Source organism: Cryptomeria japonica, chromosome 9, assembly GCF_030272615.1.
Source record: "Cryptomeria japonica chromosome 9, Sugi_1.0, whole genome shotgun sequence".
Classification (NCBI taxonomy): domain Eukaryota; kingdom Viridiplantae; phylum Streptophyta; class Pinopsida; order Cupressales; family Cupressaceae; genus Cryptomeria; species Cryptomeria japonica.
The window spans coordinates 723954450-724098628 of record NC_081413.1 but is presented as its reverse complement, the minus strand read 5'-3'; the positions used below and the strand labels follow the sequence as shown (position 1 = coordinate 724098628).

Below are 144179 nucleotides of genomic sequence, written 5' to 3'. Positions count from 1 at the left end.
CGTTGTGAGGTTGCTGGAAGGAGGAGTTGTCACTTTCAAAGAAAGTGAGACAAGGTGATGACCTTAGATTTCCAACCATGGCTTGGAACTGATCTGTATTTAGGTTTGCAAGGACTGAAGCCTCTTGGAGAGCTTGATCCAAGATTGTTTTATGGGATGGAGATAGGCCTAATAGCTCTAAGATAGATATCAGTGCGGGCGTTTTGTCTAACTATTCCACAAGGTTATACTGCTTTGGAATAGAAGGGGTGCCTTGTGGAGCTTCTTTTATGGTAATCTTGCCACAACTTGTAATAACATTGCAAGTGGAGCTGGGATTTTTTATGGTTATAGTTGCAATCTATTCACTAGCATCATATAGGTGATTCACAGTGTAATTATATACGACTTGCGTATAATTGGTGGTATCTGTGTTTCTCCCTGAAGTGGAAGGACCCCTTTGATATTGTGATGGAAGTGGATTTTTAAACATGAGATGATCGTTGTTTGTTGTCTTTGGGTCATGTCCTTCAATTTTGATTTCACCTCGGTCAATAAGATCCTGAATAAGATCTTTCAATCTGTGACAATTGCTTGTCTTATGTCCCTTCCCTTGATGGAAATCTCAATGCTCAGTATCCCTCCACCATGAAGGTTTGACTTGAGGTTCATAATTTGATGTTTTGGGTAAGGTAACCAGATTTTGAGAAACCAACTATCGTAACACTATTTCGATGGGTTCTCCTAAGGGAGTGTATGTTCGTTTTGGTTTAAAATTTTATTGACGTTGTATGGGTTCCTCTTGACATGTGTTGTGTCCTTGACTTAGAGGAGCACCTGTGTTATTCTTGGGTGGGGGGTTCTATCCTGCAAATCGAACCATAGGTTGTGCACTTTTGATAGTTCTTGCATCCACAACCTCATCGTTGACAACGTTTTTGTTTTTGTTCCAGAATTTAGGATTGTCACTATTGAACCGTGGGTAAGGGCCATCTTTTGGCTCATTATATATCTTGATAAGCCCTTTTTTGATGAGAGCCCACTCACATTTTAAGCCTTTGGTGATCATGTCAGTGAAAGAGTCTATGTCTTTTACATCTAGGTGAAATTCCATTTCATCGTTTAAGTTGGAAATAAATATTTCCACTAGTTCTTGTTCAAGTAACTAAAGAGAACGCCTACTAGACATTTGACGCTATCATTGCAAAAAGACTGAAAATAGCTCACTTGGTTTTTGTTTAGTGTTACATAGATCAGCAATTGTGATATCACGTTCAATGTTGTGGGAGTAATGTGCCAAGAATTTCTAGACTAACTCTTTGAAGGTCCTAATGCCACCTGGTAATCGGGAAAACCATGATGTTGTTGTTCCTCCCAAGTTTTGGGGAAAAAGTCGCATTAGGTACGTGTCCTCATATGCCACTTCAAGGCAAGCTGAATGGAACTCTCTAACATGATCATGAGGATCTCCCTTTCCTCTATACTTTTCAAACTTGGGTGTTTCAAACCCTCGTGGAAATGGTGGCATATGAAGATTCCTATCAAAGGGATAGGGACAAATGTCATTGAGTGAAAATTGATTGGTTTTTACACCACTATGAAGTTGTTGGGCGAGATTCTCAACTTGTTGTCGCAATATTTCTATGTTATTTGGAGGAGGAGGATGTGGGGGATTACCTTAATGAAGGTTATATCTGATGTGATCTCGACCTCTTTCATCCTCATTACGACTTTGGCATTCTGATGCTTGTCTTAGTTGTGCTACATCAAAGTTAGAGGGTAGTTTAGCCCCTTCTTGAGCAAGTCTTAAAAAGTGAGCATCAGCATTGCTCCTGAGTATTTCATCAAAAAGTCTATTAAAGAGAGGGTTGTGTTGTGCCCTTTCTATTGCTGCTGGAGTAGGAGTGTCTGGATTTTCATCATTTATGTTTTCTCCAAGGGCTTCTTGGAACTCATTGATATTTTCCTCCTCTTCCTCTTCAATTTCTTGTTGTCTAGACCTAGACCTGGTATGAGCCATTTTGTTTACAAGTTTTTGTTGAAGTTTGATGAAAATGATGATGAGTTGGTGATGAAATGAAAGATTGATGTTTGGTGAAGTGTTTTGCATACGGATCCCTAGCACTAAAGGTAAATGTTACGAAAGTCCTTTCTTGAATTGCTTGTTGTGTTGGATTGACAAAGTTTGATGTGATAAGGTTTAGAGGAATCTGAGATGTATTATAGACGTAACTATCTAGTAATGAGAGGATGCACTCATAGACTAGTTTTAACCTGCGTAGAAATGTCTCTTAGGATGAGTTTATCCTATATGTAGAGACACTCTAAAAAGTGATGTATTGTGTTTGATTCAAGCAATATTAAAATAGAACTTAGGACAAAAACCTTTTGATGTTTTGAGAGTTGGAATGGAGTGATGATATGTGAATGTGAGAATGGATGAAATGTTAACTTCAATAGAAATTGTGTTACAAAAGGAACAAACTCTTCCTCTTCTTGTTCAGGAGTTGGTGGTTCTTCCCTAGCTACGTTATATGTGATGCAAGTGTCGGGAAAGAAGTTAGGATTGATTTTGCCTCCTTTGTTTTTGTGATAACTTAGAGCTCGATATTGCATAAAAGCTCTACGGTTCAATGACTCTGGATCAAATTCGTTTGATTTCCCTTGAAGATAAAGACGCATGTGACGTAAGAAGGCTCTATGAGAGACAAAGATTTGTCTATTAAGATAGAAGAATTTCCTCATTTTGATAAAAGCCTTTGAGTTCAATGGTCTTCTCTTTAAGTTGATGTTTTTGATGAAGATTCTTCTTTCTCAAGATGTGAAGAATGGTCATATAGTTTGATGCTTTTGTTTTTGCTCTTTGTTTTTTATCTTTTTGCTGGTATTTGAAAATGTTGTCTTAGATGAATACTTGTTTTTGGAACTGATTTTTAATTTTTCTTTGACAAGAAAACAAAGCAAGCACACAAACACAAGAATGTCGCCTCAAAAGGCACAAATAGGTGTGGGTCTAGATCAACCCAATCCTTTGAACTTTTTATGACCCTTTCCTTCAAATGTATTTTTGGTGTTTTTCCAAAGCCTGAAGTCGGCTCAATTTGCACTTGGTCTTTGACTAAAACGAAAACACTTCAAACACTTTTTATCCCTGAGGTCAAATGGCTAGTTGCGATAATTTCAGCCCACATCTTGATATTTCTTTGACTTTGGTACTACATACCTTATAAATCTTGTCGTGGCAGGTAAGGATGTGATATACTAAGTCTTGCGTGAGCATAACAAATAGATGATCCCTATGATGGGGGAGTCACCACTTTCATCAAGCCACAAGTGACTTTTCAAAAAGCTATGTTTCTACTCAAGGAAATATGTATGGTGAGTATCTTGGGAGAAAAACCATCTATGCTCTTGCACTGAATTTATCATAAATATCCTCAATCAATAGAACGGGTGGGCTACTACTTAAAGGTGTTTAGTAATTTTTGATGTTTTTGGACATAAGTTCATTCTGCAGTGACTCACTTAAGAGCCTCGTAACTTGTGGTGGGACCCATTTGTCCTTTCGGCAAGTTACACTGTAGGAACAACTATACCCAAGGCTACAACTTTCACTCTCACCTGATTTCTATAGCGGCTCGAAGGATTTACCACGCGAGGTCATTCCCAAGAGTGATGTGTCTCTTGGCAGGCCTCTCTTAAAAAAGATAAAACTTGAGTGTTACTAACACTTTTCTCTTGAACCTAGGACCACGAAAGCCAAGGGAGAGGATAGTGTGTGTTAGAAGTAGGACCACTCGACCAATTCTTTTGCACAAGTGTGCCAAACACAAAATACACTTGTTCTTTTTAACTTGTCATTGCAATGATGTTCTATCTAATTGGAGATGTTGCTCCAACAACCATGATGTTCTTTTTAACTTCAAAGGCATATGTTTGAGTAAACTAGGAATTTTAAATCCTGGTCAACTTAATAAAAAGCATGTATGCATCAAGTAACTAATTTTAGCAAAATGAGCCAAATTGATTATTCTTTTTACGTGCACAAAATTGAAATGTTGATTGTGAATTTTTAAGTCTGGATTGATGCAAGGAAATCAAATTTGTGTTGTTGATTTTAAGCACCAAAAGGAAAATGAATCCTAATCTTGCAATGAAAGCAAATTTGAAGTTGTTGTTCTTTTTACCTTGCAATAAAGAAAGATGAATTTTCTTTTAAGCACCAGATACAAGTTTGAGGTTCATTTTATGCACTCCAAAATAAAATGTGAGGTTTATTTTAACTTGTACAAGAAGGGAGAGTGGATTCTTTTTAACCAACTTTTGTTGAAAGAAAGTTAAAAAAGAAACTTAAAGCCTCTAAACTAACTCCTTTCCCTGCACAAAAAAGATCAGAACCTGCACACAGTCAGTAATCAAATGTTAGTGTGGGCTTACACAAGCCTAAATTCTGATTTTGGTTAAAAATTTTACAATCCTGATCCTGAAATGCCCTGAAATTTGACTAAGTCTGAAATTTGAAGGATCTTCCAAAAACTAAATTTTGCATACAACTCCTAGAGGTATGAAACCCCTCTCAAACATCCTGACAATATATATCGAATGTAACTTAAAGTATAAGAAAGAGAAAAGAGAAGAGGAAATGTCACTTATACTTAAATGTTATATTCCATATATATTCTGCCTCCCACAAGCCTAAGAAAAATAATTTTATCGGTTACAAGGCTTTTTTTTACAACATTATGTTACAATAGCGCTACTCTGTGTGAAAACAAAAGCACTACTTAACACAAACACGCTAAAATGTAGACAAAAGTGCTAAAAGAAAATATTTTTACAACAATACAAAAGCGCTAATACAGAAACACAAGCGCTAACTAATGAACAAAAATGCCATACTACTAACAAAAGTGCTAATTCTTAGGCAGTAGTGCTATTGTAAGAACAAAAGCGCTAGCATACCAAAAACAATAGCGCTAAAGCACGAACAAAAGCGCCAAAGTGCGACCTGTGTGTCAAGTTAAACAGTCAAAAGTTAGTTTTGAGAACAAAAAAAATGTTGTTGGGTGTTGGATTCATTGCGGGTTCACCATATGATGCTATGCAAAATGGACAAGTGTTAGACTAAAGCCTGTGGTCATATAACACACAAAAACAACAAGAAACAAGGATCAAAGGTTAGTGTTATTCAACCAAAAACTAATCTAAGCAGACATATCAAAAGAGACACTAAAAACATGATAAAATATTTAACTATGGAAGTAAATACAACAAGGCATCTCCAAATGCCTTTTAACATGCTCTTAGCTCCTTCTCCTTTGTTCCTCTCCTCTCTAAGTTCCAAATTAGTGTAGCTCTCAGCAGCTTTTTGCACTATGGATGTTTATGGAGGTTCAAAATTGTAGATGATTAACTATGTTATGCAAGTGTAAAACAAACTAATTAGATATATTATGAAATGAGCTAAGATTTATTTTAGTCCAAAATGACAATATATGTGATTTATGCTAAATTCTCTCTCTAAAATTCACTATAGATTAAATGCATACAAGTTTTCAGGATCTGGATTATGAAGAAATGGGCTCTATTTATAGGAAAAATGGAGCAATGGATGGTTGAGATTGAATAATCTCAACAAGGGTCATGATTGAATGATATTCAGTCCATGTGATGACTTTCAACCCAAACCCAAGATGACAAGTGTCAATGTGAGATAGGTTGAGAGGAGAGGGAATAAGCATTAAATGTTTGACATGACCTAAAGGTTAACTTGGGAGTTAAGGTCAAGGTTGGGTTGAGTGAATAAATTCTTTATTCAAAGAATAAAGCTTTTATCCAATGGATAAACTCTTGTGCAAAGGTAAAAGGGATAACCACGATCAAAGCAATAAATGCTTGAGGAGACACATGAGTCACATGAGGGTTGAGTTTAGGGGTTAACCATAAATGGTCATGTAAGAGCCATAAGTGGTTTAGAAGACTTTAGAGGTTAAATTGTTGAACACACAAAGCATTAAATGCTTTTCAAAGACTTTGAAGTCTTTGAGAAGTGACTCCAAGTTGCTTAGGAATGTGACAATAATTAAGGGATGGATTAGGTTAATTAGGAAGGGTTAGAAGAATCTAGAAGGGGGTTTTAGGAGTGCAAGTGGATTTGGTGGGTGAGGGAAAATAAGATTTTAATTAAAATAAAATTAATTTATTTCAACTTGTGGTTGCAACTTGCATTTGTAGGAAAATGCAAGTGGGGGGGAATAATGATTTAAATAAATGTTTTATTTAATTTATTTAAAAGAAGAAAGAGGATTAAATTGAATAAATAGTATTTATTCATTTAATTGATTGTGAATTTGGTTTAATGAATTAATTAAAATAAATTGAATAATTTATTTAATTAATAGGAGAATGTTTGAAGATGAATTAATTAAATATTAATTTAATTAACTGATGGCTAGTGGATTTTTAATCAAATAAATATGAAATATTCATTTAATCAAAATGGACAGATTTATGTGACTACAATAGTGCTCTAAACTTGGCACTCCATATAGGGTCAGCCATATTACATTTGCAAGTTACAATAGGTTGAGCCCTATTCACAAGTCACATCGCCCATTATAGGGCCAGACCAAGTTATATTTAATTTGCACATTTAATGTGACTAAGGCCGATAGGCCAATTAGTCACCCACAAGTACTAGGTCGGCCCTAAAAGGAATCCGACCTAGCTACAAACATCAACAATAATATTATTGTTATTTTAATTTTCGAGATGGTTGGTAAGAAATATATTATTTTGGATTATTTTGATTGGGCCTTTGATTAATTGGTTTTATTTTACTAAGCCTTTATATTTTCTTTATTTGTTATTATTATTTAATTTTTACTTTCCCATTTGGTTTAATTATTTATCTATTATTTAATTATTTACCATACCTACCCTATTTTATTAGTGGTTGAGATATTTGGGTAAATCAAGTAATATTATTTATATTTTTCTTACCTAGAATTTGGGTAGGGGTTGGTATGAAATATTATATTTCTAATTATTTTTTATTGGCCGACATGTTCCATGGATTTTGAATGGAATTCTATTTATTTGGTTTTCTGAGATTGTTGTGGTGTGGGCTTGGTTGGAAATTTTTTGCATTGTTTGAAGATTTTGGGATTTTTGGTTTTGGAGCTTGGAGTTGGGATTGCGCTTCATCAAATAGTTGTTGTAGTCACATAAATCTGTCCACTTAATTAAATGAATACTTAGTATTTATTTGATTATTTAACCATCAATTAATGAATTAATTAAATTAATATTTAATTAATTCATCTTAACCCTCTTCTCCTATTAATTAAATAAATTATTCAATTTATTTGATTTAATTCACTTAACCAAATTCAGACCATTAATTAAATAAATAAATCATATTTATTTAATTAAATATTCTCTCATATTTAAATAAATTAATATTTATTTAAATCCCCCAAAATCCCACCTCTCACATTTAAATAAATTAACATTTATTTAAATCACCTTTATTCTCTACTCACTTGCATTTTCCTACAAATGCAAGTTGCACAATTATTTTAAATAAATAATTTATCTAAATCACCTTTATCCTCCACCCACTTGTATTTTCCTACAAAAGCAAGTTGCACAACTATTTTAAATAAATTATTTATTTAAAATCCTATTTATCCTCACCCACTTGAAACCTTTAATGGTTTCCCTTAAAGTATTCAAACTTGATGGCTTTAAAGTCTTCAAACTTGATGGCTTCCTTCTATAGTCTTCTTAAGACTTTAATGGTTTTCCTTAAAGTCTTCAAGCCTTTAATGGTTTCCCTCAAAGTCTTCAAGCATTTTAATGCTTTATCTTCATTTTTCTCATTTAAATAAATTAATATTTATTTGAATATTTATCCAAATGCAAATTACACCATTTAATTGAAATAAATGATTTTATTTGAATTGAAAATACCAAAATTTCTCCCACTTGCATTTTCCTACAAAATCCACTTGCATGCCTAAACCCCTTCTAGAATTTTCTAATCACTTCTAAATAACCTAACCCCTTCTCTAAACTTTGTCACATTCCTAAGCAAAAGGGAAGTCACTTCTCAAACCCTCAAAGTCTTTGATAACCATTAAAGGCTTTCAACCTTCAACCACTAAATGGCTCAAAGTCTTTGATAACCATTGAAGGCTTTCAACCTTCAACCACTTAATCCCCAAAGTCTCCAATAACCATTAATGGTTACCTCAAACCCTCTCACATGGTTAAAACATTTCTTTTGACTCAACCTCTACCCAACCCAAAGGTCTCATCAGGCCATTAATGCTTTGACCATGATTATCTCTTAAACATTTGCACAAAAGTTTATCCTTAGATTAACTCTTAATTCAGTGGGTAATCTTAATTTGGACTTGACGTTTAGCCTCTAGATAACCATGAGGTCTTCTCAGGCCTTTAATGCCTCCAACCTCTTCTCTCAACCCAATCCTATGTTGACACTTGTCACCATTTTATTGGTGCCAATTGTGCACATGGATCCCCAACTTTCAAACTTGGCCCTTGATTAAACCATTCAATCTTAACCCTTCATTTCCCCATTTCTTCTATAAATAGAACCCTTCTTCTCAAGCAAAAAGAGAAGCATTAGAGTATTGTTGTTATACTGGCAATAGCATAGAGCTTTCTCATAGCATCACTATCTACACTTGCATAGCATTTGCTTATCATATTCAACTATCTTGAATCTCCATATGGCATCCATGGCTAGTGCTAAAAGCTAAAAGCTACACTCATTTGGGACTTGGAGAGGAGAGGAACAAGGGAGGAGCAACTATGAGCATCTTGATTAGCTATTTTATTCTATGTTTATATGCTTTCTATTTCATGCTTAATATCTCTCTTGATATGCCTGTTTAGGATAATCTTTTGTTGCTAACACTAACGTTCGTTTCTTGTGCTCTTGTGTGTGTTGCCATCAAACAGATTTTCTAATCCTTTTTGCAGAGCATCATTTGGTGAACCCGACGTGAATCCAAACACCACAAAGATCAACTTTTTTTTTTAACCAATAACATGTTTGAATGTTGAAAATGTCACACAGGTTGCACTTTTGACATTGTTTTGGCGCGTTTGACATTGTTTTGGTGCTATTCATCTTGTTTCGGCGCTTTTCCCTTCTCTGTCTTTCCCTTTCTTTTAGTGCGTTTGTGTTAAATAGCGCCTCTGTTCAAACACAGACTAGCGCTATTGTAACATAACGTTGTACAAATCACCTTGTAACCAAAAAAAATAAAAATTAGGCTTGTAGAAGCCCACCAAAACATGCGGATTTTTCTAACTAATTGTCTTTTATGCAGGTTCTAATCTTTTTGTGCAGGGGAAGGAGTTAGTTTAAATGCTTTAAAAGTTTCTTTTTTACTTTCTTTCAACAAAAGTTGGTTAAAAAGAATCCATTTTTCCTTCTTGCACAAGTTAAAATAAACCTCACATTTTATTTTAGAGTGCATAAAATGAACCTCAAACTTGTTTTTGGTGCTTAAAAAGAAAATTCATCTTTCTTTATTGCAAAGTAAAAAAAAAAAAAACAACAACAAACTTCAAAATTTTGCTTTCATTGCAAGTTAGGGATACATTTTGTTTTGGTGCTTAAAATCAACAAAACAAATTTTCTTTCTTACATCAAACTTAAAAATCACAAGCCACACTTCAATTTTTGGGCAAATAAAAAGAACAATCCACTTGTTTTGATTTTTGCAAAAACAAATTTTACTTCAAACAAACGTGTTTTTCTTTAAGTTGACCAGGATTTTCGAATTCTAGGTTACAAAACACATTGCCTTTGAAGTTAAAAAGAACACCACGGCTGTTGGAGCAACATCTCCAAATAGTTAGATCACATTTGTGATGGTGGATTAAAAAGAACAAGTGTCTTTCGTACTTGGCACACTTGTGCAAAAAGTCAGTCGAGTGGTCCTACCTCTAACACACACTATCCTCTCCCTTGGCTTTCGTGGTCCTAGGTGCAAGAGAAAAGTGTTAGTAACACTCAAAATTTTATCTTTTTAAGAGAGGCCTGCCAAGAGACACATCACTCTTGGGAACGACCTTGAGCGGTAAATCCTTCGAGCCGCTATAGAAATCAGGTGAGAGCGAAAGCTGTAGCCTTGGGTATAGCTGTTCCTACAGTGTAACTGGCCGAAAGGACAAATGGGCCCCACCACCAATTACAAGGCTCTTAAGTGAGTCACTGCAGAATGAACTTATGTCCAAAAACATCAAACATGACTAAACACCTTTTAGTAGTAGCCCACCCATTCTATTGATTGAGGATATTTGCAATATAATTTAGTGCAAGAGCATAGATGGTTTTGCTCCCAAGATACTCACCATACATATTTCCTTGAGTAGAAACATAGCTTTTTGAAAAGACACTTGTGGCTTGATAAAAGTGGTGACTCCCCCATCATAGGGATCATCTATTTGTTATGCTCGTGCAAGACTTAGTATATCACATCCTTACCTGCCACGGTGGAATTCATAAGGTATGTAGTACCAAAGTCGAAGAAATATCAAGATGTGGGCTAAATTTATCACAACTGGCCATTTGACCTTAGGGATAAAAAGTGTTTGAAGTGTGTTCGTTTTAAAGACCAAGTACAAATTGAGCCAACTTCAGGCTTTGGAAATACACCTTAAAATACATCTAAAGGAAGGGTCATATACAAGTCCAAGAATTGGGTTGATCTAGACCCATACTCATTTGTGCCTTTGGGGCAACATTCTTGTGTTTGTGTGCTTGCTTTGTTTTTTTGTCAAAGAAAAATCAGAAAATCACTCCCAAAAACAAAGTATTCATCCAACCAAACATTTCTCAAAACAATCACAAAACATCAAAAACAAAGTGCAAACAACAAAAGAGTCAAAAAATTTATGACCATTCTTCACATCTTGCGAAAGAAGAAGCATCATCAAAATATCAACTTGAAAAGAAGACAATTAAGCTCAAAGGCTTTGATCAAACGAAGGAAATTCTTCTATATCAATAGACAAATCTTTGTCTCCCATAGAGTTTTCTTGTGTCACATGTGTCTCTATCTTCAAGGCAAAACAAACGAATTTGATTCCGAATCATTGAATCGCAGAGCTTTTATGCAATATAGAGCTCTGAGTTATCACAAAAACCAAGGAGGAAAGATTAATCCCAACTTCTTCCCAAACGTCTGTATCACATACAACACAACTCGAGAAATACCACCAACACCCGAAAGGGAAGAGATAGAGTTTGTCCCATTTATAACACAAAGTTTTTATTGAAGTTGAAAACATTTTCATCCATCATCTCACTCATACATCATCACTTCATCATCAATCTGTCCCAACTCTCAAACATTAAGAGGTTCTTGTCCCAAGTTCTCTTTTAGATATTGCTTGAAATCAAACACATCACATCACTTTTTAGATTGTTTCTACATCTAGGATAAGCTCATCCTAAGAGACACATCTACGCAGGTTAAAACTAGTTCATGAGTGAATCCTCTCATTACTAGGTAGTTAAATCTGTAACACATCTCAGATTTCTCTACACCTTATCACATCAAAACTTATCAAACAAACAAGCAATTCAAAGAAGGAATTTGGGTTACATCCACCTTAAAAGTGTTAGAGATCCACGTGCAACACAATTCACCAACCATCAACCTTTCATTTCATCAAAAACTCATCATTATTTTCACACAACTTCAACAACAGCTTGCAAGCAAAATGGCTCAAACCCGATCACAGTTAAGGCAACGAGAAATAGAAAGGGAAGAAGAAGAAGAGGAAAATCTCAATGAATTTCAAGAAGAACTTGGAGGAAATGCAGATGACGAAAACCCAAGTACTCCCACTCCTGCAACAATAGAAAGGGCTTAGCATAACCCTCTCTTTAACAGACTTTTTGACGAAATACTCAGGAGCAATGCGGATGCTCACTTCTTAAGACTCGCTCAAGAAGGAACAAAACTCCCCTCTGACTTTGATCTTGCCCAATTAAGACAAGCATCAGAAAGACAAAGTCGCCATGAAGAGGAAAGAGGTAGAGATCCCATCAGATATAACATTCCTCGAGGTAACCCACCACCTCCTCCTCCAAATGAAATGGAGATGTTGCAGCAACAAGTCGAGAATCTCGCCCAACAGCTTCATAGTGGTGTCAAGACTAACCAATTCTCACTCAATGACATCTATCCCTATCCTTTTGATAGGAATCTTTACATGCCACCATTTCCTCGAGGATTCGAAACACCCAAATTTGAAAAATATAGAGGAAAGGGGGATCCCCGTGATCATGTCCGAGAATTTCATTCCGCTTGTCTCGAAGTAGCATATGAAGACACCTACCTAATGCGCCTTTTTCCCCAAAGCTTGGGAGGAACAACCACATCATGGTTTTCCCGACTACCAGGTGGCATTAGAACATTTGAGGAACTCATCCAGAAGTTCCTAGCTCATTACTCTCATAACATTGAACGCGATGTCACCATGGCTGATCTGTGCAACACCAAACAAAAACCAGGTGAACAATTCTCAGTATTCCTGCAACGATGGCGTCAAATGTCTAGCAGACGTTCTCTTCAGTTACCTGAACGAGAACTAGTGGAAATATTCATTTCCAACTTAAACGAAGAAATGAAATTTCACCTGGATGTCAAAGACACAGACTCTTTTAATGATATGATCACCAAGGGTTTAAAATGTGAACGAGCACTCATCAAGAAAGGACTCATAAAAATCTTTAACGAACCAAAAGATGGTCCTCGCCCACGCTTCAACAATGATAAACCAAGCTTCTGGAATAAAAACAAGAATATCGTCAACGATGGGGTTGTGGATGCCAGGACTCTCCAAAATGCACAACCTGTGGTTCGGTTTGCAGGACAAAATCCTCCACCTCAGAATAACACAAATGTTCCATCCAATCAAGGTCGCATCACATCTCATGATGAACCTAGACCTCGTCAGCAAAAATAGAAATGCACATACACTCCCTTAGGGGAACCCATTGAAATAGTGTTGCGACAACTCCTCTCTCAAAATTTGGTCACTCTACCTAAGCTATCAAACTATGAGCCTCAAGTCAAACCGGCATGGTGGAGAGATACTGAACATGTGAATTCCATCAAGGAAGAGGGCACAAGACAAGTAATTGTCACCGATTGAAAGATCTCATTCAGGATCTTATTGATCAAGGAGAAATTGAAATTGAAGGACATAACCCTAAAATAACCAATAATGATCATTTGATGTTCAAAAATCCACTTCCATCACAAGATCAAAGGGATCCTTCCACTTCCAGGTGAGGCACTGATACCACTGATTATACGCAGGCTGCGTATAATTACACTGTAAATCATCTGTATGATGCCAATGAACAAGTTGCAACCATAACCTTCAAAAATCCCAACTCAAATTGCAATGTTGTTACGCGTCGCGGCAAAGTTACCATAAAGGCAGCTCCACAAGGCACCACCTCCATCCCAAAGCAGTACAATCTTGTGGAACAATTAGACAAAACCCCTGCGCTTATATCCATTTTAGAGCTTTTGCGTCTATCACCCTCTCATAAAACTATCTTGGATCAAGCACTCCAAGAGGCGTCAGTCCCTGCAAATCTGAATACAGACCAATTTCAAGCCATGGTTGGAAGTCTCAAATCATCACCTTGTCTCACTTTTTCCGAAAGTGACAACTCTTCCTTCCAACAACCACATAACGCCTCACTCCACATTGAAGGATTTATTAACCAGCATAGGATCAAGCGAGTCTTGATCGATAATAGAGCAGGCCTGAATATTTGCACACTGCAGTTGGTCACAGCATTGGGATATGCAGTCAAATCAGTGGATCCTTGTCAGAAGATCACAATCAAAGCTTATGACGATGCAGAGCGTTCATCCAAAGGAGCTGTGGTACTACCAATCTGAGTGGGCCCCGTGGTAAAGCACATCATTTGTCAGGTTCTGGACCTTCCTCTGCCATACAATCTATTGTTAGGAAGACCTTGGATACATGCCATGCAAGCCGTTCCATCTACCTACCATCAATGTATCAAGTTCCCACATAATGGTGTAGAGATCACAATTCTGGGTGACGCAAATCCCTTTGCATATTGCCATAATATCAACCATCAACCAGAGATTACCGTTCCTAATAATAGAGAAGCCATTTCCTCCACATCATATATAAGTCCTGCCTCTCTTGCCCGCTCAAACACCACTATACCCAAGAAAGAAAAGCTTAAGATGAAGATCGCAGAGGAAGGTCCCGGGGAATACAACTTGAGTCAACTCTTTTGTGTGGGACAAATGCCCACTTCTCCTAGAACACATGGTAAACCACAACAGGTACTCCAGCAACCACTAAACATACCAGCATGTGCTTTGACGCCCTTCGTTCTTGGAAAGAGTCAAGAGGAAGAAACACAAGATGAGGACCTAGCAGAATGGATCTATAAAGATCCCATCACCACTGATATACCGCGAGTTACACTTCCTACGGAACAGTATGGAAAAGGTCTCCTCATTATGCAAAGAATGGGGTATGATGGTCAGAGTGCTTTAGGATATTGCAAACAAGGACGACATGAACCTCTGCTGCCAGAATTAAAGCCCAAAGGTAATACAGGCCTAGGCTTTGAGAAAGAAATCTTTCCTAAACTCAGATTCAAAGGAAAACCCAGCAAACCATTATGTCAACCTACTGCAAAAAGGGCACCTTTCATAATCAAAGCACCCTCAAGCACCATCCCAACAACCCCACTGAGGCTCAAAACCCCAACACAACTATCACCAATGCCACTCATCCCATCAAACGAACTCGTCATCTCATCAGTCGCACCATTAGCAATAGTAACTGTATCAGCACCCGCAGTAGCATCTATAACACCAGCAGTCCCAGCAGAAGCAACGGAATCAATATTACCAATACTCCCTATAATAGATTCCTTGATCCCCCTCAATCGCCCTGCAGCACCGATCATTACAAAGGTACATCAACCAATCACACCTGTGGTATTTAACTCAAAGGACATCCCAGTATGGTATAGTAATTGGATGCTGGAAAGTGATTCAGAGACTGACTCACATGAGTGGGAATTTGATTCTGTACAGCTTAACACTTCAGATGAGGAAGACACATCACCACCTCCACCATGCAAAGATATCCCTGTTTACGGAGAAGCACAGATAAAGACCACTTGGGTTCCTGAGCTGGAAACGTCTTCCACAGACCCTACGTTTCATCCTACGCCTGATTCTGACAGGGAGAGTACCATTAACGACCTTCACCATAATGTCTTAACCCTCACTGATACATCTAACACACTTAACCTAATCGATGAAGTAATGCCCATTATCCACCCTGAACTCATCGAATGGAACCAACCAAATCCCCCATGTCTTGACTTCTTCCAAAACGATGAGGCTATCATTGAATTTTTGGAATTAAGGGATAACCTACCAAGCGGGGATCACAAAGCTGGATTCGCCATTGAACTTAATAGCGCAGCATACTTCGGGGCAGATGCCAAACCTTTCAGCTGCAAAAATATAACACTAAAACATGGATCTTCCAGTGAAAACCACACTGTGGCACTGTTTGATCCGACAAAAGTAAAAAGAAAGAGCGTATCCAATGGTAAAAACCTCTCTGAGGCGCCTGAGGATGAAGGGTTTGACATTCTCCCTGATAATACACAACAGGAACGATCAACAATTATCATCAAGGAAACCAAAGAGTACAATGTGGGGACTCCTGAAAATCCTCATATCATACATCTGGCATCTCTTCTCACTCCAGAGGAACAGCCTAAATTTATAGAGTTCTTCCAGAAGCGTCAGATCAACTTCGCATGGTCATATGCAGGCATGCATGGGCTTGATCCTGATTTAGTCATGCATCACCTCACCATCGCAGAAGGAGCCAAACCTGTCAAGCAGAAGCTTCGTAAGATGCATCCCTAGATTGCAGTGCTAGTCAAAACAGAACTCAAGAAACTCCTAGATGTTGGTTTCATTAGACCAATTGATTATGCAGAATGGATCTCCAATATTGTGCCAGTTGGCAAACCAAAAGGGGGCATCCGCATTTGTACTGACTTCAGAGATCTAAATAAGGCCTATCCTAAGGATGACTTCCCCCTACCAAATATCGACATCATAGTGGATCTAACAGCGGGACATGCCATGCTTTCACTCATGGATGGCTTTTCAGGATACAATCAGATAAAGATCGCACCAGAAGATCAACATAAGACAGCCTTCACATGTCCATGGGGCACATATTGCTGGAATGTAATGCCCTTCGGTCTCAAAAATGCAGGAGCAACCTATCAAAGAGCAATGACCACCATCTTCCATGACATGATGCATACTATGATGGAAGATTATGTGGATGACTTACTAGCAAAATCACTCACCAGAGAAGGGCATCTCCACATCTTAGATAAAATATTTGATAGATTGGAACAATACCATGTTCGACTCAACCCAAAGAAATGTGTCTTTGGAGTAACCTCCGGGAAGCTTCTAGGATACATTGTCTCAAGCAAAGGTATTGAGGTTGACCCAGCAAAGGTAAAAGCAATCATGGACATGCCACCTCCAAAGAATACCAGTCAACTAAGGACATTACAAGGGCGACTTCAATCCATCCGAAGATTCATTGCACAATTGGCTAATAAGTGTCACCCATTCACACACCTGCTACACAAGAACATCGGCTTTCAGTGGGATGCCCGATGCCAGCAAGCATTTCAGACACTTAAAGACTATCTCATGAATCCACCATTGTTGATGCCACCAGATCCAAGAAGACCGTTGTTATTATATATCTCAACGACAAGTATAGCATTAGGTGTACTACTGGCACAACATAATGCAGAAGGAAAAGAGTGTGTTGTTTACTACATCTCTCGCACACTGGTAGGCTATGAACTCAATTACACCCCTATTGAGAGAGCTTGCCTAGCAGTGATCTTAGCAGCCACAAAATTGAGGCACTATCTGTTAACACACAAGGTACAACTCATTGCAAAGATTGATCCACTCAAGTATTTACTCAGCAAAGCAGCATTGACAGGCCGCTTGGCCAAATGGGTGATGATTCTAAGTGAATTTGACATCGAGTATGTAGACCGTAAAGCTATCGAAGGTCAGGTTATTGCAGATCAGTTGGCTGATGCACCTCTCATAGGTGATCATCCTCTAATTTCCAATTTTCCAGATGAAGAGATATTCATGATCACAACAGCACAACCATGGAAACTATATTTTGATGGTTCATACACTAGGCATGGCTCGGGGGCAGGCATTCTGTTTATCACACCTCAAGGTGACAGCATCCCGAAGTCTTACAGGCTCACATTTCCATGCACCAACAACATAGCAGAGTATGAGGCCTTGATCACAGGACTCAGGTTAGCCATCCAATGGAAATTATAAGAACTGCAAGTATATGGTGATTCCCAACTAGTCATTCGACAAGCAACAGATGAATATCAGACCAAAGATGATAAACTCATGCCATATAAGCAAATGGTGGACACTCTAAAGACATCATTTACTACTATCACTTTTGAGCAGATACCAAGAGATCAGAATCGAGTTGCTGACGCTATGGCTACCATCGCATCTCTCTTAGATCTTCCACAAAATTCAACACGCTATGAGTTCTTGGTAGAACAGCTTTGGATCCCCGCTTATGATATCCCTGAATCCGAGATGATATGTCGCCTTGTCGGTTCTAAATCCCCATGGTACGGTGAGTTCTACACCTATCTCCGTGATCACACCCTTCCCCCCAACCAATCAAATAACCAACGTAAAACCTTCATTCGCCAAACTGCTCGATATACCATTATTGCCGAAACCCTATACCGACACGATCTTGATGGTACTCTCCTTCGATGTCTGGAACAAGGTGAGATAACAAAGGCTTTGGAAGAGGTACATGAAGGAATTTGTGGGACTCATTCAAGTGGTCCATCACTCGCCAAGAAACTCCTGCGCAATAGATACTATTGGCCATCTATGGAAAAAGATTCCTACTACTTTGTCAGAAAATGCAAGAAATGTCAAGTTCATGGTGACCTGATACATGCACCAGCTCAGGAACTACAACCAATCACAACACCATGGCCTTTCTGTCAATGGGGCCTTGACCTTGTGGGTAAAATCCATCCATCTTCATCCAATGGCCATAAATTCATTATTACCGCCACCGAATATTTCACAAAGTGGATTGAAGTTGTTCCACTTACCCAAGTCACCGGCAAGCAGATCGCCTCATTCATCCTCGACTACATCATCTGCCGGTATGGTGTGCCCATGTCCATCATCACAGATAACGGTCTCCCTTTCAAAAATCAGGATGTCCATGAACTTTGTGAGAAATTTCATATCCAACACCGTTTTTCCACCCCCTATTACCCACAAGGCAATGGTCAGGCCGAAGCATCCAATAAAAACATATTAAGAATCCTCAAAAAGACAGTCAATGATGCCGGCCGTGATTGGCATGTTCAACTAAATCCAGTGCTATGGGCATATCGCACTAGCATTCGAACCCCTACAGGTGCAACTCCTTATTCATTGGTCTATGGTGCAGAAGCTATCTTGCCTATTGAGGTCGAGATACCGTCACTACGGGTTTCCTTGCACAATCTCATTGATGATGAAGCTTACAGAGTCTCACGTCTTCAGGACTTAGAGTTACTTGATGAGAAGCGACAAGTTGCATACAACCATCTCAAAGCCTATCAGTAGCGCATGAGCAAAAGCTACAATCACCGAGTTAGACCTCGTACATTTGAGGTAGGTGATCTTGTTCTACGAGAGAATCCTCGCAACCAACCAAACAGAGAACATCAGGGCAAGTTTGAATCAAACTGGCTAGGCCCATATGTTGTCACTGTTGTATTCGGATCCGGGGCATATCAGTTGGCTACTTCAGAAGGAGAACCGCTCGCAGATCCAATTAACAGCATGCACCTCAAACGGTTTTATACCTAAGCTGTACAGAGCATCAGGCTCCCCTACATATCAGAAAATACCAAAAACATTTAGAAAAATGTCCTGAAGAAAATACAAAAACATTCAAAAAAAGTAAAGAAAAATCATGCATCCAAACGGTGAACAACCACTCCGGTGGCACCTTGGGTAAGTACGGTGGTGAAAACCTGGCAAACAGGTGCCACTCGTAAAGGCTATGGCTCCATTGTCTTTCAGACTTGTTGCGATCACATCTACTTCATACATACATCCATCCATCCAAAAAACATGGCTTGTTATTCCTCTGCAATTATGATAGTACTCCATACATCTTGCATCCCGCTTTTTCATAGTCATGTCTAAAACTGGGGGCAATGCCTTTAACCTATTGATGGAAGTGGATTCTACATTGTCTTATGATTCATTAAGTTCTTCATTCAAACAATCATCAAAAATCCAAAAACATTCAAAAATATCTCGCAAAAATACCAAAAACATTCAAAACAATTCAAAATCCAAAAACATCGACAAAACCATTGAAAAATCACACAAAAACATGACAACACCTTGTACATACCCATCCATGTAGATACCAAAATAAACATTGACAAACTACTCACACAATGACCATTTACCAATCAACCACACAATCAACATCAACAATCAAACTGTCTTCAACAAGGATGCATCCTTCCTTACCAAAACAAAGACAAGATGACATTTTCTTTGACAAGAAAATTCTGTTTACGCTATCAAATACTTGGTTGATTTATGGTCTAGTAATTTATATCGGGATCTTTCAGCATTATTTTGTATCGTTTGCGCATTATTTCCGATGAAGTACTGGGGCATGTACTAATGGTGTCTACGTGGGAAGTTCACCAAGCTACGTGATCTTATGCAAAATGCAGTCATAGATCACTACGGCTTGCTGACTACAGTGTATACCTCGACCATATGAGCATGAACCATTACCAAGGATCCTTATTCTTTATTCTTTATGTATATATACTGTTTGGTTACAGGTACAATGCTTTTTCTTTGGTTCCTCCTACCTCATCCAAACTGGATAAAGGTTTTATTTCTTAGTACGGTATGCACTTGTCTCAGGATCTGATCAGCCTAAGATCAAGGAGGACGATCCAAGTCATGCACGAAAGGAGATAATCCTTGTCTGTTCCGCAAGCAATACTCAGGTCAACTTGATCCCTTATATCAAGTTGCTTGTATTAACTTGCTATATAAAATCCATGTAAGAAATACTTTGGTCATCTTGAATCTTTATGTCAAGTTGCTTGTATTTTCTTACAACATTTTAAAGCTCAATGATGAAAAACAAAGCACCATGGATCGTCATTCCATCTCATCTGTATATATTGCATTTCGTTGCATTTCACCCATCCATACATTCATAATAGCTGCATATCATGCATACATAGTCATAATAATGCATACTCTATTTTACTCATCTTCTTCCATAGGACTCGGTCCTAGTCCTCCATATCTTCTATCTAACATCAAATCCCCCCTCACCCTCCCTATCTTGATCATCAACATCATCCTAATCCCTTCATTGCTTCCCATCCTCACTCATCCACAAAATTAAGCCAGTTACTCTGTCTACATAGATACATCGACTCCCACACACCTAAACTATCAACAGATACTCTGATCAAGTATCTTCGGGTCTCAACAGGTAATCGATCATGGTAATCCTAGACTACATCAAGCATTTATCATAATGACCTAGTCTCAACGGGGCTGCTATGATTCACCACAATCATCCATCCCACGCACACACTATCAATTGATCAACCAATCAAACACAATCCAATGGACAATTACATCAATTGTCTAAGTCTCAACGATTATTTTGCTTCACATACCTTGACTTCATCGGGCAATTACATCAATTGTCTAAGTCACATCAGGTCACTTTGATTCACTTACTCAGACTTTATCATGTCCAAGCGACCAACTGACATCAACTGTCACGCTTTGACTTGACCGGGGCAATTAAACCGATTGCACCAGATTGTCTAACCAATTTTGATCAATTGTATAGCATCAATCCAAACCCCACACTACATCTGCTATGTATCTCTTGCATGACCTCAGGGTACCCACTGGCTTGTTGTTTCTTCATATTCACTCCATTTTCTCCCATTATTTCATCATTAGTTCTAATTTCTTCTATTCTACCTCCCCTCCACTTTTCATTCTTTTTCGAGAGATCGCCCGATTTTTCAAAAATAAAATAAAATAAAATTCGGCCCATCTCTCGAGGGGGCATACCACCCATTAAATTTACATTTTATGGGGCATTTCTTCACACCTATTTTTCTTTCTTTGAAACGACGCGATAAACCGCACCGTCTCAAAGAGGGGCAAATGTAGTCACATAAATCTGTCCACTTAATTAAATGAATACTTAGTATTTATTTGATTATTTAACCATCAATTAATGAATGAATTAAATTAATATTTAATTAATTCATCTTAACCCTCTTCTCCTATTAATTAAATAAATTATTCAATTTATTTGATTTAATTCACTTAACCAAATTCAGACCATTAACTAAATAAATAAATCATATTTATTTAATTAAATATTCTCTCATATTTAAATAAATTAATATTTATTTAAATCCCCCAAAATCCCACCTCTCACATTTAAATAAATTAACATTTATTTAAATCACCTTTATCCTCTACCCACTTGCATTTTCCTACAAATGCAAGTTGCACAATTATTTTAAATAAATAATTTATTTAAATCACCTTTATCCTCCACCCACTTGTATTTTCCTACAAAAGCAAGTTGCACAACTATTTTAAATTAATTATTTATTTAAAATCCTATTTATCCTCACCCACTTGAAACCTTTAATGGTTTCCCTTAAAGTATTCAAACTTGATGGCTTTAATGTCTTCAAACTTGATGGCTTCCTTCTATAGTCTTCTTAAGACTTTAATGGTTTTCTTAAAGTCTTCAAGCCTTTAATGGTTTCCCTCAAAGTCTTCAAGCATTTTAATGCTTTATCTTCATTTTTCTCATTTAAATAAATTAATATTTATTTGAATATTTATCCAAATGCAAATTACACCATTTAATTGAAATAAATGATTTTATTTGAATTGAAAATACCAAAATTTCTCCCACTTGCATTTTCCTACAAAATCCACTTGCATGCCTAAACCCCTTCTAGAATTTTCTAATCACTTCTAAATAACCTAACCCCTTCTCTAAACTTTGTCACATTCCTAAGCAAAAGGGAAGTCACTTCTCAAACCCTCAAAGTCTTTGATAACCATTAAAGGCTTTCAACCTTCAACCACTAAATGGCTCAAAGTCTTTGATAACCATTGAAGGCTTTCAACCTTCAACCACTTAATCCCCAAAGTCTCCAATAACCATTAATGGTTACCTCAAACCCTCCCACATGGTTAAAACATTTGTTTTGACTCAACCTCTACCCAACCCAAAGGTCTCATCAGGCCATTAATGCTTTGACCGTGATTATCTCTTAAACATTTGCACAAAGGTTTATCCTTGGATTAACTCTTAATCCAGTGGGTAATTTTAATTTGGACTTGACCTTTAGCCTCTAGATAACCATGAGGTCTTCTCAGGCCTTTAATGCCTCCAACCTCTTCTCTCAACCCAATCCTATGTTGACACTTGTCACCATTTTATTGGTGCCAATTGTGCACATGGATCCCCAACTTTCAAACTTGGCCCTTGATTAAACCATTCAATCTTAACCCTTCATTTCCCCATTTCTTCTATAAATAGAACCCTTCTCCTCAAGCAAAAAGAGAAGCATTAGAGTATTGTTGTTATACTGGCAATAGCATAGAGCTTCCTCATAGCATCACTATCTACACTTGCATGGCATTTGCTTATCATATTCAACTATCTTGAATCTCCATATGGCATCCATGGCTAGTGCTAAAAGCTGAGAGCTACACTCATTTGGGACTTGGAGAGGAGAGGAACAAGGGAGGAGCAACTATGAGCATCTTGATTAGCTATTTTATTCTATGTTTATATGCTTTCTATTTCATGCTTAATATCTCTCTTGATATGCCTGTTTAGGATAATCTTTTGTTGCTAACACTAACGTTCGTTTCTTGTGCTCTTGTGTGTGTTGCCATGAAACAGATTTTCTAATCCTTTTTGCAGAGCATCAGTTGTCTTTCCATAACTTCTAATACCAGGTTGGAGATATACTTCTTTTGTTATTGAAATGGACTATTTGTAAAATATTGTTTGCGGGGATAAGAAATTAATGTTGATGTTAAATTAATTATATGGTTTAATAATATATCATGGGGACTAACTGTATTTTGTGATTTTATTTTCTAGAAATGCTTGATGTGAATTTTGGATGGATGGATTGTTGGTGTTGTTTTGGTTAATTCAATTTATTTCATGTTATGACTTATTACGCCACATTTTTGTTAAGTTCGACTTTGGCTTAAGTGTTTAATTTATTTTTTAGACTTGTTTGAATATTTTTGGGTTGTTTTGAGACCTTTTTGTGCTTCATCTTATTTGCGCTATTGTATTACGTGTATGAGCTAAATCTTTTCGTATATGTGCTACTCTATCTATTGTATGTGTTGCTCTATGGTGTATATATGCTACTCTATCTATTGTATGTGTTGGTCTACGGTGTATATGTGTTGCCTTGTCTGGCATAAGCATTGTTTTTAGTGGCATAAGCATTGCACTCTTTCTTATATGCACTGAGATAGTCTGTGTAGGTGCTAGAATGATGTGTTTAATGTTTTGAGTCATCTTGGCTTTCTGTTCTTTTGGTTTTGTCAGTCCAAAGGCTGCCCTTTTGGATTTTCTGAGTTTCTTAATGTTGTTACAGGAATGATTTATTCATTTGAGATAATTAATTGCACCAATGGATTGAGAAAGATGGAAATGCCTTGTTGTTATTCTTTGGTCTCATATTGGATGCTTTTGATAATGAGATTCTTGATGTTTGATGATTCTCGGTTGCCTATGTAAGGGTGTGATTTTGGCATATGTCGTTCATGTTCTTGGAGGTTATTATTTGACGCATAACCTTGGTTATCCAGTTATGATGTATTGAGAGCCCATGTTTTATGTGATGTGCATTTTTTTTCACCCTAAGGTCTAGGTGCATGCTAGGGGGAGTGGGATTCCAAGTGAGTGAATGGGGTTGTGGGGAGTAGATTGCTAGGTTACCTAGGGTCTACACCACCAGAATATCTCATTGAGAGTTTATCGCGTAATCAAGTGATAATTTAATTAATTAAATCTAGAAGGGCTTGGGTATTATTAATTCACCATAATAAGATACGAAATGGTTTTGTGGCCTCAATGCATGTCCCTGTAGTATTTATAGTGAATCAATAATGGTTGAGAAGACCTTAGTGACCCAGGTAAGCCAATCTCCCTCACTCCTTCAAAGGTTGAGATGGCTCCGCATGAGCATTATGGATGTTGGGACTGGTTCCCAGGTTTCCATTATGATTGCATGTGATGACACTCTTTCCCTACATGTAGGTCCTAGCACCTCGAGTCTTGATTTGTTGAGAATCCTCTAGGGGTCTAATGTTTATATTGAGCTTTGATTTAGCCGCGTGATTTGTGGAGTATTATCCTTTGGTTGTTAGGTGTAAGCCTAGGTCTAGAGTGTGTGTGGGATCTTGTGTCATATCCTAGCACAAGGGGTGGTTCCTTAAGGTTCCACATGGTCAGGTGGTTTGATGCCTTCTTCCATTTGGATGGTCTTTATTGGATGCTCTTGTGTGGATGTGCATCTCTATCTCTTTAGCTATGGATGGACATATGTAGCAGATTGATGTAAATGCTTCATATGACATATGCACTTGTAAAATTTAGGAAATAATTCTATTGTGGTTGAGAGCTATGCTCCTTGATGTAAATGGATATAGTATTAATATGTAATGGTAGATGATATTTTAGGTGAACATATTGATGTATCTTGCTTGTATCTTGGATAATGATCATTAATGGAATTGGTTCTATAGATATGCATTTAGTGTTACGTGAATGTCTATGAGGATTAAGAAAATAGATTAGTAATGTGGTAATTAGTATTGGAAATGAAATAATTATGCTAGGATGTTGAATAAGTGATTGAAATTAGGAACATTTGGAATTGATACTTTGAAATGAATCTAAGGGGGTTATTGGCATTTGCATTAACAGGAATAGAATCATGATAGATAATCTAGTAAATAATCTTATGTATGCATGAGAAGAGAAAGGTTAGTTGAGTTATAATGCATTGGATCATGGTAGTAATTATGTTATTATTCTTATGATGAAATGTTCTTGAAGAGGTTATGTTTTATGGATAGATTAGGTAATGGCATTGAGATACCCTAGTGGAGATTAATTATAGAGTTGTGTTAATTTTCTCTTACATATAGTGCTTTTATGTTTATGTTCATGATGAAAACATGTATATCTTATTAATGGATGTTATATGAATAGTTAGTTGTATATGTTGCAATAGTAGATGTTTAAAAAAAAAGTATCTCTATCTGTATATTAGATGGTTAGTTTCTCTAGGGTATTTTGGTGGGCATTACAAATAGGACTTTATTAGGATTTAATTAATCAATTAATTAAAGAAAATGAAATAAAAAGGGGCACACTTAGGGTTAAGCGCCCAATTTTATAATGTGTGGAATGATAGTACATGACTTTAGATTTAATTAAATTAATACTTAAATACTTAAATACTTAAAGGAATTTTAAAATGCAAATACAACACACTAAGGCGGGTGCTAACCTAAGCGTGAAATTGGACAACCCTAATCAAGGATGTACAATTTACGACGCTACAACTACAAACCCCATTATCTATCCATTGTTATCCTTGTTTATGTTAGAGAGTTGAGAAAATAGAATAGAGTGTTGTCAATTGGTTTTAAGTGTGATATAAATTTTGTATGCAATTTCCTAGTTAGTGACGCAACTCACAATAAGATGATGGAACCGTTCTATTAATACTCCAACTAAGCTTTCAATAAAATGTCTAACTACACCATTTTTCATATGCCACTCCTAGGATGACAAGTGATAGTAAATATGTCATCAAGATGCTACATGTCATCAACATGAAACTTTGAAATAATTTACTCAAAGTCTACTAGAAAATCATAGCAACCTATAATTGCCAAAATGACTTATTGTAGTTCAACGTGACAATAAAAATGGAGATCGATCATGATTATGGGTATTATACCACATTGCTCCAAATGGTTCTTTATTTGGATTTTAGTTTCTTGTAAATATATCAATGAGCTCTTAAATAGTTAGTCGAGACGAATATTTTCATGTGATGCTTGAAGTTGTCTAGAAGGCAAGATCGAGAATGTATGTCATCCTTTATGCTTTGATGTATACCTTAACAACCAAGGTGAATTTTTTAATTGGATATGATAATATTTTATGCTTGCAAACTAAATTTCTTGTATCTCATTCCCCAAAAGAGTTGCTAATAACTATTAGTATTTTAATTTGTCTCTTCAAAGACAACACAAGATGGAACAATGTGTATGAGAAAACCATTCCTCAAATCGTTAGGGAAAGCCCCTTGAGATCTATCTAAACTCAAAACATAAAGATATTAATAAAATTTATAAGGTTGCACATTGTGCAAGACTAATTGAACGTAAATTTCTACCTAACCATATTTTTGGCTCAAATGTGGTACTAGATTATCAATAGTCAAGCCATGTAACGAGATTTTTCAGTTATCAAGGTTAAACACTTCAAGCATCAACAAGAAAAATCGTCTACTAGTTTAAATTAGAGACCAATATTTCTCTATAAACAAAAAATTAACTAGAGAACACCAATGCATAATATTTGTTTGGTTAAATATAGGAACAACACTCCACATCAATAGGAGATTATTCAAACAAATGAACTCTAAATGATTTTATGGAGGAAATAGTAAACAACATTCAAAGATACAATTTAAATTGATAGTTTGTCAATACAAAGTTTGACTCAAAGTAGTTTATTTTCCATTTATTTTAGTAGATTTCATACATAGATTTAGCAACCATTACCATGATATAAATTTACATCAACTCTATTTTGCTACAAACAAAATAAACCAACATAAATTTTACATCAACTCCTCTCATTTTTTTAACAATGTTTTTAAGACCCCTATTTATAAGGATGCCTATAGCATTAAAAGGAAAAAATAATAATAAAATGATGTGTTTTAAAACAACCCTAATAAGACCAATTGGACCAATGAGCCAACAATAATATTAATCTTTGTCAACATTCATTGCTTGCATAATGAAAATGGTTATGCCTAGTTTCAAGAATGAAGCACCCTTTATAAGATCGATTTGTATGGTTTCAAGTATACCACACCCTGTATAAGACATATCAAGGTTGATAGGATTTGGTTGCGATTAATTTGGACAATATGATCGATTTGATTGTAGGCTAGATTGGATAGTTTGTCTATTGTTGCCTGATTTGTGAAGCTCGATGTTTCATGTGTTGTTATGTTTACATGTGTACTCAAATGTCTGCCTATACCAGGAACATTTTATTATGGATGATTGAATGATGAATGTTTTTGGGTTTTCATGGTTTTTCGATTTGCTTAGGAATTTTTTTAGGACATTTTCTTATTTTTTAAAGAGTTTTTTATAGACATTAGGGAATTTTTCAAGATATTTTATGATTTTTAGGGATTTTTTAGGACTTTTTTTATTTTTAAGGATTTTTTCAAGACTTTCTTTGATTTTTAGAGATTTTTTTAATGAAATTTTCACAATATTTTTTATTTTTAGGGATTTTTTCAAGACATTTTCTTATTTTGAGATTTTTTTAGCAAGAAATAATCATTTTCTCCCAGTGTCTAGCAAGGGAAAGAACATTATTAATAGATCAATTTACTACTGAAATAAATATGGATAGGAGAAAGATGGAGGCAACTTATTATAGGATTAAAGCTAAGTTGGTTTCCAAGGAATATCTTGTGATGGGATAACATGTTTTATCCAAGCTAAGGGACTAGATATGGCAATGCAAGGTGATGATATGGTATATTAAATGCCATGTGGTCTGTAGGATGGATATGTCAAAAGGTTTTTGAAACCATATTTCAAACTCAAGGATGGAAAAGGGAGTATAGATAGAGATATGATATGGATAGGATAAGCAAGCTCAAAGGTGATAATGGATGATAGAAGCAATGAATGGATAGTATAAGGGATATGAAATGAAAGGTGTGGATAAAGTGAAGCAAATAAGATGCATGAGGCTTATGAAGAATCCACAGCCTTGTCATAATAAAAGGTGGAAAAGGAATATGGTTGTAGACAAGATGGTGGATAGTGGAGGATGAGGAACAAAGGAGGATGTAGTGGGTACAATAGCATGGACAAACTTGGCCCCAAGTGTAGAAAGCAAGAGAATTATGTATTAGATATGACACTTGTTTGGCATGTTTTCATCATGGTACTTACCCAAGGCACCTGTTTGCCAAGTTTTTAGCGGTGGATGAATTATTTCTCTTTACTATTTTCTTTTTCTTTTTCCTTTTCTTTATATATATATATATATATATATATGTCACATAAGACGCTTGTTTGCTAGGTTTTCATCAAGGTGACTAATTTTCCTTTTTCAATTTTTTTAGTATTTTTTATTTTTTGGAATATAATGGACACATGATAGGAGATGGAGGAAGGACTAAAGCATCTCATTTTTTGGATGGTGCCCTTGAAGCATGTACTGCAATGAACCATAGCTATTTAAGGTATTCTCAAAGGCCTTGGTAGGATGACAAATAAGAAGATGAGATGGATGATTGGATGGAACTAGGGTAAGGATTTATGCAAAGGATTGGATACGAGGTTTGGAAGGATGGAAAAGAGGTTTTGGATAATGGGTTATTGGAATAATGCATGAGTGGAGGAAAATGTTGGAAAAATCAACATTGACCCACACTTTGAGGGGTGGTGGAATGATGGAGGAAAAGTGGATTTCGAATTTTGAGATTTTGATGGAGTGGTTTTGGGTTTTGGGACATAAGGACCCAAAATTGATAAGGAAGATGATGGAGGATTAGATTTTAAAGGTGGAAGATATTTAGATTGAGGAGTAACAATTTTGGATGCCAATTTTGATTTTTCTTTGGGATGCAGTGCTTCTGCTTTTGATTTTTCTTTCCTTTGTAGTTCTTCGGAATGCATTGCTTCCACGAGCAACTTAGGAATCCACATGATTTTTTATTTTTCTTTTTTCTTGATGGGCCTTTCTCACCTTTTGAATTTTTTTGTTTGTTTTGCGATCTCATTTTTTTTTGTTTTTACATGTCTTTTAGATGGGACATGTGAATGCTTAGATGTATGTGGATTTCAATACTTGGCATCCAAATTGTTTCCAAGAGGAATGAAATTAATGGATGTATAGGAATGATATGGAGGTCTTTTGGATGGGCTTATGTAGGTAGATGGTTGGAAGGTTCTCAAGGATGTGCGCCTTTGCTTATCTTGATTTATTGTAAGATAACTGGATTTTGAGCTAGGGGTGATATGGATAGTAGATGAATGGATATAAGGACCTAAGATGGATGGAAGAGATGAAGGTGGATGTGCATGTTTGGATTTAGATGGAGTAATGTGGTAGGTAGTAGGGATACCAACATCTTGAGAGTAAGATATGTATCCAAGACCATGACCATCAATATTTGTTTTGATATTGAAGAGTTCTAAAATACCTTGTTCATGTAGGCCTAACCTTATCCCTTGATAATACATTCTTTGACAAATCTTTTTACCAATAGGATACTTGTTGCTTTTGAAACATGACATGAGTCCATTTTTAGGGGGATATGGTATGGAAGAAATGATAGGCCTATGGAGTAAACCATATTTGATGAAAGTGGAGTAACGCATTTTATATGTAGAGGGTTTATGAACAACTTGGGCAGAGATTATGGGATTATAAGGTGAATCGCGAACATGAGGTGGATTAGAAGGCATGATAGGACATTGAGATGGGTATGGATCATGAGGGTGATTAGGAGGAACAATTGAATCCTCTAGGGACATGAGACCTTGAAGTGTATATGGAAGTGAAGGGACATTTTGATCTTGACAAGGAGGAGGATCATTGGATTCTATTATAAGGGTTCTTTTCTCTTGGCTTTTAATGCAATCATCAGAAAGGATGGAAGGGATGGTGTGATATTGAGGTTAATTGGGATCATGAGGGGGATTAGGAAGGATGATGGGATCATCTAGGGAGATGAGATCTTGAAGTGGATAAGAAGGTGAAGGGATACCTCGATCTTTCTCAAAGAGTGGATTATGAATGGGACTTGGAAGGACACTTTTCTCTTGAGGTGGAATGGGATCATCTTGGATAGAATGACAAGGAATGGTGGGATCATCAAAGCAAATGAGATCTTGGTCAAATATTGGATGCAATGGGAAAGCTTTGGGATCTTGATTTTGATCTATTTTAGGATTTGTTTATTCATGTTGTGGACTTTCCTCTTGACATGGGGTAGGAGTTTGAATATGTATGGTGGATTCTTGAATTGGGTCCACATATTGACATGATAAGAATGGATTTGGAATGAGACTCTCTAGGGTGGGTTTTGTTAGAAAATGAGTGTATGGTGGCATTGGATCTAGGGTTTCTTAATTATACAGGGGATTTATATAAAAATGGATTAGCTTGGATTTCTATTGTAGATAGCACTTTGGGGTAAATTTGAATGGTTTCATTATTGGATACATTGTTTGATGGAGATGGTGTTTGTGAAGCTTCAAGGGATAAAGGAATTGTGGGAAAGATGGTGGCTACTTGAGGGCCAATTTCTTCATGGGAGGATGAGCCATTGCTAGACACCGATATATTATTTTGGTCATAGTTTGAAAATGTGTCTTGGAAAGCCTTTGTGAGAAGGTTTAGTATGTGATTATTCTTTGCCAGAGCATATGAATGGTTTTGAGGCTTTGACATGTTCTGGTTTTGATTTTGGACTTGGTTTTGGTTTAGAGTTTGGTTGAATGTATTTTGATATGAGATTTAGTTGAATGTGTTTTGATTTGCGATTTGGTTAAATTGGTTTGACATGTTTGCTTGTGACATGTGAGGTGGAATGTTGGATTGTTGGTGAAGGGATTTGTGAATTGAAAGTTTTGGGGTGATGTAGGGGTTTTGGCTCTAATAATTTGAATGTTTATCATTTGATGTTTCAAGGCCTCTATTTCTTGGGCCAACATTTATGTGGGTGGTGGTGGAATAGGAATGGAAGGGATAAATTCTATGCCCTCCCTACAAAATGCAAAACGTCATTCCATGATGTTTGTTTGTAATTTTTGGACTAGGATCAAGGATGTTTAGGACAAAGATGATGATACTTTGGATGTGACTTTGATAGTTGTCTTTGACCAATTCTTTTATTTGTTTTGGAATCTTGTGTTTTTTTTTTGTGGTTTTTCAAAATATTGGAAATGCTTGGAAACAAACCTATGATATCACAAATGAACTACATTATGTTTTTGGTTTTTTGGGAATTTTTGAGATGAGAATGCAACTAAGACAATGCAATCGTAAGTTTTTGAGACTCTAAGATTGAAAAATGCAATTAAGGATGGCAAATGCAATCCTATGTTTTTTTGATTTTCAAGTTTGAAAATGAAACTAAGGGATAGACTATGCAAACTTATGTTTTTGTGATTTTTGAAAATGTTTAAGATCAGAACCTATGAGAGCAAAGCCAAAGTGATCAAAAGAGAACCTAGACCTCACAAGGATGGGGATGATGGATGAATTGATGAAGTTTCCCCTTTCATTAGACTATTGAGCTTTGAGTTCAACTTGTTCATGAAATTGATAAAGGATAGACACTAAGGTCAAGATACTCCTAAAATCACTAAAGATTTGACTCGGGACTTGTTTCCCTATGTTTTCGAAATCATTTTGAATTTATGGATGTTGGGTTAAAATGCAAAGATTACGATGAGACTCTAGAGATTAAGATTCAAGCTTAAGCTATGAATTCCAAGCTAAATGAAATCTAGGTTATGAAAATGGATAACATAAACTAGAGATGATGATCAATGTTGTAGATTGAAAGTTGATCTAAATGCACTTTTAAGCTTAAAGACTTGATGATAGATTTTTTATTGATACCAATTTTAACCTAAGATGTGAGACCTAAGCGTATGAATGCCAACATGGTTTTCAAACAATTGTCATAGTCTTAGAGGTTCGATAGTTTAATTTTTTTGATCTTATTGGTTTTGACTCAAGACCCATGATCTAACAATTGCGAGATAGATTTGGGTCGACTACAAGAATGATTGGATTGAATGCAAGAATTTTTTTCTTATCCAATTTTTGGCTACTATTTTGGTGAAATTTTGATATCCAGATAGTCAGAAAACATAGTGAACAATAGCATATTGACTTGAACTATAAACTCTTAGATCTAGATTTTCATATCAAGGGCCTAAATTAGCCCAAAGATTGGACTATTGGTATAAACACATTTATTTTATAGGCATCATAAGTAAGCACTTGTCCTACTCAAGGATACTGGTGCAAGAGCACCTATGGAACACCTATGGAGCACCTATGAAGCACCTATGAAGACCCATGGAGACAAGGTGCACTAGGGTCACTGATAGGCCCTCATGGAGAATAAATGAGAAATGAAGTCTAAAAGGCCTTTAAGGTCTTAAAAAAATGTAATCATGGCCAATAGAGCCAATAAATGCAATGAAATGTAATGAAAAGGTCGAAAAGTGTAAAATTGTCAAAATTGGTAATTAGGCCTAGAAAGGGCTAAAATTGGGTTTTAAAGGGTAGAATAGGTAATATGATGAATAAAATAATGTAATAATGTTTAAAAGGTCATTTTATGATCATTTGGGTTGGGTAGGATGATTAGTTTCCAAAATATCAAGTTGACAAATGAAATTGTCAATCTTAAGCAACTTTTGTTGCAACTTTGCAAAAAATGGTAGTTATGGGTAGTCACAAGGTGGATTTCAGTCTTGGAGGCCCAAATACATTATAAAAGGGTGAGAACCAATGCAAACATGAGCAATGTACGTGGGTTTTGAAGTTTGATCAATAAAACTTGTATTTTGTTGTTTTCTACCATTTTAACGTGACAGTCAGATCTCTTATTGGTTTTGATGCATTTCCTGTTTATATCTTGCAAGTTTCTTGATTAGAGGTGATAGAGGAATGACTTAAATTTACTTTGGAGGTAGTGGCATTCATTTTCATTGTGTTTTATCAAATTTCTTGTCATTTTACTAAAAATTGTCATAACCCTGGCTTAGGGTAACCCGTGACCTTATAAATGTGATATCTTTTGTTTTTATGCTTAACCAATCCTCATTTTGGGAAGGGATGAGGGAAAGGGTGTATAATACCTTTCCATGGTGCGTGCAGGGTGTCATGCAAGGGTTTGGCACGTGCTACATGATGGTTTTAGACTGTTAGGACAGTCACAAGTACAGTTTGACTGTCACAGTCAAGTGAAAAAGGCTTTGTTTGATATGACAAAGTGTACGATGGCCAGGAGGGCTTAGGGGAGTGTTGGTTGGTGTGTTGACAACCTTCATAAAGTTTTTGTGCAAGTGGAGTGCCCAAGGAAGGGCTTAAACCAGTGGGTTTCCAAAGATAGCGGCGGACTGTCATAGTGTGACAGAATGACAGTCATAGAAAATGTAGCCTGATGCGGGGGGCATATCTTGAAGTTGAACCGTTGGATTTGTCTAAATTTTGGATATGTTGTTCCAAATCAAGTTATTCAGAATCTCACTGGAGAGATTGAAGAGTTTAGATCTGGGTCAAAAGTTATATACCTTTGTGTATAGGTATATCTAAGAGGACAGCAAGAAGGTAACTTTGGTTTTATTCAATCAAAGTGTTAAGCATATTTGGCTTGTGAACCTAGTTTGGAGTCTAGTGGATTGTAGGGCTTTCAAATGAAATGTGGGAAGAGTCTACCTTGGTGTTAGGGTATGGAGAGGCTTAAGATTCAAGAATTGATCCTTGAGTAGGGTCCAAAGGTGTGAGTAGGTCACTAAAACCTTAAGAGTGCAGCCTTAGGCAATTGATGAGATGATCAATCATGATCAAAAGAAATTGGAATGGGAAGTTGGTTTTGTTGGCATTATAACAGATAATGAGAGATTGTTGGCATTTCAATAAGGATATTGAGAAGGTTGTTGATGATTATGGATATAACTGATTAAGGATATTTACTGTCTTAATATCATTATTTTGTCATTGATGTCAAGAAATTGATTTTCTAATTCAGTATGATGTTGCCATATCTTAAGAAGTATATTTTGATGAGTATAAAGAAGTCGGTAAAAGACACAGAAAGAATATGATGAATAAGGGGATGAATAAGGTATTCAATGGGCAACTATTACCGAGTCAGACAATGATGAGATCATGATGTTTTAGATTGTTTTGATATCTTACATATGTTGTAAATTGTAAAGGTTAATACTATACTATGTTATCGAACAAAGAACCTAGTCGGTAAACCCTAAGGAACCTAGTCAGTAAACCCTAAGGTTATCGCTATCGGTTAATGAAGGCAGAATGTCTACCGAGTGAAGTTTAGTATTTATCGAGTTGTAACCGAGTAATAATAGAATGCATTAAATGATTAGATGCGTTATTTAATGAAGGAAGCTGATGAGCTGACTATGATTAAAAGATTGGTAAGCCATGAATCAAGTTTGTTAAAGAATCTATGGCATAGGAAAATCGGCAAGAAGATCTACAACTCAAATTGGACCGCAATACCCTCGCACAAGTTCCAAGGAATGTATGCAAGTTCTGAGGCAGGGTAAAACGTTTTCAGATCGAAGAATACATTGAACCTGGACAAGATTGAAGATCTGATGGCTATGATTGATCATGGGAAATGTGATCAAGGAGATTAAGCGGTTGGCAAATTGTTTATAAATAAGGAACTGTTGATAAACAATGTATGCAGGCAAATGTAAGCACAGGGTTGCTACATAGTGATTACCGAGCACAAAAGCTTGAAGACTTGTTTTGATAACAGAGTATAGAAGCCCAGCAGATGGACAAGATTAGTTCTATGTCTAGATTGTATTGAGCAAATTAGAATCTGCTTTAGCATTTTAGATGTGAAGTTGCAGATAGATTTTTATTACTGTTATTTTGTGAAGTAACAGAAAAACTCTTAACCGAATGGACTTAACAGTCTTATTTGTAAATCCTCTAGCAAGGTGACATTCTGATTGAGTGTTTGAAATCCTTTGATAAGGTCACTTCTAACAAAGTGAAGATCCTAACAGATCTGAGGGAAATCCCTTAACCGGGTCACATCTAGCAATGTGTTTTGTAATCTTTAACAGGATTTGCTTTTAACCGAGCATACTCTAGAAGAGTATATTTCTTAGTGGGTCCGAAATACCAGAGTGGTTTTTCCCTATTTGGGTTTCCACGTTAAATCTAGTGTTATGAGGTTTATGATTTTTATATGCTTTTGAGTTTGCATTTTTAGCAATTTTGGTTATTTTACTGAAGTATATGTTACCGAGGTTGAATCTGATGTTTTTATGAAAGATTAAGTTTGTATGATTCACCCCGCCCCCCCCCCCCCCCCCTCATCTTGTTAGCTTGGCATTTGTACTAAACATTTAGTATCAAAACTATCAGGTTTTACCTAGCATGTAGAAGGATCCTCTTGTGTGTCTCATTGAGTGACTGGACCCTTGAGAGGTCTAGAGTAGGGGATCCCTCTGCATCAGATACAAAGGATACTACTTATATAGCTCTCATTGCAATAAAATACCTATCCATAGCATACAGATAAAGGTTCAGTGGTACGAGCTTGGTAGCATACACTCAACAAACACTGGTGCCCCTTTCTTCTTACCCCGAAGATCCTGAGACCTTATGAACCAAATAATTTTGTTTTTCCGTGAGAGGTACATGGAGAGTATCTATGGGGTACAATCCGCACTCCCTGAACTATCGAGCATAGGGTTTAGTCTGTAAATCACAAGGTTTCTTAGTCAATATTTTAGGAAATTGGTGTATACACATTCGACAATCAAGACATTTAAGTCACTGTGTCAACCCGACAAGGCCCTTATGTCCCCATCCCAATTGACACCCACCAGTGTATGATTAGGAGATGGGCTACAACTTTCACTCTCACTCTTTTTTTATAGTGGCTCATACGAAATATCGTTCAAGGTCAAGCCAAAGGGTGATGAAATCCCCAAGGAAGCCTCTCCTAAAGAATCTTACGAGTTCTCTTACACCCAGGTTTCGTGAAGGCAAGGAAAGATGATAGTTTCATAAGATTTTGGGATATAACATGAAGTGTGCAAAAAAACCATATGGATCAGACACTTGTTCATTCCATTAAGAAAACTGAAGTGAGATTTAAACTAATGAAATGAAAACACTCTTGTTTCAAATAAAAAAATTGATAATTGTCCTTCATAAACTGATTAGCAGTTTCACCCATGATTGCCACAATGCTACATCAGATGATTAGTAACACAAAAATATACCTTTCAAAAATTGCATCAACAAAAAACAAATTCAAGTGTTATGAATTTTACTATTTGTTTCACAAGATACATCACAAGTACGGATCTACCTAAGAAATACAAAATTATTTTATCTCAAAATTTGACCATTTGATCAATTGATTAATTTTGTAATTGATTGCTTGCCCATTTAACTAATAAGATGTGAGATTAATCTCTTGAAATGTCAATTTAATCTAGATTTGTGAAATTGGTCAATTTAACCACCTAATTAATCTAGATTATGCATTTGACCAATTTAACCACCTAATTAATCTAGATTGAAGTTGTAATTTGTTTGACCTCGTAATTAACTAGATTGTTAAATATGTCAAGTTAAACCTCTAATTAAGATAAATTGTGAAATTAAAACCCCTCATTAAGCTAGATTGTAAAATTGATCGATTAAACCCTTAATTTGATGGTAAAAATGATTTGCATGCTTGAATCATTGTCATTTAATTAGCTAAATGTAAGATGCATTGATTTTCATTTCCATTGTATGATAAAAAAATTCAATCAATTAACCACTTAATTACTAAGTTTGTGATTAATCAATTTTTCCTTTGCATTCTATGATCAAATTTAAAACCCAATCAATTTACTATCTATCCAACAATTGCATTAAATATCAAGGAAATAGTCAATTGAATCCCCGAATTCCACAATTAGATCACCAAGATCTTGTCACATCAAAAATTCACAAAAAATTGTCTTCATGTCAGGTTCACCAAAAAATGTCGTAGGTAAATTTGGAAAAAAATTGCAAAAACCATTAGGCAACCACGAAACCGTGTTTTAAGCAAAATAACCTAACAATCAATGAAAGATAAAGTCACAATGCATTCAAATGGAAATCAAAACGATTACACCTAGCATCTAATCCATAAGCTCCATTGTTCTTGTTAATCTTCTTGTATGATGGCCCTCAAAAATTGTGTGCACAAAGCAAAGTTGAAAGTGTGATGCAATTACGATGAGAAAATATTGAAGGTGTGGTGGTTGAAAACGAGGACTGATTTGCAATTTATAGAGATTTAGATTTTGATCAATTACAAAGATTGATTTTCATTTTGGGAAATGAATGGATAGGATTGATTGAAAGGATTAGTTAAGTGGAGCGAGAATGAGCTGATTGAAAATAAATATTTTATAAAATATTTATTTTCAACAAAATCTACCTTTTTAAAAGTGAAGGAATGAAAGAGTGAAAATAAGCTACATAGAGAAAGAGATGCGTTAATTGAAAATAAATAAACTATTTATTTTCAACAAAAAAGCTACCATTTTGAAAGTGGGGGAAAGAAAGAGTCATCAGTGGAAAAGAAAATAGAAAATGGAAGAGTTGAGGGAAATTAGCGAGTGGAAGAGATAAGTGGAAATGGAAATTGGAAAAGTGAAAGAGATAAGTGGAAGGAGATAGAAAAGTTAAAGGGAGACAGAATTTGGAAAGTGGAAAAAATAAATGGAAAGGAGATGGAAGAGTTGAGCGGGGAGAAGAATTAGTGGGGTCATAAATAAATAAATTAAATTTATTAATCTTACCCACACATGAGATAATTAAATAAATTAAAAATTAATTTAATTAAAAGAATTTGGAGAAAGGGATTAAAAAATCATTTTAATTATTTAATCTTGGAAGAATGATTAGTTTAGAATAAAAGGATTAAATAATTAGGTGAATTATTAAATCAGAGAGGAATAGTTAGAATTAGATGATTAAGATCAAGATTAATTGATTAGAAAGAGATAATAATGAACATTAATTAAAGTCCAAGGGGTTGAGCTTAACTGCTTAAAACACTGGGTTCTCACTGTGGAAACCCAAGTTCAATTCCCATTAGGGACATCTAAAGGGAAGGTCATGGGTCAATCTAATCAAACATAATAATAATAAAAATAATTCAAAATATCAATGGATTAGAAGAACAATAATTAGAAGAAATTATTTAATAAATTTAGACAAAAAGTTAATGAAAAGTGTCATCGCAGACCTAAGAAAATTTTCAGTGTCTACACATCCAAACAGATTTCCTTAGTCTCAATTAGTGGTGATGAGGGACATGACACTACACACAAGACATACATAGTGGAGCAAGTTGGGGTCGCAGTGGTGTTGCCTATGGTTTTCATTATAGAATTGATGATGTTGATGCTCTCAATGAAGAGTAATATAATGATCTGTATTGAGTTTTCTATACACAGTTTCACATTTGACCACTAAGTATTCCAATACTTTGAAACCACCTTATTGTAAACTTTGATTGTTGCAGCGACTTAGCTTCCTTGACATAAATGCCTATTGAATTGACATGAATCAATGAATACAGATATAAAAAATGCATGTTATAAACAAGAATTGCCAGAAGCTGGAAAATAGAATCTTAAGTGAACCACGGGGACGCATCCCCCCCATTTTTGGGCGCGTCCCCCCGTCAGAGACGTCTCGGGGACGCGGGGACGGGGACGCGACGTCCCCCGCCGTCCCGCCACCGCCACCCAAACTCCGCCGGGACGGGGAGACGTCCCCGACGCGGAGACGTCTGGGCGTCTCCTGGGGGACGTCTGGGCGTCTCCGTGGACGTCCAGGCGTCTCTCGAGGGACGGGGGGACGCCCAGGCGTCTCCCGCGTTCCCACGCGAATAAAGCGCATTTTTTATTTTTTTTTAAAGTTTTTTATGACATGTGCTTTTTGGGGGGGGTTAAGGGGTAACCCTAATTGGACGTGGGCCCCACCCTACCCCCCAAAACAACACAAAAACATATTTAGTTTGGATTTCACTCTCATTATGCAAAACTGATTTTTTTTCCAGCAGCTTGAAGAGGAGGAACAGCTTGAAGAAGATTGATTGAAGGGGTGAGAAAAGTGACTACAAGCGTGATAGGAGCTAGAAGAAGCAAGAAGAAGAGGAAGAAGAAGATTCTTCTACATTTTGGAGAGATTTTTCAAGCACAAGGTAGGGTTTTTCAACTTCTTCTTGTTTTTTTTTTGTTTTACTTTCTGATTTTCATTGTTCTATGTCATTTTTGGTTTTTTTAATTTTTTTTCCCTATTCATCTTAAGACTCAAAATGAGATTTGATGTTGAATCTTGAGGGCAAAATGATTCATCATTTTGCCCTCAAGATTCAACATCAAATCTCATTTTGAGATTAATAGGAAAAAAATTTAAAAATATATTGTTAAACAAGGCTGATTTTATTTTTATTTTTATTTTTATTTTGTGAAATGCAATGTCAATTTGAAAATTTCACAATGAGCTCCCAAGGCACGAGTGAAGATAACATGGAAATCCATTCACATAGTGAGAATGATTCAGAATTTGAACCTGAAAATGAGGGGGGTGACCATGGGGCTGATCCTGAAGCCCAATCTAGTTCTATGGCAAGTGCAGCAGCTAGTACAGGTTGCCCTTCAGAGTTGTTGGCACCATATGCTAGGGGTCATTTTGATCCTAAGTCTCCTCTAAAACAGTTTGCTTCACAAATATCAGTACAAGGCACTGCATCACATTCAAGTGGGGGAACAAGGAAGTGGAAGTGCAATATTTGTGACAGAGAATGGTTCGGTAGCATTAGCAGGGTGAATGCACACTTTCTATTTTGGAGAGGAAAAGGCGTGAAACATTGTAAGTTTTTGGAGGAACCCAAAAATATAAATTACAGAATTGAGTTTAACAGGGTTTGGGGGGTTCCAGATGACACAAATATTTCAATGCCTACTACTTTGTCTGCTAGGGCATCACTTCACGACAGCCAGAATGTGCCAGTGCCACATACTTATCATGCTTCGCAAGCGGGAGGAATGATGTTTGGATCTCCATCTACTTCCACTTCTACTGCTGCCAGGGCTGGGAAACGTAAGTTGCATACACCACAGAGCAACCCCATTGCTGATATGTTTAATGTGCAGCTGAGAGATGAGATAGATGAATCCATTGGCAATTTCTTCTTTGCCAATGGCATTCCATTTCATGTTTCACGGTCTCCTTATTATAGGAAGATGATAGATATGGTGGCCAAGGGAGGACCATCTTATGTGCCACCAGGGGAGACGAAAATGAGGACCTCGATCTTGGATAAAAGCTATTCCAAGATCAATATTTTGATGGAGAAGATGAAGGCATGTTGGGTGGCATCGGGGTGCAGCATAGTTATGGATGGGTGGACGAACATTAGCCATCGTCCACTCATCAACGTCATGGTCACATGTGCAGAGGGCCCATACTTCCTTAGAGCAGTTGATTGTACAGGGTATCATAAAGATGCTGATTTCCAGTTTCAGGGCCTCAGGGAGGCTATTGAGGAGGTTGGGCCACAAAATGTGGTCCAAGTAGTGACAGATGCAGCCTATGTGTGTAGAGCAGCAGGGAAACTCGTTGAGGCAGCCTATAGACACATTTGGTGGACCCCATGTTGTGTGCATGCCATGAACAATGCACTCAAGGACATGGGGAAGATTGACTGGATTAGAGGAGTGGTCACCGATGCGAGAGATGTGCAAATGTTTATCTGCAACCACCACATTTCACATGCACTCTTCAGGACCTTCGCGAAAAAGGAGTTCTTGAAACCAGTTGAGACTAGATATGCATCCTATTTCATTCTCTTGGAGAGAATGATTGAGTTGCAAGAGGCATTGCAACTCATGGTTATGACTAATGAGTGGAATAGGTGGGCTGAGGCCAAGACAGAGCAGGGGAGAAGGGTGAAGGAGATAGTGAAGAGTGATGTGTTTTGGACTGATGCGAAATACATTGTCTCCATCATTTCTCCAGTATTCCAGGTGATCAGATATGGGGATGGGGATGCACCTAACCTTGGAGAGGTGTATGAGTGCATTGACTCTATGCTTGGCCAGATGAGGGCTGCTGTGTGAGTGAAGGACCCCTCTCTAGCATTCTACAATGAGCAAATCCGGCCTATCATTCAGAGTAGATGGGACAAGTTGAACACTCCTTTGCATATGGCTGCCTTTGCCTTGAATCCTAAGTGGTACAAGGCTAGACCGGGTAGAACGACACCGATTGAGGATGATGAGGTGAAGGCAGGTTTCTTTAGGTGCATAGAGAAGATGTTTGATTCCAGAGATGCCGGCACAATGCGCACTGAGTGGGGAAGATTTGCCACTCTTAGAGGTTATTCAGATGCAGCAAAGATGGATATAGACATTATGGCACAGGAGGACCCACTTTTGTGGTGGAAATGTCATGGCCCGAAATCTTTGACCACCACTCTAGCCATCCGTATGCTATCCCAAGTTTCCAGTTCTTCAGCTGCTGAGAGGAACTGGTCTACATATAGCTTCATCCACTCTCTTAAGAGGAACAGACTTACCTCTAAGAGAGCAGAGAAGCTTGTGGCTGTACACAGTGCTTTGCGTCTCATTGACCGCAAGACACTTATGTACAAGGAGAGTCCAGCGGCACGATGGGATGTAGAGCCAGAGGAGCCTTCACAGATTGATGAGGATGATCCTACCACTTCAGATGCAGGGCTAGTTGGTGTGAGCTTGAGGGACCTTGATCCTCAGGAGTCCAGCAGTTCCAGTGAGGAGGAGTTTGCAGATGATTAGAGGCCTCCATTAGCTACAGTTTGAGTTTTCACTTTTCAGTTTTGTCATTTTGTATTTGACTCGTCTCTTTTGTAATGCTATTGCTACACGTATTTGTATTTGGCTACTCATTGTAATGATGAATCATGTAATCATCTTTATTATTATAGACTTTGCAATGGCATCAGATATTCATATTTTTCGTTTTCCTTTTTCGATATTCATATGATAGAAATGAGAAATCTCCAATTTGACAATTTCATTTGTCAAATTTTATTTACTTTTAGTTTTAGCAATTAGCAATTAGTTACGTATCACTAATCTAAGTAATCTTGGTATTTCCTATAGTTTCATTTGAAATCTAATTCTTATACTGTTATACTGTTATACATCTTTTCAAAACTAGTTTTTCAAGTACTATATGTATATATATGAGCACCACCACCCCGCCACCCCCCCCGCCGCCGTCCCCCCGCCGTCCCCAAATTTAGGCCCTTGGTCCCCCCGTCCCCGAGACGCGTCCCCCTCGTCCCCCCATCCCCCCGTCCCGAACGCCCGTGGAACACTCTTAACTGATGATCTAGATACAGACTAGTTTAAAGAATGCTAATGTGGAAGATTAATAATGCAAGAAAGAAGCAAATTTAATGCAACTTCAAGTACATGGATTATGACCACATAATTTAGAAAGAGATTGTCTGCACAAATGGGAAGCAGAAGATAAAAAACACTAAATTTTAAAATTTTAAAGAAATTAAACCTACATGAAAGCAACTGAATTTGAGGAAGCACGTTTCTCTTTAAGTACTGAAAAATCCTGAAGCCAGTTTCAGAAAATTGTGTCTGCTAAGGAAAAAGCTTAAATTTTTCGTATAAAGACTGATCTATACAAATCCAATGACAATTAGCGTTTGTATCATGCTGACTCCGACCATTTCCAGTGAAGATTTGTATCAAAAAAATTATTTAATCCTCTTTGAATATAGACGAGGCCAGTAAGCAAAGAAACTTCAGTTGCAGTTCTTAGACAAAGAGGTTGAATTGTGCTTGGATTTGTGACAAACCAATTTATATCTAACCAACAGTGAAGAGTAAAGTGGATATACTCGTGGCAGGAAGCCAGGAGGTAGATAATTTAAAAGATTCAACTTTTTACCTTTGGTATCAATTGGTGAACAAATATCACTTTAGAAATAATTTTGATCCTAGTGTTGGCATTGATTGGATCTGTCATTTTAATTGAACTGCAGTTCACGTCAAGGTGGACTTTCCATCTGCAAAGGGAGAAGTATAATTACTTCAATTTCAACAGATTTGTATTCACTAGAACAGTGTCATAAAGTCTATTCTCTTGTTGTCTGGTTTATTTCTCCCTCCTCTTCAGTCCGTCGCCTCTTAGAGGACCCTTCACTTTTTCGATCAATCTCCTTCTGGTCCACAAAAGAAGCAAAATTTCTCAGAACACTTCCACTGTGCAGAGAATCATCAGATGATCTTGGATGATGCCGGAATTGAAGAGCCAAACGATATACAAATACAAGAAGGGCAGCCATGGCTGCCACTCCACTGACCAAGAAAATGCCCCAAAAGCTTGTCAGACGAAGTTTGTTTGGTCCATCTTGATTGATATGTGAATTGCACTTGCTTATACCCAGCCACTTATTATGGATTCGCTGAAGTTCCCCTGTCTCTGAAAGATTCAGTAATGCTGTTGATATGTCAAGTTGTAGTGGGGAGCCCTTTTGGAAAGCCTATCAAAAAACAAAAAAATGAAAAGGGAAATAAATACAATTCAGAATGTTGAGGAAAACTAGAAAATTTGTCAATTCTATCAGATTTCCACAATTCATGATAATTAAGTGAACAGCTTCTGGATTTGATTGTGTGCAAGTTTTTAATCATCAACGTTTCAGATCACACTCCATGATCCATCATCAGGATGAATGAGAGTTCAAGGAAATGAAAAATGAAATTTGCAAAAGTGTGTGCTTGTGGCCATAAAAAATTAGTCATGACCATAAGTGAAGAAAATACTTACAAATCCCCATCCACCTTTGGTGAATGGCTGACCAGCAATACCAAAACCACACCGGTTTGATAAAAAGAGTTCTATAGCCGGAAACTCGTCTACAATTGCTCCCACACCTCCATTGTGAATCCCATCAGAGAGTGCTTTAGCATATTTTTCAGGAGAATCAAGAGGGATTAGCCTGGATTGGGCTATATTAAGCTCCCCTGACAAATAATTTCTAACAAAGGACCCTGTTAGATAACCAATTGGGAGATTGCTTGATATCAAATCATCAATTCCTTTAATTGTGGGTGTTAGCTGTTGCACAGTAAAGATTGAGGTCAAACTTGCAGTATAACTTGAATTGATGATTAGAACTACAAATAACCATATAAGTAAAACCATCCGTGCAAGGCTGCTCACAATTTGTTCTCCTGCATCAATCCCCAATTGTTTTGCCTCAGATTTATAGTCTGAAGATATAAAGAGATGAATATAGTTGGTGCTTCTTGATAAACACTCTAAACATTCACTTGTGTGTGGTAACAACAAAATCTGGGTACAAAAAAGTTTGAATTTAACTCCAGGAACTTGCTCAGTCATTATAAGTAACATGGAGCCAAATACTAATTGAACTTTTCAATCATTGTTGAGGCAAATACTGCTAATAACCGTCACTTCTCTTACCAGATAAAATTAGTTCATTAAACATAGATGAAGCAGGAAGCTGTGAAACTTACTATGCACAAAAAACATTGTAGAGAAGGAGAACCTGCACAAAAACATTACAGAAGATAGTAAAATGTCCATTGGCAAGCACTGAATGAAAAAAACCAATATTGGTCCTCCTAAACATTCTGAATGGTGAATCATAATTCAATAACTCTTAACCAGGCAAAACTTGGCAAACCCAAATTTGACTCAGACTAGGTGACTCAGGAAACTCAACAACTTCAAAACGTACTCAAAACTCCTTTAAAAAACCATAAATTTTATGCAAAATATTTAAACTACTTTAAAAATCAGCACATCAAATGAGTCTGTAAAATGTCAAGGAAGTGTTTTTTGTTAAATTTCAATACAAAAAGAATACAATATTGCATTTTCACGCAAATTGAACAATTGATATATATGACGTGTATTGTGATGATAGAAAATCACCATCAAAGATTACATATAGATGCAAGTTACAATAATTTACAATTTCCTCTTTCCTATATAGATTCTAGTGATAGTTTGAGGCATATTTGCAATCAGATATGGCTCCACCCTTGTACTAAGAGGTTGTGGCTCCAGCCTCAAACTAGAAGGCAATAACTCCTCTAGCTTGACATCATCTCCCATGATGTCATTCAATTCAACAGAAATTGCTTCTACTACATCCTCCTCGGCTTCAATCTCAAAATCATCAATCTCATCATAAATAGGAGGTGTCCTCAACTTATGCAATCCAGTCAATATATGGATCAATCTCACCCAAGTAAACCAACTCTTGAATAGTTTGTCATGTCCCCTTCTCAAAAATGAAGGAATTAATTGAAAACCTATAGCCTATTTAAATTTCCTGTAGGCTAAGGAACAAAATATTAGAAATAATTTCACAATAGTATTGACATTTGGCCCCAATCATCTTTTCAAAAAGGCAATTATATGTTATTACTGGCAGTTGTTTAAATGAAACATTATAAGATCTATGTATTACTTTATTTCAAAGTACTTTTTTAATCACTTAGAAGAAAAAACAAAAAATAATAAAGTGCCCAAAAGGAACCGCTTATAAAGGAGAGGCAAGTGGCAAAAGTTAGAAACCCATTTGTCATTATTTCAAATTCAAATTTTGAAATTGTGCATTCAAGGGTGAAAACCCTTGGTGTGTGAGATCACGAGGACATAAACCCTCTTGATTTCATAATTCAATTTCAGGACAAAAACATGCATATCCATTTGAAGCAATTTTACTCAAGGATTGTGATTGTTCTTATTGTTGCAAATACAATTCATATTTGCAAACAAATTATTCCACAAATCGGCAATATTGGTCAGGGTTCCAAGTGTACATGTTGCTACACCACATTTATGCTAGGTTTCATATTTAATAAGCAAGTATTGGCAGATCAGCAGATTTTTTGATGTGAATTCCATCCAAAACAGCAACCACCATAAATTTCACTAGTTGTTGAACGGGAACCTATTCCATCCATTAATACTGCTGCACCACCATTATCAACATTTTTAAGAGTATTTTCCTATGTTACCCCAAGTTTTCGGGCTGGGGACGGCAGGGGACGGGGGTACGCGTTTCCGGGATAGTGATTTTTTTTGCCAATTTTGGGGACGGCTAGGGGACGGCTATATAAAAGTAGAGAAAATTAAAATAAATAGGGAAATTTAAAATATTCATATGAAAACATGGATAAAACATGCACATATCCATTATAGAACCTTAACATAAAAGAACTAGTAGAGTTCTTATGGCAAATTTGTGTTAAATTGAGAGTCAAAGTCAAATTGCTTATAGAATTCACTGTCAAAATTCATTGTCTATACGCAGAATTTATGGGGACGTCCCCTAGGAGTCCCCTGTCCCCCAGACGTCCCTGGGACAAGGACGGCTGAAAAAAATATCGGGGACGCGTCCTCGGGTAACATAGGTATTTTTTGTTGTTATTCAAGCTATGCCGTATCCATTTTCAATATTTGAAATGTGCTAACATTGGTACTTTGCTTCTAGCCCCTGCCCCATCCATTTTTAGACCTACTGGAGCTGCTGGAGCCTGTGCCAACAATAATATTGATTTTTAGAATTGTAAATCAGCCTAGCGCCCCCTTGGTACAATGATTCTACCTGTTCATATATGACAAGTTGTAAGTGAATGATTATTAATTGCAAAATGAATTGAATTCATGCTGATCACTCATTTCTGTTCAAGGGTTTGTTGCTAGTGAATTTGCTGCTCTTATAATTATTTGGACTAAGACTCGAGTCTGAAAGTTCCTATAACTAATTAGCATTATTAACTGTTGGATTGGCCAATTGTTTACTATTATTTTTAAGCTTACTTATTGCTACTATTCAATGTGTTGTCCTCATTTTTATTTTTAAAAAATGATGGACCATTACATAAAAAAATTGTCAGAAAATGAAAATTTTACTCTGTGGCACGCTTCCCGAGGCAGAATTTCGCCTTATCCCTGGACTGGCTTAATCCTCAGTCCATCCTCAAACCATGTTTCAAATTTCATCGCATTTTGGGTTCGTTTGCTATGTCTTTCCTTCAATTTCGGGATTTTTCTCCCTAACTGCAGATGGAAAATTTTCCTTACGTTGCAAGTTTTAATGTTTTCCTTTGTTTTAGTCTTTGTAGGGAAATTTTTAGTTAATTACAAGTGCACTTTATGAAATTAGAATTTGTAACTTACTTTTTATTTCCCCCTTGTTGCTTTTTGGCTTTTTAAGTCATTGTAGGAACTTTTTGGGCATATTACAAGTGAACTTTAAATTATAAAGTTAAAATAAAAATTGTAATTCTTTTTAAAAGTTTCACTTACGTGATTTTTAGTTATGGTAGAGGGTTTTCTCCTCCATTACAAGTTTTATAAAGTCACTTAAACTTGTAATAGGGATTTTATTTCCCTATTACAAGTTTTATTTTGAAGTTGTTTTTGAGACTTGTAAAAGGAATTTTATTTTCCCTTTACTAGTCTTATGTTGAGTTGTTTAAAACTTGTAATGGGAGTTTTATTTCCCTATTACAAGTATTTTAAACTACTTGTTTGCTCTCACAAACCCGATCTCACCTTTATGCATGAAAAGTGAGCATTTTTAAACTTGCAAATGGGTTTTAGAAACCCGATTTCATGTGTTCTTTGCAATTTTAAACTTGTTCTTTCCCAAAAACCCAACCAGCAATATTGGAGGATTTTGTTGAAGATTTCCAAAGATTTTTATGGAGAAATTCAAGAAGGAAGGCGTTTTGATTTCATGCCTATTTTCATCCATTTTGAAACTATCTTCACGCCATTTGGAAGACATTATCGCTGGTTTTATGGTGTTTTAACAGCAAAAACGTGTTTGTCAAATGCCACGATTTGCCTCATTCAAGTGCCACGAATCTTGTCTTTCCTAAATCGTTTTGTCTTGTCTTGCTTAGGCGTGGAGATTGGGTGCTTTACTTGACCAATTCTTCATGCTTTTAATGGGCGTTTTGATACATATGGCATTTTTTTCAAAAACGTGGCTAGGGTTTGGAGTGTGGTTTGTTGTCTATTTAAGAGATTTCTTCTCTTCTTTCGAGGATTGTTTCTTATTCTTGGGAGGTCGTTTTGATTGATCAAGGTATGTTCTCTTCTCTTTTTCTTGTTTTCTTTTCTTGTTTTAGTTTGTTTTGGTTTCCTTGATCAATTTGTATATATGTTAGTTTTCTTAGTTCTTGTCTAAAATCGGTTTTGTGAGAGAGATTTTCCCCCTTGGCAAAACAATTTTTACATTGCATTGATCTTCCCCATTTTCCCTCTTTACTTGCATTCGGGATTTTATATCCCAATTACAAGTAGGATGAAAATAATTGATCTTCCCTTTGGCTGGAATATTTTAATCATCTTTTGGTGAAATTCCAAGTTTCAAAGATGAAAAATACCCATTCTTTCAAAATCGGGTTTTTAGAACTGGATTACATGTTGAAAGTTCTTCCCATTTTCTTGAAGACGACATTCTCAAAATCCTTCCATTTTCATCCATATTCATTGCCATCATCCATACATACCATTCCCACCATTTCATCCACTCATTTCACACCTTCATTCATTTTTCCCATTTAAAGTCTACCTGCAGTCAGCCATCCAGAACCCGAAATTGATCCAAAATGCACTCAAAAAACACTTGAAAATGAGTCTTAAAGGTCCAATTACAAGTGCAAACTTGTAGTTAACCAGTACACATATGAAGTTGCATGTTTGTTCTCCACAATTGCAAGTTAATGCTCTTGTTTTCCCCACACATGTAATGCAGCTTCTAGAACCCGAAATTCACCTATGAGCCCATTTTTGCATCAATCTATCCCTTCCCATGTCAGTCTTGTTTGCACACATGATCTACCAAATCAATGGATTAAGGCATGGGCCTTATTTTGCAAGTGGATTTCAAGATTGGAGGATGATAGAAAGAATAGATACAACAACAGTTCATGGTTGAGAGCATAGAATGCTTTCAAGACAAAGATGTCATGACATGAAAAGAGGAAGGCAGCCCTTTCCCTCTTGAAAAGCTAGTACTACCCCAAGCAAGAAGATAAGGATGCAAGTTCCCGTTCCGGTTCAAGATGTCTTTACCAATCCAAAATACTTCAAGTTCTAGCATCCTAAAGCGACATGAAGATCATCACAGACAAAGGATGATGCAGTTAGAGTCGTGTCTTTAGACCAAAAAAACGGGACTCGGACTCGGCCTCGGCTCGAACTCGGACTCGGCATCAAACTCGGCTCCAAACTCGGCTGGACTCGGGAAAGTGGAAAAATCAAGAAATTTAGAGATTTTTAAAGATTTAAAACTTGTTTCAGACACCCTTTATTGAATACACCTTAAAGACACAATAACATCATCAAACTGGGCTCATTTGATTACATACACAAGTATACATCAATCACATAAGCATAAAAGCAAATTGTAGCTGAAGGAAATAACAAACATAGATATATAAATATTGTCAAATGTATACAATATTAAAAAACTCATGGAATTAAAAATCCATGTCATCATATGATCATCATCAAATGTTTCATACAAATACCAAAGGTAAATACAACTACAAGCCTATGGCTCAGAGGAGCCTGCACCCTCCGGCCCCGGCCCCCTGCGAAGGCGTCTAAGGTAGGTCCTGGATGATTCGACAGCCATAGCCGCTCCCCATGACACCATGCCATGCTCACCAACATCAAGAACATCCGTGTCACTATCTGCCTTTGAATCTCTTGTCTGTGCTCGTGCTCTCCGCTCCTCCTCTGCCATGGCTACAGTCTCAACCTCTATATCTACCTGGTCGATCCAATCAGTGTTAGACTCTGAGCTTAAATTTTCCCTACTTCTATCGACGCAATTTCCCCCCATATTTTTCAACGAGGGTCAAGGGGCATCGCCCCTTGCGCGCTCCCTGTCACGATACAGGGCGGGGTCGAGGGGCAGCGCCCTGCGAGGCCAAAAAAACTTATTATTTAATAAAGGTGCCGGGTGTTATTTTTCTATTGGCTGACATGTTGTAACCCTAATTTTTCTCAGTCTCAGGCGAAGGTTGTAGTGAACAAACACGATACCATTCATTTAAAAAAAACTTTTTAAAATGTATTTTTTTTGTCATTTTACTAACCCAGCTAGTAGCCATACAATGTAAATAATGTTTTTAATATGAGATTTCTTAAGTTTCAATTTTATTATTTAGATTGGGATTTTTTTTTAAGGTGTAGTATTTCACGCCGAGTTTGGCGAGTTTGAGCCAAACTCGCCAATTCGGCGAGTCTGGCAAGTTTGCTCGCTAGACTTGGACGAGTCCGAGTCCGAGTCCCAGAGACTCGGCGAGCATGACTCGGACTCGGACTCGCCGAGTCCGGGCGAGTCCCGTTTCTATGATTTAGACACATGGAATAGTTTTAGTTATGCATTTATAATTTTGTTTTGACAAGTTACATGTAAAAAAATAACTTTGTAATTGCAAGTTTACTCATTACTTGCACTTTTGTAATTACAAGTAAAGCAGCTACAAGTTGTGTTCAATTAGGACTAGTTGGAATAAGTCATAGTTAGTTATTGAACAAGTCTTGGTGGTTGAGAGAATTTCTCAAGTTAGTTGGGATCTTGTTGACGTGTCTGAAATCGCATTGCTGCAAACTCCATACGGCCAACGCAGAATAGAATAGCCAACTGATTATCCTACTCTCTCTTGAGATAAGGAAGTCTCTAATGTTGTTTTCTAAGTTTGATCAGAGGAGACAACCTCAAGGTTTCTTTTGTTAGGTCTTGACTGCGGGATTTTTTTCAGCGGCTTGATGTGTTTATGCTGGAAACACAAGGAGGACTTACGTTGAATTGGTAATTTATAGATAAGTTCCCTGGAACTTTTATAATCTTTTTATCAAATGATATCGGTTAATTTGATACTGTTTTGGTGGGACTGCAGATTTTTTATATTAAAAAAAGGGAAAAAAGGAGGGAAGGATAGGGAAAGAGAGAGACATGAAATGTAAATTCTAACTAGGATAGCAAATTCAGTCAAGCAGACAAACACCTCCAAGTAATTAAATTAAGCATCACCAGCTACTTAAGCACAATGTTTGCATAAATCAAGTGCGATCTTCAAAGGAAAACAAGATTTTCATGTTACCAAGCACAATGTTAGAACTTTTACATTCATGGTATGTGTTTGATAACCGAACTAAGCATGAGGGGTTCAAACTAACCATGCAAAAAGAAAGGCAACCAGCCGTTCCCTAATGGTGTGAACTGCGAGGATTCTATCAGATGCTTGCTTAAAAAATGCTATGCAAAAGAAATAAACATAACTGAAAGATTTCTAAATTAAGTGAAGGAGGAGACCATGCACTCACAGGGAAACTTGAAACAGTTTTAATCTTTGCATTAATTCCTGTAAATTTCTCCAGAGCTTTCGCAACAATTTAAGAACTTCTTACAAAATAAGGGAAACCAATCCCCTTTAAATAGACTTCAAAAAAAAGGATGAATGGCCTAGATTTAATCTAAACAAGTGGCCCAGATTCATCCATAAATATGACTGCCCATACCCATAAATGGGATGCAACTATCAACAACCACCCCAAAATGGGCAATAACTACCCAAAAAGGGATAATTACAGCAATTTGAAATAATCCAAAAAGGTGCATCAATAAAGTTTTACATTTTGTTGACTAAAAGTCAAATGTCACCCTTTTGGTGCAAAAGTGCACTTTAAGATTTAGAGAGAAAAAGTACTTTTCAGGAAACCATTTTTTCTTTTCCAGCTCTAGATTCTTCAGCGACGAACTCAACTTCGTCGTGCAAATATTCTCCCTAGATATCCCGATCAGTTGCACGTTCTACCCGAACGTAGTCCTGGAATCTCAAGCATAACTTGAATAATTCGGTTGTTGGCGGCATAGGCGGGTTAAGCATTTTGTAACTGATACCTTGCAGGAGGCCATCCAAATTCTCCAGTTTCTCTCTCTAGTATGACTTGTGATTTTCAAAATATGATATGTCCGCCTGCAGCTCAGAAGCGAAATCTAGATCCCCTATGGAGTATGTGATTTTGGGAATGAATCGGTCCTCCCACTGCGGCTTTATTTCACCATCCTCCATACTGTCCTTCCAACCAGGAACCATGGGCTTGAGGATCTTCTCACCAAAGTCCTTTATGTTTGATAAAGTGTCATCGCACTTATCATGCATTTTGTCGATACTATCCCTCATGTTGTCCTTCATGCTGAGAGTCCAATACCAGTCTTTTAAGGCATTGATACTATAAGGATTCAAAATAGCATCAGCAGTAGGAATCTGATAATAGGTGCAAAATAAAGCCCGAACAAGGGGTAGAGTCTTCGCCATCGCCTCGTGAATATTATAGCATTCCTTTTTCAATTTACACATTTTGATAACAATAGCTTCCCTATGGAGGGCCATCTCGCGCAGATCTTCGAAGATTTGCTCCCCTCTCACTTTGATGCCCTGCATCCATTCTCTAACAGCCTTTGCGGTGTCCCGCACTCCTTCAAATTCTGTAGTGGTCCTTTGTGCCAATGTTGTCGGGGAAATATGGGATTCAGAAGTATTGTGTAATGGCCTCGGGAGCTGATCGATGTATCCCTCGGCTTGCTCAGCACGAGCCCGATACATGTTCCTTTCAGCTGTTATCTCTTCAAGCTGCCTAAGTATATTTTGTACTAAATCCCTGAATTCTTCTTTTTCTTGCTCCTTAGAGGCTCGTCCAATGGGGACAGTTGTGATGCTATAATCTGCCAACGTGATCTAATCTGCTAGCTTGTCTACAGGTGGGGTGGCAATATAGAGAGTGCGGTTCCTTTGTTCGTCTTTGGTCACTCTGGAATATGCCTTGGGCGTTTTCTTCCCCTTGGTCTTAGCTTGGTCTATGCGCGAGAATATGTCCTCTAGATCAATAGGTGATTTGGTGGCGGCCTTGCATTGGGCTCTGGCAATCAACCACTCTTGAGGAACTGTCTGGGATGATGATGTGGTTAAGTCTACATTCTGTTCTTTGGCATTCTCAGCTGACTCATCACAGATTCGGAGTTGTCCTACTACTGGAGGGATGGAGGAGGTGCCAAGTTCCTTGCTTGCAGCTGAATTTTCTCCCACTTCACTGAACAATTGTCTAGTACCTTCGTGCGACGGTCGCTCTTCAGTCCTTTCGAGCTCGCGGGCCTCCTCTGTCCTTTGCTCTCCTTCAACGGTAGAGTCTTCTTTGGCAGCATTATGGAGCAGCAGTTCATGGCGGCTTTGTTGAGTGGGCTCACGCGCTTCAATCCAAAGAATGGATGGAATTTCTCCTTCCTCTATTTGGTTACCTGGTTGGGTTGATTCGATGGCCCTTAGCTCAGTCTCTAGCATATCGGGCGCAGGAGGATCATTGGCTTCAAATGCATCGATGTCGCTCTGGGAAGGCGGAGCAGGTATGCAATCTAATTCTACTACATCGTCGGACGAACTGGAGTTCTTTGACGATGAGGTGGCCTCTGGCTTCCTTATGGGGATTTTTTCCCTTCTTGTTCGGGGATTTTTTCCCTTCTTATTCTCTTCGAGGTCCGAATCCCTCTGCAAGCCTTAGCTTTCTTTCTCTTCTCAGGTTTCCCAATGTCTTCTCTGGGTGCACTGGACGTTCCTCCATCTTCGAAGGACTGAGAATCAAGGCTGCCCATTAAGTGGTAAGTGAACTGGACTCCTTCGTGAATTAGCCTCTCAATTTGCTGATGTAACCATTGATCTGTGTACCTTGTTGGGGCAGCCATGACCACCTCGAAATCAGTGATTAGGTCCTGGGACTAATCAACGCCTGGCAAGAGATGCCTTACTGCTTCAAACTCTCGGACTTGGAGGCAATTCCCCGAATCTGTGAGCTGGTCTGGGACCCGACGGTATTCAAAGAGTCGCATTTGTTGCACACTGAGCCTAGAATATTCCCGTCACCTGACCTCGTAGTCATCAGAGCAATTCTTCCAATAGTCTTCAACTGATTCCTTTGCTCTGTACCGCCTGCCATAGGCTCTTTTTGCCAGATTATCATGATCAAAAAAATTTCTTGGAAAATGGTCCTGTAGGCCATAAGAGGCCAGCTCTGCAAGGGATTCCTTTGCTAGGGTAGGGGTCTTCAAGTGGACATCATGGTTTCCTATGATCATGGGGAACGTGAATCCAGCCTGTTTACTTTCTCTGAGTAAGATGTCGGCCGGGCGTGACTGCCTTGCAACCTCCATAAGTAGTACTTTGTCGGTGGGATACCGTGGAAGTCAGAGGGGAGCACCATCGAAGCCAGCTATTCGGATGTAGGAGAACCTTGGGAACTGAATGAACCAGGCTCCATACCTCTGTACTAGAATAGTACCTTGCTCTGAGAGCCTTATGTGTAATCCTCCCTGCATTAGCCTGACCAGGAGCATTGTGAAGGCGTCATTGACACACTCATATTGGCCAACTGCATAAGCTGGGCTGTTCTTTTCCCTCTGAGCTATATCTTGGTAGTGCAGCTGCGGGTAACAATCATAGACCTGTACCTGACCGGGCCCATTCCCGATTTCACTTTTCATTATCAAACCTGGCAGTGGTTGGTTCTTGGCGAACACATAGACCAAATAAGAGGTCATGGTGAAGTAATTCTTCGTTTCGAGCTCAATCAGCTGAGTGTGGATGTTATCGCTTATGATCTGGGCCCAGTCAAACTTAGACTTCCCGACGAAGACCTGCTCTGTAAAATAGAACATCCACTCTTCAAAGTAGTTGGACTTAGGAAGCCCCATGACTCGGCTGAGCAATGTGACCATATCCCCATGTTCATTATGAAAATCACTCCTGGGGGTCTTTTTCACAATTCTGGTGCTTGAAGGCCTTTTCTCCTTGTACCATTCTTCGTTGATCAGTGCTTTGCACCGGGCCGGATTCATATCATATGCCCCTTGTGCTTCATCTATGGTTGTAGCTGTGGGATTGTTTGGAAAGGGGATGTCAAATGCATCACCAATGGCCTCAAGAGAGAAGTCGGCGATAGTCATATTCTGGAGGAGCACTAGTCTGGAATTTGGTTCATAATGTCGGGCAGCCTCTACTACTAATTCATAGTTCTATATTGCTGGAGGAAATCCCGCCGCTTGGGCGATGCCACTTTCCACCATCTGCCTAGGCCTGCCATATGCGTTGGGTGAGAAGACCCGATTCCTGAAGTCTTGAATATCAATATGGCCAAGGTCGGTATCATCGATATTGTCCCAGACGCTCTGAACCTTCGACTCCCTCAATCCTCCTCTCTGATATTGATACTTCATCCTTTCAACCTTACGCGGGATATCTGATTTGGATGCTCGCGATGTCTCGGCCGTAGCGGGCGTCTTTGATGATTCTACCGCCGACTTAGGCATTTATCTTGCACAGCCGGACGCAAATTACGAGGCGATACACAAAGAAGTAAGGCGGGTTAGATAGAAAATACTCCAACATTCAAGGATTAATTCAACATTTAGATTGGGCATGGAGTGACATTTCTAGCTAAAAGGTCTTGATCAATTTTAAACCAAAATATCCATGAAGATTTTTTATTGCAAATTTACACTTAACGCTTTCTGGATTTTGAATTAATTTCAACAGAGACAAAACATGAAAAGTTCTCCTAAGTTTGAAAAAGATGCAATTTCTGGTGAAGCCTTAGGAGTGAATTCTAGATTTCGAGTGCTTTGAACAACGTTTTATGAGCGAAAGAGATGCAGATTTCAAGAATTCAAGCATTTTGATCAAATTTCACGCATTTGTCTATTCGAGTTTAAGCATTTTCCAAAAATCATACGAGACAAAGCGTACTTACCTGATGAGAGCGGATGGCGAGAGATTGCCCGACCTTGCCGCGTGAAATGAACGGACGATTCTGCAAAGTTTCGAATTTCAACGGTTATCTTCTTGATTTAAACTTTTCGCGGTTGTTGGACGAGAGAGAATTTATCATTTTAAATGGTTTTTACCTTGGGTAATTGGCAATTTAAATTTGAATGTTTTGGAAAAGTTTACATAACGTTTTACCTTGAATATGATTCACATGAAATGGCTCTGTCTCCCTTTCAAATCTGTCGTGATCTTCTTTGCACGAAATGCAACAGCATTGAGGGAGGGTTTTACGAATTTGAATGGCGTTTTATTCTCTTATTTTCGGACCTTGGAGAGTTTGGAGGTCCCTCTGAAATTTAAATTTTGCCTTTACCCAGCGCGCGTGAACTTCGGAGCAATGACGTTTTCTTCTTTTGCTTTCGCAAATTTCGCTTTTTTACATGCTGGGGATTTGGGCACTTGAAGTGCATTTTGCGACTTGGAAACAGACTTCGGAGCTTTAAGCGTTTTGCATTTATCGCAATTTGGGACCTAGGGAATGATTTTGCTTATTTCGGAGCTATTGGACGTTTCTGCCAATTTCATCGCCTTCAACCTTTCGCGATTTTGGGGATTTCTGGAGTTTTCAGGCCTGAGATATACTTCGCGATTTTAACGTTATGGAGCTTTGGGCACTTCGAAGCGCATTTTGCAAACTTAAACAAACTTCGGAGCTCAACGCCTCGTGGAGAACTTCGGACCTTTATATCTTCTTTGCAAATTTGATGGGTTTAAAAATTTCGGGGCTAGGGTCCGAAAATGGGCGTCTAAAGCGAACTTCGGACCTGGAGGAGTTTTTGCAAGATTTCGCACTTTTTACATTCTTTCAATTTCGCCCCAGGGTCCGAAAATGAGAACCTTAAGTGATTTTCGGGGCTTGTAGCATATTTGGAATACTTCGCGAATTTAACGTTTTTGTCCCAAGGTCCGAATTTGGAAATACTTAAGTGATTTCGAACCTAAACGCCTCTCTTGCAACTTTCGACACTTTATATCTCTTTTTCCAAAATTGCCCCAGGGTCCAAGAATAAGGACTTTAAGTGATTTTCGGAGTTTAAAGCATTTTCGCACTTTACCATTTATCGAAATTTCGGAGCTGGTGGGTCCGAAATTGAGGTTTTACGTGCTTTTCGGACCTCAGCGTCTCCTTTTATAAATTCGATACACTTTCACTTACCTCTCCAGGGTCTGAAAATGAGGCTCATGGCGAGTTTCGGACTTAAACGCTCTTTTTACAAATTTTGGAGCTTCAACGCCCCTTTTGCGATTTGCCATTTTTTTTAAATTTCGGAGCTAAAGTCCGAATTTGGGGCTTCAGGGCGTTTTTCGGACCTTGAAGGTCGTTTGGGAATACTTTGCATTTTACACTCTCCAGTTTTCACCCCAAGGTCCGAATTTGGGCATTTTTTAGTGATTTTCGGACTTGGACCTACCTTTTGCAACGTTTAAAAGCATTTCGCATTATTTTCGGACCAAATGGGAAACATCAAATTTTGAAATTTTCGCCCTAGGGTCCGAAATTCGGCCCCCTTGGCGATTTTGGCAACTTTTAACTTAGTGAAATTTTAACCCTTTTGGCCTCTGGGTCTGAAATTTGGCCCCTAAGGCAATTTTGAAAACTTACGTAAAACATCGGCCCTTAGACCAGTTTTCGCCAGATTCCACAAATTTGGATTTTGGAGGCATCGGACTCCTAAGGCATTCAGGCAAGTTTCGCGACTTCAGCATTTTGGTCAGGGAGTTTGATCCTTCATTAGCAGGCGAAAATCATCCTTCATTCAAATCCTACAAACATTCACAGGGATAAACCTTATGCAATCTGCTTTGTAGCTCTTGTGCGAAAAACGGCGACTTTGGTCCTCGTGCGACCTTTAGGCGCACTGCTCTTGCTTGGCGGGCTTTGCCAATTCCTACTACCTTACGCCTATCCAAGGCAATCTTTTAAAACTTCGAACAAACTCTTGGTACTCACGCCGAGGGCCAGACTAGCCGGGAGGATTCATCGGCTCTTTTCCTTGACATCATCACTTCATGGACCAATCGCGGACTCGCTCGAAAAGACGCGAGACACTCTACGAGAAACTCAATAGGGCAAAGACAAAAGGCTCAAAATAGGAAGGGGGACCCTGTCGGCGACAGGGAGCGTGTGCAACACACAACAGATCCTCCCACTTTTTCTCATGACTCCTCTCCTATAAATACTTGAGGGGGTTTATTGTAATTTTTATCTTTTGGCAATGCAACAAAATTCTGCCTGTTTGTATGTGCACTCTAAGACTTTGAGCTTAGATGTAAATCAGATTGCTTTCAATAAAAGAGGCAACTTGTGTTGAGACTTTGTGCCAATTCAAGTTGTTATGTAACGACATTTTCTGGAGTTGATTGTGAGTTTTCTTCTATTGTGAAAGAAGGATTTAAATTCAATCTTGCAGACTTTGAGCTGCTAATTGTATTTAGAGTAATATGTTTGGTTTTCGATTTTGGTCTTGCAGACTTTGAGCTGCTTATCATATCTGAAACTAGTGTGGAAAGCTAAAGTGAGAAGATAGCTTGTAGATTTTGCGTTAATTCTATTTTTAAGACTTGTGCATGTAAGGTGAAGTGCATCATGTAGTTAGACTTTGAGCTACTACATATTGTGCTTAGCTAGCAGAAAATCATCTAAAAAGGTTGATAGAAGAATAGATAGTTGAAGATTTTGAGCTTTCTTTCTGTTTTCCCATCCCGAGGAAGTGATGGAGGTCTTTGTGGCTTCATGGAAACTTTGCTTCTCTTTATGTTCCAAAAATCCTACAAAAAAGTCTCATTTTTGTATTTACTATTTTAAGTTAACTTGCTATCACTTTTCTGTGAAGAGAAAAGGATATTGGCTTTCTTGAAGAAAGAAGAAAGACTATTGTTTCATCCTGTTTAGTTTTAGATTAGATATAGATAGGGGGAGCCTTCCCTTAATTAGGAGAGTTTTACTCACACACTGTGGTTGAAGCCACAATTTTGTATATTTCCTCAGGTGTACAAACTTTTCAACCAACACAATGGTCTCATTTGCCATTTGGGTCCCATTAAAATCAATGTTATTTCAAAAGTTTCAAGTGGTTGTTTTCATTGTCATTATTAAATAGATCTGCAAATTCTATAATTAGTTCTGCTATTATTTATCAATTAAATTGCTGCTATTTTCATGAATATACGATTGGATAAGTTCTGAAATCTAATATTGCTATTTAAAATTAGTGTAGGGTTAGGTACATTTTCCATTTAATTTCAGCCTTCTATAATTGGAAAAAATACAAAAAAATTCATATTTTTACATAGTTGTGTCCACCTTTATTGTGTGAAGGCAAAGGTTGTATTACACTAAAACAAGGAAATTGTGTCATGTCCCCTTTCCAAGTGTAAGTTGTAAGGAGACATGTTGATGTGCTTTCATGCACTATTCAACACAAAATAAAATACCAAAGGCACTCTATCCTCACTTGATCAAAATATCTTCAGATGCTAAATTATGTGATCAACCGAGACAACTCCAAGATTTCTATTGTCAAGGCTTGACGTGTAGATAGCTCAATGGTTGATGTGATTGTTGGTAATCCAAGGGAACTTACATAGTTCTTAGAAGATGAATCACTTAGACACTAGGAATGCTTAATGAGTCTAGATTCAAAGGATTTACAATGACACTCTTATCTTGCTACTCTAATGATTGTTTGATAAAACAAAATACAAAAGCTTAAAGGGTTGAGAGATGCTAAACTAAACCTAAGAATGCAAGGACAATGAGAAATGTTTTAGTAAAACTTAACTAGGCTTTGCTTTGACATGCAATAAACAACTCCACAAAGCTAGTGCGATCTTCTAAGGATAACTAATGATGTTCAAATCACCACTCACAATCATCAATACCATCAAAAAAATGCATGCTAATGAATTAATAGCAATTGAAGTTAAGCTTGATTATAGAGATCAATTGACCACACAAAGTATTTAAGAATAAAACAGATACTAGTATGAACATAAAAGTTTCACCATAAGTCTTGCACAAATATCTTTCATTCATTCAAAATAACTTAACAAACTTTAACTTTAACTTCAGAAGATGGACAACCATGCAAATACTCCAAGGTATAACATAAAATCACCAAGCTCCAATGTCTTATAATATTATATTAATCCAGCAGCAATGTAGAAACAATTCTCCAAGTCTCTCATTGGTTACAAATGAAAAAATGGTAGCTTATATAGAGCTCCAAATACAAATAAAGGGCCAATATCAATCCAAAATCAATGGCCAAGATTGAGACAACTAAACCCTAGTTAGGGTTAGTTGTAACCAACTAATTGATTGCCAAACTTAATCAAAACCGGCCAATAGAAGATGAACACCTTCCTTGGCCCAAAATGCAAGGAAAGAGAACAAACGGAAAAATTCTATTCCAACTAGGACTGCAACAAACTTTCTTCTAGAAAAACATTCCCTTTGTGTCTCTCCTTGAGAGCAAATACGATGAACCTGGACATGACCATGTCAAGCTTGAACTCAACAACATCCAACATTTCAGCACAAGTGGCAAAGGTTCTTTGTCATTCCAATTCTTGTTTTCTAAAATTTTCAATGAATGCCATGAATGAAGAAACACTACTCAAAAGAGTTGCTGAAAACCTGTAGCTGGAAAAAAATTGCATTTCACTTTACCTTGCAAATCATCAACACTCAAGTTGTCTTCATCAATTGTCTCTTGCCCATACACTTCTCTGACTGACACAAGGAGCTGATCCTGAGTCCCTTTAAGCATCTCTTCCATTATGATACAATCCTCCTTCACCCTTTCAAGAGTCTCCTTCTTAGCTACCAAGGCACAATACCATCGGCCAAAGTCATAAACTGCCTTTGCCCCCATTACTCCTCCATCTATCAAAGTTTACCTAGGAATATCCTTCAATGCTTGCAAACGTGGGATAGTCTTGTCTTGAATAACTTGGAAGTTTTCCCACAATTCTATTGTGTTATGAATCCAACACAAGAATGATGTGACCTTATGATATGTTTGCACAAATTCTCTAGTAAATGCATTTGCTTGATTAAAGTTACCTTCAATCCACCCTTTGGTTGTTTGAGTTATCACCCTTGTCTCCTTGATGCCTTCAACTGCTTCCTTGGAAAGTATTTTAGGAGGGACAAATGTTTCACCTTCTTCTCGGAGTGGCTTTGTCAAACATTGTATATAATCTACTAACTGTTTTTTTTTCTTTTCTTCAATTGCCTTTTCTTTTTAGTCTCTATCCTCAATTGCTCTTCCATATCAAAGACTGAACCTTGTAGATTATCAACCGCTTGACTCTTAGTGATAGGACCTAGATCAATCTCTCTTATATAATAATCTTCAGCTGTGATCTCCTCTCTTGGTTTGTCAACTTTTGGAGTTGCCACTTGCATCACTCGGGAACTAGAAGCTTCATTTATAATTTTGGAATATTTCTTAGGTTTCTTTTCTTTAGTTTGGTTCACCCCAGCTAGCAAAGCATCCAAATCCTTCACCTCATCAATCACTTCTATGGACTTCTTCTTCAATCTTTCCCTTAGCCATTCAAGTACTTGACTTAACTGTTCATCGTCTTCTTCCAACTCAGCTTGCTGTGGATTTCCTCTTGGGGCTGCAATTGTATTTTCATGGAAATCTTCCTCACAAACATCTGTATCTATCCCTAGCATCTCTCCAACAGTATTTTCTTGCTGATTGTGTGGAGGCTCTTCATTGCGAGGTGGTGAATTGACTTCCACATCATTTTGCTAAGGTTTCATTTGATTCATTCACACTCCTTCTATCTTGCAAATTTGGAGTGATTCTATCTCCTCCCAGGGATGTGTATCTCTCTTTTGAATCTGCATTCATATCCACAAAGAGATCAACTTCTCTCACGGAAGAGGTGGTAGTAGTGGACTGAGTAGTTGTTGACTTTGTCTCTTTTTCTGCACTGGTTCTTCGTGCACTCCTTTCCTTTTCTTTCCTTAAGATTGTGAACACTCGAGAGCATCTCTATCTCTGCCATGACTCCCTTCTTCTTGTGTATTCACCTCATTTTTTGTGATTTCATCTTCGGATCCCTTGGAATATTCATATTTTGAAGATGATGATTCTCCTTTTGTCCATCAATTCATAGGTTAAAGAGATGTGTTGCTCTCTTAATCTATCAAAATGCTGAAGTATCCATCACTTAGTGTTTTCTATCACTGGCTGAACAATTATCTCAGGTAAAGTAATCTCAAGGGCGGACCAGTCTAATGAGGGAAGAGGTCTACCTTTCTCCTTGTCAAAATATTGTAATATAATCCTATCATCTTCCTCAACCTGATCAAGCACACACAATACTTTTGTAAGTCTGATCAATTGAAGTGATAGCCTTGAATACAACCTCTTTCTTATCTCATAATTATCTGCTACATTGGCCCAATGATCTTCAATGTGCATGAAATGATGGAGGTTCTCTCCATTTACTGTCTTGATGTTGTGGTAAGGACCAAAGCTGCACCTTGTAGTGTGTGTCTTGAGATTATAATTTTGCAACTCCTCTTCAGATCCTTGGGCTGCTTGCAAGGTAGAGCATGTCTCAATGGAATTTCCTATCATGATGGGAAAAGTCATTCTTGCCTTCTTTCTTTTAATCTTATCATACTCCAACACTTACCTTGATAACTCTAGTAGCACCATCCTATCCATAGGATACCTTGGAAGGCAATGTGCATATGATGAGAACCCTTGTATCCTTAGATAAGTGAATTTAGGGAATTGAATGTACCATGAACCATACTTTTTGATCAAATTCATAGCCTCCTTAGATAACCTTAAATGAGTGCCTCCTTGCAACTTTCTCACAATGTGCATCGTGAAGGCATCATTCACTCTCTTGTAGTGAGCAATGCTATGCAAGTGTAGCCAAGGATAGGTGTCATATGCTAGCATTTGTCCTTCAACAGGTCCAACCATTGCCCTACAAGTTAGCCCTTTGTATTTCCCATATCTAGCTAAGATATATGCCACATATGAGCTCATATAAAAAGTCTTTGTATGCTCTCTGTCTCTCAACTGTTCATTCAAGTTGCCACTCACTAATTTAACCCAATTGATGATCTTGGCTCCTCTTGCAACCTCTTCAATGTAGTACCACATCCCATGTTCATATGAAGAAGCTTGTGGGGATCCCATGACTCGGTTCAGCATCATGACTAACTCTCCAAATCCTTCCTTGAAGTCAGATTTGAGAAGCTTCTTTGGTAACCTCTTATGGTAATGTCTAGGTTCTTTGATCCACTCATTGTTGATAATCTCAGCACGTTTTTCAGGCTTGCTTTCATATAAGGCTAAGGCATCTTTCTTGCTCTTGAAAACCATGGAATCATACACAGGAAGATCAAATACTTTTGCCACTGCTGCCTCTGTGAAGTAAGCTAACACTTTACCATCGGGTGTTATGATTTGCATTTTTTCTAAGTTGTAATGCTTGGCACACTCTACAATCAGCTCACTACATTGAACTGCAGGGGGGAAGCCAGCAATATGGGAGATGCCGTTTCTTGTCAACTTTCTTGCCATCTTGGAAGTGTTGTACTTTCCTTTCCAAAACACTCGATCCCAAAAGTCATTGATGTCAATATGACCAAGGTTGGTGTCACCAACTTTTCGCCATTTGGAGGAAAGCTTGCATTCAAAGAGTACTATAAATTCATCTTTCATTTGTGCTTGCCTTTGGTTACATCCAGTCCTTGCTCCTGACATCTATTTGCAAAACAAGTTACTTTATGTTACAAAATTGAGGTTGCTTGTGATTTTCATGGTTAGATGATGATACAAATCATGTTGCAAACCTCCTATGCTTTAAGTCTTGATTGAATTGCAATAAGATTGATGCGAGGAAAATGAAAAGAACAAGCCCTAATAACCTTCATGATATGAAATCTGTAATGGGCTGCCCCTTTTTTGATGAAAGCAACAAATGTCTATTTTATTTTGTGTATCCCTGTGTTTTAGTTGAACCTGCTGCGTTTCTTGTTTCCATGCATTCATCCAGTTTACAAATTCACGTATGAAGCGACTAACAAATTACAAATATTTCAAAAAAAACTAATTTTGGCATTCACATTGACTTGCTGCTGTAACTAACCCAAATTGGATAACTAATAAGGAACAATAACAATGTTGCCAAAATCCCAATTAGACACTAACCAATTATTTTTTTCTGTAAAATGTATCATTCACGTTCTTTGCATCTAGCAAATTTCATATACAAGACCAAGTGTTTTTAATGATGGAACCTGGTTGGAATTCGCTTCACCAAGAGGACTGGTCTATGTCCCTGCAGCAAGCTCCATGCTTCGAACCACTGTATAACTTGCTGCTAGGTATCCTTGGACCACACCCAGGCTAGGCCACTTCACACAGCCCACCCAGCCGTTCCTTATCACTGTCCATGCACAGATTTAACACAGCGAATGCCAAGTTTGGAAGTTGAGTCGCGGTGAACACCAAAGAGCTTGAATTCCTCACCAATCTGCAGTCTTAACGATGTCTGATTTCTTACCCTTAGCCGTTTCTACTTGGCGATACTAGCATTCACTCCATGGCTGCACTCGAACTAAGCATCACTGTGGGGTCTGCAACCTTGATATAACTTTGCCCTGGTGGAATAAGGATGGCCAGCACCTTCAGAAAGCTCTGCGTTGTTTTAACAGTTGAAAAGTGCCCACAGCTACACCACATTTTTTGTCAATGTTCCCTGTCACAGTTTATGTATATACTCTGCGATTTTCCTTTCAGCTGGGCGAGCTCTAATAATTTGCAAAGAACTACTTTTCAAACCAAAAGAACAATCTTACCAATTCAACGTTTCACTTGCAACTTTTCCATGATTTCGAACTTCCAAAAGTATTACTCCAGCGCTGGAATGAAGTAACTGGTTGACACCCCAAACCCTGCAAACTTTCCAGCTATCTGTTAATTTACCAAAGCCACACTGCTCTACCAATGTTGTTTTGAAAATATCTTCCAGACCTGGTCTTTTCACAGCTGTAAAAAATGTTGTAGAAGAAGGTGAATGTCCTCCAATGCCTGAAAATGGCTTCCAGATTTCTCCAAAAATCCAAACTCTGAGAAGAAACACAATTCCCAAGATATCCCAAATCTTCATTAAATGCTCTATATTTATGACTTCAGCTGGCCACATTTCCTAAGACACCACAAATGTGGGATAAAAGAAAGATACAATAGAGTATTATTATCCCTTATGTCTTCTAAAGGAAGGGGACTTTTAATTTTCCCATTAACTATAGTCCCAGCATTAAATAAATCACTAAAGTTAAATATTTAAATTTAACTTTATGAACTTTTAATTTTTTGCCCAAATAACTAATGGTCCATTAAATTTGCAATCCAAGTGCAGTATAAAATGCACCAAAATCTTGTCAACCAAAATTGCTTCAAAATTTACCAATCACTGAGCCCAAACTGACTTACTATAAATAGTAAGTTTCTAGAAAACTTGTCAAATCACCTCCGATTGGTCTGCAATTGAAATTGCCTAGGCCAAATCCATCAATGATCCCTGTAGGGCCCTGGTTATCCTTCAGGACCATGGCAAAAAGGGCTAACGACAAATCACCTCATGTCAGCTAAAAAGGGGACATTACAGTTCGCCCCCCTTGAAATTGCTTGTCCTCAAGCAATGTCAACTCTGGGTGTTGTAAGACATACTCACCCTTCCAAGTAGCATCCTCTACCAACAAGTTCTTCCACTTCAACAAATATTCCCTAACGATCCATCTCCGTAAAGTATGCTCCCTAGTTTCAAGAATGGCCTCAGGAACCAAGATAAGCTTCCCCTCATCATCAAGAGAAGGTAACTCTGCTAAAGGTATCATATTATGACCCAACACCTTTCTGAGGCATATCACATGAAAAACATTATGTACCTTATTGTCTGTCGGCAACTCAAGCTCATAAGCCACCTCATCAACCCTTCTGATAACTCCGAAAGGTCCATAGTAGCGTGGCTTCAACTTTTCTGCACCACTCCTTTTGAGAGTGGACTGTCAGTAAGGCTGTAGCATAAGATAAACCATGTCACCAACCTTAAAAGATATCTCTACTCTATGTTAGTTTGCATATTGTTTCTGTTGGTTCTGAGCCTTTTGCAAGTTTTCCTTCAATGACCTCATGATATCTTGGCTCTCTTGTAAGAGATCTTTAGCCTTTGGTACTCGGCTATCACCAAACAACAAACGTAAGAAGCTTGGAGCCTCATAACCATAAAGAGCCATAAAGGGTGACATCTGCATAGACATATGATAAGTGGTGTTATAACAGTATTCGCTTAAATGCAACCACTTCACCCATGCCTTTTGCTGCCCTACGATATAATTAGAGAGGTAACCTTCCACCCACTTGTTCACAATTTCCGACTGCCCATCTGTTTGTGGGTGATAACTAGTGCTTGGGGTAAGCTCCGTTCCACACAACCTGAAGAGCTTCTGCCAAAAATTGCTCATAACCTGTTGATCCTGTCACCCACGATGCTTCGTGGCAACTCGTGCAACTTGAATACCTCTCTGAAAAACAACTCTTTTGTCTGAATTGTTGTATAGGTGGATGGAATGGCAAAGAAATGTGCAAATTTTGTCAACTGATCCACCACAACATATATGCAATCCCTGGCTTGGACCTTGGGTAGGCCCATAATGAAATCCATCGACACACTGTCCCACTTCCTTTCGGGAATGGGTAGGGGCTGCAATAATCTACCTGAGAGAGAGTGCTCATGCTTATTCTGCTGACACACTGGGCACTCCCTTACATACTGTAAGACCTCTAACTTGAGCCCTTTCCAAGTAAAACACTCTCACCTGCCTATAAATTTTGAAATACCCTGGATGGCTTGTTAATGGTGAGTCATGGAAAGCTATCAAGATCTTTTGCTCATAGCAGATCCTAGCACTACTAAGATCCTCTCCTTGTAAATGATCAAGTCATTTACCAATATGTTCCTGTCACCCTGGATAGTGCCATCAATAATCCCAGTAGCCCATTTTTCCTTTGCATACTCTGCAAAAATCAACTCCCTTCAATCATCCTCCAACACTCCCAAAGCACACAAGTGAGGTCTCCTGGATAAAGCGTCAGCAACTATGTTTTTCTTGCCCTTGACAAAAACTATGTCAAAATCATAAGCTTGCAGTTTACTAACCCACTTCTGCTACCTATCATTCAGATCCTTCTACCCAAGGAAATGCCTCAAACTGTTATGATCAGTCTTGATTGTAAACTTACTACCAACTAGATATTGTCTGAATTTAGCCAAGGCATGCATTATCGCTAACATCTCCTTGTCATATATGTTGTAGCACCTCTCAAAACCCCTCAACTTCTTGCTCTCGAATGCAATAGGGTGTCTATCCTGCATTAAATACCGCATCAAGACTTTCACTCAAAGCATCACAATGCAACTCAAAAGGTCTACTGAAATCGAGAATGGCCAAAACTAGGCATGTGCTCATCAACTCCATGAATCTGTCAAAACACTGCTGAGCTCTATCTGACCACTCAAAAGCATCTTTCCAAGTCAAATCTATTAGGGGTGCAGCAGTCTGAAAAAAAAGCCCTCACACAACAACAGTAGAATCCACACAAACCAAGCAATCCCTTTAGCTAAGAAATATTCTTCGATGGCAGCCAATCCATAATAACCTTGATCTTCTCTGAATCCACATGAACACCCTCGGCACCGATGATGTGCCCCAAGTACAGCAACTCTGTCATCCCAAAAGCACATTTAGACATTTTTACGTGCAGGGATTCACGCTCTAGTATGCTCAACAAAATATCTGTGTTTCAAATGCTTCTCCCAAGTCTTACTGTAAATCAGTATGTCATAAACAATATTAGCACGAATCTCCTCAACCAATCTCTGAATGTCATGTTCATACAAGACTGGAAGGTAGCTGGTGCATACAAGCCAAATGGCATGACTAAGAACTCGAAGTGTCTATAATGACACTTGAAAGTTGTCTTCTCCACATCATCCTCCCTGACTTCAATCTGATGGTAGCCGGATCTCAAGTCTATCTTGGAGAAGTAACAGGGTCCATGCAGCTCATCTATGAGTTCATCAATATAGTGAATCAGATATTTGTTTTTAATTCTTTTCTTGTTCAACTCCTTGGAATTAATACACATCCTGAAAGTTCCATCCTTTTTAACCAACAAAACTGAAGAAGCAAACGGACTCTTACTAGGCCTGATGTGCCCCATCTTGAGAAGCTCTCTAATAGCCTTCTCAATGCCATCCTTATACCTTTTCGGATGCCTGTAGGGTGTAGTAATAACAGGTTTAGCCCCCTCCTCTCATTCTATAACATGCTCAATGCCCCTATTAGGAGGTCTACCTGGTGGAATATCACCAAATACTTTGGAGTGCTTGGTCAACAATGTCTGGACCTGTGGGGAATACTCTTGCTTTTGCTGTCATGTCACCTCTGGCATCACCAATATCTTTGCAGCCCATTGCACCTGATCATGATGAATCAATCGCTCCATCCACATAAGTGATACCACTCTAAGTCCACCATCTGATAACCTACAAAATACCACTTTCCTATCCTGATGCTCAAATCTCATTTCCACCACCTCTAAATTAAAAATAAACTCAACTAGAGAAGTCATCCAAGTCATGCCTAGTATGACATCATAATCTCCCGTGTCAACTACATAGAAATCATCAACCAATTCATAATCACCAATCCTCATGTGCAAGTTAGAAATTTTCTGTGTACAAAGGAGTTTGTGTCCACTAGCCACCATAACTCTAAATCCCTCATGCTCCTTTGTCTATAACCCCCGTGTTGGTTGAAAATTTTGTACACTTGTGAAAGCAAACAAAGTTGTGGCTTCAACCACAGTTGTGTGAGTATGAAACTTTCCTAATTAAGGGAAGGCTCCCCCTATTTAACTAAAACTGAAATAAAAACAGGATGGGACAGCAGTCTTCCTTCTTTCTTCAAGAAAGACAATATCCTTTTTTCTTCACAGAAAAGGATAGCGATTGAATATGAACAGCAGTAACCACTTTCAAGTAAAATGAGAGAAAGGAAATGAAGTTTCCTGAAAGCGCAAAGACTTCCGTCACTTCCTTCGAGACGGGACAGCAATATCAAACTCAAAGACTTGACTATTAGAAATCCTATCTACCCTTTGCTATACTAAATCTTACAACGAATAAAAGACAACAGCTCAAAGACTGGAATAATTTATTCTTTTAACACAAAGACAAGAACTAATGCAAGCTCAAAGACTTGTTGCTATTTCTCATCAAACAATAATTTTTTCCTCAAGAATAGACACAAGCTCAAAGACTTGCTGCTCCTTCTAGATATTTCCCTATTTTAATTAATCTTCTCTACTTGCAGCTCAAAGACTTCAAATCAGATTAGACTAAGCTCTTTTAGAAACACTTTGCATGGAAGAAATAAAAAGATTCAAACTCAAACATGTAGCTCAAAGACTCAAAACTTGAGTAATCCTTTTTTATTATCCTTCAAAACCTTCAATTCACATACATAAGCTCAAAGACTTCTTGCTGTAAATTTGGTAGAGTTTTTGTTTGCTTTCCAAAAGATAAATATTACAATGGACCCTCTCTTCTATTTATAGGAGAGGAGCCTAGAGAAAAAGGTGGGAGGATCCTAACTAACTTGAGAGATTCTCTCAACCACCAAGACTTATTCAATAACTAACTAAGACTTCATTAACTACCTAAGACTTATTCCAATTATAGTCCTAATCGGACACAACTTGTAGTTGCCTTACATGTAATTACAAAAGTGCAAGTAATGTGTAACTTGCTTTTTACAAAAAATACTTTTACATGTAACTTGTCAAAATAAAATTACAAATGCATAATTGAAACTATTCCATGTGTCTAAAGACACGACTCTAACTGCATCATCCTTTGTCTGTGATGATCTTCATGTCGCTTCAGGATGCTAGAAGTTGAAGTATTCTAGATTGGTAAAGACATCTTGAACCGGAACGGGAACTTGCATCCTTATCTTCTTGCTTGGGGTAGTACTGGTTTTTCAAGAGGGAAAGGGCGGCCTTCCTCTTTTTATGTCATGACCATCTTTGTCTTGAAAGCATTCTATGTTCTCAACCATGAATTCTTATTGTATCTCTTGTTTGTATCATCCTTCATTCTTGAAATCTTCTTGCAAAATAAGGCCCATGCCTTAATCCATTGATTTGGTAGATCGTGTGTGCAAACCGGATTGACAAGGGAAGGGATAAATTCATGCAAAAATGGGCTCACAAGTGAATTTCGGGTTTTAGAAGCTGCATTACATGTGTGGGAAAAACAAGAGCATTAACTTGCAATTGTGGAAAACAAACATGCAACTTCATATGTGTAATGGGTAACTACAAGTTTGCACTTGTAATTTGACCTTTAGAACTCATTTTCAAGTGTTTTTTGAGTGCATTTTGGACCAATTTCGGGTTCTGGATGGCTGACCGCAGGTAGACTTTAAATGGGGAAAATGAATGAAGGTGTGAAATGAGTGGATGAAATGGTATGTACGGATGATGGAAATGAATATGAAAAGATTTTGGGAAGATCATCTTCAAGAAAATGGGAAGAACTTTCAACATGTAATCCGGCTCTAAAAACCCGATTATGAAAGGATGGGTATTTCTCATCTTTGCAACTTGGAATTTCAACAAAAGATGGTTAAATCTTTTATCCGCAAGGGAAGAACAATGATTTTCATCCAACTTGTAATTGGGATTTGAAATCCCGAATACAAGTAAAGAGGGAAAATGGGAAAGAACAACGCAATTCACCAATTGCTATCAAAGGGAACAATCTCTTTCACAAAAACCGATTTTTGGGGAAGAACCAACCATTTACAAATTTACAACTAGAAAGGAAAAACAAGAAAACAAGAAAACAAGAAAACAAGAAAAATGAAACAAGAAGAAAATAAATCTTACCTTGCTCCAATCTGAAAATGCCTCTCCAAAAGATGATCAATCTTTGAAATAAAGAAGAATATCTCTTAAAAAGAAATTAACCGTATTCCAAAACCCTAGCCACGTTTTTGAAAAAATGCCCAAAACTGAAAAACGTGGCAGCAAATGCATGAGAAATGGCATGGAAAATGGACAAGACTCTTTCTAACCTCAATGCCTTAGCATACCAAGCCAAAACGATTCATAACATTGCTGATTCGTGGCATTCCAAATGGCAAAAAAAAAACGTGGTTTTTTGAAAAAATGTGGCTACTGTTATAAAGCTAAAAATCAACAATCTTAACCTCCATGTGGTGTGAAAGGTGTTTGAAAATGCATAAAAATAGGGAGGAATCCAAAACGCCTTTTATCTCCCAAAAAATCTCCACAAAAATTTGCCTAAAATCCTCAAAAAAAACGTTTTTCCTTGCAATTCGGGTTTTTTGGAACAAATAGCAAGTATAAAATGCATGAAACAATGAAAATCAGGTTTTTTGGAGGATATAACAAGTTTAAAATCTCACTTTTTCAACATGTTAGGCAAAATCGGGATTTTTTGGCCAAATAGCAAGTTTAAAATGTCAAAAATGCACTTTATGAGCAAAATCGGGTTTTTTGAGACAAAGTGCAAGTTTTAAATTGTCACTTTTTCACTTGCAAGGCAAAATCGGGATTTTTGGAGAGAGATGCAAGTTTTACTTACTTGTAAAGGGGAAATAAAACCCCTACAACAAGTTATAACTTACTTGCACATATGTAATGGGGATTTAAGATCCCATTAACATGTAAAAACCATTAAAGTAGGGGTTTTTGGAGAGAACTACAAGTTTACTTGTAATTCAGCCAAAAAATCCCTATTTTAACTAAACAAGACCAAAAACAATAAAAATAATAAAAACAACAAAGAAGAAATTTAAAACAAATTACAAGTAACATCTTTTAAATAAAAGTGCACATGTAATAAGCCAAAAATTCCCCTACAAAAACCAAAACAATGAATATCATTAAAACTTGCAGTTTGAAGAAAATTCTCCACCTACAGTCGGGATTTTAAAACCCGAAATTGAAGGAAAGACATAGCAAACGAACCCAGAATTTGAGGAAATTCGAAACGTAGTTCGAGGATGGACTAAGGATTAAGCCAGTCCGAGAATTAGTCGAAATTTTGCCTCGAGAAGTGTGCCATAGGGTAAAAATTTTCATTTTTTCATAAAAATTTTAATGTAATGGTCCTTCATTTTTGGAAACAAAAATGAGGACAACAACTGGCTCTGACTAGGGAACTTCCTTTGATTGTTGGGCCGATTGAAGGGAGTAGAATGTAGAACTCTAAGTGCCTTAGTATCCATTGGGTTACAGAGTCAAGCAACAAAGACACGGATGACAAGACGAATGATATGACTGAGGCAAAGCAACTAACTAAGATGCTAACTTGTACAAGTGCACTTATTGAATATGGAAACCTACCTATCCTAAACTAGCCACAAAGAAAACTTTTCAAATGAAACCATTCACTGGCTCAACAAAATAGTTACCTTTCTTCAACAACTTATGGTTCCTTGCATGATCATGAGCAACCACAACCAATTGAAGAACAAACAATTGTACCAGAACTTGATGCAACACTCCTTGGAAAAGATGAACAAATTCACCTTCCTCTTGAAATGAATCATATGTACTCCTGCTCCAAAGTAGCTTTTTGTAACCAGACTGCTCTTGCTTAGCTGAAAATGCATGTTTGGCCTCTTCCTCAAGGGTATCTACCGGCTCAGGAACAAGTGAAACCTTTGTCCTCCCATTGGCTTCCAACCAAGCAAGATGTCTGATTGGACATCCTCTTGATGAGACAAAAACATAATTCTTCTTGCTGATTACATCTTTATCAGCTGCTTCTTCAGCCATAACCTTATGCTGGACAGAACGATCTTCATGTGATTCAAATGAAACCATGGCTGCATTGCATTCCTCAGTATGTTGTTTACAAACTTCAAATTTGAGAGAATCATCAACAAGATTTAAACAAAACTCTTCTATAGTACTCATGAAATGATCCTCATCAAGTTTTGGGGTAGATCTCTTATGCATGATATGTCCAAGTTCATGACCTTGGAACATGAATGCATTCCTCTCAACTTGAGTGGGACCTTCATGCATGCTCATTTTTTCACATCTCATGATATGATTGTCCTCCTTTACCAGCATCTTGGAAGAGTGGCCTTCAACCTCTTGTTGGGTATTGTTCATGGTATTCGGCACAGTCCATTCTTTTTGTTCATCAACTTTCTGGAACTGGATAAACCAGATTTGAGAGTCGCCAGCTATGTTTGCTTCCTCATCTTCTTGGAAGAGACCAGCAAGATCACTTTGTTCAAATTCAGAATCCTCCACTACTACATTTGTTGGTGGTGCCTCAAGAGCAAGCCCTTCTGGTGTTGAAGGAAGCGTGTCTTGATTTTCAGCTACATAAATAGGAGTAATATTTGGGTATGGCCTCCTTGGAATGTCTTTACAAGGGGAAAAGAATACACCTTGAGCTATTTGCCTTTTGAGGGCAATCAGCTCATTAGCCAACTTCTGCACCATGGGATCTGTTCTCTTGGTAGCCCATGATCCCAATGAAGAGATTTCTTTGGACCCATTTGATTCTATCTTCATCTTACCAGCAAGGATAAGATCATCTTCAATATCAATTGCCAAGGCTTGCGCTGCTGCAAGGTCTCTTGGGACTTCCCTTCTCAACAAGAAACATACTTCTGGCACTTGAGCATTGATGAAGAAACACTTCAAATTTGTAGCGGTAGGCTGGGCAACAACTGGAATTTTGTTACACAACTTATTGAATTTAGCCACAAAATCCCGCATGGGTTCATGTGACTCTTTTTTCATTTGAGCCAACTAAGCTAATAATGCATGCACATCTTCTGCAGGCTTGAACCTCTCTTCAAACTTGACTTTAAGTGTGGCCCAAGATATCATCGAACCAGCAGAAAGGTTATAAAACCAATCAGCTGCAATACCTTGAAGAGTCTCCACAAATAGCCTTACAGATACATCTTCATGTTCAACACCACCCCGTTTTGCCACAACCTGAGCATCAATAAAATTGTGGGTAGCACTAGTGTCAACCAAGGATATCACTCGCTACCCTTGTATCACACCACACACCTTAAAGGTAATTGACTTCTGAGTACCTGTCAAGCGTGCTATCACCCTGCCATCACTGTTATTCCCTCCAGTTGTTGATTTACCATTGCTGTCCCTAGAAGTAGAACAATTTTTTGAACTCTCAGTGGCCATCTCCTCAACTGAAAAGTACTCAATCTGCTTGACCTTAGCCTTAAGAGGACATTTATGAGAATGATCCCAAGGCTCCGTACAGTGAAAACATAGTTTCTTTATCCTAAGTTCATTCAGCTCATCACTATCCAATTTCTTAGTACTCTCACGTGGCTGATGCAAATCCTTTTGGAAAGTTTTCTTATCTTTGTCCTTCCTGTAATCAGAGTCCTTAGACTGGAATTTACTCTTGTAGGATGAGTGTGCCAAATCTTTAGACTTTTTAATGGCCTCCTGTAATGTCAAAGGATCGTGTCCCTTGACCCAACTACATAATGGATCTGAAAGACCATCCATGAATAAGTCAACAAGCCTCCTCTCTGAGATATTAGTCACTAACACTGCAATCATTTGGAATTCTGCAATATATGTATCTATTGATCCCCACTATCTAAGTTGTGCTAGCTCCTTGTAATGCAACTTGAGATCCTTGGTGTCAAACCTCTCAATCAATCGTTCTGTAAACTCAACATAGGAAGTAATCTGTCCATGACCCATAGTCACCATGCCATGGTGTAACACTCATGTGCAATTCCATCAAGATGTATAGCAACATATTTAATAGCTTCTTCTTGAGGCATAGGATTTAGCTGAAGGTAAGTATCCACCTTTTGGACCCAAGCTCGTGTTGTAGTTTTTCCAGAACCATCAAAATAAGGTAAAGACAACTTCCCTACTTTCTTCCTTAACTCATAGTTTTGATTTCTATCACCTGCATGAGGCACGCGTCTCATCCTCACGTCAATGTATGAGGCATGCGTCTCATCCTCACGTCAATGTAGTCCCAAAGAGTTATAGCTGCTTGAAAATCCTGTCCTCCATTCTCCCAATCTCTCCAAAACTGATCTTGTAAATCTACAATCTGTCGCTCAATAGCTAGCTGAATTGGAACTCTAGGTAGAAAAGTGGGTATGAGAGGTCTAGAACTCACCGTCCTAGTGGGTTGTACTGCATGACCAGAATTATCTGCCACTTGTCCTCCTCCATTTCCGTTGTGCCCACCATTGTTACCTCCATTCTGTCCATTATTACCCACTTGTTGATTATTATTACCACCTTGTTGGTTATTATTGCCCCCTTGTTGAATGTTACCAGCATTACCACCACCTAAGTTATTCACATTAATACCCCTCTGTCATGCTATCATCTGTGTCAACAAATCCAACCGTTGATTCTATTGTTGTGCTCTTTGTTTTGTTAATTGTTGTCCCTGTACCAGCGTGTCTAATAACTGTATAAACCTTTCCTCCCCCAGGTCTCTTCCATAACCCATATTTCTAGCTGGAAAAGGATCACCGAATTCCTCAATTACAGGTGGTTCTTCTTACCCTGCTCCGGCCTTATTGTTGAGGTTAGTGTTGGATCTATTTCTCCTCAAATAATACTGATAATGCATGAGTTTTTAACCCCTCAAATTGGCAAAATCTTCTGCTCTGATACCACTATAATGGGCTGGCCCTTTTTTTATGAAAGCAACAAATGTCTATTTTATTTTTTGTATCCCTGTAGTTTAGTTTAACCTGGTGCATTTCTTATTTCCATACATTCATCCAGTTTACAAATTCAAGTAAGAAGCGACTAACAAATTACAAATATTTCAAAAAAAACTATTTTTTGCATTCACATTGACTTGTTGTAACTAACCCAAATTGGATAACTAATAAGGAACAATAACAATGTTGCCAAAATCCCAATTAGACACTGACCAATTATTTTTTCTGTAAAATGTATGATTCACACTCTGTGTCTAGCAAATTTCATATACAAAACCAAGTGTTTTTAATGATGGAACTTGGTTGGAATTCGCTTCACCAAGAGGACTGGTCTATGTCCTTGCAGCAAGCTCCATGCTTCGAACCACTGTATAACTTGCTACCATGCTGCCAATGCTAGGTATCCTTGGATCACACCCAGGCTAGGTAACTTCACATAGCCCACCCAGCCGTTCCTTATCACTATCCACGCCTAGATTTAACACAATGAATGCCCAAGTTGGAAGTCAATTCGTGGTGAACACCAAAGAGCTCGAATTCCTCACCAATCTGCAGTCTTAACGATGTCTGATTTCTTACCCTTAGCCATTTCTACTTGGCGATACTAGCATTCACTCCATGGCTACACTTAGACTGAGCATCAATGTGGGGTCTGCGACCTCGATATAACTTCACCCTGCTGGAATAAGGATGGCCAACACCTTCAGAAAGCTCTGCGTTGTTTTAATAGTTGAAAAGTGCCCACAGCTACACCACATTTTTTGTCAATGCTCCCTATCACAGTTTATGTATATACTCTGCGATTTTCCTTTCAACTTGGCAAGCTCTAATAATTTGCAAAGAACTACTTTTCAAACTAAAAGAACAATCTTTACCAATTCAAAGTTTCACTACAACTTTTCCACAATTTCAAACTTCCAAAAGTATTACTCCAACGCTGGAATGAAGTAACTAGTTGACACCCCAAACCCTGCAAATTTTCCAACTATCTATTAATTTACCAAAGCCACATTGCTCTACCAATGTTGTTTTGAAAATATCTTCTAGACCTGGTCTTTCATAGGTGTGGAAAATGTTACACGAGGGTGAATGTCCTCCAATGCCTGAAAATCTAGGTTGCAGGGAAACATACCCTAGACCCCTGGAGACCCGAACCGGATACTAGTTCGCGTATCCCGTGTGGGAGACGGGAGTGGATGTGTTTCCACTTGTAGGAGACGTGGGCGAGAGTTGGCAGCACGTTTCCCAACGAATCCTGACCGAAAAAAATTTAAAAACCTAAAAAATGCGTGAAAAAACTTTTAAAAGCCCTAAAAACGAGACATCATGGCAGCAAAAAGGTCGGAAGACCCTAAACGCGAGGTCATTTACACTGACCGAACAGATTTGCAACCGCGCGAACACATTTACACCACGCAAAGTCAATTTACAGCCGTGCGAACACATTTACATCATACACGAAGACATTTACACCGCCGCACGAACAATTTGCAGATGAGTTGCGCGTCATAGCCACAACCAGTACGTAGAACAAAGGTTTTTTTTTGTTTCAAATTTTCTTCCCTAATTCGGATTACATTTTGGATTTTTCCATTTTGCTTGATTTGAATGCCTGTAATCGCCTCAATTTATTGAATGTTTGTTTTATAATTTATTTAATATTTTCAACTTTTCATTGTTTTGAATCATAATATAAACTTTATTAATCGAATGTTTTAAAGAAAGTTTATTAGTTTTTTACTAATGTTTTAAAGAAAGTTTGTCCTTGGCCTCTTTGGAGCATTCTTTCCTTTACTAGGCTCAACCTCCTTCTGTTGAACTTCTCCATCTTCAGCTTGGGCTTGTGAAGATCCTTTAGTCGCTTCACTATGGGAATCTAGACTTCCCATCAACTGGTAGCTCAGGCAGACATTTCCTTCTTTCAGCTTCCTAACATACCGATCAATCCAATGTCTGGTGAATTTCAAAACGGATTTGACCAAAATATCCAGATCATCAATTTCAAGTTCTGACCAATCTGGAAGTTGAATGGGTTGATCTTTCACTTTTTCAAATTTTGGTTGCATTAAGTCCAAATCCTCTTTCACCTGATCCGGCACTTGAATTATTTCACTTATCCTTATTGTGTCAAGGGTAGCCTGGAAAACATTTTCTTCTTGACTTCAAGATTATCCTTGGCACCTGCCCAATAATCTTCTAGGTGAAACTCGTGCACAAATTTTAATCACGTGAAATGGATTATAGTAGCATCTAGGTGTGTAGAATGTCAAGCGGTAGAATGCCAACTCCTCTGTTGCCTTTTCAGTTGCTACCAAGTTTGATCACACTTCCACATAATCACCGAGGACAATAGGAAATTCAATAGACAACTTTCATTTCTTCTTCTGAATTTGGTCATATGCTATCAATGTCTCAAAAGTTCCAGCAGCATCAATTTGTCACAGATAGATATCTTGGTAATTTATATGGTTGGTACAAGAACCCTTGCGATCTAATATAAGTGAACTTTGGAAACTGCAAGAACGTGGCCCCAAATTTTTGTACTAGAGTCCTGGCCTATGGGGACACTCTCTTGTGAAGCTCATTCTACATCAACCCAGTTAGGTACATGGTAAAAGTGTCATTCACTAATTTGAAAGAATTGGTGTTGTATACGTGCAGTTGGGGATAGCATTCATGAACTTTCAGCTGTGCTGGTCCGCAGCCCATGACCCCTTTTCCCGACAAAGCATCGAAGCCACCCATCCTTGCAAGTAAATTAATCACGTATGAGCTCATCTAAAAGGATTGAGTCTTCTTCTCCTTCATATCTTTCAATTGTTCATGCACATAATGGCTAACTAATCTAGCCCAGTCCACTAGTCCATTGGCATTCATGACTTCGCCAATGTAAAAAAACATCCATGTTTCAAAATTTATGGCATTTGGACACCCCATAATTCTGCTTAACATCATTGTCAAGTCCACATACTCCTGCTTGAATTCGAAAATGGTGAGTGTCTTATGCATTTTGGAAATGTGTGGTCTAGGCTTCTACAACCAATTCTTGTTGAAAACTTCAGCGCATCTTTCGAGATCTGCATCATACACAGTCATAGCTCCATTCTTAGTTTTGCAGGTGATGGAATGATGAGAGAGAATTCCAAAGGCTTCCCTGATAACCTCCAGAGTTAAGGTCGCTAAAAGCTTGCCACTTGATGTTGAAATGGTTCTTCTTTCGGATTGTAGTGTTTTGCACATTCTAGGATCAACTCTGGACATTGGATAGAAGGGGGAAACTAGCTGCCACAACAATTCCACTTCTGACAATCCTGGCAGCGATAAGTGATGGGGTGTGTCCTGCTGTCCCAAACATCCTAATTCGGAAAGCAGCCATGTTGTGAATGTCCCCAGGTTTGTGTCACTAATTTCCTTCCATCTGGACACCATCTTGGACTTCAGAAGGAATTCCATCATTTCAGCTTTTATCTATGCTTGCCTAGTAATAGTTGTTGCTTTACTTGATTCAGCCATTTCTCCGCGAACAAAGCCTCCTAAAAGTATAAAATATTCTCCAAGTCTGAATTTTGCACTTTCTCTCCAACTTCGCACATGAGAAATGAATTGTACCAGCACGTTTATATAGAATTTATCCAACATGCTGCTAAGTTGGCAAAGGTCAATTTGGGCAGTTGTTTTGATGATTCATCATAGTTTCCTTTCCAACACGCCATGCAAATGGGTTCTGCCCTTGTAGTTGAGTTCCAAAATAGAAATTTCTTTTAATGCCTTGAGTTGTGCATCATGATTTGGAAATTTCTTTCTTCTTAAATCGCCAACTTGCCAACTTTCCATTTTTTTGAATTTTGGAGGGATTTTTGAAAGATTGACTTTACATTCTCCTTATCCATCCACTTGGCTGAAAAACCCTAACAGAGAGAAAACTTCAAGAGAGAATATTTGACTTAGGAAGAATTTTATTGAATTTTTTTGAACTTTCCTTGCTCTGGAGGAGATTTTCAATGATTTTCCACCATCTTCTATTTTTTAAGAACTTTCCAAAAATAGAGTTCCAGGATCCAGGAGAGAGAAAATTCTCTCATGAATCCAAATCTCAAAGAATTTTGAAATTTGGATGAGATTTAATGCTCGAGAAATGGATTTTTTTTTTAAATTTCTGAGGGGATTTTTATTCTTTCTAGTTCATCCTTGATCTTGGATTTTCCTTGCCTTGGAGAATTTTCTTCAATCTTTGACTTGGGTGTGGAATCCATATCTTGGAGGAAATTTCAACTTCAAGTTTATCCTTGGCAAAACCCATTTTGACACCCCTCTTTGTGCATGGCCGCTAAATCACCCTTGTGAAGGAATTCTGCATTTGTGTGATTTTCCATGACTTCTCCATTTTGGCGCTTTTGACCTAGACTAGGGCGCCATTTTGCTCCTACCAAGGAATTTCATCTTTACTGACTTGTCCAAGGCAACTTGATTTTGGCGCCCTGTAATGCACCTAGGCGCTAAAATGCTATGATTGCAAACTTTACCCTTTTCCTTGGCCACCTCAATCCAGCGCTTTCAACCTTGCTTGGGCACCAAAACACCTATGTCAAGGAATTTTGCATCTTTGGAATTTTCCTTGACCCTTGCATTTTGGCGCTATCTCCTTGAACTAGGTGACATTTCATACTAAGCAAGAAATTTTATGATTTTGGAGATTTTCCGTGGCTCTTTGATCTTAGTGCCCTTCTAACTAGGGCGCCATTTTGCTCTAAGGAAGGAATTTTGCACTTTTCAACTTTTTCCATGCCTTAATCTTTTTAGCGCCAAACTACTGACTAGCGCAATTGTTATCACTTGAACCTGCACCCCTGTTTGCTAAGCTATCAACTTAGCAGGCTTGTGACACATGGGAACCCTCCTAGGCCTGCGGGTTGCCTAAAAATTGGAGTGAACCTCCAGAGTAAGCTGGTTCTTTTCAAATTCTGCACCTAAACTAACAGCTTCTTCAGGGAAAAGAGTAAGGAGGAGAACATGTAAAACTGAAATCTAAATCTAAGGTGATTGCACCAGATGATATGTTGAAATCCAACTAAGCAAAAGATACACAGTATAACAGTGATAATAAAGCTCTTTTACACTAACCAACAACCCATGATCTTTGCATCAATACTTCATAAGAAGGCTGGATAATCACAGTCCTAAGAGGAAAAACTCCTTTCACAACCTAAGACTGATAATTACTAAAAACACAGCTTATGACCTGCAAGAACATATGTATTTATGTATAAGGCATCAACAGAAAGTGCAATTTTAAGGGGGGCAAAAAGCCAACCACAAAGAACTGACTAACACTAAAGACACAATAACAGAAAAGATGAGAAGTAGACAGGTAAGCCAAGCTATTATCCCTGCCAAAAAGGTATCACCAAGCTTTATAATTCTTGAAAATGTGTTACAAAAACATTCCTTCCTGCAGAGAACTCAGAAATTACAGTCTACTAAAAAGATGAATGAATGAGAACCCTCACAAAAATGAAGTCTTCTAGTATATATGTTTTTGCCAAGGCAGTCAAAAAGACTCCAACTCCTCTTAGGTCAAGCAGACTCAAAAAACCCACTTTTAGGGCCCCAAACATGTCTGAAAGGGAATGTACTTGAGCCAAAAAGTCAAGCCACCCATACTGTAACCATAAGAGCCCTTAAATGCATCATAAATGACTCTGAAATATCCCTGACAGGCCTGCAAGCCTTCATAAATGCAAAAAATATCTCTCTTTGACCTCCTAATAAATGAAAATAAATATCTGTTAAAGTGATTTAAAAAAAATCATTACCTAATTGAACATTTGTTTGATTTTATTTTTATATATTTATAGTAAAGATTTTAATAACATAAAAACAATAAAATTATTTTTATTAAAGTGATCAATAAAATAAATCACTTTAATAAGATAATTTTATTAACTTTATTTATTAAATAATAAATGTAATTTAGGAAATATATTTAATAAAGTGTTTTATTTTTTATTTTTTCACTTTAATAAATAATTTTCTTTATCATATTTATTACATTTTTACTTTAAATATAAAAAGGAAAAAACAAATGTTTAATTTGGGTAATGGTATTTTAGACCATTTTAATGAAGATGCATTCATTTACATTTATTTAAAAATACATATTTCTTAAGTGATTTATAATATCACTTAATAAGATATTAGATGAAATAAAGTATTAAGTGATATTATAAATCACTTAATAAGCATGCTAATAGCTTATTACATGGTCTCTTGCATTTCACGTGGCATAGAAAGGAGAAAAATAAAAATGCAAAGGCAAACATGCCTTAAGGCAATTCGATGATATTTGTTGGTTGAAAATTTTGTACACTTGGGGGAAATATACAAAATTGTAGTTTCAACAACAGCACACGAGTAAAACCTCTCCTAATTAAGGGAAGGCTCCCCCTATCTAACTAAAACTGAAATAAAAACAGGATGGGACAGTAGTCTTCCTTCTTTCTTCAAGAAAGACAATATCCTTTTCTCTTCACAGAAAAGGATAGCGATTGAAAATTAACAGCAGTAACTACTTTCAAGTGAAATGAGAGAAAGGAAATGAAGTTTCCTGAAAGCGCAAAGACTTTCGTCACTTCCTTCGGGAGGGGACAGCAATATCAAGCTCAAAGACTTGACTATTGGAAGTCCTATCTACCCTTTGCTATACTAAATTTTACAACGAATAAAAGACAACAGCTCAAAGACTAGAATAATTTATTCTTTTAACACAAAGACAAGAACTAATGCAAGCTCAAACACATGCTGCTATTTCTTGTCAAACAGTAATTTTTCCTCAAGAATAGACGCACGCTCAAAGACTTGCTGCTCCTTCAAGAGAGTTTCCTATTTTAATTAATCTTCTCTACTTGCAGCTCAAAGACTTCAAATCAGATTGGACTAAGCTCCTTTAGAAACACTTGGCATAGAAGAAATAAAAGATTCAAACTCAAACATGTAGCTCAAAGACTCAAAACTTGAGTAATCCTTCTTTATTATTCTTCAAAAACCTTCAATCCACATACATAAGCTCAAAGACTTCTTGCTGTAAATTTGGCAGAGTTTTTGCTTGCTTTCCAAAAGATATATTTACAATGGACCTCTCAAGTATTTATAGAGGAGGAGCCTTGAGAAAAAGGTGGGAGGATCCTAACTAACTTGAGAGATTCTCTCAACCACCAAGACTCATTCAATAAATACATGAGACTTCATTAATTAACTAAGAGTTACTCTAACTAATTAAGACTTATTCCAACTACAGTCCTAATTGGACACAACTTGTAGTTGCCTTACATGTAATTACAAAAGTGCAAGTAATGTGTAACTTGCGTTTTACAAAAATACTTTTAAATGTAACTTGTCAAAACAAAATTACAACTAAAGATTACAAAAGAGGGAAAATTCAACTAAGTGTTGAAAAACACTTAAGTTGCATTTTGTGAAGACACGAATCTTTGAAATTTCCGGATGCTCGCTTGTAGTTCCTCGGGATTTGGTTCAAGTGTGTTCTTAGCAACAACCATAGTCTTCACAATAGTGTCGTGACAGCAGAGGAGTGTGGAATTGTCTTTATCCAGGATAAACTGGATCTCATGCAAAAACGCTTGGTGTTTCGTCAATGCTTGAATTGAAGCTGCCGAGAATTGTTCACTCCTCCATTCATTATGAATCCTCATCTGTAAATAAGCAAGAACCTCTTCTTCTGGAATCAACTCTCCATCCTGACTTACTATATTGCAAGAGGCCCTTTCACAATGTGAGACAATACCTCGATAGACTTCATCCCAGAATCTCCTTGCATCACTGATCTCCTCAATGAGGGATTTAAGAACAAGGGTCTTGTTTTCCATGAGTTCCTCAAATTCCAAGTACATGACCCTGGAAGAGATGATGGCGTGCTCCTGCAAAATACTCAGCTGTTGTTGGGGCATGGTACGCCAGATTGCCAGACTTTTCTCAACACTTTCCAAATTCTTTTTTAAAGTGTTAGAAGTCTGATCCAGTTTCTCCTCAATGGTTTCCAACTTAGACATTATTTGAAAAATGTCTTTTACCACTTGTACACATTGATCATGAAGCTGATCAACCCAGGAATCCAGTGCTTGTACTTTTTGAGCAGCCCTTTCCACTCCACGAATCAATTCTTGGGAACTAGAAGAACCTATGGAGTTACTCCCTTCAGCAGCAAGTTTTGTGATTTTATGAATGGCTGCCATGAGCTGTCGGTTTTCTTCTTCTAGCTTGTCTTTCTTTGCAAGAAGATCGTCACACCTTTGCACTAGTGAAGCAAAAGAAAACTGAGCATCATGTTTAATGACCTCATGTGTTTGCTTGCCCAATTCTACCCTTGTGACCTTATAATCAGCAGCTGACATTTCATCAAGTGGTTTATCTGCAATAGGTTCCACAATTTCAGCTACTTTCATCTTGTTGCTATCAACAGTTACCCTAGAGATAGTCTTCGCCTTCTTAGCAACTTTGGATCTGGACTGTTTGAGTTGCTGGTAGTCAAAGGCATCAGGTGAGATCTCTTGCTTCTTTCTTTTCGAGGTGAAAGAACTAAGCCATGGAGGCAAAGTCATCAACTCACTTCTAGTAGCAGTCGTAGGCAAAGGAAAAGCAGTTTCTGTTTGAATTACCGTGGTCACCCTGGGAGGAATATCTGTTTGAATAGCGACCACGGTTTGCTCAGTTACCAATGGACATGAAGATTGCCTCATGAATTCTTCAAAACCAGAAGTATAAGTATCAATTTCTGATAACTGAATGCAAGTGGGATTATCTTCAGGAACTTTCAACACACTTTCTCGTTGTTGATCAAGAGAAGGCTCGTATGCTGAAATGGGAACTGCATTCTGAGGAGACTCATCTACGAGCAAATTGGGAGGAGAAAGAGGCATCTCAATGGAAACTGGAGGAATGACCTCGTGAGGCGAGTCTGAAACTGGAGACTTAGGTGCATCGTTAGATTGCTGCCCCTCTTCTGGATTATCCAGATCGATCACCCGAACATGGAACCGTGATTTCTCCTTCCCACGAGTAGTCGTCTCCTCAGGTTGAAGCACTACTGCACGACTAACTCGTAACTTGATCCTTGTACATGAAGATGAAGCACCCTCTTTGTTATCAATCTGAATCTCAGACTTCCGTCCAAGAGGCCCTGTAGAATCATCTTTTTTACCAACCTTGATTTTGATAAGTCTAACAGCATTACTTTTCAGCCATGCGTTAGTGTTGGCCAAGATAGGTTGAAATCTGTCAAGGATGGAGACGCACTCCTTGTGTGACCATTGGATCAAAGGAAGTGGAGCTTCCTCAACCCTTCGTGAAATGTATTCAGGATCAAGTATATGCCCGTCATCGATCATCCCTTGTGGGATATCCGCCAAGTTCAAGTCAACAATTTGCTCAACAGTGAGCCTGCAGTAATCCATCTTCAAAACTTCGGCTTCCATGCGGAGATCTACCCAGATGTCTTCAATGCGATGAACATGCACAAAGGATTTCTTGATCTTCTCCTTCATACCTCTATAATCAAAATCAGCTCTAGGTTTGAACCTCTTAAGCTTGATTTCCTGCAATTCAGCCTCCATGGCCTTAGCCTTCACAGATGTGACAAGGGAGTATCGACCAATTTTCAATGGGTTTGTGCTAGAGATCCCCATTCCAACCTTGTGTCTAGCAGACTGAAAAGTATGAACAGCCATGATCTGTCTTCCCAACTCCATAAGAATTATCTTATCGGTTGGGTATCTTGGAAGCATGTATGGCTGTCCATCATAGCATCCAATCCTCATATAGGTGAAGGTGGGAAATTGCAGGAATAAACACCCATACTCAGACACTTTGACCCATGCCTCATCTGATACTCTTTTGTTTCTGAGATCCACGTCAAACTGACACATGAAATATCCAAAGAATGCATCTTGGACTCTTCTGAAATGCAGTCTGCTAGATTTCAATGGCAACTGGTCATAATATTCCCAAACTGGTATAAGCGAGCGATCACCCTTGGTAGAAAGACCTGGAAAGTGTCTAAGTGACGTTGCTAAATATACCAAATAAGAATTCATGAAGGTGGTCATAGTGGTAGGAACTGCTGCAAGTTGTTCGCACAAAGCATCGCTAATGATTTCACCCCATGAAATGTGATGCGACTGCCGTATGAACATAATGAATTGATACATCCATGGCTCAAAGACATTAGAGTGCTCAAGGCCCATCATCCTGCTGAGAAGAGTGATGGTGTCTCCTATCTCCCACTTGAAATCACAACGGTACAACTTTGCCCATCTTGAGAAGGAAGGACATGGCTCTTGGATCTACCTATTGATGTGTCGCTTGCAATCTTTTTCCCTTTTCACATAATACTCTGTTGCACTTTCTTTGGTGATTTCCATATAAATAGGTGCAGGAGGTATTTTGAAGACCTCCTTGATCGTATCCGCATCAAGTCGAATTATAGCTTCACCATCATCATTTTTGATGACTCTTGACTCTTTGTCAAAATGATGGGCGCATGCAAGAACGAACTCAGGTTCTAGGGCAGCCACTGGAAAAGAAGATGCATGATGGATATGGCTGTCCAACAGCCGCTGCAAGTTGTTATCCTGTGGATCTTCTACCCTATTGATGAATTCTGCCATATCAACGTGCCCTCTTTCCGTGTCCCTGATGTGATCCAAAGGAGAAGAAACCTGGGAAGGTGCAACCTCATTCTGGTATTTGTCATATTTGTATTTCATTTTCTTTGGAGTTGGCGATGCCGGCAAATCTGACATTGATTGTGAACCTGGAATGCTGTGATGAAGACTTAAAAGAGTTAAGGCAACATCATAATCAGTTGCAAATATCATTCTTCCTTCTTTAAATGGGTAAAACTTTGATCTCTGAATTTTACGGTTTTGTGAGAGGAAGAGGGGAGATATGGAGAAATGGGAAAATCTTGACTTTGACCAATTTCGGATCTTGGGAAAATTTTCGCAAGTATACAAGTTGGAAAGGACATACATGCAATCGGGGTTTTAAAACCCGAATACAACTACACTTGTAAATTCGAAAATGGAGAAATGGACAAAAAATGAGATTCTGACTTGCGGGAAATGATGGAAATGGAAAGTACGGATATGGGGAACGTGAATGAATAGAAATGGGAATATCCGGGAAAGTCATTTTCATGAAAATGGGAAGAACTTTTCAACATGTAATCCGGTTTTTAAAACCCGAATTTGCAAGGGAGGGGTATTTCACACTTTTCAAGCTTGGAATTTTAACCAAAAATGGTTAAATTCCTTAACCGTAGGGGAAGAACAAGAATTTCCAGTGAACTTGTAATCGAGATTAAAAATCTCGAATACAAGTTTACGAGGGAATTTTGGGAAGAACAATGCAATTGAACAATTGCATTTCAAGGGGAAGATTTCTTTCACACAAAAACCAATTTTTAGGGGAAGAACATCACATGCCAAAAATGCAACTAATAACGAAAAATAAAGAAAACAAGAAAATAATAAAATGAAGAGAAGAAAGGAAGGAGAACATACCTTTCTTAAAAATGCAAAATGCTTCTCCAACAATGCAACAATTCTTGAAATGAAGAAGCAAAACCAGTGAAAAGGAGCAATCCGGAATACCAAACCCTTATCACGTTTTTTGCAAAAATGTCTTATATGGAAAAACGTCGCACCAAGCAAGAGCAAAATGTCATGGAAAATGCTTGAATGCTTCTTAAACCTCAACGCCTTGGTACTTCAAGCTAAAACGATCCATGTTCTTGAAGATGCGTGGCATTCAACACTTCTAAAATGCAGCCCTAATGATTCACGTGGAGGAAAAAACGTGGCACTTGTTGCATATTGGAGGGCATCATTAAATGTCTTAAAACTCCTCCCAAACTCCACGCCTAGGTGAGAAAGGGCAAAACGATTTAGGAGTTTGCAATTTGTTAAAGATTTAACCCCTCAAAATGTCGCATTAAAGAAAAACGTGGTTGCTGATTTAGGGCAAAAAACCAGCAAATGTATCCTCCAAATGGCATGAAAGATGTCCAAGAATGCATGAAGATAGGATGCAAACCAAAACGCCTCCTTCCTCCAACAATTTCTCCACAAAATTTGCCTTGAAATGGTCAAAAATCGTTTTTTCCCTTGCATTTCGGGTTTTTTGGAGCAAAAGACAAGTTCGAAATGCATAAGGGAATGAAAATCAGGTTTTTTAGAACAAATAACAAGTTCTAAAATGCACTTTTTCACTCACTAGGCCAAAATCGGGTTTTTTGAACCAAATAGCAAGTTTTATTTTTTCACTTTTTCACTTACAAGGCAAATTCGGGTTTTTTGGAGCAAACTACAAGTTTTATTTTTTTTACTTTTTCACTCATCAAGCCAAAATCGGGTTTTTTTGGACAAATGACAAGTTTAAAATTGTCAAAAATGCATTTGCAAGGCAAAATCAGGTTTTTTGGAGCAAACTGCAAGTTTAAAAATACTTGTAAAAGGGAAATAAAATCCCTACAACAAGTTAAAAACACTTGCACATATGTAATGGGGATTTAAAATCCCTATTACATGTAAAAACTATTAAAGTAGGGGTTTTTTGAACAAACTGCAAGTTTACTTGCAGTTGAGCCAAAAAATCCCTATTTTAACTAAAAATGACCAAAAAACAATAAAAAGATAAAAACAACAAAGGGGAAACTTAAAATAAATTACAAGTGACATATTTAAAATAAAAGTGCACATGTAATTGATCAAAAATTCCCCTACAAAGACCATAACAATGAATATCATTAAAACTTGCAGTTTGAAAAAAATTCTCCACCTGCAGTTTGGGTTTTAAAACCCGAAATTGAAGGAAAGGCATAGCAAACGAACCCGGAATTGGACGAAATTCGAAACGTAGTTCGAGAATGGACTGAGGATCAAGCCAGTCCAAGGATTAGTCGAAATTCTGCCTCGAGAAGCGTGCCATAGAGTAAAAATTTCAATTTTTTCATAAAAATTTTACCGTAGTGGTCAAAAATGAGGACAACAATATTTTTAGGGGAAATATAACCCTAAAACTCTCATTTCGCTTCTCATTTTGCATTCAATTTTTTGTTGGAAACTTCACTTGGAAGCTCTACTGGGCGCCGCTAGGGTTTGGACTGGGCATGAAAGGAGGAAATTTGGTCATTTGCTTGTGTGCTAGGCACAATTCTGAGTGTTGCGCCTATGGGGCTTTTGCAGCCTGATCTCCTTTCTTTGCATTTGCCGATTCTGGACACACTTTGTTGATGCTAATAGTTTAAAACTGCGATTTTCTTCGCACCTCCTTGGCATTCGACACTCATCTCTACTGTTGGGCGCGATTTTCTCAGAAATGTTGGGGTGCTGCCATGAGGGGTTTGGAGGTTGAAAAGAACTGTGACTATCCGACAGATTTGAAGGCATATTTATGATATTTCTTGTGTGTTGGGCTTGATTCCTCGGCATTTCTCTGCTGGGCGCTGCCATGTCTGATTTCTTGAAAACTTTTTAAGGGGGGAAACCAGGCGTATTTCACAGCTTTCAAAGATTCGAATGGGCCTTTTCCAAAAAATAATGCAGACTTTCAGACTGTCGTGGTAAGCCTTATCACTTGTGAATTCTCATTATACGAAAATTATGCCTTTATAGTTGTTTATATGAAAAGACCATTGTTTGACAAAGCAATGCGTGAGATTGCTTTTCCTGGATTTCTGCATTTGTTGGGCATTTTCGTTTTTTATCTCTGCTGTAACGTGATCTTCTTGATGGGCACTATGTTTGACCGTGGCTTGATCTTTGCATATTCCACCTATTCTGAGAAAATACTAGAAACCCTTTGTCTTCATTTAGCAATTTGATCTTTCTCAATTCTGAAAATAATTTTCTGAGCATAGTTCCTTTCGAAAATAATGGTTTAATCAGATTTTTCTAAAAAAAATGTGAAAACAATATTGCTGTGTGCTGGCCATTAATGACTGCTTCAGGCGATTTTCCCTCCGTTTCCATTTAATTCGATCTGTTCTGTTTTGGTTATGATTTTCTCTAAGGACTGAAAATGGTGGAAAAAGCATTATAAACCCTCCTTTTGCTTTTCGAAATTTGGTCTATGCCTGAAACTGTTACAAAAATATTCATTTTCTAAAAACTCTAGTAGCTCTAGTAAAAGCAGATGATGCTTCTCTTCATTTTTATCTCATTTGGATTTCAAAAAAAAGATAGTGGCATTTAGCAATTCTTTACACATTCAGCTCATATCTGAAAGGCTTATATTGTAATGGTCGAAAATCCTTGATTATCATATCTTCAACGTTGATGGTTGCTTATGTCATAACACCTTGTGCTTGATGTATTTCCATCATTGTTCAGCCACTAGTATTAACCCAGAACGCTGAAAATTCATTGCTGCTATGATGTTCTTTTTTGACATGACTGATTTTGCCATCTCTGAATCTGTTGTGACTGTTCCTTTCATGATTTGTCTCAAAAATAAAAATCTTATGACTGTATCTTACCACTGCATCTAGTCATAGGGACTTCCTGTATCATTACTGAAAACTGATTGCATGCCTCTGAAAATTGATTATTGTGATTGTATCTTTGATTATATGCATCCCTTCTATAATTGTGTTTAATGGTATCTTGCATGCGTTAGAAAATGTCTTCGTTATGATTCTGAAAATGCATTGTATCCTTACTATTCGCTGCCCACTGAGTCTGAAAAACTGAATGTTGCATTTTCTATACTTAGTGTACAGCTTTAAGTATGCACTGCATATCTCATTAGCATGCGCAAATACCTTGTCCACGTCCTTTAGAAAAAACAGCCTTCATTCGTGCTTATTTGCTGATCATGTGATCGCATACTTGCATTTTGTTACTCTTTCTCTATCACCAGCTCTAACATAACTTAATTGTATGAGACCTTGCTATTGTTTCATATGAGCTGGGCTCAACCCTTGTGAGAGCCTCATTTATCCCCACTCATTTGTGAATTTTATGACCAGCAAGCTGTCCTTTTTCCTAATCCTGCACATGAAGCAAACATGTTAGCAAAAATATGCATATGTACGGTGATTTTCCTTTGATCTGATATTTGCCTTTTGAGATCCCTCTGTGACGCTAGTTATATGCATCTGATTCATGTAGGGATTATATATATATGCATGCATTAGTACACATGTTAGGAATGTAGTCAGCCATTGCTTAGAGTATATTTTAACTCTTTTGCAGATACCAGAAGGAAAGCAGATACGAACCAGGGTGAAGCAGCAAGACAAAGGCAACATCGAGTCTACTCCAACCGTTCCAGTCATTCAGGCAATGACTGGTTCCATTCTCAACATGCTCCCTTCATTTTTTGTACTTATGTATACATATCTGTGTATTTCTTTTCTGCACCTGATGCATGTAGCTAGTCTCACGGCTTTTTGTGTGGGACGCATGTTTGAATATTAATAAAAATACTTCTCCTTTTAATGAGATGTCTCTCTCTTTTGCTGTTACAGACTAGAAGTATTTAAAAATACCATCTTTAGCTCATTCCTTAGTGCAGTTGGAACACCAAAATAGAGTAGTACACACTTGTTTCATTTTGTAAAAACTAGCATATCTTAACCTATTTTTCAGCTAGAAGCGAAAAATAGGTAACAGCAATATTTCCACCTGGCCAAGGAATTTTCACTTTTGACCATTCTCCTTGCCTATCTCAATTTGGCGCTTTCTACCTGACTGGGGTGCTGATTCCACTTGACGAAGGAATTTTGGAGTTTTTCACTTTTCCTTGACCTTGTTTTGGTGCCCTGCCTAGCACTTGGGCGTTGAATCACCTTGGTCAAGGAATTTGTCATTTTGGACACTTTCCAGGATATTCTCATTTTGGCACCCAATTCCCTCCTTGGGCGCCATTTTGCCAGGGTGAAGAAATTTGACCTGCCTCTGCCCAAACTTAGTCAATTGTATACTTTTTCTTAACCAGGATGCCATTTTGAGGAATTGAAGCGTATTTTGCCAGACTTAGAACATTTTCACACTTTCCACTTCTGGAATGGATGTCCATACTTAGCCATTTTTTGATCCATTTAGCTTGCTTTTCACTTTTCGGATTTGGGAGTGTTAAAATATGCTCAGTCTTCAGTGTCTGCCTACACAGAACCTGCCACAAATAGACTTTCCAAAAATAGAAAGTATCTCAACAAGTCAGAGTTAGGGCAAAATAGGACGCAAGGGCACTTACTAGAAATAGAAACTTACTAAGAATAGACATTACTAAAAATAGTAAATTTGATTTTTGGCGAAACAAAGACAATCCGGGAGGCAATGAAATCCCTAAAAAATAGGAACTTTCTAAAAATGGAAAGTTGCTCAAATTTCCCTAGGAGGTTCCTCAAAGGATCTTGATTCTAATGCAATGTTCAGTTTTTCAAAAAACCTAAGAGAAAGTCCTAAAATATAGGTCTGAAGGGCAAAACCCTAAAACAGACAAAATGGACCCTAGACTTGGCCAAATTTACTCAAGCGAGCTACATACTTGATCAAATCGAACCCACTCACTTGTAAAACAGAGAGACCGAAGAGACTACCATGAAAAGACCCCAAAAACCAAAACAAAAAGACCAAGAGGGCCCAAAAAATAGGGGGGTCCCCATTTGGAATGGGGTGATGTGTGATTAGGTCACAACAGTACCAACATCTAAAAGAGGTTGATCAACGTTACCAAGAATGTCAATAACAAAGTCATTAAGATGTTGCTCAATATTTTCTTGAGGAAAGTCGGGTGGTGCCATTGCCTGTCTGGGAGACCCTGCAACAAGACTAACAAATGCAGAGCTTGGAACAGCTACATCCCTCCCATCAGATGGACCTAACGGAAGACGAACACCCAAATCTGTAATTGTCTGAGGCTGATTCTCAAGGCTCAAAACAAGAGAGAGAATTGAAAAGGCCCCCGTTCATCAAAAACATCTTGACCAAAAATGAAACAGTCGGTGTCTACATCAATGAGTCGGTAAGCTTTGTCATTATCGCTATAGCCAGTGAACATGAGTTTTTGGCTCTTGGAATCCAAATTGGTGCACTTGGCATCAAGCATCCAAACAAGCGTTGTGGAGCCAAAGACTTTCAGATGACTAATTTTGGGCTTGCGGCCCAGGCCTCTTCCGGAGTCTTCTTGACGGCCATTGTAGGGGATCAATTCAGGATACACAACAATGAAGACTACTTCCGCCCAAAATTTCTTTGGAACATTTTTATGTTCTAGCATAAACTGAGCCATTTCGATTATTGTGCAATTGCACCACTCAACAACATCCTTTTGTTGAGGGGTGTAAGGTGTTCTAAGTTGATGCTTAATGCCATGTTCACAAAAGTTGGAGAAAGCAGAAGAAGAAAACTCCCCACCATTATCTGACCTAAGTAATTATGTGTTGACCAAACTCTTTTTCTACTAAGGCCTTAAACTTTTGAAATATACTAAACACCTTTGATTTTTGTTGAAGAAAATACACCCACATTTGGTGACTAAAATCATCAACAAAAAATTAAAAAAACCTAGACCCAGTAACTGAAGGAGTGTTCATTGGCCCACAAATGTCAACATAAACCAATTGGAATACCTTAAAAGCCCGCAAGCGTCACCATCCAAAAATAGAGTCTGATGCTTCTTTCTAGCCTGACAATCTCCACAAACTCCTAGACTCTGGGTCTGAATCTTCGGCAACCCAATACCCAGATCCGCCCGAACAAGCTAAGAGAGATAGTGCACATTCAAGTGCCCATACCGCTGATAGTTGGACACAATGGATCACTGAGAGGGGGGTGAATCAGTGATTTAAACACTTCTTCTTTATCAGGGATATACCGGTACAATATAAAACAAACCGAGTGTTGACCGGTAAACAAAACAATGCAAACTAAGTGTGTGAAAGGATTTTCTATAAAGTCAATATACCACATACACAAGAATGCATCACATAACACCAGATATACGAGGAAAACCCAATGTGGGAAAAACCTCGGTGAGAATAGCTGCTGGAGATCTTCTGCTTCAATCCAGCCTCACAATGAAAATGATTGGATTACTATTTTAGGGCACCAACCCCTGATTTATGAGCACCAACTCAAAGGAGCACCAACCCTTGATCAATTTATACGCTACAACCCCTGCACTAAGCACCTACTTAGTGAAGACAATATGAAGATTCAAATACATAAATAAATTCCTTGTTGCAAATGAAGTTTTGCAACCCTTCAATACACTGCACTATCGGTTTCAATCTTACCAATCTGTGAAAACTCCACACACCCTGCAACAATGCCTTTATGCAGATTCTTACTCTGCTAAAAACTTCTCTCCCTCTGACTGCTGGATTCACTTCACACTTTGCCAGATTCAGCCTCTGTCGGTTTTGACCCCTCTGTGTTCTACACTTCCTTTGTCGGTTTGTCCTTTTCATTGTTTTACTTGTTCCTTCTTACCGGTACACAAGCACTTCAGATTTTTCTCATTTATCACTCAAACAGACTTTGCATACCCACTTTCATTCCCAGCATCAACACTTATCAGTCTCAGGTCGGCATCTTTTAAACTTGAGGCTTCCCGCTAAAAACTAATTCAAACTTAGGACGGTTAGGGTTTCCCTCCTTCAATCAAATCTGTACCCAATCTGATTCGATTTGCCTTGGATCATTCACCTGCTTTGGGGAGATAAATCATCACGCATTTTTCATCTGACCAAAACATGTTTGCCAAAAATAGCAAACCTAACCCTGTTTTACGGCCTTGAAATCTGTTGACCCATATATGATCCAGCTGTTTCTTTCTCGAGGTCAATCTGCAAGCAGATTTCATGCTTCGATCACAATTCCTCAACTGTCTGATCAGTCTCTATCGTCCATTCTTCCTCAAGCCGCATTAGTCTGGACTTTGTCATCAACCTGTGATTTGTGGTTTTATCATTTGTGTAGGAGAAAAAGCGAGACTAGGCTAACATGCCCTAATCCTACCTTTTGACACACATTGCGGAATACGAAAGAGCATAGAGGTATCACACAATTGGCTACTTCTTTTTGTGGAAGAGAGAGCCACGGGCTACCTATTAGGGTTTCTATTCCTTTGTTGTAATTGAAAGATAAAATGATGCAAGTTCAATTCCTAACCCCAAAGTGCAAGTATGAACTAATAACAAGATTGCAGAATTGAAGTTAACAATGGAAAGCTGTAAACACAAGGGCAAGACAAGAATGCAGATGCATACCCGGAGTTAAAATCTGAGTGAAAATGTTTGGGACAAGGGCGCAGGCGCCACTGTCCTGATTCTGCTCCTGAAACTGCTCCTGAAACTGCTGTTTGGTAACCTGAAAAGCTGTCTGAAACTTGTTGTCTGACAGAAGGACCAGGGCGCCCAGCGCCCCTGTCCCAGGGACCAGGGCGCCTAGCGCCCCTGTCCTGGCAGGACCAGGGCGCCCCACGCCCCTGTCCTGGTCTTTTGCCCTGAAATTTGGTGTGAAGTTCTGTCTCGATCCGCTTCCGTCGGATCTGCAACTTGAGGCGTCGTCCGAATCCCGAAATCTGCACTTATATCTGAAAAGGTATGGTGGGCGGCTATATAGGGTTTTGCCTTAGTCAAACCCCCGCTTTGGTGATTTCCACCTCCACGAATAGCCAAGTTGTATTGTAAAAGTAGTGTGTGTGCAAACCTTGTGTGTGTGCAAGATCCTAAAATGCAAGTAAGCAAACTAGAGCAACCTAGAAAGTAAACCCTAATTGCTTGTAAATGATAATGTAAATGCTCCAAATCAAGATGCAAAGTGATCTAAAGCATGAATACAAATGATATAATGAGGCTTATGCAAAGACATGAAAACAACATGAAATCATACCCAACCCCAAGGGAGGGGTACAAGCCAATCTTCAGTCGGTGATCCCCTATTGCTCTTCAATGTCTTCAAAGCCCTAAATGGATGAATGAAATTGATGAATGCTTGATGGGTGGATGTCGAATGTTGTTGAAGTCTTCAAAGATCTGCTCTTTTGCTGCATAGAAGGTCCTTGAAACCAAAAATTCGGATCCTTTCAAATGAAGAAAGAGAGCTCTTATATATGAAACCCTAGGTCTTAATTTCAACTTTTGGCCGACCTAGAGATTGAATCTCCCGCCAATTTCTTGGGGTTAAGCTTTATTTTATGATTGGATCGCGCTCCTAAAATTTCGGGAAAAATGTCCGGGACCGTGTGCACTCCGGGCGCCCTGGTCCCGGCAACTTTTCACCAAATTTTCAGAGCCGTCGGATATGATGATTTTAGAGAGAATCCCGAAGTTACAGGTGATTTTGAGACGTTTTGACCCCCGAAATCAAGCCCCCAAGTTCAAAATAGGACCTAATTAGGGTTTTTGATTAAATGATATATTAGAGGAATAAAATGAAAGGGGCACACTTTAATGAAAGGGCCCAACTGGAAGATGATGAAATAGGACCTTAGACCTAATTAATTTGATTAATTAAGTGCTAAAGAGGAAATGCAATGCAAAATGCAAAATGCGCCAAGGCGGGTGCTAAACTAGGTGTGAAATTGTACTACTTTAGCAAGTGCGTACAATTTACGACGTTACATCATTTAATGACCACCTACTACACAGACAACCATGTCGATGAACATTTCATCGACCTCTGCATGTTTTCCACCTCAGCTCCACGAGGCACACATCAGCATACATTCAACTCGCCGACATAGGGTCGGTTCAAACTTGAACATCCGACAAGTCCTTCTACTAGTACACACCCTTACCGGTATGACCAACACACTAAACAATCACTCTTACCGACAACATATCCTTCTGACAATTCATCTTTCCTTCTGGTATGTCTTCATGTCATTCTTTTTGTTATGCTCACCGGGTGTTGTTGTGATTCATATAAAATTCTGCCTCTTCATCACAAACAAACAGCCAACCTTCATACTGGCTTATTCCTTATCGGTTATCACTCAAGCGTGCCAACACACTCCTGCATCTCACCTCATACCGGTGATATCATCTATCAACTTAGAACATACATCTCTTCTTTATGCCAATTCAATCTTTTTCATACCGGTTGACACACTCTACCGGTAACCTGCAATACCAGTTGACATCAATGACAACTCAATGCCAACAGTCACCATCTGAAAACAGAGTCTGATTCTTCTTTCTAGCCTGACAAGCTCCACAAACTCCTAGACTCTGGGTCTGAATCTTCAGCAACCCAATAACCAGACCCCCCCGAACAAGCTAAGAGAGATAGTGCACATCAAGTGCCCATACTGCTAATGCCAAAGGTTACTGATGGAAGAGGGCTTGGCTACCATAGCATGCTCCTGAGAATCACCCGAATCAATGAGTGTATATAGACCATGATCCTCAAGACCGACAACAACTGTAGACTGAGTCTCCCGATCAACAATATTGCACGTATGTGAACTAAAGATCACATCAAGACGAGGAGAGTCTCATAATCTGATTGATAGAGAGAAGGTTGAGTTCCATTCTGGAACATAGTAGACATTGAGGAAAATCAGATTCCTCCCTCCAGACTAAATCTGTATGTTGCCCTTGCCGACAACAGTATACTCTTATCCTCCTCCAAAATACACAAAATTTGAAAAAGATTGATATTCTGTGAACTAGTTACAGTGATGAGTGAAGTGTCGAGAAGCCCTTCAATCGATATACCATGCAAAAGACTTCGCATGATTTGCAGGTCTTTTAGCCATGAAGGCGTAAAAGGCAGATTCATTCTGCTCAATGTGCTCTCCAACATTCGCTTTAGTTTGAGAAACTCCTTGCTTGGACTAAGCAGACGGCATTCCAACTTCATGTGATCGTACTTGTGACAATAGTTGCATTGAACGTTCTTCTTCTTCGAGCCTTCTGATGACGGAGCAAAGTTCTTTTACTGAGATTTGCCTTTATCCTTGTGAAAGGATTTGGCTACGAAAGCTTGTTTTGTGGAGGACGAGCTGACATTGCCGCCAAACTGCCATTTCCACCGATCCTACTACAAAAGTTTGTTGCACAGCTCTAGAAACTTCAAGTCAACATTAGTTGAAGTAATTTTGAGTGTCTCAACAAAGTGCTCATTGGACTTTGACAAACTCTTCAAAGTGATGACTATCATGTCCTCTTTCTCCATCTTTCGCCCAATTACTTCCAATTGATCACAGATGTCCTTGATTCTAGTGAGATGCTCCTAAAGAGATTTCAGTTCATCCATCATGATAGAGAAAAGCATGTTCTTGAGAAAGAACACTCGGCTTTTATCGAAAGTCTCATGCAACGCCTTCAGATGGCTCCCAAATCTTGGCAGTTGTCTTGACCTGTGGGAGCTAATCATCAATGACCAATAGTTTGATGAGCTTGATAGCTTCATGATTCTGCTCATCAAACTTGTCCTGATCGGAACCGGTTGTCGTAGGACGTGTGGATTTACCCAAAACCATCTAATCAAGGTGGCGATATTCAAAGGCTATCAACATCCATTGCTTCTATTGGTGTTGGAAATAAGCTACACTCGGACCGACGATGGACTAGTCCAAGTGGGGCTAGTAGCTCAGTGGTAGAGCACTCCAGCAGCATATGGAAGGTCCTCGGTTCAAGTCCTAGCTGGTCCATGTCTCAACATGGTATCAAAGCCAGGTCCAGGCTAGGAGCCCCAAGCACACGAGAGGTGTGGCTTAAGGGGGGGTGTTGGTGTTGGAAATAAGCCACACTCTGACCGACGATGGACTGGTCCAAGTGGGGCCAGTAGCTCAATGGAAGGTCCTAGGTTCAAGTCCTAGCTGGTCCATGTCTCAACAGCTTCTAGGTGTTATAATTTCTGCCATTAAACTTCTAACCGCCTTCCAACATAATGTTGATCAAAGACACCATTTTTCACGCTTTCCAAGGCACAGAAAATGAGGTAAACTGAAGAGGCAAAAAATTGAATGCACGAACCCAAGGCATAGATCCTAATGCACAAAAATAGAGGCAAAATGATGGCACAAATCTTGAGGCACTCAATTTTGCTTGCACAAATCCCAATGCATGGATTTGTGAGGACACAGAAAATTTTCGAAAGAACCCAAAAAAGAATTTTTGAATTTTTTGTGCCCTAGCCATAGAAAAATACAAAGGGTAGAATTTAAACCCTAGATGAAAACCAAAGGTCACAGAATATTGTTGAAGAATCAAACGTTTTGTTAAAAAATTGTGAGAACAATCTGCAGAGAAGATAATGAAACCCTAGCCGTGAAATATTAAACTACGATTTTTAGAAAATCGTGGACGAAAACCTTTGTCAAAAAAAGCAACCCATCATGAAACTCAGAAGATGCAAGTTCACACGTGCAGACACATGATGGATGAACTTCACGAGCAGAGAGGGAAGTAAACAAAGATGGTGCCAAGAATCATGAACATAGATAAAAAAAGATGCAAAGTTGTCGCAATTCAGTTGCATCGTGTAGAGGAAAGGTCATATGGGTCAAACAAATCCCATCACCTGAGAACAAACGCGAAGACCCTCGCATTACACAAATGAACAGAGACGTCGGGAGCACAAGCGCAGGAAGAAAGAATGCATGCCATTAAAGATCAGAGTAAAAACGATGGAAAACAGCGAACACAATCAGGCCTGCGATTTTCTAAAGAAAAAAAAAACTTCTTCAAAACCCCCGAATATGTTTTTGGAAATTTCGAAATATTGATGTCACGAATTTTTTCTCACAAAAAAAGTTTTAAAGAATTTTTTTTAAAAACTCACCCGCTTTGATACCATGTTATTTTAATGGTATTTGCTTGATTATTACTGAAAGAATCATATGTACATATAGCAATTACAAATACGATGTTTCTAAAAAAAAATGATCACAGATGACAAGAAAGGAAACTAGCTAATCTACCTAAGATTACGCTAATATTAAAATATTGGCCATTAAAGATATAATAACAAATTATTATTCTAATAGACTGTACACCCCAAAGAGGCATCATTTGATGGAAAGCAATCATAGCAAATACGTGCCAGACATGTATACAAAAGGTGTAAGTGTGGACAAAGAACCTAAGTAGCTTGACAAAATGCCCCAATGAGACCTAATCTCATCACAGACTTCTATGCAAAATGGAAGCTTTAATACAAACATTCATTAGCGCAAAGATGGCATGTATATTGTTTGCCAAAATTCTTCAAAATAGAGATGTCATCTTTTGAAATACAATGATTACCAGATATGCACGGAATGGATTTCGCAAGCTCGCTCTCAAATTTTTTGAGTTGATGAAGTGATTTCAAACACACCCGAAAATTGTAAACATTGTTTGAGTTTTGACGTTCATGCCCGTGGAAACTATCTTGAGAACACCAAAAACCTTATTATTAAGATGTCTTTTAAACCTGTAGTGTATGTGTGGATGTGTTTTCTTGGTGCATCAGAAGGGCATTTACAGTGAAGACATGCTTAATGTATAAAAGGAAAAAAGAGTTGTCAATCGGCTGCTACAATAGAAACTTAGCATTTGCACTTGGTTTGTTAAACACGGCCACTTATTCATGCGGAGATTATCGGTGATGATAAATGCAACAATTCGAAAGACAAGATTGCACTATAATAATGCGGCATGATAAAGGTTATGCTTTCGCTCGATATTATTTCAACTTCTCTAGCGGACACAAATGCAAGCAAAGACTAGGCAAGTTGGCTATCTAACAAAATGCCAAAAGAAATGTAATCTCATGGAATGTCATGTTTGCAGGATGTGGACAAAGCAAATTTGGTGAACAGGCCTTAGCAACTTTCAAGCAAATGTAATTGACAAGTGTTGAAGCCGTACCTAGCATCCTCTTCACATGTGAATGCACAATCAAGGCATTTGAACTGGCAATTGACCTATTTGACAAAATGTCGTAGAGAGATGTCATTTCATGGAGGGAAATGATTACCTAGACATAAGGCATGTTAAAATGTTTTGCAAGATGCCTCAATGAGATGTCATCTCATGGCGGAATCATTGCAGGAAATGCATGATATGGGTTTGTTGAAGAGTGTTTAGAAACTTTCAAAAAAAATGCAAGCAGCAGTTCTAAAGCCACGATCCACAACATTTACTGATATCCTCATTGTTGCACCATAGTTGGGAATGCTGGGATAGAGTATGGACCTCCATCAGTGCATAAGGAGAAGGATGTGTGAGCAAATGAAGAAACATAGACAAGGTGCCAGAATTGTTTGACAGACTGCCTCAAAGAGATTTCTCAAGAAATGAAATGAAATGATTGCAGAATGAGTACAAATGGATTTTGCAAGGAAGCTCCCAAAATCTTTGAATTGAGTGCAGCAATTGGTAAATGTATTCAAATATTGTTTTGGACAGCAATATGTAGGAGACAGTGGTGGTAACTTTTAAAAGGTTTCAATTTAAAATACAAAGATGAATGCGTGAAGATACCAAACTGCCTCACAAAGAAGCCACGATGCATTCAAGGGTAGCAAGGGGAGAGACATTGCTTTCCAAACTGCTAAGCTTCTGTGGCTCATACAATGTGATTTCGTTGAGGGAAAATCTCTACAACAAATAGTGAATGAAGCTCTTCAACAGGTTCCCAATCCCCATCGCAACAAGAACATTGAATTAGGTATTATCATTACAGGTACCCAAGACAACTTACCTACAAAAGGTGGAAGCACAAGCAAGCTCACGAGATGTGTCTTGCAGTGATTGAAATGTAATGATTGTTGAATAAGCACAACATGGATTTGTTGAAAATGGCTTTTGAAAATTTCAAGCAAAAACAACATGTAGCTACAACGTTATTGTTTCTCCTGTTTATGCCCAAATGACAATCTCAGAACAGCATTTGGACAGCAATCAAAGCATGAAGGACGAAGGATTTCTGTCAGATGTTGTTTCGACTGCCATAGTAGACATACGTACAAAATGTGGAAGCGCAGATTTAGCATATGAGTTGTTCAATATAATGCTTCAAAGAGATGTCATCACAATGAGGTAATTGCAGAATGTGTATGATATGGATTTCACAGGAAAGCTTTCAAACTTTCTGAGTTTATGAAGCACTCTCAACCAAATGTGAATGGCAGGTATAAAGACAAAGTCAATTACCCTCTTCAACATTCTTTTTGTGCTCTAGAAGAAGAAACAGGCAGCCATGTAAGGTTTAGATTGTCAACAGGTTGATGAAAGATGGAATTAAAAGGATACCTAGATGTATTTGGATTGAATTTGTGTAGGAGACAGATCGCATCCACTGAAACAAGAAATCTATGCAAAGTTAGGGAAAACGGTCTGACAAATAAAGGAACGCGTGGGCATACATGTGAAACATGGAGGCAGGTACACAAAAGATCCTGAACTGTTTCAAAGAAAGCCTCGGAAAGATGTCACTACATGGAATACAAAGTCCGCATGGTTGCACACAGGCCAGAGCTAGTACACCAAGGATTTTATCATCTTTTGTTATTGCAGTAGCTAATTTTAAAACAAAAGCAAACTGTGACAAAGCAAATAATTTGTTTGACAGATTCCCTCAAAAGGATTCATCTAATTAAATACAATGATATTACAGAAGTGAAGACATCTGTCCTATTTATTGATGCTGAAGGTTTTGACAGTGTTTGAAAATCCAAAGTCTATGATAGACATGATTTTGTTCTAGAAACTGATATAAGTTCATTTCTCATATACAATTTGCCTGAAACGATTTGTGAAGTTGATACATCTCGGCTAATCTTTTGGTGTTGAATTTGCCCAAGGGATTTATGAAAGAGTGAAGGGGAGAGGCATTGTCTCATTATTATGTGAAGCTTCTACCTACATAATAAAAATATCCATGCTGAGAAGTGTTTCAACGAAGGAGTATGACAAGTCCAAGAGGAATGATTGATTCAAAACAAAAAGGAGATAATTTTAGATAGAAGCCTTTGGGGGATGAACGAATGGTTTTGATGATGTTGGGGAACAATGTCAATTGCAATTACAGATTTCAAGTGGTCTTTTTGTAAAAGTAACTTTATGTCACATGTTTGTAATAAAGTTAGAAAATAAGCTTTATTTGTGTAAAATTTGAGAAAAGTCAAAATAAAATGAAGCTTATTTTTTATTTTCTCAAATTTGCAAAGTTAGTTATTAGGTAGTTAGAAATTATTTTTGAGTTGGTTATCAAGGTAAGCCTATAAATACAAGGCTTTTGCATTGTAAAAAGGAGCAAGGGTACTTTTATGAAGGGGACACTACAGAATTTTATAGAGAAACTATGTGAGAGCTTTTGAAGTTCATACCTTTGTACTTAAGGGTTTTTGAACTTGTATATTTTCAAAAGAATAATGAAGAATACATCAAGTTCATATGTCTTGAATGTATTCATGAGTTATTGTTACTAATTTCTTGTATGTTGAATTAGTAATCCCTTAAAGCATCAGTGTAATCCATTGATTTTCAGTTCAATGATCTATGTAATCGATTTGATGAAACACATCATTTTTGGTATCTTGACTTGCATGTGCCAGTACAACCTATCTCTTTGTATGTTGAGGTTTATTGTACTTCTTTCATTGTCACTGCATGTCTAAACCTATTTGGTAATAAACCCTTTTATAATTGTTACCAATTGGGAAAGCTTAGTCGATGCTCATATGTCTATCCTTGGGGTTTCTATCTTTTATATCTCTTTAGTTTTATGTTTTTCTCCTTTATGTACTTTCAGGTTGAAAGTACACAAAAATATTAAAACCCCTATCATATGAGGGAGCTGCCCCTCTCAAACGCAGAGGAAGATCGTTATTCTATTATGGTCTCTCCAACTGTTGGAATGATTGTCAATGCTCTTTGAGCGAACAAGATCAAATTTGGAGAATCAATCGCAATGACAAATTTGTTTACCAACAATACATAACAAACTTTAGAGAACATCAAAAATAGGGATATTTTTTTAAGGACTTACTTCTAGAATCTTTTCCTAAATCTCTATGTTAGTAGGTTTTCTTGTTGGAGGCCCCTGTGCCCGCTCCAAAATGGAGCAAGAATGCCTTGGGCCAACATGCTCCTAGATGTTCCCAAAAGATCCCAAGTGCTCCCAAACGCAAGCAAAGAGAACACACACCCAGAAGCACTTTAAACAATGATTTTTGAAACTCTAAAACCTTAAATTTGATGACTAGCTTTTGTGGAATATTTTATGCTACTGTGATTATGACAACCTGGCCTTTAATTTTAAAGTTGATGAGATAGGGCAAAGGCATTAAAAGCGTCAAGGTTTATCTTGTCAATGTTGAGTTTAGTGTTTGCAGTTTAATAATGCTTTACTCTTTCTATGTAATCTTCCCAAATTGGGGAAGACCTATTTTTGCCCACAATTAACAATTCCAACAATATAATTCATTCTACCAATAGCATTCTAGAATTAACTCATTTAAAAGTTATTGAGTTTGACAGTTAATGGATAATTAACATCATATGAAATGATAAATAAGTTTGCTACTAGAACCTAAACCCTAGCTTATTCCCCATAACCAACCATAGAAACCATGAAAGGGCGCTTGGAGACTGTTCATCCCAATTAAGCCTAAGAGCGCAGAGCATCCAACTAAGATAACTTGCCCCTTGGTCCAAAAATTGCAGGAACATCCAACTAAGACAATTCCGTCCACTAGGGGTGGCCTTCTTAACTTGAGGGTGTAAGGACCTTAAGGTTTGTATGATCTAGATCTTTGTACTTACTTAAACTTTTAATTTCAAAGAAACAATCTAGTTGCACAATATAAAATTCAAACAGCAACACACTGTAGAGGATAACACTTGAGGATTTCGTCTCAAGACCATATAGAGCTCGTACAGCAACACACAGCAGCAATGGTGCTCTTGGGGGTTCTGTCCCAAAACCCAATTCATGCACAAAGGCAGACCAAAATATTCAGCACACTCTGAAATCAAACTGAGACTGCAATATATAATAACATCACAAGAAACCCTAGGGCGGCTTGATGCTAAAGACAAAATAAATCTAATTTTCCTTCTAAGATACAGCTGTCACTACAAGACAAAATGGATACAGCTGTCACTACAAAACAAAACTAGGCTTCTTCAAGAAGTCGACGGTTCTAACTCGAAGATTCCAGACCACATCTGATTCTTTTTTCCCACAGAAGATAAGACTAACAGCTAGCAGTAATCTGATTTCTTCCTCTCATTTTTCTGGAAGGAGACAAACTTGCACATTTGGCAGCCAATACTGCCATCCAGGCCAGGTGGCCTCATCTTTCACAGGTTCATCACAGAGGGAACCGATCTACTGCCTCTCCCTAACATATTTCCTTCCATTCTACATATGATTGCTTGAGGGGACAAGGAATAGATAAATTTATTAATTAAAGAAACATAATAGATTGACAAAGCTTACTAATATCTTTGTCAAAGATATATTAAAGAGTACAGATGTATGATAACATTTATCCACATTGCATGCCAAAAACTTGTTAATTCACAAGTCTACTGTTTGCCTGAATGTTGATATCTTATATCCAATCTGATCCGGTCCTTCAATGACCTTCACGCATTGAGTCCCTGCCTTTTATAGTCTTCAAGGGAGGGTGACTAGTCACACCTCTTACCGTTTCTCAAGAGAGGTGTCTTCCCAAAACAACCGCTGCCTCTTCAAAACAAAACGTATGCCCCTTAATTAATATTGTGGCTGATCATATTAATCCTTAGTTACAAGTTAAAGACCCAATCAAGATATCATCGTTATGTATCTGAGATCACCAATCAGCAAGGATGTTTTAAGAAAACTGTTAAGTCTTATTATAGGACAATTTTCTGAATGCAGTAATATATTCCTGAATTTGTTTGTTACTTTATTTACTTTTGATTGCATTGATACAAGGATAAGAATCATATTTGATTAAATTCATCATGGCACGATCGGGGGCATGACATTCTGCAAGAATAAACCTACACAAACCATTCTCTTCTCGTGTAACAGTTCTTGTAATCATAGTGTTGGGATCATGGGTTGTAAAGGTGATTTGAGATTTTAATCTAGTTAAGTAATGTCTACTGATGATTCTGTTTTAGTTGAACATGAAAACTTAGTGGGGATGTTAGTTGAAAATTGATCTTGTGACTGTATTTGATTTGGGAGTTGAAGGGTTTGTTCAATGTTTCCTTCAGAGTTAAACATTTCTCTCTAGCTAGGGTGGGTTCGATCAAAACCGTGTAACCTTGTCTTAGAGTTGTACAAAGAATTTGATCACAAAATAGATTGAATGACCCTTTTCACTCTCAACGAGACATTGATCATGCCCTAACATATTAAAAAAAGTGAAATAGTGATATAAATTACTATTTCCACCTCGGGTTTCATCTGCATTTACAATGATTACTGGGTATTACAGTTAACAAGTGCATCCTATCCTCCACTCAGGACCAAGGTCTTTGATACAAAAAAATAGGCACAGAACTTTCTCAGATTCAAACATGCAACAGTCCAAAACCTCACCAACATTCCAAGAGGATCAACTTCTTCGAACTGCACTAGACCTCAAGCTCTTATCAAATTTTCAAGAGTGGTGGTGCAATATGGGCCCAACCATAGGACCACCATGGTTCAACTACAAAATTGCACCAAAGCTCTAATGATCACAAAATAATGTGTGTGTGTAAGATGTGCCCAAACGCACCGTACCTGAGGAAAAAAATTGCCGTATTGACGTAACAGAATTCTGTACCCATACCCAACCCCATACTAGAACTGGCGACTTAGCTAAATTTCAACTCCCTTTTACTCGAACATTTATCTAGATAATATACAACACCAGGTAAATGTTGGACTAGCTGTGGCGATGAAGGAAAGGGAAGAGGATGAACTGACCTATGTGTTCCTACAAATTTTGTAAGATTGACCTAAAGTGCCTAATGGTCTCTTTGTCTTATCCTAGATGATATGAACATCTAAATAGATTTGTATGGAGCTGATTATTGGTCTTATAGAAATTTAGATATTAGTAGAATGCTAATACGTACTATCATTTTTGTTTTCTTACATATAATATGAATACAATTAATTTTTTTTTAAACCGAGGTTCTCATTTGTGATAGAAATTGAACTACCAGTACTTGATGTAGGGAGAACAATTTTTGAGCCTGAGGGAATCCAAGATACATCCAAAAGTCCTTTAAGATCAAAACAACTAGACAAACACTGAATCAAGTGGGAACTTACTAATGAAAGGTATTCTCTGCCATACAGGAGAATGAACATGTTTTAGAGCTCAAAATCCTTCTTGTCTATGCTTTGAGGCCAGAGCATCTCTAGGGAGGGAGAATTGGTACAGAACTAAGATAACAAGTATTACTTATTAAAGGATAAAACCAAAAATGATATTATGCATATACCTGTGTGTGTATGAATGTGTTCATGTGCATGTGTACGTTTATATATGTGCCGTCCATTTTTACTAGTGGTTTAAGGGCCAAGATCCCTTGTCCTTTGGAGGCGCAGGGGTTGACCCTCACCATTTCAGGAACAGAAGGATGAGAACAAACATCAACCACTTGCACCTTTTATCTCACTTCCCCCTCTTACTCCCAGAGTGTTTTGGCAGTTACGTAACTTTTTGGGGATGCCCTAGCATCCTCAGGTTGGTTTAAGGGTCATTCAAACTATGGGAGAATTGTTTATATCAGTCAACTTTTTAAAATTTAAAACAAAAAAAAAACAGATCGAAATACATCAATCAGCTTTAAGCATTTTTTCATAGCTGAATTAGGATTACTACATTTGGGTTTTCTTTATTTTGTTGTCAGACTCTTGTAGTTTTTCTAATTATTTTCACAACAATATAACAAAATATTCATATTTGCAATTTGGCATCTGTATTTGACAAACTCAATTTTTGATTTCATATCCAATGTCTGTTGTTCTATACTCAATGGAATGGATGTTATATCAGCTTTTTAGAATGTTTATTTATGCAACTGAAAATCTATCCATTGCCATGTTGCCCCATCCTGTGATCTCTGTCCTCTCAAAAATCCAGGAATTTTTTTTACATCCCAGAAACGCATTCCCACCACCCTATCATACCAGAAACTCAAAGAAACTTAGAGTTTTGCCAATAAATAATACAAAGCATTGCTTGTTTACATCCTAAATATGACCATCAATTCAAACATGATTATAAGCTGAAAAAGAATCCCGTAGTTTATTCTAGACGAAAGGCAAAGCAGAAGCTGCACATACCAAAAGATGGTAACAATTTGCTTCTGTGGTTCCCCACGGAACTCTGAGTTTAGTTTGTGTTCCAAGATCCACACAACAGCTCCTATGACAAGAAAGAATGCAGCAGTTGTAAGCCACATCTCTGGTGTAAATGGCTTCAAGAAAGCCCAAGGATTTGAATTTATCTTTTTGACTGGAACAACCACAACCAGACCAGCCTCCACGTATGGTTGAGTGAAGTCCACATCCTTTGACCTGTTTTTCAAAATTGTAATGTCCCCAACTGCTGCATCAAATTTCTGTAGGATTTCAGGTGTAAGTAGCTGCTCTGAATTGAATGCATCCAAATATTAATTTTATACTTTCCCAGAAATATGGAAACTAGGGGCATGGATAATGAACTTTCAAACAAATAGACACGTTGAATAATGAATTAAACAAGTTTGTTTAGATACAAACCTTCAAAGCAACCTGTTCCACAAGCTCATTGTAAATGGGAGGTGATTCGTCACTTCCATAAACTACAAATTCATGAGGAAAAGGATAAGATAACATATTTACTGCAGCAGTAAACACTTCAATGCAATAACCATTTGCCACATTGGAACCTTCTACTTCTACAAGCTTCTTAAATTCTCCCTTTTTCCAAGGAATCAAAATCCTAAATCGCCTGCCATTGCTTGGGACTGTCCACCCTCGGGGCACTTGATTGCTATAACCGGGCCATATAAGATCATTGACTTTTTTCTTCAAACTAGATTTGTTGTTTGAACTTACAGTTCGACTCTCGGGAGGAATAATAGATAAGCCAGATATATTTGACCAGTAGCTCACCTTGTGGAACCCTGTTCCAACTATATTGATTATCTCAAAATCAGGACCATACAAGTCACCTCTTGCATCCAGTTGAATTCGACCAGTTAAGCCCATAATGTTAGTTTGTAATAATGATCTGCGTAGCTGTGGACCTCCATCAAAGACTTTAAGTTCTGCTACCTCTGATTCACTTCCACTTGCTGCAGATAGCTGAGGATAATTTGTAAAAGAAATATTTCCCCTTCTCTCCAAAAAAGTATCAATAGCATGAGCAACTGCCCATACTGTATCATAAGCATATAAGCCAAAAACATTCAAGCCTGCATCAACAGCTCCAGATTTCTGCAGATTGTTCCATCTTGCTGAAAAAGCATGTAGCTCATACGAATCTGGAATATGCCGCCGCACAGTAATGACCCCTTGCAATGACTTTATTGCATCTAAATCAAGTGCAAGGGAATCCAGAGCAGTGGATAGCCAATCTGTGGCTATCCACACATAGCCACTACTCAACATTCCAAGTTGGTGTACTTCAGTTAAAAGTTTCAAACCAGCATCTGGATTCATATGAACAACAAAAACTCGAGTTGTCATCAAAGACAAATCTTTTAAGTTACTACCCAAGTCACTCCTAGTGATTGTTGGAGGCATTCGATATTTATGAACAATATCAGCTACATTCACAAGTGCATCACCCAGTGCACTTATTCCATTTCTCCCATAGTCATCATCTACGTAAACTGCAATAACCTCTTTCCAGTTGAAGTTTCTAATTACAGCAGCAATCGCTGTCATCTCAGAGAAATCACTATGTGTCAAGCGAAGAAAATAAGGATACTGCAGCGAAGAGAGACTTGGATCGGTTGCTCCAAATGATAAAAGTGGTACTTGAAGTGCACTTGCTATGTGTGAGATAACATGAGCAATCACTGAGGATTGTGGTCCTATTACTGCCATGACATCCTTTTTTGACAACTCTAGAGCTGCAGTTGGAAATACATCAAATGGAGGGTATTAGCCATTGCTGAGTCCTTTTTATAGAAAGGAGGCAATAGTGATAAAATTCCCTAAGAATCTGAAGCAGTCAAAAGGTAGAATATAAATTTGGGTACAGACCCAAATATGAAACTATGTGTACCCTTTACATGGGTCACCAAACACATATTGGGAACAAAAAATTCTCATTGCAGAAGTGTTCTTCTCTGGTCTATTTCATCTGTGTGCAATGAAGGCCTTCCAATCAAATGCAAGTAACTTCAAAGTTTTAGAGTTACATAAGAATTAACTTTAAGTCTTTATGTGATTTGAAGATTGGGAGGCATTGTATAAGAATATTTTTATATAATCTCCTCAATTAAGAGTCCCAGATACTTAAGGAGCTGCATGAATGCCATTTCACGAATAAGCCAGACTACTCTAAATTAAATTATACAGGAAGGATTAAAGTAGCATTTTTGTAGATCATGCTTCAACATTTCTCGTTTCTGCATTATCTGGCACTTCTTGGCAGAGTAGTTTCTTTTCATTGACTTTCCTCCAGAGCATTATCTGCATGCATTTCAATCAGTGATGTGGTTCTATTTTGGCTCCATCATTTAGCTATCATTCAGATAGTTTAGAATTTTCATAACACGGTGAACCAATTCTGTCCACTTGCAGCATATTCCCAACTAGTTCTTTGACAATATGCAATCACTAACAGTTATCCTGAACAAAGATCATCAATAATCAATAGAGTATACTGTAATGAAGCATGCTATTGGCACTTTCGTGTAGCTACAAAGAAAGTAAAGAAATAATACTTTATGTTTACATCCCTTGTTTTGCCATTTACATTAATTTGTTTATCACTGCATATGTGGTAAGCGAATCCCATTCACTTAGTGCCTTGCTGCATGGCTCCACTCCATTGCAGTATCATAGGTTGGACATCATTTCTTAGTGTACACCGGATCCAATGAGAATATCAATGATTGAATGCTAAACAAACCTCAAAATTTAACAGATCCTTGTGCCTTAGAATATCTGGTTCGTAACATCATACAAACCCTTGAAGACTTGAGTTCATACTAGAATAGAATGGTTCTTTAGGCTACAACAGGCTTTAATGTAGGGATTCAAAAATCACCTAATCTTGACGTCTTGTTTACAGAAAACTGTGATGTCCCCTTCTTGCACCTAACTCAGCGTGAGTTTCCGTTAGCATATTCCAGGGTTCTCATAGGCTAAGTGGATGTGGTTAGGGGACTCAATGTCTGAAGCGAACTCTTTCAGTGATTTTCAATGTTTTTGGCAAGTTTACTATTTTTGGCATACTACTAGTTTTAGCACTTGTCCATGGTCTCAATTCCTTCCATAGTTCAAAGCAATGGGTTTCAGTTGGACTTCATGAGTTTTTATTGTTTTCAGAAGAGTTGTATTTTATTTCACTCACTGAATCTTATAAATTGGTTTTAAAAAAATCCCTCCTTGGCCTTATAACACAACCTTGTTTTTAAAGGAGGGCCCATCTTGTCATCCTAAAGGAACGCTAAGTGAAAGAAATGTATTTAAATTTTATTAGTTTATATTACATGCCTAAGGGGATGTATAGGGGTTATAAGGATACACAAATTAAATTAAAATGTTTTATGAGGGCTCTCAAAAAGTTTCAAAGCTCTTATGGGTAAATGGCATTTCTCTTGAATTTGGTTTTGGAGGGAAAAGGTTTCAAATTGAAGGATGGCCTACATGTACATGTTTTGAGCTTTCATTTCTACATGCTTGCTTTGACACCTTACTGATATGCTGCTGGATTTCTTGCAGAGTTCACTTCCGCTAGTTGGAGAATGAAAACCCTCTACTGGTTAGCTGGTTTCGGTGGTGAAAGACCCATCCTAGCTGGTTGGAGTTACAATTATCAATTCTTACAGTGATTTTGGCTTGAAAGGATGATTTTGGAGTTGAAATAATGAGGATATTCTCAGTGTTTTGATGTGGGTTTGAGGTTTTTGGGTGTGGCGTGTGGTTTTGTTAGTGTGCTGTGAATTTTGAGTAGATTAGTCCTTTTTTCTGAGTGCTGGAGTTAATTTTCAGAAATCTGGAAGTTGCTTTTCCTAGGTAGCTAAAGCAGAATTGGTTTATAACTCCTGGAGACTTAAGACTATCATTTTGGGTACTTAAAATATGGAATCCACTATGTTGGGCGCCACCCTTTGAGCTATTATTTGAAGTGTTTGGTGAAGATTTGATTTATTTATGCAAATTGCCCTATTCTTGAAAGTCGTACTCTTGTACCTTTGGCACATGGGGCTTTGTGACTGTTAAATCTGCAACTATTGGTCGCTGGAATCACTTGTCGTGGGCATTTATCCCTTCTGTTAGTGAGACGTTGGAGCTGGAGCAGATTCTGAGGAGTTAAGTAACTAGGAGGTTACATAAAAGTCGTCCCTGACCAATAGCACCTAGTTCTGAAACTGAGAACAATTTCTGAGAAATCTTATCATGTACTTGAAGATATTAACAGGTCTGATCAAGAATCGAATCTGATTTATAATGCCTTGTAAGAGCTTGATGAAATTCTGAAATAAAGATAGTTATATACAGCACTTAATCTCTATGCATTGTTGCAAGTTTTCTTATGTTCTATGCCTTTTCATACATTAAATATAATCTGAAAGTGAAACAGCAAACTCCTCTATTTGGTAACAATCTTGCAAGAACAAACATCACTCCTTTCAAAACAAAAAAAAAATCAGTCAGGAGTGGGACATTACAAAAATTTTGTGGGATGTTTTGGCAGATTAGCTCTCGCTTAACATTCTATTCAAAAACTAGATTTGCAAATAAGAAACCTCTAGGATGATATTGATGTAACTGACCATTTAATAACTTGTATTCCACTTCCCTTAAATTTTAGGTTTAGTAGGGGTTTGTCCTTTTGGTGTGGGATTTTTGTTTATTAGGGGATTATGTTGCTGATCATAGGGGAGAGTTTTAGGGAATAGCCTGGGCTAGCCAATGAAGAGAATTTGTGCTGTAATCAAGATAAAAAATAACGTTTCTGATGTTAGGTGATTTTAATTTCCAGCTCACTGTTATCAGCTGCAACTAGAGTTTTTCTTGCAGATCTGAGAAAAAATTGCATCAGATATTTTTATTTAAAGTTCCGCTAATTTACGATGTTGGTCAGAATTTACAACCACCAATAGAAGTTCTATGCTTTTACTCAAGTCTTGGATTACACTATTCATATTTGCTATCACATGAAATGGAAAGATTTCCCAGCTATTGTGTGCTTCTAAATAAGTTTCTAGTCAAAGTTTCCATAGATTCTTATTTCTCCATGACGAGGACTATGAGATCTGAATTTTAAGCTGAACTGTCATAATTGTCTTCCATTTTCATTTTGTCACAGAATCGCAAAAAAGTCTCTGTTTGAGCCAATGCCCAATCAGGTAAAGGAAAGCCTCGTACCAGGTACACAGAAGAGACTGTTAGGCTTTTACCGTTACCGGATCGGGGTGATATCTCGAATAATTACATGCAATAATAGGACCACCAGGAACACCTGGTCAAGACAAAAGGTATGTAACATTGACAGATGTTTCCCCCATCAGCCAAGTTCAAACTAGGAAGGATAATAAGAGCAGGTGTGTGTTTGAGCCCTGAGCAGCACAAGCTGAGAATCAAAACATCTATGTTTAAGTAGCTGTTAACACTAGAAATCCATAGGCACCCTAGAAAATGTCTAAATTTAGGTTTCCATTATTTCATTTACTCTGCCTTCTCTTGTTTTAATCCATTTCTTTTTTTGGAGTTGGGGCGGGTGACCGGGCGGGGAGGACGTTTGACATATTACTTGTGTCCGGTTGCTGTCATAGGGTAAACAGAATTTTGGAGATATCCTCCTTAATCAAAAATTTCCCCTTAGTGAGGAGTCTGTAAATACACGTCTATGTTAAACCAGTAAGAATGACGTTTCATACCGGGAAGCAGTTAGCATGCCAATATTGTCATAACAATTTTAGCATGAGAACGTTAAGTTCAGTCCCTATAAATAAAGAAAGAAACAATAATACATCGAGTTTGTACACTTAAAATTCTAGAGTGAACTCAGAGCTACAGAAACTCACTATACCTGCTGAAGTACCAATGAAAGCACTGCAATTGGAGTCCATCATGGTAAGCACAAGTCGAGTTCTATTGAGCAGAGTTTTGTCATTATTCACATCTTCCAATGCCAACTCAATGGCCTTCTTAGCCACTCTTCCAATTGTGCTATTATAAGCCGCAAGGGCCCCCAAATTCACAGTTGCAGGTCTATCTCCATTTTGTGTTAAGCAGAGGCATGTCCAATTAAGAAAAATCATCATAAAGATGAAACCAAGTACCAGAAGTGACACCCAACTGGAATTCATTGTGGAGGAACACTAAAACTTATTGGTTTCTATCCGCCCACAATTTTTTAAGCAGATTATATGCAAAGGAGTTTTAAAAATTATTTCTAGCCTTGATCAACCTCAAAATCGAAATGATGTATGCCTGAATCTCAATAAATTTTCCAGGAAATGGCTAGGTTGATGTTGATATGAATTCTTCGGTCGAAGCTTCGCTCCTTTTCTTTTCCTTTGTGGAAATTAAATGACTTCGAATCACAAGTTGCCATTCCTACAGTAACAGAATTGCTACTTTAACCAAAAGCCAGACAAGGAAAATGAATTGAAATAACATATTGTTATTGATATGACAGAATTAACACTCTCGCGAAAAGACAAATCCCACATAAATGATATAGAACACTTGCTGTTAATGTAAAAATGATTCAATACCCTCGCCATAAGGTGGAAAGTACAAATCTGGAAAGAAAACGTTTTTTTAACTTATAAATGATGTTTTCTGAAAAGATTTATGACTTGTGGTTTGATAATTGCGATTTTTTCTCATTAGGTGGCCCATCTGTCCGCCCACCATTTATTTGTTGGTGTTTAGGAATAAAAAATATTAAATTAGAGGTGCAATCTATTTTAGTGAATGAATGGAAGGAGTTTTTTTAATAATGTGCATATAATGTTCATAAGGTCATAATTAACAAGCGTAGAGATAAAGGTAGAGATAATGTAAGGTTCAGATGTAATGCTCAACTAATTATCTAGTTTGTACAAACTCAAAGTTTATTTATTTTTTAAATTATTTTATGTCATTTATTAAATGTACTGAGTATTTGGTCCAATGAGACGGTATCCCCAAAAACCATATAGTAATTAAATGCAGGAAAAGAAAATAGTTTTCCCATCTTCCAATAAGGACGTTTAATGTAAAATATAAGATGAAGGTGAGATAGAGTTGTCGAGGTTATAAATGTTGTCAAATCGAAGGACAAACTATTTGTCCTTTTCGGCCAAGGAAATAAAGCTCTTCATTTTGGTTAATATTATATAATGCAAATTATTTTATTGTTTTTTTATCATTTCAATGACATATCATTAAATGTACAAAAATGAGTATTTTTTTGTTTCTAAAATTGAATTTTCTACTTACTATTTTCAATATGATCTAATGAGAGTAAAGAAAAATGATATTTTTGTAATTACATAAAATATAAAATAAATATGAACTATAGACTTGTCTAAAATTCTTAAATCTAAAATAATATGAATAAATATAAAAAGATAAAAACATTCTTTTGTAGATTTTAATTTTTCTTTTAATTGAACAAAACAATTTCAGGTTGAGATCTTTTGTATATCTTGATCAAATAGTTTTTATCCTTTCATCTTATTAAGATATAAAGTGATCCATTATAAAACTTAGTGTAAATGGTGGGATCAAATTTTAAAATATTAAAATCTATTTATCAAAGCATAAAGCTGTTGGGTTCCGAATTGAGTGATTTGATATAATAGTAGGCAAAATGTAAGTGGGATTTTTATTAATAAAGTATTATGAAAATTAAATTTAAGATTTTATGTTGATATTCTTTTAATGTGTGGAATGTTTTTTTTGGTTGGATTAGTTTTTTCTGAAAAATAAGTATGGAATATGGAATGATTTGTTTTCATTTATTTAAGGTAAATCATAAATTATATATAAAGTATCATGATAGTTGAGGTTAGGTATAATAAGTTTTTGATATAATTGTACTTTGTCTTGAGTTAGTTTAATCAAATGTAAGTGGAATGGGAAGCGTCTATCCATCTATGAGGATACACCATGGCATCAATGGTTAGATGCTACATAACAAAAAATTTGACTTCTTGGCAATGAGGACTAGTGTTCAATTTGTCGGGTGATGGTACATTGAGTAGGCTATAAATAATCATCATTGATGAGAAGTCAAAACTTCAATATAGCATCCAACCATCAATGTCATGGTGCATTCTGATAACTGGATAACCATTCCTAGTGGAGTGATGATCTTTTAGTTTCTCAAAATGTATTGAAAATTGAATGCAAATTTTTGTGTTGTTATCTCTTTGGTCCAAATAACTTAACTAAATGTGGATAGAGAAATTTGAAAAAATGTTTCTTGTTTGCTTAAGGTACTTCAAAAATTAAGAAATACATCTTGTATCAGAATAAGTGTTTAAATGTAAATGTAGATTGTGGAATGGAGGTCTTCTAGTAGAAAGTAATATCCATGTCTCATTTTTTAACATGAGAAATAAGTAATTAAACAATGGAGTTGTTTAGGCCATTGAGTCCTACCATGCATCCATTCGTTTTCATAGTTTTTTTTTTTCTTTTTGAAGTTTTTTAAATAGAAAATGTATAGGCTAATGAAACTAATCGAGCAATGATGGAGTTGTTTAGGGCATTAAATCTTACCATTACTTTTGTATATAGTGAGCAAAAAAACCTTGGTAGAATTTAATATATAGAATTTGTAATGCCCAAAAACAATTAGAGACAAAAACTCAACTAAATGTAATTATTTTTTTCTTAAACCAAAAACATTACGCAGTAGTAATGTGTACACTATAGACACATAAAAAATTGCTCATACACCATCACCATACTATCATTAGTCTAGTCCCTCCTATTTGATTATGAAGTTCATTCATTCAATTTCCAATTAGTTGTTCTTTTAATTTTCTATATCTTTTGTCCCTTCTTCTTTGGTGATGATTTCTCTACTAATGTGGGAAAATAACATGGTGTTATGGAATGAGAATGCATTTACTATGGTTGATAATAAATAGATGAATACCCTACCTTTCGCATGGATGTAGCCAAATTGGTGAACCATGTAAATTGTGTATTATCATGTGTGTTATTTTTTAGTCTTTATGTTTATATCACTATAGATATTTTGCTATTCATTTATTTGTAATATATTTTAACAACTGGTATCAAAACCTAGATTTTAGTTAACAGAAGTAATGTCAATGATGAGCAACAAATGAAGTAATATGATTTGAATGTATGTGTGAATGTGAGATAGAATGTTTTCTTGCACAAGGTATGTGATGGAATATGTCAAGTATTTTGTACATCTATATTTTTATGTTTTTTGGGCACATGGTGAATTATGTTTTCTTGGGATCCATCCTCTCTCATAAATAATGCCTTTAGAGTTTTTTATTTAGTCTATACATACTATCTAAAAAAAAGGCTTATTCTTAAGACATATTTTTTCATCATTTGTGAAAGAAATGTCTTCCATGAGGGCATATTAGTTTACCTCTAGAAGGTAGTGTGTGTGGTCAGTTGAGAATTTTTTGAGAGAATGTGTGTGTAGAATGTGAGATTATGCGTTTATTTTTTTGGGTCTCATCAGTTTGTTAAGTTGGTTCATTGCAGAAGTGCTTCAAATTCTAACTAACTTGAAGAAAGAATCCACATAGGGTATTTCCCTTAGCTTTCTCATTGCATGGGTTGTGGGGACTTTGCATCATCATCTACATGTAAAACAAGTTCTCGTAACTACAAGTCAATCAAAGAAAGAAAATGTCAATGTCAATGTTGTTGCATCAAAGCACTTAAAGAGCTAAAGGAGAAAAGGAAGCAAAAAATAGTGATGTTGGTGTAAATAATTTGAGCTGCTCTACTTTGAAAAGAAAAGAGGAGGATGTGTTTTTGTGTTTTTGAGCCTTGAGGAGGATGTGTTTCCTCTATCATACCTAGATAGTTCAATAATGTCAAGTTGCCTATGAAAAGGGTGTTCATATTGGGGGGTGTTTTTGGCCTCATAGTCACATGGAAATACACCTACTATTTTAGCTACTATATGGAGTGCTTATGTTTGCTTCATGGATTTAGTCACGAGATATATGAGAGCACTAAAAGATAAGCCTCTGATCTCTTATTGCCTGTGGAGTTAGTATATTTTTCTATTTTGTAAGCTCTTCGATCACTCAATTCCCCTATTTCATTGTGATTTATGTAGATGATATGTTTCATATGTTATAAGCTCCTAGATAACTTGTTTATTCCTATAGGTTTTGTAGTTTTCGTATTTCAAAAGTTGTGGGTTTGTAGATTTGTGTCTATACCATTATTTATATGACATTTTATATGTGAATGTCTAGATATTTAAGTGGACTTTAGGTTTACATAGATGGTTTTGTAGGTTTTACATGTTAATTAAAAATTATGGTATGTATACATGTGATAAAACTATTCATTGTTGTAGTGTCCCTCTCTCTTTTGGTTTGTCAGACCTTGTGGTTTTGAGTCATGTGTTGTTTTGACCCTTTTGGTGTTGGTCAATTTTATTTTGGTTTTGATGTATGGCCATGTCTTTTGGTTTCATTTGTGATATTCATACTTTTTGCTCCTTGGTTCGTTGCAATAATGATGTACTTTGCATTATATGATTGTGAGTGATGATTTATATGCCAATGATGATGTGTGTATATGATGTTGTTCATGTTCAACTGGTTAGATTATTGTGATTGATTACTCATCAGTCCTTTGCGTTTATTGATGGATACTATTTTGATGTACTCTATGCTATGTGGACTGTTAGAACAATGATGTTTCTCATAATGTTGATTATGTGATGTTATTTGATGTATCTATGCTCTGAGAGTTAGATGTTTATAGAGATGGATTATTTATGTAATGATAGAATTTGATCTTGATGCTCCTTGATGATGATAAGTTCTGATCTTACATTGTATATTATCTCTGATGTGTTTGGGTGAAGGGGGGGAAGCGTCACACTGCTCTCTATGGGCAAGCTATGTCGCTTCCATTCCCTTTTCACGATGTGATGCTATATGATTTATATGCATATGTTTGACGGTTGGCTTATGCAGCTGCAGGTACCGAGCGTCGACTCCACCTGAATCTTCAGGTCTGAGCATGCTCTTCAACCCAATGGTAAAGTGGAAAATCAGAGATATCATTTAGACCCTAGACTTTTCCTTCTGTCGGGTATCCTTGTGGTCATATTTAGTCTTGTTATTGTCTTGTCCTTGTGTGTGTTCATGTATGTTGTTGCAGATGTCTTCTTAGTGTTTGGCTCATGTGAATTAATTAGTTTTGCAAGAAAAAGATTTAATTTAATAATAAATAATACTTTATAATTTTGATTATTTATTTTAATCTCCGATGTTATTTAATGGATGTGATCCTTATTTGATTGACATAAAGAGGGTCTTAATTTTTTAGTTACCTTGGTTAACGGAGTAATGATGTCAAGTCTTTAAATGTTATTGTGGCCATCTTGTTGTTCTAAATGTATCTCTCTATCCTAGCATTTTGAGGTCTTATTCATGTCTTGGATTTTTTCATCCTTGTGGGAAATATTTAGTTAAATGGCTCTATGTTTTGGTTCTAGAGACATTGGGAGGGAATTTATAGTTTCTTTATTATCCTGCCATGTCTCTCTTCTTGGATTAAAGTTGCAGTTTGTATTTATATTTGGAAGCTCGATAGTGATTCCTAACCTATCTTGGACCCTCCCTATGCGATGATTTTTTCTAGCAAGAGAGTCATGCCTTTATATGGTATTTGGGGCTTTCCTTCTTGATTTTTCCTATTTGGACATTGGTTTTGTTTAGTTTCCTAGGTGCATTTATGGGAGAGTGGCTTTCATTGGGGGTCGGGACCCAAAGTGGTCGCCAGGGTAACTCAATGAAAGTTTGTAATCAAGTGATAACATAACTTAATGAATTAGGGACCGGTAGTTAGTTCACATTAAATAAGATAAGTTTTTGGATGCCTCTCTTACTCCCGAACGTTCGTTTAGGTTCGGGGTAAGTTGAGAAGTCCTGGAATGGCATCCACTATTCTTGTCTCCATAAAAGATTAGTGTTGTCCAGTAGAGTTGTATGGGGGTCAGGGGTCGAGAGAGGTTACCAGGGTAACTTGGGATGAGGGTCGGGACCTAGAGAAGACCTACTAGGGTAACTCATGACAACCAAGTGATGACACTCTTCTCAATTGCTTACTTAGTGGTTTCCTTGTTTGATTATTTGTGAGTGCTTGGACCTCTGGAAGTTGGTTATTGTCCTTGTGAGTTCTTGATCTCGTCTTGTGAATTATTCGCGATTGTATTCTTGTGAGCCTTGAGTTTGTTTTTGTTTCATTTTGTTCTTGTCTCTTGTCTCTTGGGTCTGACTGGTACCTCCTAGCACGGGGGGTGGACCTGATGGTACCATATGGTTGGGTGGAGTGCTATTTGCACCCATTGGGTTTGGCTCTTTCAGCATCATGTTCGAGGAGGCTCGTGAAAAGATTGAAGACTTTCTTCATGTTCCATATTTATGTATTCATCCCATCTTAGGACTCTTGGAGATTGTATCATTTTATGTTCTTATGTATATTCCCAAGCAATGTAATATGTACCTTGTACCTTTGTTTATGAACGTTGTTGTAATATATAGCAGTTCCATACTTGGGTTTTTGGTCAATGTACATCCTTGAGTTACATCGTTATGGGGATTTGAGGATGAATGCTTGTGGTATTTGTGTATCTTAATTTATCTTGTAGAATATATCTCAATGTTTGGATTAGAGTTTATTCTAAAGAAAAAAAATTATACATTTTCTTGCTTTTATTGTTTATTTTTGTTTTGTCCTTTGGGCCTCATAGCGAGGACGTTACACTTGGTATCAGAGCCCATGTTCAAACACTAGGATCCTCTGGGTATACTTGGGTTCTCTTTTGTTGTTGTTTGTTAGCCTTTTACATGAGATCCAATTATTGTCCTGAGTTTGTCCCTTGCGTGTTGTTGTGTTGTCCAATAGGATGCCGAGAGCACGAGGAAGAGGTCATGGTAGAGGTCGAGGTAGGGGATGTGGTAGAGGGGTAGCAATAGATAGTACCCCTACACAGAGTTCCTAGGGAGATTCTGGTAATCAAGAACGTGAACAATCTACGTCAACAGGAAATCAATTACAAGTATTGCTTAAGCAGCTCCTTGACCGTTTGGGTCCTTGCCAGGAGAATGGGGCTCATGAAAGGTCGCATGTGAGGCCTATTTATGATATGTCAGAACGAGAGGCTTAATTCATGAGAGATTTGATGAGAGCTCAACCTCCTAAATTCCATGGCACCGTAACTAGTATCGAGGCAGAAAATCAGTTGATTGAATTGGACCGATGTTTCGCTATGCATCCCTTCAGTACTAATAGTGAGGCTAGATGTGCAATCATGCATCTGAGGGGTTTCACATCCACCTGGTGGTAGTTAGAAGAGTAGAAGGTTTGTCTAGACATGAATACCATCTCTTGGGACTTGTTTGTGGAACGATTTTAAACACGGTTTCTTTCAGACCATTGGAGGTAGCGCAGAGTAGATGAGTTCGATGACTTGTGCCAGTTATCCATGTTAGTAGAGCAATATGAGTGTCGTTTCTATGAGCTCAAGAGATATGCGGGGATTGGAGATGATGAGACCATTTTAGTGCAATATTTTGTCAGAGGCCTCGATGATTGGATCAATGGAGACGTGAGGGTTTTTGAACCTAAGACCATGGAGGTCGCAGTCGAGAAAGCCCATTTGGTAGAGGAGAAACTTGCTACGACACACAAGACTCACCTACTGGTGTCTAGGGCTCTAAAGGAGGATCATCCTATGGTGTACCTTTGTTTATGAACGATGTTGTAATTTATATAGCAGTTCCATACTTGGGTTTTTTGTCGATGTACATCCTTGAGTTACATCTTTATGGGGCCTTGAGGATGAATGCTTGTGGTTATTTGTGTATCTTAATTTATCTTTTAAAATGTATCTCAATGCTTGGATTATGGTTTATTCTAAAGAAAAAAAATTATACGCATTTTCTTGCTTTTATTGTTTATTTTTGTTTTGTCCTCTGGGCCTCATAGCAGGGGTGTTACAATTATGTTCTAGATGAAGACAAATACAAGTTTTCATGATTGCTTACTCGGGTCTGTAATACTATGGTCACTCTATTTGTAGATTTTCTTAGCAAATCAGATATAGCGATGATCTAGTTTTTAAGTCTTGGAATCTACATGTGATCTTCGATTTCCTCTGATATGCATATTATTAATGAGATATTGAATCTACTTTTGATGTGAACTTCATGATGAATATTTTGTTTGGTTGGATTTTCTTGGTCATCTTGTTCCATTGGAGTATTTATTACAATGAGACAAAGAGATGGTTATTTATTTAATTCACTAACAATTCTTCTATTAATTAAATCAATAATTAATTAGTTCACCCCTTCCTCTATTGATTAAATAAATTATTCAATTTATTCGATTTAATTCATTTAGCCAAATTCTAGCCTTTAATTAAATAAATCATTTTTATTTAATTAAATCCCCCCTTTAAATTTTATTAAATCCACATTTAATTAAATCCCCTTTTGACATTTAAATAAATCGATATTTTTTAAGTGTATCCAATGCAAGTTGCACCGATAAATTGAAATAAATTAATTTTATTTCAATTAAATCCTAAAAATCCCTCCCACTTGCATCCTCCTACAAAATCCACTTTCATGCCTAAACCACCTTCTATATTCTTCTAATCAATTTCAATTTGGTCTAATCCCCCTCATAATCATTTGCACATTCCTTAAGAAAAAGGTCACTTCTCAAAAATATACAAAGTCTTCATAAAGCATTAAAACCTTTATTTCTTCAACAAGATAACCTCCAAAGTCTTCCAAACTTGTAAGGCTCTTACAAAACCATTAATGGTTAACTCAACCTTGACCCTTGGTTAGAGACTTTCTCTCTAACTTAACCATTCCTTTAACCCATGGGTCTCTTCAAGCATTCATTGCTTTGACCATGGTTATTCCTTTAACCCTTGCACAAGACTTTATCCTTTGGATAAAAGCTTTATGCACTAACTCAGCCCTAACCAAACCCTCCTAGGGTAACCCTTATGTCTCTTCAGGCATTTAATGCCTCTTATCTCCCCTCTCAGGCCTTCTCATATTGACACTTGTCAACATAGGATTGGTTTGAAAGTGTCACATGGATTGAAGATCATTCAATCCCAGCCCTTGTTAAGATTACTCAATCTTAACCATCCAATTGCCCATTTCTTCTATAAATAGGCCTCATTTCTCTCATTATCCATCATCCAAGTTTCATGCATCCAAATTATATTCTATTTCATCAAGTCTTAAGCTTTGCCTCTCTTTGTTTAATCATAATCTTTAACGTTTAGAAGCATTTCATACAATTAGTATAGCATATTCATGTTAGTATAGCATGTTAGTATAGCTTAATATCCATATCATAGCATAGTTAGTTTCATTATCATAGCATAATATCTCATCTTAGCAAGCTTTGTTAATCATCATATAGATCTTAGTTGCTTTGCATATAGATCATCTTATCACACATCATTCATTCTTGGAATTGTCATTCCAAAGGTCAGTTGCTCAATGATATGAGAACAACCATGACTTGAGGGATCCTATGCGATAGAGAACAATGGGACATCTTGTGAGGATGGCTTATTTACTTCTTCTTTTTTTGATAGATCCTTACATATAATGTTTCATTGGTATGCTTGTTGTGTTTTCTCTCAGTTGATCATTAACATCTTTTCTGGTATACAATATCATTTGATATATTTGTATATAAGACCTCTACCAATTAGCTATTCTGTATGAGGAGCTCCATTCACTTTTAGTAGATTTTTTATAGTGATTTTGATCATGATGATGCATAGATCAAAATCACTTTTAATAGAATATTTGTGTTATTATATGATTATCATGATGATTAGAGAGCTTAGTACCATGTCTTAGTGGGAGCTTTGACAATTATGTGGATTCATCACTTGGTGATGAATAATCTTTTGTAGTGGTTGTTGGGGTCATGGAGGAACCTTTGGATCCTATTACAATGATTTGAGAGCTATGTTGGTTGAAAATTTTGTACACTTGGGAAAATATACAAAATTGTGGTTTCAACCACAGCACACGAGTAAAAACTCTCCTAATTAAGGGAAGGCTCCCCCTATCTAACTACAACTTGGAAAATAAAATGGGATGGGACAGCAATCTTTCTTCTTTTTTCAAGAAAAGACAATATCCTTTTCTCTTCACAGAAAAGGATAGCGATTGAATAACAACAGTAACCACTTTCAAGTGAAATAAGAGAAAGGAAATGAAGTTTCCTGAAAGCGCAAAGACTTCCGTCACTTCCTTCGGGACGGGACAACAATATCAAGCTCAAAGACTTGACTATTGGAAGTCCTATCTACCCTTTGCTATACTAAATTTTACAACGAATAAAAGATAACAGCTCAAAGACTAAAATAATCTATTCTTTTAACACAAAGACAAGAACTAATGCAAGCTCAAAGACTTGCTGCTATTTCTTATCAAACAGTAATTTTTCCTCAAGAATAGACGCAAGCTCAAATACTTGCATTAGTTCTTGTCTTTGTGTTAAAAGAATAGATTATTTCAGTCTTTGAGCTGTTATCTTTTATTCATTGTAAAATTTAGTATAGCAAAGGGTAGATAGGACTTCCAATAGTCAAGTCTTTGAGCTTGATATTGTTGTCCCGTCCCGAAGGAAGGGACGGAAGTCTTTGCGCTTTCAGGAAACTTCATTTCCTTTCTCTTATTTCACTTGAAAGTGGTTACTGTTGTTATTCAATCGCTATCCTTTTCTGTGAAGAGAAAAGGATATTGTCTTTCTTGAAAAAAGAAGAAAGATTGTTGTCCCATCCCATTTTATTTTCCAAGTTGTAGTTAGATAGGGGGAGCCTTCCCTTAATTAGGAGAGTTTTTACTCGTGTGCTGTGGTTGAAACCACAATTTTGTATATTTTCCCAAGTGTACAAAATTTTCAACCAACAGTTTTTTGGCGACTCTGCTGGGGACACGGACGCATTCGGAAGCCTCACGCTTTCATTTGAAGACTAGTGTCTTGTTGTTTTTGAAAGAAGAGCTTGGAAATTCTTTCATTTCTTTAAGCTAGAAAGTTTGCGCGTTTACGTTCGCCAGAAGAAAGGTGAATATTCAGAAGAAATATCTGCTGCTGAAAGAGCTAGATCCTTTTTACTCACTAGTACATCTTCCCTATCACAAACCACAAGTTATCCTCCCTCAAGAAAGAAAAAATCTATCCCAAGTGAAAATTCCTCCTTCTTTTTCAAACCACTGATACCTTCATTACCTAATATGGCTAATCCACCTCCGCTTCCTCCTCCTGGTCCATGGGGAGTAGCTTTTGGTCCTTTGGCATTAACCCAACCTCTTCATCCGCTTCCACAAGGTTCACGCAAAAATCTTCCCAAATTTTATGGCGATGGAAAGCAACACCCTGATGAACATGTCAAGTCTTTTTATATGGTGTGTGGTGTTCTTGGGGTTGAATATCAAGATGTTGTTGTTCGGTTGTTTATAGAGACTCTTCAAGGTATTGCAGCCGACTGGTTTTTCAATCTTACTGCTGGTTCAATTGTTTCATGGAACTTGTTGAGAGACAAGTTCGAGGAACGTTTCAAGCCTGCAGAAGATAAGCACGCTTTGTTGGCCCAGTTGACACAAATGAAGAAGGATATGCATGAAGGCATGCGTGAATTCATTGCTAAATTTAACAAATTAGCAAATAGAATTCATGTTAATTCTAAGCCTACTCCTGAGAACCTCAAGTGTTTTTTCATCAACACTCAGTTGCCCGAGGTCATTTTCTTCCTAAGACGAGCATCTCCTGCTGATTTAGAAGTTGCTCAATCAATGGCTACTGAAATTGAGGATGATTTGATCTTAGCTGGTAAGATCAAAAAGGATTCTAATCGGTCCAAAGGAAGTTCGCATATGGATGGTTCATTTTCTGGTTCTACCGATCCTATGGTACATAAATTAGCAAATGAACTTCTTGCTTTAAAGAAGCAAGTATCTCAGAATTCCTACCCCGCATCGTACAAGGCTCTCCCAAGAAGGACATATCCTAATACTGCTGCCAGTTATGCTGCCAAAAATCAACCCAAGTTGCCTCCCCCTCCGGAGAGACTTGCGCTTGAGCCACCTCCTTCAAAGGCAACAGTTGGCTATTATGAGGCTGATCAAAATGAGTCTTCTTATTTTGATTATCAGTCCGATGAAGTTTCTCTTCCTCAACAAGAAGAAGAAGAAGTGACTGGCGACTCTACTATACGTTACATGCACTATGATGACTCTAATGCTACCAAAAGGGCTCATAGCCAAGCATTTGCTATAACGACAAGATCCCAGACCCGGTTGGCCCAGCAAGAAGAAGTTGCAAAGATCGCAAATGATTTACAACCACCTGTTGTTATTGCTAAAAGAGGAACACCGCTGCCTTATATTCCAAAGGATGCAGCGAAAATCCAAGTAAGTAACAAAAGTCCTCCTCTTGCTTCATCTATTGATCCCAAGCCCAGTATGCCCAACCCCAAACCATTATCGGACAATGTTAATCCCTTTCTAGCTGGTTCGTTTCAAGCCTTTGATATTATTGACCATGCTAGGAAGACTAAGATCCAAATGTCTGAAGTTGAGTATTTACAAGCTAGTCCCGATCAATTTGATAGATTAGCTGATTTTGTTAAAAGTAAGGAGACTCGTCCTATACTTGAAAACACTATCCCACAAGAACCCAAGAATTTGCCCAATCATCTGGTGACCATTCCATCTACTACCTAAGGAAAGATAGAACCTTTTTACATTTCCTTGTTAATCAATGTTTTTCAATTGAGCAATTGTGTCTTGGATTTTGGTGCTTCTGATAACGTCATGCCCACAAAAGTTGCTCAAGCTTTGGGGCTGACCTTGACCAAAAATTTTGGTCATTGTTATTCCATGGAGAACAAGCAAGTGCCCCTTATTGGGCAAATCAAGGACGCGCAATTTGCATTTGCTGCTTTTCCAGATAATAAAAGAAAGATGACTATCTTGGTGGCTGATGTTCTTGCATCATACGGAATGTTACTTGGCCGTAATTTTTGTAAAGATGTTGGAGGTGAACTCAACATGGATATGACAGAAGCAAGAATACCTGTCAAAGGTGTTGTGCAGAAGTTAATTCCTGAAAGAGAAACCAAGTACACAGTTGTCAAGTCCAATGACCCTCATGCTTAGATTCTTTTTGAATCTTCGGGTTTTGGGAATTATTACCTCCATATAGATGAAATTTCAGAATTTGCTGAAGATTATCCTTCTAGCAGCTCTGATATTTCATTACTTTCAGCAAATGGAAAGTTTGTTGATGTTGATCAGGACCAAGCATCAGAAGATGGGTCATCCAGTTCATATGTTATGGTTGAAGAAGTCACATCTTCATTTGCTGATGAAAGTATTCCATCACCTCCTCGACAAGAAGAGCTTCATTCTTCATCTATTCAAGAGGAAAGTTCATCCTCTCCTATGGAAGAAGATGACAACTTTTCTTTCCACAATGCGCTCATATCGGATGAAGGTGGCTCTAATCATTCCAATGAAAACAACAGTTCAAATGATGTATGGACTCTTGAATTTGATGGCAGTTGTGCTACGAATGGATCTAGAGCTGGTATAGTTCTTATATCTCCCAAGGGAGAGATCTTCCCTTACTCTTTCAAGTTGCAATCTGCTAATACCAACAATATGGCTGAATATGAGTCGCTTTTGTTAGGGATGAGTGTTGCATTGAAAAGAGGAATCAGAAACCTTCATGCCCAAGGTGATGCAGAATTAATTGTTTGTCAAGTGAGAAACATATATCAAACTAAGAATGATAGACTCAAGCATTACCGCAATTTGGTATGGGAGAATATTGAAGATTTCAATTCTTTCAATATCTCAGTTGTTCCTCGTGTATACAATGATAGAGCTGATTCTCTTGCTGTTTTAGCTACTTCATTAATTCCTCATCTTGATTTTGGTCAAGATAAATATATCATTGAGATAATCTGCAGACCTAGTGTGCCTGATAACTAGGATCATTGGCAGATCTTCAATGATGATAAGTAGATCAATAATTTCTTGCAAGCTGAGGATGGTTTCAACAACCTGTATTTTGAAGGAAGTAATTCTCCTTCTTCTTTGTCATCAAATTCAGTGTCTGATACATCATCTGAATCAGATGAAAATATCCTTCAGCTGAAAGGAAATAAAATTCCCAAGGGGTTGGTTTCTCTTGAAAAACTTTTCGATCAACATGATCGTTATATCAAGAGACGACAACAAGAAAGTACTGATTCTCCTATGGGATATGAGAAATATAATATTGGATCTGATAGAGATCCAAAGTTTGTCAATATTGGTAATAACTGCACTTCAGATGAGAGAGATCATTTTATTCAACTTTTGCGCCAATACCATGATGTCTTGGCATACTCATATGTTGATCTAAAGTCCTTCCAACCCAAGGAAGTGCAACATGACATTCCTCTCAAGCTTGGGGCGGAACCTTTCAGACAGAAGCAACACCAATATAATCTGAAAATTTCAAGTACCATTCTTTTTGAAGTTCAAAAGATGCTTGATGCTCGGATTATCTTTCCCATCCATCATTCAACATGGTTGGTGAATATAGTACCAGTGCGTAAGAAGAATGGAGAAATACGTATCTGTGTTGATTTCAGAAATCTGAATCAGCTATCACTTAAGGACAATTATCCATTGCCAATCATGGATCAAGTCTTGCAAACAGTGACAGGCTCCAAGATGCTATCTATGCTAGATGGATTTTCGGGATACAATCAGATTGAGGTTAGCAAACCTGATCAACACAAGACTGCATTCACCACTCCATGGGATACATTTGCATATAGCAGAATGCCTTTCGGGTTGATCAATGCAGGAGCTACTTTCCAGCGAGCTATGGACTTGGCTTTCCGTGGTATTGTGGGAAGGTATATTGTAGTATATCTTGATGATCTTACTATTTTTTCTAAAGATCGTGAGAATCATCTTTTTCATCTACACGATGTACTTGAAAGATGTCGCAAGCATGGCATCTCTCTTAATCCCAAGAAGTCAGTTTTTGGGGTGACGGAGGGAAAACACCTTGGTCACATTGTTTCCAAGGAGGGTATAAAAGTTGATCCTGAGAGGGTTAAATCAATTCAGAATCTCCCTTTGCCATCCAACAAAACTGTTGTTCATTCCTTTTTTGGCAAGGTTAATTTTCTGCGAAGATTCATTCCTGACTTTGCGGAGATGACTCGTCATATTGTGGACATGATGAAAGAAAAGTCTTCTTTCCATTGGAATTCTGAAGGAAGAGCGGCATTCAATGAAATTAAAGATGCAATTGCTCATGCACTCGTGTTGGTTTGTCCCAATTACACTAAGGAGTTCATTATGTATAGCTATGCTTCCGAGCATACTCTATCAGCTATTCTGATGCAAAAAAATTCAGAAGGAATTGAATCTCCTATCGCTTTCATGAGTTGTCCTTTGAAGTCTCATGAACTCAAGTATTCCTCTATTGAGAAGAATGCCTATGTGGTGGTTAAAGCAATTAAGAACTTCTGTTTTTACATCTTGAATTCTCATACTGTTGTGTTAGTTCCCGATACATCAGTAAAATCTATTTTAACACAACAGGAGTTTGGCACAAAAAGAGGAAATTGGATCGCAAAAATCCAAGAGTATGACTTGGAGATCAAGCCTACAAAGCTTGTTCGAGGAAGAGGACTCTGTCAGCTGATGGCGGAAGGTATTCCAGAGGAACGAGAATTGGATGATTCGGAAGATCTTCCCAAGGTACTTTTTGTTAGTACTACTGATGAATGGTACTCTAATATAGCATTTTTCTTGACCTATGGCGAATGTCCACAACATTTGACATTCAAGGAAAAAAGAAGTATCAAGTTGAAAGTTGCAAACTTCGTATTATGGGATACTAGTTTGTACAAAAAAGCCATTGACGGTACTTTCCTCCGTTGTGTTGACGAAGCGCAACAAACCAAATTGCCAGAATCTTTTCATGACAAGGCTTGTGGTGGACATTTTTCTGCGCCAGTGACCACTCATAGAATTTTGAGAGCAAAATATTATTGGCCTACACTCTTTCAAGATGCTTTCCGGTGGGTACGTAAGTGTGTACATTGTCAGCAGTTTGTAGGCAAACCAAAGCTTGCAGCATTACCATTGAAGCCGGTTATTGTTGAAGAACCTTTCCGGCAATGGGGCATTGATTTCATTGGTGTGATCAATCCCTCCTCAAGTGCAGGTCATTCTTATGTCCTTACAGCTGCTGATTATTTCACCAAGTGGGTGGAAGCCATACCAGTAAAGAACGCTACTTTTGAGGTAGTATGTAGATTCCTCAAGGAGAATATTATTTCCAGGTTTGGTGTTCCATTAAAAATTGTGACTGATAATGTAGCCACCTTCTCTTCCTCAGAAATTTCACAATTTTGCTTTGAGTATAATATCTTGTTAACTCATTCATCTGATTATTATCCTCAAGGTAATGGTCAGGCGGAATCTAGTAACAAGAATTTGATTACTATTATTCGCAAACTTGTGGAGGAAAATCAAAGGTCCTGGCATAAGGCTCTTTTTGATGCTTTATGGGCGGACAAGATTACACCTAAAAGGGCTATTGGAATGTCACCATTTCAGCTTCTTTATGGGATCAATACAGAAATACCCATCACTTTGGAACTTCCTGATCTTAAGTTATCCAAAACAATTGAGGATCAAACTTATGAGAATGCTTTAGATAAAAGGATCATGTATCTCTCCCAGCTGGAAGAACAAAGAACACAAGTGGTAGACCAAATTGCTCTGCATCAACAACAGGTCAAAATTCTTTTTGATAAGAAAGCAAAGCAAAAAATATTCCAAGTTGGTGATCATGTTTTGCTTTGGGATAAGCGAAGGGAACCGAAAGGTTTACATGGCAAATTTGATTCTCTTTGGTGAGGACCCTTCACTATTCACCGTATTGCTAGAGAAGATAGTTTTATCTTGGCTTATCATGATGGAACACCATTTGCACTGTCGTATAATGGTCAGCATTTGAAGCATTACTTTGAATGAAGACTCGAGGTAACTTGTTGTAAATAATGTCTTTCTCTTGTTTGTTTTCCGCCTTTTGTTTGTTTGTTTTTGGTTTGTTTGACTCTATGACCCAATAGATAAAAGGAAGGCACTTAGAGTTCTAGATTCTTTTCTCTCATAATCTTGAAGGATAAATGAAAGAATTCCCTAGTCAGAGCCAGTTGTTGTCCTCATTTTTGTTTCCAAAAATGACGGACCACTACGGTCAAATTTTTATGAAAAAATGAAAATTTTTACTCTATGGCATGCTTCCTGAGGTAGAATTTTCACTAATCCTTGGACTGGCTTAATCCTCAATCCATTCTCAAACTACATTTCAAATTTCATCCAATTCTGGGTTCGTTTGCTATGCCTTTCCTTCAATTTCGGGTTTTAAAACCCAGACTGCAGGTGGAGAATTTTCTCCAAACTGCAAGTTTTAATGATATTCATTGTTATGGTCTTTGTAGGGGAATTTTTGATCAATTACATGTGCACTTTTATTTTAAATATGTCACTTGTAATTTATTTTAAGTTTCCCCTTTGATGTTTTTATCTTTTTATTGTTTTTTGGTCATTTTTAGTTAAAATAGGGATTTTTTGGCTCAACTGCAAGTAAACTTGCAGTTTGGTCAAAAAAACCCTACTTTAATGGTTTTTGCATGTAATAGGGATTTTAAATCCCCATTACATATGTGCAAGTGTTTCTAACTTGTTGTAGGGATTTTATTTCCCTTTTACAAGTATTTTAAACTTGCAGTTTGCTCCAAAAAACCCAATTTTGCCTTGCAAATGCATTTTTGACAATTTTAAACTTGTCATTTGTCCAAAAAAACCCGATTTTGGCATGTAAATGAAAAAAGTGAAAAATTAAACTTGCTATTTGTCTTTAAAAACCTGATTTTGGCATGTAAATGAAAAAAATGAAAATCGAACTTGTCATGTGTCTTCCAAAACCCGATTTGCTTCATTTTGGGCAATTCGAACTTGTCACTTGTCTTCCAAAACCCGATTTGCATGAAAAATCAATTTGTTGAAGATTTCAAAGCAATTTGTTGTGGACATTTTTTAGGGAGGAAAAGCGTTTTTGCTTCTACCCTATTTTCATGCAATCATCAACTTCTTTCATGCCAAATGGAGGTTATATTGACTGGTTTTTGGAGCTAAATCAGCAAAAACATGGTTCTTTTAACCCACATTTTGGGTGCTTTTTACTTCATAAATTTGCACACTCCTAAATCGTTTTGTCCTTTCCTACTAAGGCGTGGAGGGTGAGAGGTTTTTCGCACCATTTGATGATGTCGTTGGAGTTTATTATGGTGGCCACGTGATTTCCTTTGGCCACGTTTTCTCCCTTTGGCAGCGTTTTCAATCATTTGGATCATTGCTTCATCTTCTACCTTAGGCGTTTTTCTCTAATGCACACTCTCATTGGCATTTTGGTCCTCCAATTTTAAGATTGTTGCTATATTTGGGGCATTTTTACAAAAAACGTGATAAGGGTTTGATATTCCGGATTGCTCCTTTTCATCGGTTTTGCTTCTTCATTTCAAGAATTGTTGCATTATTGGAGAAGCATTTTGCATTTTTAAGAAAGGTATGTTCTCCTTCCTTTCTTCTCTTCATTTTATTGTTTTCTTGTTTTCTTTATTTTTCGTTATTAGTTACATTTTTGGTATGTGATGTTCTTCCCCAAAAAATTTGGTTTTTGTGAAAGAAATCTTCCCCTTGAAATGCAATTGTTGAATTGCATTGTTCTTCTCAAAATTCCCTCTTAACTTGTATTCGGGATTTTTAATCTCGATTACAAGTTCGCTGGAAATTCTTGTTCTTCCCCTATGGTTAAGGAATTTAATCATTTTTGGTTAAAATTCCAAGCTTGAAAAGTGTGAAATACCCCTCCCTTGCAAATTCGGGTTTTAAAAACCGGATTACATGTTGAAAAGTTCTTCCCGTTTTCATAAAAATGACTTTCCCGAATATTCCCATTTCTATCCATTCATGTTCCCCATACCCGTACTTTCCATTTCCATCATTTCCCGCAAGTCAAAATCTCATTTCTCATCCATTTCTCCATTTTCGAATTTACAAGTGTACTTGTATTCGGGTTTTAAAACCTCGATTGCATGTATGTCCTTTTCAACTTGTATACTTGCGAAAATTCTCCCAAGATCCGAAATTGGTCAAAGTCAAGATTTTCCCATATCTCCCCTCTTCCTCTCACAAAACCATAAAATTCAGAGATCAAAGTTTTACCCATTTGAAGAAGGAAGAATGATATTTGCAACTGACTATGATGTTGCCTTAACTCTTTTAAGTCTTCATCACAGCATTCCAGGTTCACAATCAATGTCAGATTTGCCGACATCTCCAACTCCAAAGAAAATGAAATATAAATATGACAAATACCAGAATGAGGTTGCACCTTCCCAGGTTTCTTCTCCTTTGGATCGCATCAGGGACATGGAAATAGGGCACGTTGATATGGCAGAATTCATCAACAGGGTAGAAGATCCACAGGATAACAGCTTGTAGCAGTTGTTGGACAGCCATATCCATCATGCATCTTCCTTCCTAGTGGCTGCCCTAGAACCTGAGTTCATTCTTGCATGTGCCCATCATTTTGACAAAGAGTCAAGAGTCATTAAAAATGATGATGGTGAAGCTATAATTCGTCTTGATTCAGATACAATCGAGAAGGTCTTCAAAACACCTCCTACACCTATTTATATGGAAATCACCAAAGAAAGTGCAGCAGAGTATTATGTGAAAAGAGAAAAAGATTGCAAGCGACACATCAATAGGTGGATCCAAGAGCCACGTCCTTCCTTCTCAAGATGGGCAAAGTTGTACCGTTGTGATTTCAAGTGGGAGATAGGAGACACCATCACTCTTCTCAGCAGGATGATGGGCCTTGAGCACTCTAATGTCTTTGAGCCATGGATGTATCAATTCATTATGTTCATATGACAGCCGCATCACATTTCATGGGGTGAAATCATCAGCGATGCTTTGTGCGAACAACTTGCAGCAGTTCATACTACTATGACCTTCTTCATGAATTTTTATTTGGTATATTTAGCAGCGTCACTTAGACACTTTCCAGGTCTTTCTACCAAGGGTGATTGCTCGCTTATACCAGTTTGGGAATATTATGACCAGTTGCCATTGAAACCCAGCAGATTGCATTTCAGAAGAGTCCAAGATGCATTCTTCGGATATTTCATGTGTCAGTTTGACGTGGATCTCAGAAACAAAAGAGTATCAGATGAGGCATGGGTTAAGGTGTTTGAGTATGGGTGTTTGTTTCTGCAATTTCCCACCTTCACCTATATGAGGATTGGATGCTATGATGGTTAGCCATACATGCTTCCAAGATACCCAGCCGATAAGATAATTCTTATGGAGTTGGGAAGACAAATCATGGCTGTTCATACTTTTCAGTCTGCTAGACACAAGGTTGGAATGGGGATCTCTAGCACAAACCCATTGAAAATCGGTCGATACTCCCTTGTCACATCTGTGAAGGCTAAGGCCATGGAGGCTGAATTGCAGGAAATCAAGCTTAAGAGGTTCAAACCTAGAGCTGATTTTGATTATAGAGGTATGAAGGAGAAGATCAAGAAATCCTTTGTGCATGTTCATCGCATTGAAGACATCTGGGTAGATCTCCGCACGGAAGCCGAAGTTATGAAGATGGATTACTGCAGGCTCACTGTTGAGCAAATTGTTGACTTGAACTTGGCGGATATCCCACAAGGGATGATCGATGACGGGCATATACTTGATCCTGAATACACTTCACGAAGGGTTGAGGAAGCTCCACTTCCTTTGATCCAATGGTCACACAAGGAGTGCGTCTCCATCCTTGACAGATTTCAGCCTATCTTGGCCAACACTAACACATGGCTGAAAAGTAATGTTGTTAGACATATCAAAATCAAGGTTGGTAAAGAAGATGATTCTACAGGGCCTCTTGGACGGAAGTCTGAGATTCAGATTGATAATAAGGAGGGTGCTTCATCTTCAGGCACAAGGATCAAGTTATGAGTTAGTCGTGCAGTAGTTCTTCCTCCTGAGGAGATGACTACTCGTGGGAAGGAGAAATCACGGTTCCATGTTCAGGTGATCGATCTGGATAATCTAGAAGAGGGGCAGCAATCTGACGATGTGCCTAAGTCTCCAGTTTCAGACTCGCCTCACGAGGTCATTCCTCTAGTTTCCATTGAGACGCCTCTCTCTCCTCCTGATTTGCTCATAGATGAGTCTCCTCAGAATGCAGTTCCCATTTCAGCATACGAGCCTTCTCCTGATCGACAACGAGAAAGTGTGTTGAAAGTTCCTGAAGATAATCCCACTTGCATTCAGTTATCAGAAATTGATACTTCCACTTCTGGTTTTGAAGAATTCATGAGGCAATCTTCATGTCCATTGGTAACTGAGCAAACTGTGGTCACCATTCAAACAGACATTCTTCCCAGGGTGACCACGGTAATTCGAGCAGAAACTGCTTCTCCTTTGCCTACGGCTACTACTGGAAGTGAGTTGATGACTTTGCCTCCATGGCTTAGTTCTTTCACCCCGAAAAGAAAGAAGCAAGAGATCTCACCTGATGCCTTTGACTACCAGCAGCTCAAACAGTCTAGATCCAAAGTTGCTAAGAGGCAAAGACTATCTCTAGGGTAACTGTTGATAGCAACAAGATGAAAGTAGTTGAAATTGTGGAACCTATTGCAGATAAACCACTTGATGAAATGTCAGCTGCTGATTATAAGGTTACAAGGGTAGAATTGGGCAAGCAAACACATGAGGTCATTAAACATGATGCTCAGTTTTCTATTGCTTCACTAGTGCAAAGGTGTGACGATCTTCTTGCAAAGAAAGACAAGCTAGAAGAAGAAAACCGACAGCTCATGGCAGCCATTCATAAAATCACAAAACCTACTGCTGAAGGGAGTAACTCCATAGGTTCTTTTGGTTCCCAAGAATCGATTTGTGGAGTGGAAAGGGCTGCTCAGAAAGTACAAGCACTGGATTCCTGGGTTGATCAGCTTCATGATCAATGTGTACAAGTGGTAAAAGACATTTTTCAAATAATGTCTAAGTTGGAAACCATTGAGGAGAAATTGGATCAGAATTCTAACACTTTCAAAAAGAATCTGGAAAGTGTTGAGAAAAATCTGGCAATCTGGCATACCATGCCCCAACAACAGCTCAATATTTTGCAGGAGCACGCCATCATCTCTTCCAGGGTCATGTACTTGGAATTTGAAGAACTCATGGAAAACAAGACCCTTGTTCTTAAATCCCTCATTGAGGAGATCAGTGATGCAAGGAGATTCCGAGATGACGTCTATCGAGGTATTGTCTCACATTGTGAAAGGGCCTCTTGCAATATAGTAAGTCAGGATGGAGAGCTGATTCCAGAAGAAGTTCTTGCTGATTTACAGACGAGGATTCATAATGAATGGAGGAGCGAACAATTCTCGGCAGCTTCAATTCGAGCATTGATGAAACACCAAGCCTTTTTGCATGAGATCCAGTCTATCCTAGATAAAGACAATTCCACGCTCCTTCGCTGTCACGACACTATTGTGAAGACTATGGTTGTTGCTAAGAACACCCATGAACCAAATCCCGAGGAACTACAAGCGAGCATCCAGAAATTTCAAGGATTCGTGTCTTCACAAAATACAACTTAAGTGTTTTTCAACACTTAGTTGAATTTTCCCTCTTTTGTAATCTTTAGTTGTAATTTTGTTTTGACAAGTTACATGTAAAAGTAATTTTTGTAAAATGCAAGTTACACATTACTTGCACTTTTGTAATTACATGTAAGGCAACTACAAGTTGTGTCCGATTAGGACTGTAGTTGGAATAAGTCTTAATTAGTCAGAGTAACTCTTAGTTAGTTAATGAAGTCTCAGTTATTTATTGAATGAGTCTTGGTGGTTGAGAGAATCTCTCAAGTTAGTTGGGATCCTCCCACCTTTTTTTCAAGGCTCCTCTTCTATAAATACTTGAGAGGTCCATTGTAAATATATCTTTTGGAAAGCAAGCAAAAACTCTGCCAAATTTACAGCAAGAAGTCTTTGAGCTTATGTATGTGGATTGAAAGTTTTTGAAGATTAATAAAGAAGGATTACTCAAGTTTTGAGTCTTTGAGCTACATGTTTGAGTTTGAATCTTTTATTTCTTCTATGCAAAGTGTTTCTAAAGGAGCTTAGTCCAATTTGATTTGAAGTCTTTGAGCTGCAAGTAGAGAAGATTAATTAAAATAGGAAACTCTCTTGAAGGAGCAGCAAGTCTTTGAGCTTGCGTCTATTCTTGAGGAAAAATTACTGTTTGATAAGAAATAGCAGCAAGTCTTTGAGCTTGCATTAGTTCTTGTCTTTGTGTTAAAAGAATAGATTATTTCAGTCATTGAGCTGTTATCTTTTATTCGTTGTAAAATTTAGTATAGCAAAGGGTAGATAGGACTTCCAATAGTCAAGTCTTTGAGCTTGATATTGTTGTCCCGTCCCGAAGGAAGTGATGGAAGTCTTTGTGCTTTCAGGAAACTTCATTTCCTTTCTCTTATTTCACTTGAAAGTGGTTACTGCTGTTATTCAATTGCTATCCTTTTCTGTGAAGAGAAAAGGATATTGTCTTTCTTGAAAAAAGAAGAAAGATTGTTGTCCCATCCCATTTTATTTTCCAAGTTGTAGTTAGATAGGGGGAGCCTTCCCTTAATTAGGAGAGTTTTTACTCGTGTGTTGTGGTTGAAACCACAATTTTGTATATTTTCCCAAGTGTACAAAATTTTCAACCAACAAGTTATTTGACATTTATAGTCATATTGATAAAATATGGTTATCTTAATGTGATTGGAGATGTTGACTCTTGATTTTTTTATTAAGACCTGTCAAGTGTATAACTTGTCAATTTCGAAAAGTGGTCCTTGGTTGAAACGATGCTAGTTAGAGTTTTTATATGATATAGGTTCTCTTAGGAGCACGATATTTTTATTGCATTCTTATGATATTTTTATATTTGAGATGTTAAACCATGATGTCATGATGTGTTCCCAATTTTGCATATGTGTAGTTACATTTGGAGATTGTAATGGATTTATCAATTGGAGGTGCACATGGATAGGTCTAGAAAAATATGGGTCAAGCTAAAGTTCTCTTTGGATTAGAGACATTTGTGAAGACAAATACTCTTTAGAGGTTTTGGCAAGAAATTTTGAGGCACCTTCACCTAGATAGGAAATGATTTAATGATGGATATATAGAGGATATTGTTCTTAGAGAGATTCATTGTAGCTTGGTATATCCTAAAGGAGCAATCTCATTCCCCACTCTTGGTTTATTCGATAAACAATCATCTAAGAGGTATTTTCCATCCTTGTTTTTAGATGTATTATATTTTATTCTTTTTCTTCTCATGGATATTGAGTTATGATTATTTAATTTTAGATGATTCATTTGAGGTTTATTTTATATTTTTATCTTATTGTTCATATGAGTTTGTTTGTGATATCATTTATGAGAAGTTTTAGGAGATATTAGTAGGTCAAGTTCCTTTTTTTTAGAATGGATCTAAATTTGATCTTTCTTATTTAGAGAGTATTATATCCATGTTGGTTATATTAGATACATATTTTTTGTTTGATCTTGGACATTGAGCAATTAGGTGTTGTTGAGGTTGTTAAGGGGGTTTTACTTGACATAGCTTAAAAATTTGAGGTATTGGTAAAGGACATGCTTTGTGATATGATTTGCAATTTTTCTCTCTCTATTGCATATTTACTTCCTATAGGTTCATTCTCACATAGTTTATTTGTGGTGAACTTGGGAGAGTTATGGTGACATGTGAAAAATTATGCAACATTTTCTTGTTTGTATGTGTGGATCATTATGATTGTTCTTTAATACGACAAAAGACAATGCTTTGAAAAAAGGGATAATGTTCATAGGGAAAAGGTAGAGTCAACAAAGCCACACAAATCCTCTTGCAAACCACTACAAGGAGGTTGTGGAGCTCCTAATTGAAGAGGCATCATCCACATTAGTAGTAGCATGTCAGGGAAAAGTTCCACTTATTGTATATTTATATAGAAAGAGATATAATGTAGTAGATAGTAAGAGAGAAGTATGTATGTATGTAGACAATAGGAAAGAATAGATATGAGGATATAGGAAAGTTAGATGAATATAGTAAGAAGAGTAAACCCTTGAAAAAGTGTACATGGATAAAAATATTTATATATAGATTTATACATGTTATGTGTTATGGTTTATGATAATTTGTTTGTTTATTTCATTATATTAATTAACTAATGTACAATTACAACTAACTCCTTACTCCTCTTACATGACTAAGTCCAAGCCATAAATACAACACATATAAATTACTTGGGGCTTAGTAATTTGTTCCCCTATTTTATTTCTAACAACAACCTTCCATTCATTTCTTCACAATTTAAATTTTCTTATCTATTTGTGGATGATAATTAATGCTAGGAGTGAGAATGGTTCCTATCAAATAAAAAGTCTCTTGCCAAAATAAGCTTAGCAACTAACTATCTCTATCAATCACAAAAATCTTGACTACCCATGAAGCCTAAAAACTTAAAACAAAAATCTAATAACAACTTGAGGCGTCTTGGAATCTAAAGAAATATTCATACTTCATGAATCTATTTAGTACAACATAAATGAATTCCTTATCTTTCTCTTTATTAATTTATGCGATAAAATAAATTCAAATACTTTCTTGCTTGTATTTAGAGTGGGTAAGGGCTACAATAAATCAAATAAAAATGTTTACTTGGTCTTGTTTTGATAACAAACAAGGCACTCTCAAATGCACTTGTGAATGTCATCCATAAGTCCCTTCCATGAGAATCTCTTTCAAATCTACTTTTATTTTTTAAAATGCCCTAGATGGCCAACCAAGGGAGTATCATATATAGCCCTTAAAATCCTACTTTTTATTTTAGATTTGAATACCTAAGCACTCTTTGTACAACATGAGTTTATTAGTCTACAAACTTCTCATCTTATAACTTCCTTCCCAATATTTTAATGGCAAAGACATTCTTAGAATAATCTACCAAAAAATGAACCTTCCAATTCCCTAAGATTTCCATCATAAAATAGAGTTTTTTTTGGTTTCAAAAGTACTTCAAACTATTGTGGTTAGTATTCACCATAATTCTAACCCGCGAGGTATTTTTTGAACTTGGCCAAAGCATGCATGATTGCCAATATTTTATTATTGTCTATTGAGAATCCTCTTTCAACTCCTTTAAATGCATGAATCTCAAAATTAATTATATTATTTTTCATCAAATTCTAGCTCCAATCCCTTTGCTAGATGCATCACATTTCAACACTAAAGAAAGAGATACGTCAAGAATAGACAACGCATGACATGAACTTATCACATCTTTGAGTCTATAAAAAATTTATAGACTTAATTTGGACCATGTGAAAGCTCTTTTATTTGTCAAATTAATGAAAGAGATCTACCAATTAAGAAAATTTCCTCACAAATCCTTAGCAATGGTTACAAAAGATAAATAACTCTCAGTTGTGTCATTGATTTTGGCAAAATCCATATCTAAAATAACCCAAATCTTCTCTTGATCAACTCACAATCCTTAAGGTTGATATCAAACTCTAAATACAAAATCTCACTCATTCCAAACTCATATTTAGACTCTTTAGCGAGTGGTTCTTGAGCTTCAAAAATGTTCAATCCTTCATCCAAGTGCCTCACATATCCTTCTTAAGTTTTGTTATAGATGAAAATGTCATTGAAGAATACCAAAATGAAATTCTTTAATTATTTTGTAAAAGTTTGGTTCATACATGACTAAAAGGTTGTTGGGGCATTAGTCAAACCCAAATTGCATGACTCAAAACTAAGAGTGTTCATTACATCACTTAAAGATTTCCCCATGAACATGCTCCTCTCAAAATCTTGTCTAGTGGTACCCCAATCTAAGGCCCATCTTTTAAAATAGACTACACCATGCAACTCATTAATCAACTCATCATCATTGAGGATTACTATTTCAACACCATCTTCTTGTTTAGAGCCCACTATTTTATGTACATATGTGGTCTCATCCTTATTTTTTACCAAGATTAGGTCAATGAAGAAAATGGGGTCAAACTAGGTCAAATGTGGCTCATATTAGGAAGTTCCTTGATGACCTTCTTGGTGCAGGAGCACCTAGATTTCTTGATGAATTTTCAAAATTTTGGAGTGACTGATCCTCATTGGGTAAATGATTGAATAAAGGACTATTGAAAAGTCCAAAAGTGTGTATTGAGGTGGTATGTAGGTTGATTGTCTTTAGTTTTAACTTATTCACTCAGTTTTGGCCAATGTGCCTTTGTAAGCCTAAAATGGCATCATATAGAAAAATTGTGTAAAACTCCTTGTAAGGCCTCACAAGGCTTATGAAAAATGTTTATTTGTTGTTATTAAACCATCCTAGGGGGTCAAGAGTGTGTAGATATGCACAAGTTACAAAAATGCATTGTGGAGCAAAAGTTGTCATGTTTGCTTGACAACATTTTGCAACAATGGGAGCAATTTTTGAAAAGTGCTCAAATCGGTGGTTAGAGATCCGATGGGTGGTTGGTTTTGAGTAAGTAGGAATATATAAGCCTTTCAAAACATTGTAAGAGAGTTGTAAGATCCAAATAATCAAATTCCTCAATAAGCAACTTCAAGCATTTTCTTGTTTTCACAAAATTTGGCAAATTACTTATTGCAGTCCGTACTGGATGGATTAGGTTTTGTACTGTACCTTCATGGGTGCTTAGTCTGTGCTAGTGTGGTGCTTAGAAAACACTTGTAACATTTCTTTGTGTAGATCTAACTGGTGTTTTGAAATTCTTCCTTGTTTTACTACTCTCGGCCTAAGTAAGGGGTTAAAGCCCAAAAGAATGACTCCAACTTGAATTTCCTTCGTGGTTTCTCTATTCCCTTAGGGATTAGATTAATGGAGTCTATAAATAGTGTAAATATTTTATTTTGTGTCTTGGAAGTTGTTTTGGATCATTTTACCACCATTCTCTAGGCGAGTTCTGCCATAACCCGGTTAGGAGCATGACTGCTATTTTCAATTTTCTTGCAGAAGTGATCTAATCCAATAGTGAAAAGTGATTGGCATTGAAGTTGGATGTTATACAATGCTTCTGTATGAGTGTGGAGGTCTGACAAGGTGTGGAGATCAGTAAACCCCATTGGAGAAAGCTTCTAAGCCTAAAATCCTTTAAAAGGGCCATTTTCGGGGCCATACTTGTACGGATATATCAGACCACCTCATCCCCTAAATATTCAAGAGTTTCCAAATGGGTATCCAGATCACAAAAGCTTTTAGGGGGTCCTTTGGAAGTTTTTTGAGCAAATGAGCAAAAACCGAGAAAGGAGGGCTAAAAGGGGCTCATTGGGCTACAAGGCCTAAAATATAGGAATCTTGAAGGCGATAAGGAAATAAAAGGTAACAAACTCAAAAACCACATGGTAGGAGTTGCCAAACCATCTCGGACTCCTCCTAGTCCCCTGCAAGTGAAGGATAAGGAATTATACATATTGGTGGTTGGACTTACTCCTGTGAGTCCTAACCTTGTTTGAGTAACTAGAGCAAACACATTGGCAGAGAGTTATCCAAAGGAGTTTGGGGGTTGGTGTTGGTTCAAACAAGAAGAGAAGGGCATAAGACAAATAAGGAAGCCCACAATGAGACCTATTCCTTGTGTGTGAGTCAAATTACACTTCTTTGTGAGAGTCTCCCTATCACTTCTTTATCTCCTCCTTATGTTGTCTAGTATGGAAACAATGTGTATTGATTACAGGATTAATACCCTCTTCCAACTCTATGACATGCTCAAAAAACCTATTAGTGGGCCTCTCTTGAGGTATATCACTAAAAGCTATAATATGCTTGTCTAAAAGACATTGGATATGTACATAATATAGCTTCTTGCTACTTCAATAGTTTGTAATGGTTATCAAACATCGACCAACCCATTCTCCATACCCACAACAACATGTACTCTCCATCCTCTTGGCTGAAACAACTCTAGGTGCTCCCTTCAAGTCATTCCACAAAGAATCCACTTATTTCCCATTAGATACAACTTAAGTTTCATGGTTTGAAAATCTTGCATATTTTTCTCCAAAGAATGTAACTATTGCACTTCTAAGATCGGATCTATATCTCTTATGGTAACAACATAGAGGTCATCTTTCATTTCATGGCTTCACAATGTGAGACTTGTTTAGGAATTATTACATGTGCATTGGATGGTGAAGCCATCAATAATTATCATGTCAAGTCCTTCTAAGTTATTAGTTTTGAGACTTCTTCTAGCCACAAACCCCTCATAAATAGAGTTTTGAGTAGCTCAAGTATCAATAAGCACCATAATTGTTCTCACAAGCAAGACTTTGTAGGAGTTGCAAATTAGCTTAGCAACCAAAACCAATTACAAAAACA

The 144179-nt window shown here is 37.5% G+C and overlaps 1 protein-coding gene across 2 annotated transcripts; it reads right to left on the bottom strand.

Moving 5' to 3' along the window:
- Positions 1-43035: 43035 nt before the first annotated feature.
- On the bottom strand, positions 43036-115064 carry LOC131067430 (glutamate receptor 3.4). Of its 2 annotated transcripts, none has more exons than XM_059211026.1 (6): positions 114418-115064; positions 108942-110281; positions 108504-108781; positions 44940-44971; positions 44227-44672; positions 43036-43939 (listed from the first exon to the last, which is right to left on the bottom strand). In XM_059211026.1, exons 1-6 carry the CDS (start codon positions 114695-114697, stop codon positions 43532-43534), a joined length of 2784 nt encoding a protein of 927 aa, XP_059067009.1. In that variant the 5' UTR covers positions 114698-115064; the 3' UTR covers positions 43036-43531. The 2 variants fall into 2 exon arrangements, with proteins under 2 accessions (XP_059067009.1, XP_057858418.2); XM_058002435.2 differs by having other exon boundaries at positions 44227-44633; positions 114418-115063.
- Positions 115065-144179: the final 29115 nt, after the last annotated feature.

What these genes read in the sequence shown, in the direction of transcription:
- LOC131067430 (XM_059211026.1), bottom strand. Translation starts at nt 114,697, where the DNA reads ATGAATTCCAGTTGGGTGTCACTTCTGGTACTTGGTTTCATCTTTATG. An exon ending in TGGAACAGGTTGCTTTGAAG is followed by an intron (nt 108,782 to 108,941) that starts GTTTGTATCTAA and finishes GAAATCCTACAG; the next exon opens with AAATTTGATGCAGCAGTTGG. An exon ending in TACAATGTTTTTTGTGCATA is followed by an intron (nt 44,673 to 44,939) that starts GTAAGTTTCACA and finishes TTATATCTTCAG; the next exon opens with ACTATAAATCTGAGGCAAAA.